This window comes from Mercenaria mercenaria, chromosome 5, assembly GCF_021730395.1.
Source record: "Mercenaria mercenaria strain notata chromosome 5, MADL_Memer_1, whole genome shotgun sequence".
NCBI lineage: Eukaryota > Metazoa > Mollusca > Bivalvia > Venerida > Veneridae > Mercenaria > Mercenaria mercenaria.
This window is the reverse complement of record NC_069365.1, coordinates 93,591,216-93,713,111: the sequence shown is the minus strand read 5'-3', so window position 1 is coordinate 93,713,111 and position 121,896 is coordinate 93,591,216. Positions and strand designations below refer to the sequence as shown.

Sequence of the window (121,896 nt, the reverse complement as noted above, 5' to 3'; positions counted from 1 at the left end):
AATCTAACTAATATCCAACCATGATGCAACCTTAATCCAACCAAAATCCAACCATAACCCAACTTGTTAACGACTGCATTCTACCCATAATTTAACTATAATAGGTAATGAATTTCTGCTATTTAAACGTTGGAATTTTACTTGTGACCCAGCATCTAATCAACAGAATTGTAAGTATTTTCTAATCTTTATTTCCACTTGTGACAACATAAATAAGTCCATAACATAAAATGTAGTCAATTATGCATGCCTTTTCAACACAGCTAAAACATCCACCTGAAATGTATAAAATACAAAGTTTTCATGTCCACTAAATCGAAATAAAAAAGCGAAAATGTTACTTCGTAAGAGCTAGAATCACAATCACTTCATGCAAAACAAATATATAATATATCCAAGATTCAGATATCTTCCCTGACCTCGAAAAAAGTGCACACACTTTGGTAAAATGCAGTTCTAAAATATCAAATGTTTTTGTTTTGTTTTTTAAACAAAAAAATCAGCAGTCATTAAAGTAAGACTAAGTTTTAAAATATTTTACTCACGTTGCATAACGTGTAAAGTGTCTTGAAACTGGCTCTGTCTAACCTCTCCAATGTATCAAATTACAGGAATATCGTGTAAACCAAAGCAAGCGTATCTGGAGAATGCGTGACTAATAGACATCATGTATAGAGAAGACCCTGGGTTATAAATTTTACTAGTCTAATAATCTATACAAGTTCAATGTTTATTGATTTCCTGTACAAACTTTATTTTTATAAGTATTATTATTTTAATATTCTGAAATGTAAACAGTCTGTAATATGATATGTTGTATAAAAAAAGAGAAAAATAATAAAAAAAATCAGTTATGATTTTTAATATCCAAAATGAAATATTATTTGTCAGTTTTACGCGCATTTTCAGGACTTTGTGAGAACAAGTAATTATTTTAACACTTTGAAAATAATTCTACACCAAACAGTTGTTTAACAAATGACAAGATTGCACTCTCTTCAAGTCCGACCAGAATCCAACGTCGTATAGACGTCTAAATCTAACGTCTGCTAGACGTCGTAAATATGACGTTGAACCGAAGTTGTATTTAGGTCGCCGACGTCGCGACCAAAATCCAACGTTGTTTCAACGTTGTTCCGACGTCAGGTGTTTGCTGGGCAGCGAATTTCTTTCAAAAGTAATCATTACCTGTGAATATTTGAACTAAAGGAAACCGTAGAATAGAGATACTGATTCAGAGTAGAGTGAACCAGTCATGAAACCAACGACGACGAGTCTATCACGCAGAGGATATTGCATTAGCACTGGTGACTTTCATCTTCACGAGTTAAAAAGCGGCATAATTTGAATTAAATTAAACAAAAAATGATATTACTTCTTCTTTTCAGTAGGTTTCAATACATGAAATGGCTACTGAGATTTTATACCGCACAAAACATTAACCAAAATGAGACGCCGATGATGATGGTAACGATGACGCTGACGCCCGGTTGAGTAGAGTTGCTCTCACTGTTCTTCGAATACTCGAGCTAAAATCTGTCTTTTATTTCTGTTAGAAAGAACTACCTACCATATACATAATTTTATTATAATTAATAAGTCATGATGATATATTTGTATTAATCTTACTGTAACAGTCTAAATTTACATAACTGAAAATCGAAGTATCAAAAACGAGTCCGTGTTGTAGCAAACCAAGTGTCAGAATAATTTCCTACTAATTATCCGCTTGTGAACGCAACAGGCATATGCATAGTTATTTTGGGTAAAAACTTAACCTGTCGTATAGACACGCATCCGTGGTGCCTTGTGTAGATACGGATTTAATTAAACCCCAGTTAGACAGTGCGGATGCAGTGTCTTCTTTTCAGATTTGCATCGGTATCATACATACGAAACTATACCCAGTAAACACCTGACGTCGTATCGACGTTGGTTAGACGTTGGATTTTGGTCGCGACGTCGACGACTCGAATCCAACGTCTAACCAACGTCATATCCACGACGTCTAATAGACGTCAGACTTAGACGTCTAGAAGACGTTGGAATTAGGTTGGATAGAAAGTCTGATAAATGTTATGAATTATAAAAGTTTTAAACTAGTATAATTTTACTAGTATAGTTTCAAGATATTTACTATTTATTATATAATGTTTTCATAAAGGCCTGGACATGCGCTTATAAATAATAGTTCATTCGCACATCAAATATTGTTAATTATATTATAATATCGCATGAGATTGTCTATTTTCGGAAACGGATTTGTTCACGAATTTTAAACTGTTCAAGATAAAAGTGCATTCTATACACATGTTTAAATTATTCTACCTAAGGATCTTCTCTTCTACACATGTTAATTTATTAGTCATACATCCGCGAGATAAGCCTGCATCGGTTTACACAGTCTTCCTGTAATTTGATATTTGTTGGGATAAGATAGAGCAAGTTTATAAATACTTTACACAAAGGGAGGGATCCGCAACGTGAGTAACAGATTTTTAAAAATTATACTTATTTTAATAGTTATACTGATTAATGTTCCGTATTTTTTCACAGACTGATGCATATTTGTTTGTAAAGCAATTTCAGTTAACACCAAACTTTTACATTTTACGAAATTATAGATTTTTCATAGAATTTAAAATATTACATATTTGTTTTGCACTTAGTAATTAAGCTCTTATTAATAGCACTAGTATATTTATATAAATTTTCTATTTTTATGAAATGATGAAACTGACAAATTTTATACATTTCAGATGGAAATATTAACGGAGTTGAAGAATCATGCAAAACTGACGAAACTTGAAAGTTTCAATTATCGGATTACTTTTTGGACTTATTGTATTTGACTTACGTCGTCATAATATAAAATAAAGATGATAAAATACATGTGTCGATCACTTGTTAGACCGCAAATTACGTAGAAAATTTGGTCAGATTTTGGTTGAAAAGTGGTTAGATTTAGGTTGGAAAATGGTCGGATTGCGACGTCTAGCCAACGTCGGGATCCGACGTCTAAACGGTTTGCAAATCCAACCAAAATCCAACGTTAATCCGACGTCGGGGTCCGACGTCTATACGACGTCTAACCGACGTCAAATGCCTACTGGGTATGACCAAAGAGATGACTTTAATATTGATATTGTCAATTTCGCTCACCATGATGAAGAACTTCCCGTAGTCACATCTGGGGCTTATATTTAACAGATAATAAGATTTGCTAGAGCCTGTAGTTAGGTTAAACAATTTAACCTTTATAATAATACTATAGTCATGAATTGAAAGCGTTTCTTCCAGCGGTTATGACATGGGACGGAGGTCTATCTGGTTATCCCTGTTTCATTCACAGTTCGTCAGGTTTATGAAAGCTGCAGGTAAAGTAGATGATAAAATATATACAGATTGGGGAAAAAAAGAGTCTGTCCAGAAGTAAGACGTTTGCGCGGAAAGAAACGCCATCACCCCATGTATTATGCTGACAAACATGTAAGAGTAAATATAATAATAATATTTATAATAATAATAATTGCCAAACTATGACGGTTGTGCGTAGATCCTTATATGAATATGTCGTTCTGTATATAGAAAGCCGTGATATGCAAAAACGGGTCATTCTAAAATAGGTGACATTTTAGAGACTAAATGGCCTTAGGTTTCATTTGCTATTTAACATAATCTGCTGAATGATAGTCACTTTTCTAGTGGGACAAAATAATACTTTATTATCAAAAAAGTTAAATATTTAACGTAATTTAAATTAATATCAATTCTGTGAAATACTTACATACTTTCGTTTTCAATAACGGTAAATTACACACAAATCGTCCTGAAAGCTGTGTTTTTCAAGAAAGTTACGTCCGTTTTCAGTTACTTTATGTCAGAAGACTGCCGAATTGTCTAACTCAAATACACGGAAATTACAGAGTTACATTACGGGTTCAATACCTTAAGACAATACCTCGAGATATACGTAACTTCAAAGTCATCGAATCTAGAACATAAAAATGATACGCAAATGACAGCAGGCAGTCAGGAAACAAGAAATATATAGTTCCGCAGCTTCTTGGAGTAAGCTTAGCTAAAAACATGAGACTGCTGGTAGAATAGGGGTGTCCGTTTTCTTTTTTTTAAATACTTTGTTCACTAAGTTTCACATATAGGAAACTAGCAGTAACAGTGAACAGTAGTAACTTTAGAAACGTGGAATTGGCATTAGCGGTAACAAAAACGTAAAGTGGACAGCACAAAAACAAGGAAGAATATCTAGTAGGGAAAGCCACGTTCCAAAAACGCAGCCTCCCCAAACGCACCACACACACACACACACACACACACAAAACAGACATACATGGGCAAACAATTAAAGGAGCACAGTGGGGCACCGCCTTGAAACGGTCTGTGGCAAGTTCATCAGTTAGCATTAGAAGAAATTGGCAGAAACAGTAGCAGTATTGGCAGGAGTAGTGCAGTGCAAAATGTGAAGTAGCAGCAGTAGCAGTAGCAACAGAAGAACAGCAAAAACAGTGGTAAGACGTGAAATTGATAGAGTGGCAAACGACAGTACGTAGCAGAAATTGACAGTAGCGGCAGTCACAACTGGGTGAAACGTAGTAGCAGTAGTACTCGTGGCAGTAGAAGTAGCAAACTGTTAAATTAGCAGTAACAATGGAATCATCGGGTAATGGTGAGTAGCAATATCAACAGTATCAAAACGTGATATTGAATTTATCATGATGAAGTCAGGCAAGGGCATACATTTTTAACCTACCTCCTCAAAATAAACGGAACGTCCTTCCAGAACAACGTCAGTCACACTTCATCTTTGCTATTTGATTCGGAAATTTTATTTCGGTACCTAGACAAGAAGCATGTTCAAATAGCTAGGGTTTTTTCCATCCAAATAAACCACGTGTGTGGTTTGCTGTTAAGAGACTCTTTATTAAAATGCAATGCTTCAGGTTTCTTGGAGAAAAGATGTTTCTTGTAAAACATAACGAAATAAAAAGAATATGACAAAAACTGCAAGAGAGTTTCTCGTGTTTAATTATTTTATTCTGCGACATGTGACTGAAATGTAAAAAATAGTTTCAGAGAATTCGCCAAAAGGACAACGCAATTTAAGAATAAGTAAAACGTGTCTTGTCATTGTTTTTTAAACTTTACTTTCCGTATTTGATAATGTCTGAATGTTGAAACGCTACTTTTAAAATGATAATCGTGAAGGACATTTCAAAAAGCTGAACTGTTTCACGTATAACTGGTTGACCTTTAGGAATACTCTAAGACCTTATTTCATACAGTTCAAGAAGAAGTGTATTAAATGTATAAGTCCTAACCTACCATGATAGTTACACTGTACTGCTATATATATTCTAATCTACCGGAAAATTATATAGTTACACTTACGAAACACCCACGTTAAAACTTGTCCGACCATTTGATCGTCGCTATAACCGTATTGAAGCTGGATTGTGCGTACATAGTCTACCATCTGTGCCATTCCTGACTGAATCCAAGGCTCATTAAGGTATATCTATTGAATAATTCTTTACAGTTGCCCTAATTGAAAATCATTCGTGTGAAAATTATTTAAGTATTTTGACCAAAGGAAACGGCGAACGAAGTCAAATCCAGAAAACAGCCCCATTCTATATATAGTCAAGCAACCGTGCTCTGCTCTAATGTTATTTTATTTTATTTTATCTTTTTATCTTTTTGCATCGTGTGTGTAAAGTACTTGAACTATGTGTCTGGCCGGCATTTCAAATAGAGAATCCATTATCAAAAATACATGACAATTAATACTTAAATGTTCTACAAAGCACTTCATTCAACCAAAAACGTGGTGTCCCAATGCCATATTTCTATTTTCACATGACTAGTTCACACGCACCTTCTCCTATATGGACTATAAAATTCAACTCAGCTGTGTTCAGTTATCAAAGAACAATGGCTCGTGTTGGAACTTCAGTATTAATATTAGTACTTTACTTCGGACTATCAGAGGCTGCTGAGCCTGTTGATAAAGGTAAACATAAATCTTTTTTGTTCTTTACAAAATTTTGTATATAATTCAATCAGTTGGAAGAACCGTAGGAAGCCATAGATCATAACCAAGTTGAGCAAAATAACAGCGGGCTCGGTTTGATTGAATCTGTTAATGAAAAGTTCATTATTTGGAACCTTTATAACAGACAGTTTGACCTTATAATTATGTGATATATTGTTAGGAAAATAGAAAGCGACTTCTGATATAGAGTTTTCAAACATTACTGATATTGTTTTTAAATGTTTTAAAACTGCTTATTCACGGTTTATTTCCAACATAAATTGAATTCTGTTTTAAATTGAAAAAGTAGTTAATGTTTATCAAATTGCAAAACAAAAGCAATTACTCAATTACTCTGCAGTGGGCTTCTTTTGCCGCTTCGTTATAACTTGTCCTCCAAAGTTGTGGGCTTGTACCGTTAGGGATGTAGATGTACACAATGTGAGAAAGCCATCCACCTGGCGTGCGGTAGATCAGTGGTTCAACAAGGGCACACGCGCTACCATGAGGAGGGCCCTGACTCGTCCTCCACCGTTATCAATCTTAATTGTGTCGTTTGACATACAGCACAACGGACACAAAATAACCTGTTTATCTTAAATTCGTGATCTGTTAGTGTAAAAATGTTATATTTGAACTGTTAGTAAATAGCACCTGATAAAAAACTTGCAGCCTGTCCATTCAAGCCAGCTGATCTGATATTTGTTCTGGATGGTTCCGGAAGCGAGGGGTCAGCCAATTTTAACCGTCAACTACACTTTGTCTCAAACTTCACCAAACAGTTCGAGGTTGGGCCAAACAACACCCGAGTCGCTCTTGTTTCGTTCGGCACTACTGTCCATAATGAGTTCTATTTGAATCAGTACATGGACAATGCGACTGTTCTGAACCATATCAACCATGCAAAGTATCCTGACGGGGAAACAAATACACATCTAGGTAATACCTTTGTCGACAGGCATCAAAAAGCTTCAGGAACGAAAGTTTTGTAATACATAAATATATCTTGCAGAGATACTGTTTTTATATGTACTCTCCGAAAAATATCATGAAATTAATGCACGAAGTCTTATTTTAATAACATGGAAAAGAAAATGTTTCTTGTACTATAGATTTGGTAAGTTGTGATGGGATTGTTGTAAATACGTATTAGCAAATCGAGGGACCCTCGCAATAAAAAGAGGCGTACATATGAACATATAATCGACAGTTTAAAGTCGAAACATCTTATTAAATGCAAAAAAGACATTTTACATTAAACAGCAAAACAAAGACGCAAAAATACCATATCTACAGAACCTTTTGACAAGGTCATCATTAGATTAAAATGTGAAGGTTTTTCTAATTTAAAGACAGATAAGAAATTTTAACAGCACATGGTGCTAGTCAAAAACTATTAAGTTATGTTGATTAAGAATACCGTACTATAGAATTTAAAGGCACTGACCTCCAGAGTTTGGCTTAAAATGACCTTTCTGTCAAATTGAATTTTTGTCATATAATGAACATTGGAACATGAGTTTTTTTGTTTCTAAGCTACCCTTAAAATGCCAAATCAAGTAAAAAAATCGAGTCGGGAATCGAACCTGGACCACCGCGGCAAAAAAAAAAGTTCCTGCGTCCTTGACCATTGGTACACCACGGAGGAATACTGAACGTTCGTGAAATGTAAAGCATTATAATGAAGGCAGTTTATAGAGACTTACCCTAAGCTTTCTTTACACATGGGAAAGAATCCGTTTATATAGTGAAATTGTTGAGTGAACACCGTGCTGCCCATGTTATGTCAGTGTAAAGGAAAAGTAGCCTATGATAAATGCCTTGTATGATTACACAGTTATGCATCAAACTGTCTCGAAATTGATTTCTTCGATTTTCTCATATTTCTAGATATTTTCCCATACTTTGACGCATATGTATGGGTAGTTGAGATTGTTCTCTTTCCAGCAGTAGTCTTTTCAACATATTTCACCTTGTGAAATTCTGTGTGTTTTGACTTAAAAAAAAATCGTCTGTTCGTTGACAAATTTCACCACAAAAAATGTCCTACTTTCCCCAGGGCAATCAATTATTTGATCTTTACATAGTTTTGTATTCAGGTTGCTAATCCAAGTGGCAAGTATGCATGCTGTTTTCATGATTAGAGGTAAAAAGTGGGTAGTTTGCATTAGGTTCTAGGTCAATAGTCACCTAAGCCTATCATAAAGTCTTTGCGGAGTTGTCTCCATTTTTCCCAAATATTTCATCCGGGATCATTTTTTTTCAGCTCAAATAACTCTTTTTCAGGAAATGATATTTTTAATATTTTTTTCAGTCCTTGTATTTTGATGCAGTTAATGTCACATACATCTAATATAGATAGCTCCTACTTGAAGTTTGTATTTTCAGTTACAATGCCTACAGTTTAACGCTGGTACCCCGTTACAAATGCTTTCAATTTTGAATGGGAAAATTAGTAAAAAACAACTAATTCTTATGCGTTTCCAAAACAATATCTGTAAGTAACTAAGGTTTAAAACTTTCTCCAGAAGTATAGCAACAGTTTTCTGATATCTTAAAATTTTCTCTTTTTTTTCTGATGTACGATCTGAAGGCCAGTGCCTTTAAAACAATGGTCTCACAGATCCAACAGAATTAGCCACCCTAGTGTGCAAAACATAAGCGATTCAAATTTTAACACTGGCAGAAAGATTTTGGTATTTATCAAATTTAAATGATCAATTAGGCTTGTAAATTTTATCCAAAGCAGTGAATACTTTTTATTAGTAGCATTTCATGAAATTATCAAAATCTGTTTGTAGCCTTACAGTTTGTGAGAACAAAGACTTTATCATCGGCACATAATGGTAACAGAAATTCTAGTAAAATCATCATTGTGTTGACGGACGGGGAGTCCTTGGAGCCGGAGAAAACAAAAGCTGAAGCTGCATTACTCAAGGTAGCCGGCCGTACAAGCAGCTATGAATATTTCTTTAATCAAAGTACTGAAAGTACAGAAAGGCTGGCGAGCACAAAACGCTGAAATGTGAAAAAATAGGTTTGCACCTCCAGAAACATTATGAATTTACCATATCAAATTAAGTAGAACATGTGATACTGTTAGGAAATGCATTTTGATATGATTGAGAGAGACAGTGCCTTACTCAATGTCGCTAACAGTACTAATTGCTGTATGTGAAGATCTCTTTGAGAACTAACTAAACACCTTACCTCCCGAAAAAATTGTATACTTCAAATTAAAATATGTCCAACATTCTTTAATTACACTTTTAACTCGCAAAACTCAAGGTGCCAAGCAGTAATACTCCTAATACTAATTACACATTTCGTGAAATAGTTATAATGACGTGCAATATTCTACTGCGAAAACACGTTTTTAAAAGAGTACGGTATGCAGTTAGCTTTTGAATCGAAAACAACAGAAATCTTGAGAGAGATTTATTATTACTGTATTACAAGAGTGTTGGAAAAAAATATTTAACTTAAGGTAGATGTTTGTTGAAGTGGCTGCTTAGTATAGGTGGTACTAAGGCTCATTTGCCTGTAATGCCATTCGTAATATTGTCCACCTATTATTATCCTTTTCATTTAAAGGGATGTAACAGCCGTATACTTGTATTTTCTTATGCGATTATCAAAAGAATTATACTTAGATTTTGTAATCACTATTGGCGTATTTTTGCTTACAGCGAGATCCTAGGGTGACAATTATTGCTATTGGTATCGGAAGTCACGTGGATCCTACAGAGTTGTCTAACATAGCAAGTGATGGTAACCATACATTCCGAGTTGCCTCGTTCGAAGCCCTGAATACCATAGAACATGACCTTACCACCGAAACCTGCAACGGTAAATTTATATATTTTGGTCAGAATTACTCAGTATCAAAGAACTTAAATCTTTGTCAGGGAACAAGCATTGAAAACAATGTCTTTTCTATAGGGATAATACACAGAAGCCCGCGGAATTGTTGATGACAGAGGCCGATGGTCGAGGTCACCAATATCCCAAGAGATTTTGTAGACGTTAATACACAAAACAAACATATATTTTTCCCTATTCTCGCAACAAAAATATGACAAGAAAACTAAATGTATTGTTTTCATAGGTAATAACTTTACAATTCCGGTGAAGTGTTTAATTACCATTCTGTTATTCTGTTGGAAAGGGTCAACATGTTTTAAGTATCCATAACTGGGGCGCACAATTTAACAACACTACTAAAAGCATTTAAGGTTTTGAATTTATTTTTGTTTCTCGTTATTACTAACATGGCATTAAGTTATAACCATATTTTGCGAACCACTAAAAACGCAGTAAACAGGAACACAATTTCAAGAATGATAATTTCAAATGGGAGTTATTTTGAAATCGAAACGTTTTCAATGTGTTGTCCTGTGAGATATTAAATACAAACATAACGATTGATACTCCCAAAAAAGCGTTGCTATTATTCTTAAAAATAAACAATAGCATATGAGACGCGCCATGAGAAAACCAACATAGTGGCTTTGCGACAAGCATGGATCCAGACCAGCCTGCGCGTCCGCGAAGTCTGGTCAGGATCCATGCTGTTCGCTAACGGTTTCTCTAATTGCAATAGGCTTTGAAAGCGAACAGCATGGATCCTGACCAGACTGCACGGATGCGCAGGCTGGTCTTGATCTATGCTGGTCGCAAAGCCACTATGTTGGTTTTCTCATGGCGCGGCTCATATATTTGTTAAGTGGCATGCGATTCAATAAATTCACGGTAATTAACGAACCTTTTCAAAACAGTAAACTGTGGCGCTAGAATAAATATTCGAACCTGAAAAACTAAATTATTCTACGGTCATAAAAACGTTGTACTTTATATTTCGTTATATAGTCGGGATATTTTCATTCAGGCTTATTGTCGTGAATAGGGAGAAAAGTGACATGGGTATGTTGATAAATATATATCCGCAACAAAGCTCGAATTCTTATAAACGCGAATCTGCCTTATGCCGGACTATAAATTCTCGACATGATCAAGACGCGAAAAGTTACTTCCGCTACAGCATTGCAGCATAATTTTATCAAATACTTTTGAGACCTCCGTAGTCGAGTGGTTACGGTCGTCGTCCCTTCACTGAGGTGGGTGACAAGCGGCGCTTGGTGTGTAGAATTCTTTATGTTAGGAAGCCATCAAGCTAGCTTACAGAAGGTTAGTGGTTCTATCAAGGTGCCCGCCCGTGATGAACTAATCAAAAGCTGGAAAAGCTACAATATACTTAATTTTGGGTCGGTGTGACTCTAGATAAAACAAAAACAAAACAACATATTTTCAAGACTTCTAACAATAAATTGCATGAATTTCGCAATTTAGACTTGAATGAAAACAGTCAAGATATACAACATTCTGTTCAATGTTTCTTTCCCTTGTTTTACTAGTAATACCTTACAGGTTTGATAATAATTGTAGGAACTATGAAATACACTAACTGAATGACTTGCCGGTCAATAGTTTTGACTACTGACTGGCCAGCCATATAATTGTTTTGTTACAAGGCACAGTTAACTATTTTTTTCAAGTTTTCACTTTCTGACTCAGCGTTTAACTTTAGATCAGAGTAGCGTCACTATCACACGAGCGCGGCCAGGTCCAAAGTTTCTACATGTCAACGGAAAATGAAATGATTTCTCAGCATACTTGAAATACAGTATTATCATTATATTTGAGTAATTTTTTATTTCAGCCTGTAACGATCTGTCAGACATTTGCTTCGTGTTGGACTCTTCAGGCAGCGAGGGCGCTGCCAACTTTCACCGTCAGTTAGAATTTGTCAACATGATAGTGAATGAGTTTTCCTTCGGAGGGACTACACATACTCAGGTGCTTTTTCGCATGTCGTATTTGAGAGAACTCATTTCAATAAATGAGCCGTGCGATGGGAAAACCAACATAGTGGCTTTGCGACCAGCATGGATGCAGACCAGCCTGCGCATCCGCGCAGTCTGGTCAGGATCCATGCTGTTCGCTTTTAAAACCTATTGCAATTAGAGAAACTGTTAGCGAACAGCATGGATCCTGACCAGACTGCGCGGATGCGCAGGCTGGTCTGGATCCATGCTGGTCGCAAAGTCACTATGTTGGTTTTCCCATGGCACGGCTCAAATAATGTTCAAAATACGCATATACGTGTATTTCGTAGACCAATCTCTTCGTACGTTTTATATTCATTACAGTACATGAGACAATATGGTGCCTGCTTTTCAGTTTTGTCTTTTGGCAGTTTCTGTGACATTCAGGCTCTATTACCGAAAAAATCCACTCAATCTATTAATTCCAGTTTGTTTAGTTCTGTCCATTGTTTTCTCGTTTAGTGAAAAGTCATTATCCTAACTGGGGAACATACGCCATTTTTCATGAAATTGAACTCTGTGTATCATTGAAGGTTCCATGAATTTATTTGGTACCCTTTACTATGTGTAAATGTTCAGGGGCTGAAGGGCGTGGACGGTAGCTGGCATTTTGAATACTGTCCATGAACAGGCTAGGTTAAACCGAGCCTGCAACATTTTCATTTATGTTATGTTGGGCGACCTGTGGTTTTCCATATTTTTCTATTTTATTTAGAAAAAAGAAACAGCTCTTTTAAGAAAGAGCTTATTACATCTGGATCTTGCAAAATAAAACCGCAATTAGCACAATAACCTGTGACGGATTAAGCCGATCATACAGTATTAAATCAGGTTAAAGTTGATGTATTTTCAGTATATCACTATTACAATACGAAACACGGATTGACTCTGCGACCCATCTCATATAAGACATTCTGTATGAACAAAACAATGGCATGCACATTTTCATTAATTAACGGCAACAAAAAACTTTTCTAAGAATTTCCGAGATATGTACCATTTCCCCACCCGGCCCCAAAATAGCTGTCTTGCTTTGACAACGCTTGCTTGTTGAATAGACATTTATAGACTAAAGCAGTCTTGATTACATTTGTAACTCCAAAATTATTTTTACAACATTTTAACCAAGAAGTGAAAATTATCATTATTATGATAAATGGAACTACTGAAAGGCTTAGCAGAGAAAATAGATGACTGAAATTTGATTTCATATTGTAGGTGTGTGTTGTGACATTTTCAACCAACAGCTACACAGAAATGCGTATGGGTACATACCACACCGCTGAAGAAATAACACAGAATGTCCTCAAAATTCCCTACAGGTTTTTCTCAGATACATTTTTCTTTTGTTTGGTATGTTTTGATTGGTCTATTGCTGTTTTCAACAGTTTTTAGGATAGATCTACTTAACGATGGGAAGTTACCTAACCAGTATTCCTACATTTTGTACTAATACCTGCTTTTGTAGCATGATGTTTTGTTTGTAGATATCTTTATGAAATCAGCATGCTAGCTTCGTTTTGAGTGACCATTACAGAGTTTTCTTTCACAGAGAGTTCATTCGGAACGATTCTCAATTCTGATTTTCTTCTTCCGATCTTTGGAAAAGACAGAATATCTTCTGGATAGAAAAGAGTCATATAAGTAATAACGAGGTTTCAAATGCAAAAATGAGCCGCACCATGAGAAAACTAACATAGTACATTTGCGACCAGCATGGATCCGGAACAGCCTGTACATCCGCGCAGTCTGGTCAGGATCTATGTTCTTCGCTAACGGTTTCTCTAAATGCAATAGGCTTTGATATAGAACAGCATGGATCCTGACCAGATGCGCAATCGGGTCTGGATCCATGCTGGTCGCAAATGCACTATGTTGGTTTTCCCTTGGCTTGATCTAACTTGTCCCCACATGACCAGTCTGACGAAGTGTCTTTGTATGGTTGCGTTCTATACTTCTATAGTATCTTCTTACATATTTTATTATTGTTATTATTATTATTTCAGAAGAGCACTGACCGTTAAACTTAATTGCAATGTATAAGAATGTATTTTTCATATTAGAGATGGTGAAACGAGGACAGATAAAGGCCTTTCGACAGCTACGTACGACCTGACGCGCCAAAATGGTGCGAGACATGACGCAAACAAGGTGATGATCATTCTGACCGATGGCAGATCTACAGAGCCTGATCTGACAAGAGCAAAGGCCGTCGCTGCGCACAGGTAAGTTAAACTGTGAAAACGATTCATCTAGGTAAACTTAAAATGGTTTGGTACACGTAAGCACACATTACGGTTATTTGGTACATTAAATCTTTAATAGTTTATACAAAGAGGTGAGTAACGCCTGCAATTATTTGGTACATTTAAGCTGAATAGTTAAAACACACAGATAACGTTTAAGATTAATCTGTACGTTGAAGCTTACTGGCAATAACAAGAATATTCGGAAAGTTAAAATTGATTGTTTATACACATTGACAAGTTTTAAAGTAATAATAGTAACGTTGAAGATTAATGGTTAACATACGAAGGTAAGCTAAATAATCAATAGGTAAGTTAAAGCTTTATTATTAATACACACAGATCCAGAGGGCTAGTCAGTTGCCAAATAACGAGGCGATTATAATAACTTGTTCAGTGATAAGTACAGTACTCAACATATTGGCCCTTACATTACAATCAGAACGCTTGAATCCCGTAATGGCCCTGCATTGTCCTTTTGACTCTTAATTTCTCAGAGTAATGATAACATGTGAGTTATGCCGTCATTTCTTGCCAGTTGTGATCGTTGTTACTGCTGCTTTTTCCCACTTAACATCTGAATCTGAAATATACTACGATAATCATCGACGTCATACCAAGATAATGTCCCAGCTGGACCGAAAACGGTAGAATATCTGATTCGTTCTGCCGAATAAGTTAATATCATGTCGATCTGTTCTTTGCAGAACAATATACATCATCTTGAATTTTATTCTGTTTTGTGAACAGATAATACCTATACACGAAGTATCTCTTTTCTGTCACCGATGTTGGTTCGAAACCTTGTATTTAGTGTAGAATCAGGAAGCCATCAAGTTGGCTTACAGAAATATGTATGTTTTTTGTTTCTATCCAGGTGACTGCTCGTGATAAAATTATGCCCGAAAATGCACCTGAGACCTCCTTCTACCATCCAAAGTTGCAAAGTCGCCATTTGATCTTAGATTTTGGCAATCCAAACACAAATTAACCAAACTGACGATTTAGTGCACTATCTGTGATCATTACAGAATGTTAACCGGAGACGGAAATGTATATTGGCGTCGGTCGAAAAATGTAATCCAACAATTTCAATTAAATAATCTGGTCTCAACCAAAATGGAGCTGGACTATATAAGAATTTCTTGATCATGTACCGTCCATCTGTGTCCCGTCCTCCTCGTCCCGACCATCTTAGAACCGATATAGATATTTTTTTTGACATTTGCCTTTTATTTTGACAAAACTGGTTCCGTTGTTTGTCTTAGAAAACTCGACAAAACTTGTATTTTTCAATGAACATATATCTGAAATCGAATTATATATCGCATTGGAGATTCAAAAACGTTTGTAAGTGTTATGATTCAAGTTCAGTTTATGTTTTGGCATGATTATAAATATTACCCCATTTCCACTTTTAATATGCACAAATTGACAAATGTATTTAAAATTTCTGAAACAAGTTAATGCATTTAAAGGAAACTGCACACAAAACGTTTAAGATCATAATCATGTTAGTTTGCATATTTAGTTCTATAAAGTTTATTTTTCTTTAGGCAAACATATGTCCCTTTTGCTTCTAAATTTTCATAAAACTTCTAAACAAAGTGGGAGGATCATACGACATTTTCACATACATATTTTTCATTGCTCTGATTTATATTTTGACAAAAATATTCCCCTTTTTACATGTGGAAAGTGCCAAAAAAGAAGGTGCTATTTTTTAAATAAGATCTAGATTTATGCATGAGTTAAATTAAACCTTTACGCAAACCTGGGATCATATTTGCATTTACATACACATCAGACCGAGTTATTTTTGTATAAACTGTGTTTTATTTTGACGCAATTATATCCCCTCTTGCATGGGGGAGGGTATGGGGGTAGGGGGTCATTGGTGGAATGTTTTTTCTTTAAATATTCAGAACTAATAATCCTGTTGGCTCATTAGGAAATTTACATAACAAGTCCCGTAACTCAAAAGAAATTCTCTAAAGCCAGTTAAAGGAATTTTATGTTACATGCTATGTTACATGTCTGTTAGAGGAATTGAAAGGCATATTAACCATTATTCTGCCCTGAATATTGATAAAAGTTATCTCCTTATAATATGCTTTTAGAATTTTTGAAATATTCAAAACACTTTGACTTAACTCACTTCACGCGGTGAAACATAAATAAAACATAATATAACCCAAAACTCTGACTCTGAAATTGTCCCACTTTCTAATCCACATTTCAAGTACTTTAATACGAATCAATACGGGAATGAAATACACAAATACCAAAAATCTGCCCTAAATAATGATGAATTTATCCGCCTTTTCAACTTCTTTTCAATGGTATCTTTTTCACATTTTATAACTGAATACAATAACTTTCAGCCATAAAAGGAAATTCCCTGTGTCTTGACAAAATAGGTTAACTGAAAAGCAATACACATAACTCATTTCTGAAGTAATATAAGGTTATCCCGAAGACTGAACAAACATGAAGTGTTTAGTGAATAGTATTCTTAAAGATACACAGAGTATTAATTATTATTCCGTAAAAATATAACTTTTTCAAATAAGGCTTTTAGTTGGTGTATGAATCAGATTTACTGATAGCTCTAGCTCAATTAAGGAAGGAATATATATATTTCTGAGGCTAGCATGTCAGTCCTTAGCCAAATTAAATCACCTATTAATAACATTATCATATAAAGTTTTATATTTCTAGGGCTGGTGTAGACATATTCACAGTCGGTATAGGTTCTAATGTGGACAAGCACGAATTGTCGATGATTGCCTCGGACCACGATCATACATTCTACGTGAGGCACTTTGACCAGCTCCAATCCATACACCAAGATATAGTCGACTCAATCTGTGCAAGTGAGGACAAACTTATTCATCTATTTAATGTTGTTAATATTTATTCTGCGACGGTTATTCTTAATCAGTCCCTTGCATTTATTATGTCTACCGACGCCATATTTAAGTGTATTATTTCCCCTATTTATTTCAGAGAGTCTGTTAAGAACGACAACTTCTACATCAACAACAACCACCACCACGACAACAACAACAATGCCCTCCACAACTACTAAAGCAGGTATCTTTACTTTTACATTTTTTTTTTGTAAACATTCGCACGAAAATAGTATGTAAAATAGTTAAAGTTTATATAATGAAGCAGTATATTTTTTAGATATCTAATTTGTTTAATAATATTTTACACGACGAGGGCTCAGCGAGAAACTATTTTAACTGTATATAAATATAACAAGATACGACAGTTTAGCACTAAGTCTACGATAAGCGTTTTCGTAACGGTAACAATATAAATAACAAAGTATTTGATTTTTAAATAACGTATGTACACGATCAAATAAAAATATGTAAACCTATGTGAATTTAATACAATTGAACCTGCCTAGCAGCCAACTCTATCAAACAGTCACTTGCCTTCAGCAGCCGGTCAACTTACTTCCCAAATTGACTTGCTGTTCCAATTTTAACCTCTTTTAAGCAACACCTCCCTTTTGCAGTCAGTTTATGCTGCTCCCTTTGCTGGGTGCTTAAACACAGGTTTGACTGTATACAGTTTTTCTGTGAACATTACAACACTTATTATCCCCCGCCGATGAAATCGGGAGGGGGGTATTGAAATGGCGTTGTCCGTCCGTCAGTCCGTCAGTCTGTCAGTCCGTCCGTCCGTCCGTCCGTCCGTCCGCAGCCATTTCTCAGTAACTACTTGGTAGAATTTCATGAAACTTGAAATAAACATGAACCAACATACTGCGATGATGCCCGTCAAGTTTTTTTTTTGATAGGTCAATTTCCCTCAGAGTTATTGCCCTTGATTTAATGAAAAATGTCCGTCTGCAGCCATTTCTCAGTAACTAGCAGGTAGAATTTCATCAAACTTGAAATAGACATGAACCAAGATACTGCGACGATGCCCTTCAAGTTTTTTTTCGATTGGTCAATTTTCCATATAGTTATTGCCCTTTAATTGTTTAAAAATCCACAGATCTGTACATAACAAACCAACCAATTGGAAGAATTTCATTAAACTTCTTTCATTCTTTTCCATGAACATTTATTATAAACATGTGATGTTGTGTACCTACACCTGGTCACCACCTTACCTTGGTCACCCCCGTCCCCCTCACACCCCCCCAATTTTTTTTTTTTTTTTTTTTTTTCATTTTTCGTTTTCTATCAATATTTATAATCAACATGTAAACTGTTGTATCCTCACCCCACCCCCACCCAAACAAACCATTCATTTTCTTTTAATTTGATTTTGACTAATGAAATTATTTGCTTCTTGGTAACATTCTTAACTTTTTGCTGGATATATTTTTTTGCCGTTCCTCAACTCTGACCCTTTCGGCGGGGGATTCATATTCATCGAATTTGCTTGTTTATTCTCAATTTGAACAGCTTGTGGTCTGAAGCCTGCGGACATTGTCTTCGTTCTCGATTCATCCGACAGTGAAGGTGCTGAGAATTTTAAAAAAGAGGTGGAGTTTGTCTACAACTTTGCCGCCCAGTTCTCTATCGGCACCAGTAACGTGCAGTTCAGCGTGGTGACCTACTCTTCTGATGTCCGTAATGACTTCTTCTTTAACAAATACAATTCCAGAAACGCTGTCCTTCACGCTATCCGTAATATCCAATACATGGGACAGGGAACCAATACTTCCGCCGCATTGAATTTTGTGCGCACGCACACTCTACTTCCGGCTAACGGAGCCAGAACAAACTCCACAAAGTTTGTTATAGTCATAACAGATGGACGCTCCAACGACCAGGACTTGACAAAGAAAGAAGCCCAACTCCTGCACACGAAGGCAGAGGTGATATCCATTGGTATCGGACCAGGTGTTGACAACACAGAACTCTCAAATATCGCATCAAATCACCATGTGGTAAAAGTGAATAGTTTCGCTCTACTAAACACAATCAAGAAGCAGCTGACAGATTTAGCATGTGAATCTGGATGACGATTTTAAATATTAAATGAAATGAGATGCATAATTTAGTTGGCATAGATGATACAGCAATAAATTAAAAGTTCAGTTGTATGCTTTGATGAAAGGAGATTTTTTTTCATTTTGGGCGTAGTCTTAGAATGCCATTCAAATAAGTCGCTCTTTGCGGAGAAATTATAAAAAAGCGACGGCTATTCTAATCATCCTTGCATTTATTATGTCTACCGACGCCATTAAGTGTATTATTTCCCCTATTATTTCAGAAGTCTAAGAACGACAACTTTACAGACACACACCACCGACAACAACAATTGCCTCCACACTACTAAAGAGGATCTTACTTTTACATTTTTTTTTGTAATCTTCGCAGAACAACTGTATCGAAATAGTAAAGCTTATTAATGAACATGAATTTAATATTAATTGTTAATAGAAATTACACGACAGGCTCACAGAACTATTTAACTGTATAAATATGACAAGATACGAGTTTAGCACAGTCTACTAGTTCGAACGGAACATATAAATAACAAGTATTTGATTTTTATTAATAACTGTATGTCACTGAACGAATAATATTGAATAGTAACCATGTAATTTAATACATTGAACCTGCTAGAAGCGAAAACTCTATCAAACATTCACTTGCTTCACGCGGTCATTACTTCGCCATTGACTTGCTGTTCCAATTTACCTTTTAAGAACCTCCTTTTGCAGTCAGTTTATGCGCTCCTTTGCTGGTGCGTTAAACTACAGTTTGACTAACAGTATAACTCTTGTGCATATACACTCACTTAATAATTCGCAATGGAAACATAGTTTGTCTGAATCCTGCGGAATTTCTTCGTTTGATCATCGACAGTGAGTCTAAGTTTAAAAAAGTTGGAGTTGTCTACACTTGCGCCGTTCTATCGCTACCAGTACGTCTAGTTCAGCGTGTACTTCTTCTGATGTCCTGAAGATCTTCTTTAAAATAAATCCAAAGACAACTCCTTCACGTATCCGTATATCATACATGGACGGAACCTATTCCGCGCATGATTGTGCGCACTGCAACTCTACATCTCGCTAAGAGCAAACAACTCCAAGTTTATGTTATAGTCATTAACAATGGACGCTCCTCACGACCAGGACTACAAAAAAGCCAACTCTCATCGAGGCAGAGTACTTCCATTTGGTATCGGACGTTTGAAACACAGACTTCATATCGCATCCATCAACATGGTTCGTTAATAGTTTTCTCTACTAACAACAACAAGAAGCACTGACAGATTTCAGTGAATCTGTATGACGTTTTAAATATTAAATGAAATGAGATGCTAATTTAGTTGCATAGATGTCACAATGAAATTAAAGTTCAGTTTATGCTTTTGATGAAGGTATCTTCCTTTTTGTCTATCTCTAGAATGCACAGCTTGAAATAATCGCTTGCGGAGAATAAACTACGGCATAATTACTATAATTTAAAGGAACCTGCCACGTTAAAGTTGATTTCATCTTCATAGAAACCCAAATCTTCAACGGTCACACAGATAACGAATTGTTCCTTGTATTTTTATTGTGTATGTTATCTGTCATGAACAACCTCTATCGATAAATGCTTACCAGGACCAAAATGAATTGTTGTTACTGCTACAAACATCCATGTTACATGTTGCCTATCTCGAGTAAATAAGAGTGTTCAATCTTCCATATTGAACACTTTACACAAGTTATATGTTCAGTGTCTTATCACTGTACAAATTTATTTTGACTCCGTTACGTATAAATCATTCTGGAAACTCATTTTGAAGTATTTAACCCATATTTTTTATCCTCGGCAGAACACTGCTTTAAAATCTTCCAAGAAAACACTAAATTTTGTTTCCGGTATCTTAACCCCATTTTTCTATCCTCGGCAGGACACTGCTTTAGAATATTCTAAGACAACACTTAGTTTTGTTTCCATTATCTTTAACTGAGTTTGCTATCCTCGGCAGAACACTACAAGGCAACAATTTTTCAGGCTCTTAAACATCCGTACTTTTAAAGAAATAAAACACAAATCTAAAAACACTTCTAAAACTAGGTCTTACACACCCCGCATACTATGGGGATGTTGTTAATAAAAGTCAGAAAAATCAACATAATGCCTATTGTAATCAAATATTTAACGTAATATACGTATGTCTGCTTTACGTGAGTGCTGACTATATCCATACATAGAAAGCTTATGAATAAATATGGATTTGTTAACCTAATTAACACTTTTGTTAATTTTACCATCCTGCATAAATAACGCATCTGTAGTGTGATCGTCATATATATCATTAACATTTAAATATCATAAGCATTCAGTGTTAAATAAAGGAATTATTTCGGGAAAGCCAAATATAGCTGGGCAAGTCAAAATGGACCGTGCGCATTTACTAAACTCCTGCGATTTGCGTGTATTCAGTATTGCTTATTCATCATCGAGACATATTTGACTCGATTTTTGTAATCTCTGTGAAACAGATAATAAAGTCTCTGGCTTAACTTAGCGTCAGGCATTTAGGCGAGAATTATGTCCTCTCAAAAAGTCATAAAAATAAGTACTAAGAAAGCAACTAGTGGATCAATTTATTGACATAAGAGTTTTACAAAAAACACCTATAAATAACCAAAACATTTGTTCTGAAGGTAGTAATCCGTTGTAACGCTTATGATATAATGCAGAAAATTTACATTTTATCTTACATTTTTACCAATATCTACATTTTATTCTCACCCACTTTATCATTTTTATACATGTTGTGCCAGATTTGTTGGAAAATGAAAATGTTGAAAAATGTTCACCCAAACTGTGGACGAGTAACTTTAAAACCCTTAGCTCATAAGGGAGATTGTTTATCCTGAGTTCGATCCCCGGGCGGGGCGTATTTTCTCCGTGACGATTTGATAAAAGACATCGTGTCTGAAATCATTCGTCCTCCTACTCTGATTCATGCGGGGAAGTTGTCAGTTACTTGCGGAGAACAGGTTTGTACTGGTATAGAATCCAGGAACACTGGTTAGGCTAACTGTCCGCCGTTTCATAACTGGAATACTGTCGAAAAACGGCGTTAAACCCTAAACAAACAAACAAATTAAAAGTTTTAAGTCAACTGTGTCGCGGGTATATGGATCCATTGCTGTTATTGTCAGTCTCAGGTTTAAGCTATAAGAGCGGTTTTAATAGATCATATTATCAAAGTGAGTTTGATTTTTTATAAATGAATCCATCTGTGTTAGATAGGCTGGAAAAGATATTTTATCAGGACGGAGTCGTTTTAAGGAGATATGGAGGACTGGACAAACCGACAGATGAACTAATGTTGAGAGATCACAAAATGGTACTATATGAGCTTATTATCCGCACGAATAAAAAAGAATGCACATTTAACCAAAAGTCAATTTCATTTAATTATGATACTAAATGCGAAATATTCATGTTGGTAAAATATAGGATCTAGCCATTATATTTGTAACATTTCAAATAAACATACATGACATAAATGACAGGAATATCCGAAAGACAAAACCGCTTGACAAAAATGTTTACAGTCAAACTAAAAGGGCTTAATGTGTTTTCACCCTACCAAAACAAAAAAAAAATACTGTAAAAGAAACCTTCGTGGGCAGTTAAAGTAGAGCCATCAGTTTTGGTTACTGGCATATCTACATGAAAGTGTCATATTGACAGGGGAATGGGGCGGGCACAATCAAATCAAAAATCAAGACATTTATTTGTAAACACTGCACCCTATAGTTCAAAACCTTCCATAAACCTTTTTTGTCTGTATATATAAAATATATAGGCCTACGTATAGTTTATAAAACTGCAGATTTACATAGATATATCTAATATAGTAATGATAGAGCTATACACATAGAATATATATGACAGAGCTATATTAAAATGCCAAATCAGCCTTTGTCTTGCCATTGTACCAAATTGGTGCCAGTCAAATATTTTTGCTCCCAATTATCCGAAACGGTCATTATAATATTGACCTACCATTATCTCATGTTGGTGGGCAGTCAAAAATATGTGTATTTGCCAAATGGTCTTTGTTTGTATATCTTCCGAAATTCCGGGGTCAATTTTTGTAATTTCTGAAATTTATAACTTTTTAATACCACTTTGTTCTATGCCATATGGACATGTAGATAAAATATTTTATTTGCCAAATGATGTCTCTCAAGAAACCTTATCATCTGGTTTCTGTTTACATTTTCAACATATATTTTTAATTTTATATTGAAATTCAGAACAGTTAACTTACCCACACAGGAGATCCGCGAGGATGCAAGTTCACATTATAGATTATATTAAGTAGAAAGAATTCATAAGAACTGAGAAATCACTTCCTACTTGATCTAATTAATTCTTTAGAAGACTAGAAGACTTAAATTTTGGTAGATCTACAAAATCTGAATAGATTTAAAACTGCAGTTACAGAAATAAACCTAATCCAAATCTGATACATTTATCTAAAACCAACCGATTTAAACTAAAGAAAACCGTTGGCCAATCAGAAGACGCGACACAAAATGAGAATTACGTGTTTCTAAATGCAGCAAATGTTTTAACTGATATTGAAAACCAAAACAATAAAGTCGCTTAAATTGCAATTGCGTTTGCAAGCTGAGAACCAGCTGTTGTAATAGATATATCCAAAGATACTTTTTTCTGAATGAAATGTGTTTCTATTTCGTGTAACGGTTCGATGGTACACCAGTACTATGTACATGTACTTCACAGATCTTTTCAGTCTTAGTTAGACTGAGCATAATGCACGGGCCGCTGACCAGCTTTTACAAAAGAGCTAACATTGTTTGGCATCATGGCATGATTTTCTCTCAATGTGCTTTATAGATAAAAGGGGAGTAAATGTATAGAATTTCCGTGCGATATTGTTTCTTTCTCTGCTCTGTCGGCATTCTTCGACCGTAAATATGTCTCATACAAACAATGGTTGCACTGACATTCAGAAAATGCCGGAATCACATACAGAGACAACCAAATCAAACAGAAAATACAAATTGTCATTACGGGGTCTACTATCTATAATCAGTCTTCAAGAAAATCCTTTGGAAACATAGAACGCATCTAATTAAGTTGATAGCATATTTGTTTGATTAAGCAATTTAATGACGTGTGCAATGTACCTAACCTCTCTGAAACTGAATTATGTAGAAACATTCACCGGACTCATTGGTCCTAAAATGAACAGAATAATAACATCATTCGAGGCGAAGTATGAGACGACCTTTTAAGGGCACTAAATGACTTCTAGCCTGTTTTTATCATTCTAAATTTAATCGTTAAACGCTTTGGAGGGAGCGTGACTACGGTATTCCGTTTGGACCATCGTTTTTTTTATTTATGAACTCCATATCTCGAAAGTCGGAAATCACGAAACTACGATAATGAAAGTCGAAAACACGATGGTGAAATTCGAAATCACGATGGCGAAAACTCGACTCCTAGCCTATTGTTGTCATTGTCAGTCAAAATGTTAAACGCTTTGAACGGAGCATAAGTACAGCGTTCCGTCTGGACCATCGTTTTTTTATTTCTGAACCCCATATCTCGAAAGTCGAAATCACGAAACTACGATAATGAAAGTCGAAAACACGATGGTGAAATTCGAAATCACGATGGCGAAAGACAAACTGACGAAACCACGATGATGAAAACAAACGCAATATCATTTCATGTTTTCATCATCGTGCTTTCGACTTTCGTCATCGTAGTTTTGACTTTTAACATCGTAGTTTCGACTTTTATCATGGTTTGTAAAATATCTTCTGTAACCAGGCTTTCCCTTGGTTACTCTTTAGATGTGTTATATCAGATAGTAACACTTGCATTACAGTAAGTCAAAACAAAAATTCTCAGTTCACAAATCTCAATAATTAAATTCAAAGAATTGTTCACAACTAAAGAATAAGATTCCAAATATCCTCTTTTTAAATCTACACTGTTAGTGTAAATCCTTCAAATGTTTAATATCCAAACTGGTAATATTTTGTTATTAAGAAATACAGAATAGTATTTCAATAACGTCTTATATTTAGGTTCTACCCTGTCCATAGGCAGCTTGCTATTTAAAACATAATGGAAGGTTCTAGAACTTCCAAGCATCATCAAGAATAAAAAGAATAATATGTAAAAAAAAACAAAAACAAAAACAAGAACAATCCATACTTTAAAAATAATTGTAACATCCTGTTTATCAGTATTGTGGAAGAACATTCTGCTACACCATAGAATACAAACAACCTATTGACATGATGTCTCAAAACTAGGCCAGTAAACAATGAGTTATCAATAAAGTAAAGGGGGGAATGACATGTACAAAACATTATAAGAAATGTGGAAACTCTACAGGTTTTGTGTTGCTACGTTCCATGCACCAAAGTATCAAAGGGTCCTTCGTATTCTCAGGATTTCTCATATTCTCTATTTTGCCTTAAAGTTGTCAAATGATATAAAAGCAAATGGACGAAATTACTGGCATTTTACTACATTTTCAAAAAAAGTAATTTTTTTTTTGGTGGGGTAAGCAATATTGTGATAAATAATTCATTATGCTATAATTTATCACATTTCTTCATGTATTTACTACAAAATATATCTCTTTATTGCACTATGGTAACTTTTAGTATCTTAATTCTACAAGTGAGCCAAAACTGAATCCACTGGAATACGAGAAACTCTTGGTCCATTTCTGAGGTTGGGGGTGGTATCAGATATTGCATCAAAACAATTAATTGAGATTATATATCAGATAGAGTTGATGGTAACATCTCATCAACTCCATCTGAAAGACAAGTAAATTTTCTATAAAATTACACCAAAATACTGTTTATGAATTGATTAATCTGTTATTGCGAATAATATAACCCCTTAGGCCCCCAAGAATATGAGGAAACAACTTATATACCATTTACTATCACAGCAAAAGTCTTTTAGTGTAGTGCTGCCCTTCGTTATTGGACTCAGTGTTGTATATTTTCTGGTTCTTAGTGTTCATTTGATCCATTCAATGTTTTTGAATGATAGAGTTCCGCTTAAGCATCTGCTCGGGGACGAATGGGGTGTTGCACATTTTTTACCTTCCAATAACAGGTCCAGTCAAACTGAGTCAGCGTTTTTCATTTGTTAGGCTCCTTTTTTGCAAAGAACCTCATTACTTTCTCCAAGGAACATTACAAGCACGGGCAGACTGAAGAGTTGAATCACCGACCGCCGACAAGCCAGCTGATTATCTTCTTCACCTGGCGGACCAGGGCAGGTTTGATCGTACTGAGGTTAAATGAAAGAGATTAAATGTCAGCGGGATCATTCGGCCAGTCATGGAGATCCCTTCTGTAATGTGCAAACTATTCTATTATTCAAGCATTATAGTTGACTAAAGTCTGTTCCACCTAATTTTGGACCTCCGATAATTTATTTATACTGTGTATAAAATTGTCAAAAATGACATCGTTAATACCAGACGGTTAATATCTCTAGGCACCTTTTTCATTTTTTTTTTGAAAAAATGTAAAATGATGTAAAAACAAGATTTTATGTTTGCCATGTAATGAGCTAGTCCATTTCAAATGGACGGCGTTCATACAAGTCATTGGTTTACTCACATTAGCGAGCGGATATTTGTTGAATACAGACAGAAAATAACAATTTGTCAACTGAGATTTTTTGTACAACCTAATTAACATTTTACTTCAAATTAAACAGTTATTCCCGTTTCAGGTTTTCAGGTATTTTTCTGAAAATGTGTTTGTACTTACTCGTTAGCATTGACCTAAAATAAACACATGTCTCAAGTCAAGTGCGTATCATTGTTTCAGTCGTAGATATCATAATAGAGTTGGGGACAGCGGAGATGCGCGCAACCCATTTAACTCATTTTCATTATGGGTTACTGTTGTTTATAATCGTTACAAAGGTTTGGATGATAACAGTCTGTTAAAAGGTTGTTTTTAAATAGCATGAATACATGTTTGTGTACTAACTGGTGCTCACTATTTTTTGTGACCGTCCGATCAAGGTAAAACATTATTTCTCAATGCAATTAATGATTTAAAATATACATATTTCAATTTGAGACAACCGCCTATACAAGGGACTACGTTAAACAAATTAATAATAGCCTTTATTCTTTATAATAACATAATACCCGTTTTTCAATTCCATCCTCGCGACTTAATTTCTCATGCTCGGCCGTTCAGTGAAATCCAAAGTGACATGTTAAAACATGTTTGTGCTATTGATAGGCATGGTAGACCTATAGACAAAATAAAATTATGAGCCGCGCCATGAGAATTCAACATAGTGCATTTGCGACGCACCATTTCGCCGGGAATCTGTATCAAGCCTGCCTGACTACAATATAAAGATACACTGTAAGCGACACACGCAATGGCAATGCCTGACCAAAATTGACGTGGAACGACAGTCAGTAAATGCACCATGTTGGTTTTCCTTATGGCGCGCTCATATGACCTTTGGAATGGATATTTTATTCTTCAGCTAGATAAAAGAAGCATGTTCAAGCACGTCAGTTACTTTCATTTCCGATGATATAAAACACGTGCTTTTGTGTTTTCATTTTCACCAAGAAGTACGTATACGAAACATTAACTTCTATTTCAAACGGGACAGTATATAGCTATATTGAAAATTCAACCAAAAGAACGTTGAACGCACAACAACAACAAAGAAAAACACAAAAAGAAAACCAAACAAAAAAAAAACTAAAAAAAAAAAAAACAAAAAAAACTTATTCCTTAGCAATTCAAACTTTATATAGATATTCAGTCGAAAAATTCATCCTTGCAGGAACTTATAACTAGCTTATTTAATACATCTACCCATACAGTTCATTACAAAAATATACTCTGGCAAAAATGACAGTATCATCTGCCACAACTTGTAACTAATGCAACATATACATATAGTCTACACAGAATTTCCATTGTAGGCACCAGTCTAGAACAAAGATGTCATCGCCAAGGTGCATAGCGAGGTATTGGAGGGAATGCTCTGACCATTTTATGGGTATAGGGGTATGAAATGGTGTCCTCGGATGCATTTATTAGTGGGTGTACTCCCCTCATTTTAGTGGCTCTCCCCTGGAAAATTTTGAAATACAGGTATGAAAGAGTGGCCTCTGGTGCGTTTCTGGGTACAAATTTTGAGAAAAAAATATTCCTTTACCAAAATAGTAGGGTGCATCTTTGATGAGTATTATGAGTAGGCCTATAGGTCACTTCTCAGCCAACTGGAGTGGTGGGGGAAGTGGAGGGGGAGGGGGCAAAGGACCCCTCGATCCGGCTCTGGATCCTTGCCTGTGGAATCTCATGAAACTTCAGAACTTATGTTGACAGCGATACATTTGTTGATTTTCGTGTTGTTGTTTTTAGGCTTGGCTTTACGTCACACTGATACAATTTAGATCATAATGGCGACTTTCCAACAATCATCTACACTTTATAGGTAAGAAGTCAAAATTTCAAATTTATAAATATAACGCACCTTCCGTAACCGGTTATGTCAAGGTTGTTTGGTTTTGTCGGTGATAGAAAAATCCTTTTTTACACGTTTTCTTTCAAAGTAGCTGTGTCAATACGTTATAAAGGAAACAAATTAACTATTTTTCTAAAATTTAAATCTAGGCTCAAACTAAACGCAAACTGAACCATTCCCGCCAGACTGGCACATTCGACAGTTAATTTGCTTTATCCTCATTAAATTCGGGACTCAGTTAGCTTCAATAGATTCTATTTACTTAATTAATCATTGTTGGGGTAGCTATGCGCAAGAGAGCCGACATGTGCCGCCTATGCACTTGATCGCTCGAAATATTTAGCGACGTCATATATTGTATGACATAAGTGGAGTTTACCGTTTAAAAAGTTAATTGTGTCATGGCGAGCTTCTTAAATGTGTAGAAGGGCCAGGCTATATTCTAAGGAGGCTGAAGCAGTTGGTGTCTTTGTACAGGTTCTTCATGCATTTGGAAAATACTGTGATTAAAGTTCAGTTATTTGCCTGAAATTCTTTGAAAGACTGCCACAGATTGACTGGATCATTTTCGGATGATGGATTTTTAGTGTGAAACTTCTGACTTTGAAAATTGTGCATTGAACTGGCCATCGTTTGCAAGGATTTATGGATAAATGGAGTAATGATTAAAGGAATTTATAACTGAATACTTTACTTAATGGCCGGATTCTTTCGTGCAAAGTAAGTTATTTTTTTTTATTTTCATTTTTACATTTTTCAAAGTTTCGTTTGTATGCTAAATTGTAAATTCTATTTCAAACCATTCTGTTTCTTACGGGAGGAACAGTAGCTAAGTGTAAAAAATAAGTTTGAAACGTCCACAAGGAATAACACGTGAATTTTCCCGAAAATCTCCAAAATAGAGAATATTTGGCAATGGCGACCAGAAATAAACAACAGCGAATTCCCATAGAGAAACTGAAATTTAGTCGCACGGGAAAACCAGACGATTGTTTCAAAAATCCTTGAAAATCTCGAGGGTGATCTTTTTTTATTCACAAAAATATGTTTTATGTTCTTTGATCCCGTTTCATTTCTTCATATCAGCCCAAAGTTGAGGTCCAGAATTAGGTGGGACAGACTATAGTTCATTTCGGTAAAGCGTGCCAATAATTTCTTTCAGTACATAAGGCCAAATACACAGTAGATTCTACATGTATTGATGATGTAAGTGTTTTGAAAAGATACATAGGTCATAGGATTTCTGTTATCAGTCACGTCCTTTGAGAGTTGAACTTAAGGTAGTTCTGAACGTTTGGATCGAACTGAATGTAGAATTTTATTAAACTTTGAATATTCAAAACTTCAGAATATACCTAAAATATTCAGCAATTAAAAAGGCAGAGTCGTGTGCTTGATTGTTTGCTAGATTGATTTGAAAAAAAAAGACCTTACGCAGTTTTTCATAATGGAAGTCTATTCGAAAATCATAACTTTCATTACATTTTCGTGAAAAGAAATTTTTCTACAATGTAGAATTTAATGAAACTTCCCACAGTTTTAAATAAACATATAGCCTATATTGTTGTGAAATAAAATGTATAGGTCCGTGTGCTTAATTTTGAGATATTTGACCATGATGAAAGTGAACCGCACATAAACCGCTAATTTTCAGACATCATTTTGAATTTTTAACTTGTCAGATGTTTAAGTATCATATATTAAATTTAGAAAGACAGTAGCAGTGCCATTGTATTAAATGTACACATAGGTTATTATTAATTCATAAAATGATTTTAATTTCCTTTCGCCGAATCAAGGCTTTAGTCCACGTTTTCCGGATAAATGACGTTACGCCATTACTTCCGGTTTACCAAACGTGCAGAACTACCTTAGCCTCCAGTATATAAACAAATGTCGAAAGGTTTAAAACGGATTTGAAAGTGAGCAATACAAAAATGAATGGACTATTTCAGCAAATGATAGCTCTTGTAGCTGTATTCTACAGTGCATAGGCTATCGACAAAGGTTTGATTTTTTTCGTGATACAGTCCCAAACTTTAATTGATTTGCTGATGACTGAAAGAAATAATATAGTGAACAACAAATTACCAAAGATCGTAACCTTTGTTGTAGATTTGATTATCAATGGATGAACGCAATGCTGTCCTTACTCTACTTTATAAAGTATGACTTATTAAATTATAGCGTTCAAACATCGATATGTTGATTACCACTTAAATTTTCTACATTTGTTTCTTAGTAAATAGTTGCTTTGCAATAATCCATCTTCTTGATATTAAAAATGTTTGAGATGAAGAAAAATTTTGTCGACTAAATAACTGAGCATAATTTCTATTTTATTCTTGATAAGAGCTTGTTGATAACTACTGTACGTACATATAGTATTATGTAAAACGAGTAGTGATAGAGCGTCCACCTTGGGCAGGAGAGATCGAGGGGATGAAAAAGGCACCAGTAGGAGTAGATGCTTTAAGCTAATTAAGCCAAACGACAACAGGGAAAGTGGCTTCTCTGTTCTCATACCTTCGTGGCGATGGAATGAAATGTCGGGAATGAAAACTTGGTTCTAAAAAGATCTTGTATAAATCGGTATAAACTAAATTTGGAATACCTTTCTGAGAATACGTCGCCAAAATTCAAAAGAGCTACAATGTTTAAATTCTTTTAAAGACTTTGAACGTAACTATATGCTCCTTACTCTTTCTAAATGAAAATCTCTATTTTATCTCTGTATCGTTAAAGGGGCTGGCCTTCAGATCGTTAGACAACAAAAATATTTTTTTTAGATATCTGAAAATAAATATTAATGCTGCATTTCTTAAGAATGCTTTGGAACTTAATTACTGACAAATTATATGTTATGGAACACACGTGAATTTGCTGTTTTTACTACCTTTTACGATGAAAATCGAAAAGCGTTTGTAAACGTAAACTGTCTCAATTGCAAATATCTTAGTGTGTGTTGAACACGAAATCCGCAATAGAAAACGGGAAAACTTCTTTACTGCCGTTGCGGTCCGGGTTCGATTTCCGACGCGGCCATCTTTTTGCCTGATCTGACATTTTAAATTATTTTAGAAACAAAATCTCATATTCTTATGTCCATAATATGACCAGACTTAAACTGGAAAGAAAGATAATTTTAGTGAAATCTGGAGGTTAGAGCCTTTAATTTCATGTAGTAAATATACGATTTCACAATGAAAGTCCTTTAAGCTCGCTGTATGGCATTTTGATACTTGAAACGTTCAAAAGTTTACTTCTAATCACTGCTGCCACGAAGCACAAGAAGACTGTCGTTGTGGTAATGAATGTGCGATATTCTAACCCCCCTCCCCACACCCATGCAAGCGGATCTCTATCATACACATGGACTCCGTAAAGACTTAAATATACAGTAAAGACCCGGTTGCACGGTAAAACCCAAACGCATTACTGAATTTCATAGATTGCTAGATGGAACGCTGTCACAGAATTGTGATTTCTGTTCAAATCAATTTAACTATATGACCTTAAAAGTACAATGACAGTTATCCGCTGAAAAGAAGGTCATTACATTAATTTAAAATTGAAAACAAAATCAAACATCTGTGTCACAATTCCCTAAAGCAAGGAGCTCATGAGAAAACAAAGTAACGTTTTAGAGTATAAACTGTTATCGATAGTGTTCTGGCTTTTCCAAATATTGATAATGGGTATCACATTTTCTAACTGTCCTATATCATTTTGTAGTCAGAAGCCCTGCAATCGGTTTTTTATTACCTGCTTAGAAATCTAAAAACATGTTAGAGAATGTGTATGTTTATATACTTTGTAAACGTGCTAAACAAGATACTTACCAAATAAAATTTCATAAAACATTGTATGCTAGCTAAATTATTTTGTTAAAATTCTAACTGTTTTGTACAAGCATTCAAATGATTGTCATTATATCTTTTGTGGCAATGTCTTACGATTTGCATCAGCTGCTCTTTTATTCTTCAAATAATAAATGGAATTTCAAAGGCATAGGAGCGGTGAGGGTCGGAGGTCAGAGCATCAATTACGATTTCAAGAGTCGGTGGCAGGTGGGGGTGAGCAGCCTATGCTTTGGTCCTTTCAATTCTTGACCAAACACTGATTTGTGTTAGAAATAACAGAAAAAGCCTATTTGAGTTATCATTTAATGATAAGGATTGGATGTGACGTTTATTGTCAATGAGAGGAAGAACGTTTCCTTTGGGTTGGCCAAAAAAGATTGAAGGGAATGTATGGGTAGGTTTAGCTGCACACCAACACTCCCACCTCCAGTTTGTTCCTACCCCTCCTCCCCCACACCCAACCCCCCAAATGTGAATCACTCCGTCGCCATTGGTTTTGACTTTCAGACATACACATTACTGAACCAAAACCAGACTCTTTTCTATTTTTCCACATTTCAGCGTGCCCTTTCAAACCCGTCGACATCACTTTTGTTCTTGATGGTTCAGGAAGTGAAGGTCATTCAAATTTCAACAAACAACTCCAGTTTATTTCAAACATAACACAACAATTTGAAATTGGTGAGAATAATACCCGTGTCTCGTTGGTCACGTTCGCTAACAAAGTTCACAATGAATTCTTCCTGAACCAGTATTACAATAAGACAGAGCTCCTGTCACATATAGCACATACAGCGTATCCGAATGGCGAAACAAACACGCACAGCGGTAAGTAATGTGCCCTTATTTCGGCTCACAAATGTAATGGAAGATTTGCCATATATTCAATAAACAAGTTTATCTTGTGGTCAGTTTAAGATTTAAAGACATGGTTAATAACTGTTTCTGTAGTCAGTATTGAATAACAATAAAATAGTCTGTAAAGGTATTTCAAGATTGTAAAATATTCATAACTACCTTCTTTAAAGATTACATCTTTTAAATAGCTTTTAAAGCGAAATAACTTTTATCAACTTTTTGTCTGGATTGAAAGACTAATTTAGATTATATTCGTACAATAGCTAAATAATGATTTATTGTATTGAGAACGTGGAACTACTTTTCAGCTTATTTGAACTTTGTTCGGTGTGAACTATTAGTATAGGCGGATGGTCCGACGTCCTTCGTTCATCTTCCGTCGCCCTGCGTCAACAGTGTTACTTAAACATCTTTTTCTCCAAAACTAATTGTCAGAATTACACCAAATGTGGTCTATAGCATTCTGGCAAAGTTATTTTAAAATCTGTTAAAGTAATATTTCGCTTGCCCTCTTTTAGGAGCCGCTGGAGTTGAAACTAGGAAAAAACTTTAAACAACTTCTTCTCATGAACAACTTTATGGATCATCATCAAACTTGGATCTTATCATTACTGTAAAGTGTTCTCCATATTTTATTCAACAAAGGATGCTTGGCCCATTGTAGGGCCGCTATAGCAAAAAATAGAAAAACCTTTAAACGTATTCTTTTCATGGGCCGGTGAATTGATCTTCATCAAACTTGGGCTGTAGCATCATTATAAGTTCCTCTCCCAAATTTATATGACCCCTTTTATTATTAGTATTTTAACGACTTCTTTTCATGAACTGCTTGATGGATCTTCACGAAACTTGGTCTGTAGCATCATTGTATGGTCTGTTCCAAAACAAAACCTATTCAAAATGTGGGATTTAGCCCCTTTTATGGGCCACTTTTTATACTTAACACAGTTGATACCAATTATGATTCAGTTTATCATACATATATTCAATGCCAAGCAGTCAATTTCGGGTAAGCAACTTAGGGTCATGATGACCCTCTTGTTTGATGTTAACATCATTGACATGCTAGCTAAAGCTCTGCCTAAAACTTATTCAGCTATCCCTAAATCTGTCAAGTCATTTTTCAGCAATCCATTTTGTATCACATCACACACTGTCTCCGAATCACGGCGCTGAGAGAAATGTGACAAAGCTTGTCATTGTGTTGACAGACGGAAAATCATCACATCCATTGTTACTTAAGCACAATCTCTCTAATCTGAAGGTATCTACGTTCGTACTCTCTTTTCTTCCACAATTTAAAAGATTTACTGTTACACTTTATTTAAGATTGTGTGACATTTTCTTCTGAGGAAGCCATCAAGCCAGCTTACGGATTGCCAGTGGTTCTACCCAGGTGCATATCAATGCCTGAAATAATGTAATAATAACTTCTTCCACAATAAAACAATTGTGAAGTCGTCATTTGATATGTAACTGTGTAAGTCTGACGTACATAGTTGTAGAGTATGATTTAAGACAGGCGTATTGCATTTCCTGGAAGAAAAAACATATTTGATCCAGATATTGAATGAAAATATCTTCAATATTGGCTATATTCAGTGTGCTGATCCACCCGTCTTACTACAAATATTTCCGTTCAAAGATGTATCTACTTTAGTTATTTTCTTATTCAAAATAGCTTCCGTTATCTTTTTATTTGACATTGTGGAATTACTTAGAGTTTAGTGAACAATGTAAACTGTGACATTGTTTCATGCAGTTTAAACTGTTGATATTCTTCTTGTTGTTTCATTTCCTTTCATAAAGTGAGATCAGAAATGACAACTCTGTATAAGAAAGTGATATTTCTTATGGTATAATTTGACCATTCTAATAAACAGTTGAACTGCAGGCCCATTTCAGGATTTTCAGCACTAAACGCATTATAAGACTCTTTCACAGGTTGAAGGTGTGGATGGAAGTATCTGGCTCGATAGTAACTGTTTAGGTGTTAACGAGGCTTGTCGAGTTATCGCGGAACAGTTACCCAAGAGCCAGATATTTCCATCCGCACTTTCAACTAGTGACAGATTCTTTCTTTTGCACGCCGTATTCTTCAGTACATAGAAGAAATAAAATAAAACAAATGCTCGTCTTTTAAGCCCAATTGTATTATAGTAACACATTCATTCCTAAATTTTAGCACATGGGTTATCTTACAGCACCGGAGAAACACGGGTAAGCGGTGTAAAATGAAATTACTACGTGTATTTGTAACAAGGAATTGTAGCAAAACCCTCTGGTAACAATAATAGCTGTTGGAATCGGAAAGGCAGTGGATCGAAATGAACTACAAATGATTGCAAGTGATTCAAACTATACTTTCCGAGTGAGTTCATTTGACGCCCTTAACACAATACAGAACGAGCTCATCGACACGGCATGTGATGGTAAATTATTTATTTTCTATGCAGCTCCCATCGGGAGTTCTAAAAACTGTACCTATGTCAATAAAGAACTAATATCATCTGCTGTGTAATCTAAAGGTGCATACTTATGCTTGCGGTTGGAAAAACAGATACAATATGATAGGGTAAAGGAATAGGATAGTAAAGTTTTTGTAAATAATGTTGATAATCCAGTGCTCTCAGTCAACCAAGTACCCTCTTGGAACAGACACAAAAAGCTTATTTTAATCTGAGCGCACGGCAAATAAATATTGTAATACATTTTAGTCTTGGACGATGTCTTAGAAAGGACCAGTCACTAAACACTTATCGGAATACAGGACGTGGAATCGAACTCCGACCGCTAGGTATGCGGTCTACTGACTCCCAAATATCTACCATTACGAAGCATACGCTTGTTCTCGGTGTCAATCGACGACGACAGTATGCTGAAATTTCTAAGACTTTATTGCTTTTAAATAAAATAAAACGTTAAAAACGTTTACTCTTAAATTTTCTACAGAAAGAAAATTCTAGAAAAATTACACATACAACACAGTAAGTTGTAAATTTGGAGAAAACTAATTGTCCCGGCCCACACACCAACAACAACCGCCCCCCCCCCCCCCCCCCCCCCCCCCCCCCACACACACAAATGTAAAATTGACAACTGTTGGTTATGCTCCGCACTACATAAAATACTGGTACATTATTAACTGTAGATTAATAGGATGCCATTTAGAGGACCCGTTGTCTTTAACAAGTTTATATCTAATCAACCTAAAACCTTCAAAACCTCCAAAACGTGTTCGGTTTTAACATGTAAATTATCTAATATCAGTGAGCCACTTTTGAGGGGTTAACCAGTTTTATTTTACTCTGTAAAACATTTTGTCCGATATTTGTTTTTATATTGTACCAATATTTATTGGATGTTTGTTTTCAGCTTGTAACCACGATAACGATATATATTAGAATCTTGGTTCCAGTTTCAGCTGGTAATAACATTCTGTCTTCATGGCTGTAACTTTTGTCCAATGATTTTTTTTTTCACCTCGTAAAGAAATTCTGTCTGATGCTTTTTTCCACCTTATAAATATTCTGTCTTCAAGGTTGTAACATGTTTTACGATGTTTGTTTTCAGCCTGTAACAATATTCTATCCGATATTTGTTTTCAGCTTGGTACAATATACTATCCAATGCTTGTTTTCTTAGTGTAAAAATATTCGTTCTAATGCTTGTTTTAAATTTTGAAACATACTGTGTCAGATGATTGTTTTCATTTTATAACAACATGATTTCACCTCACAACAACATTGTGTCCGGTGTGTGTTTTCATCCTATCGCACCATTCCATTCAATGTGTGTTTTCATCTTTTAATAACATTATCTTCCTCTCTTAAAATTCTTTTTTCTATAAAACAACATTCTTTCCGATGCTTCTTTTTATGATTTTTTTTTTCATTTAAACGACATTCTTGTTTCCAGCTTGCATCAACATTGTTTCCGATGTTTGTGTCTAGCTTGTAACAACATTTTGCCTGAGGTTTGTTTTGTTTGTAACAACATTTTGTCATATCTTGTTGTTTTTGTCTTCAACTTGTCACAATATTTTGTCCAACATTTGTTTTCGGTCTGTCCGTAACAACTTGTTGTCCTGTTTTTCAGCCTGTAACAAAGAGTTGTCCAATATTTGCTTCGTCCTTGAGCCCTTCGGAAGTGAAGGCGCTGTTAATTTTCACAAACAACTCGAGTTTGTAAATATCATTATCAATGAATTCTCGTTTGGAAATGGTGTCAATACACATATCTGTCTTATCACATTTGCTTCTGGTGCCTTTCACGAGATACATCTCAAACAATACGACGACAAGAATTCAATTATGACGAATGTTCTCAAAGTACAATGGAGGTAAGAATAGAATAGTAAGCGTAATTCGGTGGTGCATGCTTAGGCTTACTTCCTACGATACATTTGTTTACATAATACAATCATTTCTAAGATGTGATAGGGCGAATATCTCTACTCTATAATCAAATCATAGTAGGTTTTGAATAAGAAAACAGTATCGTGTTGTAGTGTAGCCGTAATGACAATCGGTTATATCCATACCATCACGTTATTTCCCTATATGGGACGGTATTTCCCGGTCACTACAGAAACCATTGCTCATTCAAGCCACCTTTACTGCCGAAGGCTGTCGAACTAACAGACGAACAAACGGCATTGCACAGAAACGTTTCGATTGTTCTTACGGATCTACTGCTTTCACTAAATAGAACTATTCTTCTAAATAAAATAGGTACCGGTATGTCCACCTTTTAGATATGTGAACTACAATTTGTAGGCCGTTCATGAAAAAAGTCACTGGACAATGTAGAGATGGTACCTAAAAAATTCAAATTCATCTTTACAGACTTTTTTCAGAGTGAAATGATAGCTAAGTGCACCAATTTACTAAATATATTCATGGTTTTCCTCTTCTCTATGTAAAAATAGAAATATTTGATATTTAAAAAATGACTTTCTCAAAATATCTGAAGCAAAATGGACAACTTTGTATTGATCGTTTATCAATGATTTCAGGATTCCCCAATTATAGTCTATATGAAAAGTTTCCACAGCTAAATAAGTTCAATAGAGTATAGTGTAAGTTTAGTCTACTTTCAAAACTTTGAAAAGCCTATACTGAACTTCCTTTTGTCTTTTAATAAACTCAAATTCCAAGACTAGCCACGAGTCTAAAACGCTTGTAAAAATTCTGAGTGAAAGAGAATGACATGCTCTTTATCATAAGCTTACCAAAACCATACCAAAAATGTACCTGAAAGAAGTTATTAAAGATTTTATAATGTAAACAAACCCCTACACCATTTTACCATCACTATTTTCCACTCATGAATGCACGCAATTCAGGTGATAATTGTTGATATAATTGTAAATGAGACGCCCCAACAAAAACCTTTTTTCAAGATGTGTTAACAGTTTCAGTTGTAAACTAATGTTGATATCTGAAGTTACCCTCTTATTTTGTTTACAACAATAAACACCTTATAGTTTGTTTACGGTAGTTGACTTGTAATGAAAATCATCAAATAAAATAATTTCCATATGCTTTTTCAGCATTTATTCTTTTTTCAAGGAAAACAATGCTCGTGATAGCTCCATTCAGAGAATGTTGAATTGCTTAAAATATATTACACAGGGTCATTATCTATCAGCTACCTCAAAATATTGTAATTACAACTACTAACTTAAAACATTGTAATTGTATTTGATGACAATGAATTTTTGTGTTACATTATTTGAAGCAAAGTACTCCTGAACAGTAAGAGAAATTCTTCGAAACAACTTAAGCATACTAAACACTTTCACAATGACTCATTGAAGTGATAAATTTACGCAATCTAGCTACTTTGTAACACAAACGTTATACCAGTTTACATGTAACTTTTTTGTCAATTCTCATTGTTGGATATATAAATTTCACATTTTAATATACAAATTTTGTGTAAACCATGTATCACCATTTCGACCAATGAGAAACTTTGGCTTGAAGATCAAAACTTAATAACGTTTCTTAATGTCGTAAATGTTCTTCAAAGGAATTTATGCATTATTTTGCATATTCTTCATGCACTACTAAATTTTCTATCAGGGCTTCACTACAACTTACAAAATTACTGTCAGTGTAAGCCGTGAGAAAAGTGTGCATATTGTATATTGAATACAAAGGGATTTAAACAAATGTAGGTCATATTTTGTCTGCCTGATCAGTTGTTGGAAAAAGGACATATCTGATTTTTCTTTCACTTTTGGCCAGTGTTTGATTTTGGCTTCTGTTCATTGGTCAATTCAGAGTTGCTCCCCTTAGATTTTCTTTGGTAGGTACCATCTCTAGACAATGTATCAAATAAGGTAGATTGATTGTTATAAATGTTGGTGATTTGCAAATATTGTAGGAATGGTGAAACAATGACGAACTTAGGTCTTGATGCCGCGAGATCCGAGCTTAGCCATAGTCATAGAAATAAAGCGGTAATAGTGCTTACAGACGGACAGTCAAATAATCCAGAACTGACAAAACAATCAGCAGACAATTTACACAGGTTTGTCAGTGAATGTGATATCTATTAAAACAAAACAATTGCACGGAAAACTATAATGATAGTTCAGTTCTAACCTGCAATTATTAGTGTTGTTGATTGCATGATCTCATTAGTTTTAATTGTTAAGCTATGATAAATATGTTTGCGTATTGCAGTCCAAATTTTAATGAAAAATGGTTAGCCATTTCCTGGCTGGTTACGCAAAGTCATGTTTTATATTTGGCGAAAGATAAAAGTGAAAACAGTGTATCAGTGGGCTGACATAATACAAAGCAAACGAATGGCTGCAAATCTGTTCAACAGTATAGTTATAGAGATAAATGTTTTATAGTGTTTAAATAGCGAGACAGCCAAGTTACTATTGCTGACTTATATATATCATTTTTGTATCATATTTGAATGGTCAACGACATTGTTTGTGTACAGATGCCGATTGCCAACTAAAGTTAAACTGAGTTTGAGTTAAGCAGATATATACAGTTTTAACATTTTAGACATACATTGTTAAGACTTTCTTCAAGATGTAAAGAAATATAAATGCAAGTGTTCGCTGCAACGCTTTTAAAACATTACACCTGACATAACTTTGAATAAGTTTAGTTTGAAGCAAAGGTTTTAGCTGAATTTTGTTTGACGTCCTAGCACCATAGATCCTTCTATCTTTCGCATATTTACATAAGAACAAACATATACAAAAATATATACATACAACATATGTCAGTAATCACGTGTGTGTATTTGACAGGACGCATCGACGGTTAAAGTCACAAACTATACAAAAATTGCCAGGTAGTGGTTTTTACCTTAAACATGTAGCAAATCAACTGTCAAAGTAACTTTTCTTCTTGTTGTGGAGTTCTATGAAACGGTGATAAGTCAATGAAACCTATATTTGTGCATATCAATTATGTAAGTGCTTTCCTTTGAGAAAGAAGTTTTTTATTAACGCTTCAGTGTACTTTGATGGGAGAACAATGTAAATATATGAGCACTGATCAGTGAATCCTTTAACTTTAGCTGATGCTTTATTGTTGTAGATATTTGCTGCATGTGTCCGTGTTGTACTTAAATTTAGAATTGTAACTATTTTGTCAAACTAAAACATTTTAAAACAACTATAATGAGTTATATTGACACTTAACCTATTTAGAAACGACCGTGTCAAAATAATATTATAACTTTAGGACTAACTAATGGACGTTTATATTTCGTAAAAGTAGTTCGGCAGGATCTGGCTGCTTTTGCTATATGGACATTATGTTTTACTCCGTGGCGATATACACTTGTCTTTTACTTGTGATGATAAACATGTTAAACCGTTACTATCTTCACAATATCTAAACATATAAAATATGTTTACAAATCGATATCTATATTTGTATTTGAATGTTTCAGGCATTGAGACCATTGCTATAGGAATAGGTCACATGGTCGATGATGATGAATTAAAGGTAATAAAATTCATTTGATAGTCATTCGTACTTCAGGCACAGAGTTAAAATTAAAATTCTTATTAAATCTAAAAATAGCTGTGAACATCATTGCACTTTTTTAAACAAAATATCAACATTCCTAAAATTATCAAGAAATAGGTGTTATTATATGAGCGTCACCTCACACTGAATTTATCAAATGAGATACTAAAATAGTAACATGCGAAGCTCTGCTATTATTCAAAGTGTTTATTAAATTCGATGTGGAAAGAGACAAATGTAATACTCTTTTCATCACATGTTAGCTTTTCCTACTGAAACATCAGTATTTCTTCTTCTTCACTTAATAAACACAAATAATGACGTGTATTAACAAAATTTTATATAATGGATTTATTTCACTGCTACGATGTCAAACTTTTGAGAAACTTCTTTACTGTACTACATTGACGATACAAATTCCCTGTTTTTCGATATTTTACAGGTCATTGCTTCTGATCTCAAGCACGTGTTTAACGTTAGTACATTCGATCAACTTGAACATATCGATCAACTAGTGGTCAACATAATCTGCGCAAGCAAGTATGTATAGATACAGAAACTTTAATCACAGAAAACGTTAAAGTACATGTATCTAAGAATTTAAACGAATGTAAGATAATTGCTAATTCAGTTAAAAAAATCAAACATAAAAAGAAATTAAGTTTTACAGAATATCGTAAGACAGAAAATGATGTTAATATCTAATCACTTTCAATAATCTAAGATCATAGAAAGTAATTTGACAAATTATCATTTACCTTTAATGAAATGATCCAGTAGGAAGTTCTATAAGATTGTACGTGTTGTAAGTCAAAAGATCTGATTTCACTTGTGGAAGAAGCAGCAAAAAACGCTTCTGTCGACAAAAAACAAGCATATCATTTAAATTCTATTACATATAGACCATAAGGGTTTACAGTATAGCAATAACTTAAAACCGTTTTGACATCGTGGTACGTGATGGAAGATCGTTTCTCATAGGGTTACAGTAGAAGTGTCTTTAATTATCGTATCGAGGCTCTATTTATCTCCTCTAGGGACCTGATGGTGTGACTCATATCATTAGCAGTATCAAGCAAACTAGGTCTGCTATAATTTTGCTTGGTTGCGTTTTATGCTTCCAAATGACCTTTTTATGATTTTGTCACTGTTGCAAGTTAAAGTCATTGTGAGTATCCTACATCTCACATCATTTTATGTCGATATCGCAAATACAAAAAGCAAGTCCAAGGCCAATATACGTATGAACCCAATGTATTTTCAGACATGACAAAAAGAGAAATATCATAACAGTCCGGAAAATAAATATAAAGCAGGTCAGTCCTGATAGGCTTTAAGAATTGCCTAACATTAAAAGTATACTATGTTAATATTATATCGAGTCTTATATTTTAAACCAAGGACATCGTCTCCATCTTCTTCATAGCTTGGTATTACTAAATCACTTTAGCCATTTTTTATCATGTTTTGTTAATGTTTTATCAACAGAAACACCTAGTACCAAAGAAAAAAGCAAAAAGCAGTGAATAACGAATAGACCCTCCCTGATTCTCCCTGGATAAAATGACAATACAAAAATGTTTTTCAATGTTTTTTTCTGCTATTCAGTTTCACAAAGTAAAGAAATACTAAATATACAAACTGTGTTCTTTTACTTTCATTTATTTTCCCTTCTTCTAATTATGCTTAAAGTTGAGTCTACCAAAAGATACCTTAGTTTATTGTACTAGAATGATGAAGTGAACCACATACCCTCTTAGAACAGATTAACAACTTATTTTAATTTGAGCGCACTGCAACTATATAATGTAATACATTTTTTCCTTCAGTCTTGGACGATGTCTCAGAAACGATCGATCACTAAACAGTAGTCGGAATATGTCTTCTTCAAATGATCATCATTTAGTCCGTTATGTGGCAACATCTCTGACAAAATCCTTATATTGATATAGTCTCCTTTACATTTATCTTGAAGCAAAGGGCAAGGCTTTTACGGCACTAACGCAAATAATGTACGACTGCATTATCTCAAATAGGGTTACGGCATTGATCCTTCCTACGCAGTTCCAGACCTCGACTTCCATTACGTGTGTAAGAGATTCAACTGGAGGGGACTACGTTTATTTACACTGTCCCGTGTCTTTGGATCGTGGTGGGGGTAAGAGTGAGGTTTGGTGCGCACCATAAACCGGTTTAAGCTCCCCAGTGATGTTTTTGCCACTGACCGTTCCAAGGCGGTGCCCCACTGTGTTCCATTGTTTGTTCGTTTTGTCCTTATGTGTTGGTTTTGTGTGTGTGTGTGTGTGTGTGTGCACGCGTCTGCGTGCTGGGGGTTTCGTTTTGAGGAGGCTGCATTTTTGGTGCGTGGCATTCCCTGTTTGATATTTGTCTTTGCTTTTTTACACTATTTTCATTGTTTATAATTTTGCTATCAATCCAGGACGGTATGCTTCCTTTGCATTATCACCCCATTTGACGAACTCGTCGTTAACAGTAAATAATCAATTACGTTGGCTTCATAAGACATTATTTCTTCACACACTTTTGCCAAAATCGGCGCCTGAACGCACGTTTTGCTATTTCAAGGGAGGTAGACTTGCCCATGTCTATAAGTAAACTTCCAAAAGAGTTACTTCCATTGTCCTTCAAAACAAACTCGTCAGGGGTGTATCATTGGAATAATCATTCGAGTCGATGTCGACGTAAACGAACACAAATATGAAGCTGCGGTGGCCTAATGGATAAGGCACCACCTCGCAATCGGGAGTTTGAAGGTTCAAGCCATGTTAAATTTGGGTCTTGTTACTGAAGAGCGACTGGTTAAGTAATGGTTACCGATTGCTTACCTGCCTGGTGCCTGGTATTGAAAATATAGAAATCTAGAAGTATTGCTGTTCAATCTATATAGGTGTATCATAAGCCAACTGTGCTGGCCCTTTCAGAAGAGATGACACTATGATAAACAAACATTTTAATTTACATTACAAAAATAGAAGATATGCTACATGACTTTACACATTATTTCACTGAGATGTACATGCTTCTTATAATCCTTAGCATTTTACCATTTATACTTGTTATATACAATTAATACCAAAACTCATTCCTGTTACAAAGAAACAAAACAACGGCTTGTAAACATCAATTATTGCAAAATATAGTCGTTTATTCTAATTCAAATTTGTTTCAGGTAATACATAATTGATGAAGGTAGAACACATGTATGACCAAACGGACAGATAATAGAAATAGTGGAATAATATCCATATTCTCAATAAAACGCTCTAAGTATGTGCATGGTTAAATGAACATTATTTTTTGTACTTTGGACGTTTATCACAATATCCATTTGTGGCGAGTAAATGTTAGATTCGCCGACAGACGGACGAAAACGCATGCAATTATAAAAAATAAAAAATCATAAATCTTCTTTAAATTATTCATCAATAAATAAGGTATGACGGACGAACTGTCAGAAGCTGAGGAAATGATATTATATACATGTTTCTCCAAAACCGTCGACGTCAGATTAAAGTACCAAATAATCCACTACATAATTGGCATAGCAATAGTAATGTTTTGGCGTAGCGGTGAAATGATATGCATAATCCCTTCAACTTTAAGGTTCATATTATCATGGCAAGTTTCAATAAAAATACCTTCAGACGATTCAGTTTAATGCGGTATCTAATACACAATGGATTTAATGAATTCATAATGGGTATTTTTAACGTATGTAAGATACTCGAGTTCATTTTTAGTTCACTTAATCATAGTATAAAATCGTCAACGAAAATAAGTAAAATTAAACATACAAAAAGTCATTTTGAAATCATATTCATACGTAAATAAAGTAAACAGTGAAAACATTACTGGTGAAGTCATTTCCTATTGAAAGATAAAGCAACTGGTATGGATAACTTATGATAGGAATACTTTATAGAAGAATCAAGTGATGATAGTCTTTCGGGTCATATTACTGAATTGTTTAATTCTAATTCAGAGTCGGGTATTTACTCAGGCATAAGGACAAGAGGTTGTAATACCTGATACACAATTCGGATTTTGAAACAATATTTGTTTGTTGGAGTGTACAGTCGAAATGCGTTTTACTGAGTGAACAGTTTACTTACTTTGCATTTTAATGTTATACCTCCTATTTATACATTTTTCCTGCGATACATAACGCACAAAACACAACAGTACGCAAACTGTAATACTTGCCGCGTTAGAATGAAAATATGCAGTTGAAATACGTTTTACTTGCATCGTACGATATGACGGAAAAATACATTTTACTTGCATCGTACGATATAACGGAAAAATACGTTTTACTTGCATCGAACGATATGACGGAAAATACGTATTATCAATCTACTTCACATTTGGCGCTCTTGACTACAATTTCAAAACAGCGATAGAACTTTTGACGGTTATAAATCCAGCAGATAATGACGACAAATGAAATAAATTGAAAGAAGAAAAAACAAATGTGACATATCACTGCGTGTGCAGATTCTTTGTCGAAGTTCAGGATAAAGTAGCAAATATTATATGAAGTATTTGGACGGAATTAGAGACAGTTCATGAAACACATTTAGCCTTAAGTTTGGAAAAGTTATTTTGGCCTTGGCATAATACCGGAATCAAAAAAAGCCTCAGATGTTTTACTCTGTAGAGCTATTTTTGTTTTAGTTTGTGTTTTTTTTTTGTTTTTTTTTTGCATTGTTTCGCTGAAATCACAAGAACGATCTATGTTTGACATATAAGTAGCATTTTTGTTATAAAATGATAGCGTTACAGAATTTGACATGGAAACTTTATCATACACCACCACTACAATATGGGGTCTCATTTTAAGCTGTGATTTTGTTTTAGTTTTGTCAATATTCTTCAAGATAATATAACTTACAGACATTTAAATGGGTCCTGGTGTGTAATACAGGTGTTAGAATTTTTACAATTTCATATAGAATGAAGTAGACAAGCAATTTAGTATCTTAATGCCTTTAAACGATCGACAGAAATGTAATTTCCGACATTCATTCTTTCCCAAACGTAAATGTTGTTATCTTGACACAGTCGTCAATATCCCAGCAGAAAGTATATGTATAATAGAGTAAGAATTGATCTATTGTAACCTTTTTTAAAAAGCAAACCATCGGGACGTATGGTACAGGGTCATCTCAAAACTCTGCTTCTGTACCGCTGTCTGTTTTTTTGGAATAATATAATGACAAAGCTCTTACAATGTCAGTAAAATATATGTACAATTGTATTATCATTTAAAGACAATATATAACCGCATTTGAACTGTCAGGGGCTACCGGGACGTTAAGATAGCTGGTATTGGTTCGGCAAGCGGGAGTAAATTGGTTTATCCTAAAGCCATCATGGTAACCATAATCGCTCCTACGTACCTTGTGAATTCTCATACTTGCTGACCTGGCATAGAAATGGTTTAAACTTAAATGTAAATGTTCATTACGGTGCACAAAATCGGCATGTTTAATGGGAAATCCACATGTTCGACTAAACTAATACATTAAGGTTGAGTGTAGTTCAAGGTTCAAGGTTAGTTTCTACCTTGCTTTTCCGTGATAGTAATTATGATTAACTGTGCTGTTTTGGCAAGTTGAGAACCAATGTTGTTTTGAACTGCCAAATGGAATTTCTTCTTTGTGACTTTCGATTCCTTCGTCGTTGACTTGTTTATTATTATGTTTTACAGTCTGTCGACTTGACTCTATTCTATTCTGATGACTGATGAAAATATCATGATTTTGTAACAAGTATTTAACATAACTCTTAACGAACGGGCCGCTGACCAGACTTTACAAAACAGTTAACCTTTTATGGTAGTATGACGTGATTCTCTCACAGTGTGCTTCTTGTATAAAGGGCAGTATAGCTATAAAATCTTGACTTCGGTAACCCGTTTGAAATATAGGCCTTTGACTGTTGTGGTATCTGAACTATATTCTTATCGCATGAACATGTTTTTTCAGTTGAAAAATGCAGTCTACATGCTTGCATAAAACTGAAAAATAGTATTTTACAGGCTACAAGACATTAAAATTGTAAATTCACACAAATATTGTTCTTTAGATAATAACATTCAGAACTTTCCGTGCGATACGGTTCTCCGTTCTACCATTCTGTTGGCATTTTCCGACCCGTAAATATACCTCATACGAGCAATGGTTGCCATTCGGAAAATGCCAGAATCACATAACGAGACAACAAAATGAAACAGAAAGTACCAATTGTCGTTACTGGTCTACTACCTATAATCAATTTGTTAGGAGATCATTCAGAAGCATAGAATAAATTCAGGATAGTAGATCCCTCGGAAGCACCGAGAACAAGGCAAACGGTGAAAATTGCAGACTCGGTTTGATTGAATCTGTTCATGAACAGTAATGGAAAATGTAACACTGCCCACGCCCCATAGTACCGACTTAAGGAGATTTCAATCTTCAAATCTAAATGAGTTGAAATCAGTGATCCCGAAGGACCAGAAATATAACAACACTGAGACGATGTCGTCACAGCATTTAACACCCGCTGTTGTGAAGTAAATATAATCTGGAAAGTAGATCCCCCTGAAGCACCGAGAACAAGGCAAACGATGAAAGTTGCAGATTCGGTTTGATTGAGTCTGTTCATGAGCAGTAATGGAAAATGCAACACTGCCCACGCCCCCTAGCACCGGCTTAAGCAGAATTCAATCTTCAAATCTAAATGAGTTGGAATCAATGACCCCGAAGGACCAGAAAATATAACAACACTGAGTAGCCAAGCAAGTTAATAGCAAATTTGTGTTTTATTTAACATGTTCAAAATACAATACCCCTAACATCCCTCAATCGGCATTCTGTAGAAACATGGTTCGGTCTCCTTGGCCCCAAAATAACAAAAACATGTTCAATAGGAGTTAAAGAATTACATCCCTTCATCGAAATTCTGTAAGCACATTGATTGTACTCCTTAGTCCCAAAATGACCAGAATAATAACATCGTTCGAGTCACAGTATGAGGTGAAATTTTTAGGGGCCCCTACTGGCTTCTAGACTTCGTCCACTTTGGACGGAGCGTGACCTTTAAATGTGAGCTACCAATGTTTAATATGAAGTCCGCCTTTTTCGTGTGCTATATGGTGACTTTCCAGCTTTGTTGATGAAGGAAAGAGTCCAGGTGCACCTCCTTGCATTATAATTGCTCCGGTCGTGAGGGGTTATGCATATTCATTAAACTCTCATGAACAGAGTCATTGAAATTGAGTTTGTTTCTCTTTCCCTACTTCCCAAGGATCAAAGGGTATATACTATCACAACAACAGTCATTCAGTGCAGTGTGGCCCTACGTATTTTGACATTGCATTGTATATTTCCTGGTTCATAATGTTCACTTGGTCCATTCAATGTTTCTGAATGACAGAGTTCCGCTTAAGCCTGTGCGTGGGGACAAAAGGGGTGTTGCACATTTATTAAGTTTGGCTCTTTTTCTTTGCTTCAAAAAGAATCTCTTTACTTTCTCCAGGGATCATTAAAGACATGAGCAGACCCAAGAGTTGAATCATCGTCCGCCGGCAAGCCAACTGTGTGTCTTCCTTACATGACGACCCGAGGAAGGTTTGATCTTAAAGATATTAAATGCAAACGAGTTTTTTTAGTCAGCCGTGGTGCAAACTATTATATTTTCATCTATTATAGACGACTAGTTCATCTCGGTTAAAGCGTGCGATATTTTCTTTTCAGTAAAATTAGGTCAAATATGAAGTACTTGTAAGTGTTTTGAAAAGATACATAGGTCGTAAGAGTTATCAGTCGCATGCTTTGAGAGTTGAAGTAAATCTATATAAACGAAGGTCAAAAGGTTTTTAAACGGGTTTGAAGGCGAGCATTACAAAACTGAATGGACTATTTCAGCGAATGATAGTTCTTGTAGCTGTAATCTACAGTGCAAAGGCTTTTGACAAAGGTTTGATACATTTTGTTATACCTGCCGACAGTCTTAATCTTTACTGATTTGCTGATGACTGAAAGTAATACATACAGTGGAAAACAAATAACCAAAGATCGTAACCATTGTTGTGGATTCAATTATCGATAGATGAACGCATTGCTGTTCAATTTCCTACTTTATAAAGTATGACTAATTACATTATTACGCTCAACCCTCGATATGTCGATTGTACTTTACCAAATTTTCTACATGTATCTTTTAGTAAGTAGTTGTTTTGTTTTGTTTTCATTACCAATCATCCATCTTCTTGTTTTCAAAAACTGTCTGAGAACAAAAAAGATTTTGTCGACTCTATAATTGAGCATACAATTATATTTCATTCGTGATAAGAGCTTTAACCAACGTTAATTAACTACTCTATGTCCATATACTGTTATTGTAAACCAGTAGTGGCGTCCGCTTTTGGGCAAGAGAGATTGATGGGATGTAAGAAATGGTAGCCGTAATAGTAGGTATCTTGCGCTCAACGATTACAGGGAAATTGGCTTCTCTTTTATTCATTCCCTCGTGGCAATAGAATGAAATGTCGAGGGTAAAAAACTTGATTCGCAATATACCTAAAAGAGAACTAAAATTAGAATACCTATTTCTATCTGTACGCATTTGCCTGTTAAATTCCACCACAATTCAAAGTATTGCAATGCTTAAGTTCTTTAGATATATATTACCAAGTATTTTTTTTTTGAAGATCGTAAATGAAACTATAGGTTCTTTACATATTCTAAATGAAATTCTCTATTTTATCATTGTAGCGTTAATTTCTTGGAAACTTACGATTTTAAAATAAAATGAAATTTTGGCACGGTACTTTCAGTAAATAGATTTCATAAAGTGTTTTATTCTAACTAAACTATATTTGTGTAAGTTTTAGCTGTTTCGTACAAGCATAAAAAGTATTGTCATTAAATTTTAAGCGGCAATATCTTACGATTTGCATCAGGTACCTTTTTATTCTTCAAATAATAAATAAAAAATAAAAATATCATATGCGTAGGAGCGTTGAGGATGGCAGGCCCCTCCCCCCTCCCCCCGTTTTTCCGTTTTTGAGAGTTTGAAAGGGGTGTGAGGGGAGGGGGGGGGTGTAGGGGTGCAGCATGTGCTTTGGCCCATCACGTCCTCATGTCTGATGTCGTATTGATGTACTCATAAAGCTTGGATGTGATGTTTATTGTCAATGAGGTTGAGAGATTTTTCTTCTGGTTGTCCAAAACGTTTCAGGAAACATAGGCTGGGTTTAGCTGCCCAACAACAACCCCTTCCCCCACCCCCTTTCCCCCTTCCCCAGCTTCACTCTCACTCTTCGAAGTTGCTACAACCCCAGCCACAACTTTGAAATCCCTTCTATGCTAATGAATTTGACTTTAAGACATATACATTACTGACAAAAAGCAGGCTCTTTTCTATTTTTCCACATTTCATCGTGCCCTTTAAAACCAGTCGACATCACACGCGCCATCTTAAACGTAAACTTTTTTGTTGTCTTTTTTTGACTACCTAACACATCATTAACGTATCAATTCAATGAACTGCACAATTTTCTCAAAACAAATTTTAAAAAATGTGAACTTAACAAGGCTCGAACCTCGAAAAGTAAGATTGTTAAAGCCAACGCCATATCCTTTGGACCATGCATTCGTTTATATTCATCGATAACATATACCACTTTACTATGTATTACATATATGTTCCTAGCCTATTTTTGTCACGGCTCAAAAAACGTGGTCGACCTATTCCTTGACTACCTTTAAACGACCTTTTGTTTACCTTGTTTGGTACTAGCGTTCACTTATGTTTAGTTTAGGATTTATTTTAAAATACACTGTATATAGAAAACAAAATTAATGGAAGTGTCTGTTAAAATGTACCAAATGTTTAAAAACATAAAAATAACCTAATAATCTATAATAAATGTACTAGATGTTCCCGCGTCAAAGATTTGTTTGGTAAACTGTGTTTTCTTCGATTACAAAAGAAGTCGTTAGAAAATATATAACATAGATATTTTTGTAGCAATGGTTAAACGATGACCAACAATGGTTTCGATGCTGCTCGAGCCGAGCTCCGTCACAGTCATCGAAATAGAGTAGTAACTGTGTTAACAGACGGACGGTCGACTGAACCAGATAGGGCAAAGCACTCAGCAGATAATGCGCACAGGTTGGACAGTCTTAAAATCATTCAAATATAGGAATTACCGAAAAAGCTACTTGAACCGTAAACGATAGTTCTAAAGCACATTTCCATACAAACGGAAACAGTTTTTATTTTATTTCAATGGGAAGGAAATGTCATGTCCGTCATCAATATTTGAACAAGACTTTAAACGAGGGTTGACCCCTGTACCAAAATGCTTACTACGTTATAAACAGTCTGTTTGAGGGAATCCTGTAGCAGATTTTCGATATGTCTTCAATTTAATTTTATGTCCGACATGGAGTAATACCCACATTTCCAAGCAATTCAAACTCTGCTAAAAGGTTCTCGAATGTATAAAAAACAGTAAGCTGTAGAGTAAAGGGTGTCCACCGTACCTGTAAGTCTTTTATCATGTTGATGATAGATAAGTCAAATTATTGTATTTAGCGTGCTGCTATTGAGCTACGGTTTGCACAAGCTCTTTGGGTCTTATGAATAGTTTTAACCCTTACCATGCTTACCCTGCTAAATATCCATAATAAACTTGTACATTTTTAAATTTGCACAGTACCATTAACTGTTAAAAGGGGTGCTTGCCAAAAAGATACTAATATCAATTTCTGGTGTCAATTACGTCAGTGATGTAAGGTGATCTCCGTTACCATGCTTTCTGTACATGTCCTTAAGTAATGTTTGCGTTACTGTAGGCGAAAAGGATGTTCAGTATTTGTAAAACTAATTCGACAGTATCAACGATTTCCCATGTGTTATTAAGCTTGTGTACTTCCATGTGGTATCTATTATGTACTTTTGTTTGTCTACTTAAACATAATTTATAAAATCGGAAAAATACATAATTCATGTTTAAACATCTTATATTTACATTTTGTATTTAAATAATTTAGAGGCGGCGTTGAGACCTTTGTCGTAGGAATTGGTAATAACGTGGATAATAATGAATTAAAGGTGAAAGAAAATAGTGTTGAAAGTATTTTTCAGTTGTTTTTCGTATACTCTACCCAGAAGCAGATAACAAACTTTATAGATGTTTCAATTTATTATCCGAAGTATCATGAAATCTCTCACTCCAGCACAAGAACACAAAATGTTAATTGTTGTTATATAAATTATGTAGTTTGTATAATTAGTCGTTCAATTGATATCAATAATAATCAGAAACAATTAATTTTAATTTTTTATCAATAGACATTGATAGCGACTATGTGTTTGAAGCTGGTACATTCGTTTTTTAAGATCATAGCTTCTGATTACGACACTGCGTTTAAAGTTGGTACATTCATGTTTAAGATGAAAGCTTCTGATAACATCCATGAGTTTAAAGCTGGTACATTCATGTTTTATGATCATAGCTTCTTATAGCGACCATGCGTTTGAAGTTGGTTCATTCGTGTTTTATAACCATAGCTTCTGAAAACGACCATGTGTTTAAAAATGGTACATTCATGTTTTATGGTCATAACATCTTATAGCGACCATGTGTTTAAAGTTGGAACATTCATATTTTATTATCATAGCTTCTTTTTAAAATTGGTTCATTCGTGTTTTATAACCATAGCTTCTGAAAACGACCATATGTAAAAATGGTACATTCATGTTTTATGGTCATAGCTTCTTATAGCGACCATGCGTTTAAAGCTGGAACATTCATATTTTATTATCATAGCTTCTTATTAAAATTGGTTCATTCGTGTTTTATAACCATAGCTTCTGAAAACGACCATGTGTAAAAATGGCACATTCATGTTTTGTGATCATAGCTTCTTATAGCGGCCATGCGTTTAAAGTTGGTTCTTTCGTGTTTTATAAGCATAGCTTATGAAAACGACAATGTGTTTAAAAATGGTACATTCATGTTTTGTGATCATAGATTCTTATAGCGATCACGTGTTTAAAGTTGGTTTATTCGTGTTTTAAGATCATAGCTTCTGATAACGCCCATGTGTTCAAAGTTGGGTTAAAGTTGCTACATTCTGTTTTCATAATTGCTGTTGAGAACGACCATATGTTTAAAGTTGGAACATTCATGTTTTTAGATCATTGCTTCTGATAACGACCATGTGTTTAAAGTTGCCTCATTCGATCAGCTGGCACAGATCCATCAAAAGGTTGTCGACAAAATCTGTGTAGGTATGTACAGGTTTATAGCCTAAGAACACAACATTCCTAGAACATAGCTCTTATCAGATCAGCAACAAGAATCTATGAACATTTCATAAACTTTCGCATACGTTTGTGTCGACTATATTATGGTCATGCTGAAAGCCCGTATTATCCATGCAATCGATAAATGCTTTCATGCGAGAGATTTTATCAGATTAGCTACAACGGTAAATCAATTATAATGGCCAATATTACACATGATTTATCGATCCTTAATTCTTACACCGGAAGCATTAAATACTGAAAACTTAAATAGCAGGGAATATAATAATAACTATATATGCTTGTGACTGAAAATAAGACTTAAGAAAGTAAAACCGTTTTGCTTCTCGGTAAAGGAATACTTTCACACAAAACATAAATAGTTTAAATTAATAGTTTGGCATATTTGATTGGAGATATTTACTACAAAACTGCATAACACTGTCAAAAGTGTTCAGTTTTATCAAACGTTTTCGTACCTACTTTCGTTATGTTCTGTTAAAAGAATTAAATGTTCATTTTTCCTTTCTTACACGTTTCGAAACAGAAATAGCAAAATAAGTTATCATAGCACATGTATGTTGCAATCATTTTATCTTACAAATAAATACTATAAAATTGCTAGATTATGTTATGTTTTTTATATAATACCACCGCATAGTTTTTAATTCAGCTCCTAACATGGTAACAACAACAACATCAACCACGACCAGTACTACAACAACAACAACAACAACAACTACATTGCCGCCTACCACAACAAAAAAGCAGGTCAGTTTGAACATAGACTAATAAGTTGGCAAACCAATCAATACTTCAGACATTTTGTAAAACAATGTTAATTCTATTTCAAAATGTTTTTTTTTATCAAAACCTCAATAAAGTAAATAATTATATTGTATTTGATAAGAAAATCATCTAATCTATTCTTCAAAACTGAAAATAGGGAGAAAACATACTGATTAAGCTTGTTCCCGTTTAAAAAGCTGTGTTTTGATTATATAAATTAAACAAAAGCTATGTTATGAAAACAAATGCAAATGACAGTGCCATGTCTTATTTCAGCTTGCGGCCTTAAGCCAGCAGACATTGTCTTCGTCTTGGACTCATCCGACAGTGAAGGCGCTGACAACTTCAAGAAAGAGGTGGAGTTGTTTATGATTTTCCCGCACAATTCTCTATCGGCACCAAAAACGTCCAATTCAGCGTTGTCACATTCTCTTCTGATGTCCGTAATGATTTCTTCTTTACCAAGTATAATTCCAGAAACGCCGTTCTTCATGCAATACGTCAAATTCAGTATATAGGACAAGGGAATAATACATCCGGTGCTTTGAATTTTGTGCGCACAGAAACATTTCTTCTGGCGAATGGCTCTAGGTCAAATTCTTCCAAGTTTGTTATAGTCATCAACGACGGACGATCTGACGACCAGGATCAAACCAAACACAAAGCACAACTTCTACACGGACAGGCTAATGTACTCTCTGTGGGTATTGGACCGGGTGTCGACAAGGCAGAGTTGGCTAACATCGCTTCGAATCATCATGTTGTAACAGTGAACAGTTTTGCGTTGCTTAAAACTATTAAAAGACAATTAACTGATCTGGCTTGTGAATCTGGGTAATGTAATGAATTAACATGTCTAGAAAGTAAAATTAAGGACATTGCTTGTTGTTGGTTTTGTTTTGTTCTTACATCCATGAACAAATCTTGTCATGGAAGCTTTATATCTAGTTTCAAATTCAAAGAAGTGATGGGTCCACTCGGTGGACAAAAATACTTTAACAAGTAGAATACCGGCTGGAAAGTCAATTAGAAATGGACGCATTTTGCAGATTTAACCGATTAAAAGAAGAAGCTTTATGTATACACTTTTCACACATATACACATGTAGCTTCATAATTAGGCGAGCATATACAAAGTATATACGTGCACATGTATATGTACGCGTGTTCGCATTCTTTTATAGGTGCATGTATATTTTGAAAAGTGCGCGCACGCAATGTAGACTTTCTAACTAAATGGTTAACCATAAAATCATGACACTTGACCTTACAGGCACGTAGTAGACAGAACAGACAAGGTGACTCACCGAAATGTTAAGTTTAATAATTGGCGATACTCGATGGTACAACATTTTGTTAATGTATAACAGTGTGGAACATATAATTTCAAAGACTTGGCATAAGTTAGAACACCAGAAGTCTGCGTTTTAAAGACACTTGTCATATATATGCTAACATCATGTGTTGAAGATCATTTAAATTTATTGAAAATAGATATAATATAATAATAGTATTCCTCAAATCATATATCAAATTAATTAATTTAGTTGTGGGAGACAAATTCTCATGATAAAGAAATGACACTTCTACTTAAAAGGTACGCTGTTAATTTAACCAGGTATGCTGCCATCAACAAGAATTAGTTATGTAAGCATCCTTTGGCTATTTACGTATAATGATTAGTTGTCTTTGTCTGTCGTTAATTTTGTATGTTTTTTTTTTGATAGTTTATAATTCATTCTCTCTCTGAAAGCTAACTGGATCTCGAGGATATAATGAATTAGATATAGGACAGTATAACCATATAGAACTTAACTTGACATCATTTGCTGCACTCATGGAGTAGGTGTTTAAAAGATAGGACTTTGACTGTTTTGTTATACAAACTATATTCTTATCGCATGAGTATACACTGTCTTGATTAATTTGAAAAATACAGTCTACATGTTTGCTAAAAAAATAACAAAAATGAGGAATAATATTCTAAAGGCAATTTTAAATTCACACAAATATTGTTATTAAATTAATTGACCAGTAATGACATTCAAACAGTTCCTTGTGATATTGTTTCTTTCTCTGTTCTGTCGGCATTCTTCGACTATAAAAGTTTAATATGTTTCATACGAGCAACGGTTGCACTGTCATTCGTAAAATGCCAGAATCACCAAACGGTGGCAACGAAAGCGAAGGGAAAATATCAATTGTCATTACGGGGTCCACTACCTATTATCAATCTTTAGGACAATCCACTGGGAGCATAGAACGCTTCAAAATAAGTTGATATCAGATTTGTTGGATTGAGAATGTTCAATTGGGTTAATGGAGTGTGCGGTAACCTTAACATTCCTTAAACGGAATTCTGTAGAAACATTCACCAGACTCTTTGACCCCCTAACCTGTTGTTGTCATTGTTGATGAAATTGTAAAACGCTTTGGACGGAGGGTGAATACGATGTTCCGTTTGGACCATCGATATTTTTATTCCTGAACCCTTTTATCTCGAAAGTGGGCCAGTGGTCTAGCAGTAACACACTTGACAGTCAATCCTGAGGTCCGGGGTTCGAATCCCGTCCAGGCACTGGACATTTCTGAGATGGTCTTGAGCGTCTCCCACCTAACTAAGGCCTGTACTGGTTCTTCTCAGGAAAGACTGCTTCGCGTGTATCGATGTTATACACCGGACACGTTAAAGAGCCAGACTGTCTATTCGAAAAAAGGTAGGCTAAGTTAGCCAGACACATTTGTATCTGAAAAGTTCTCTCTATCTGTTCTGGGGGCTTTATCTCACATTGTCCCTCTGGTTAGATCGCTCTGTGTCTGTACTAGTAGAGGATGAATTTCGCGCCCTGTGTGGCTGCATTTGCTGTAAAGCGCCTCTGAACGTGTTTATTATGAAAACAATCTGGTATAATATATATTTTAATATGCTTGTCTATGTTAAAACACTCTTACGTTAGAATGACGTCACGTTAAGTTTTTGTTGCGACAAGAAAAAGCGCTTCTATATTTTATCTAGTGTTTGAGATTAAGGGCATATTAAAATCGAAATAATTTATAGCACACGCGCGCTTTAACGCTGTTTATACACTCGGGTGGTTATACGTCGTTCAAATAATTTCACTCGGGCTGCGCCCTCTTGAAATTATTACGCCCGACGTGTAACCACCCATCGTGCATAAATAGTGTTAAAGCACTCTTTTGCTATAAATTATTTCTTAAATATAATATAAGTCGATATCAAGAAACTACGATGATGGAAGTGGAAAACACGACGGTGAAATTCGAAATCATGATAGTGAAGACTGGAAATCACGATGGTGAAAGACGAAATAACGATGATGAAAACGCGATATAATTTCTTATTTTTATCGTGCTTCCGACTTTCGACTTTCGCCATCGTAGTTTTGACTTTAAACATCGTAGTTTCAACTTTGAGCATGGTTTCTTAACTACTTTCTGTAACTAGGCTAGAGGGCGTGGACGGTTGCATTCATTTCCACTACCGTCCATGAACAGGCTCAATCAAACCGAGCCTGTAACATTTTCGTTTTTGTCGTGTTGAGCGACCTGTGAAGTTTCCACTTTTCTCTATTTTGGTACTGCCAGGGTCGTTTGGGCTATTACATTTCCACCTATATGAAACATAGTTTGCTACCATTTTGCTTTGCTACGTTCTATGCTTCCGTAAGATCAAAGAGTCCCCTTTCCTCGTATTCTCAGAATTTCACATATTCTCGTTTTAATGCCTTAAATTTGTCAAATGATACAATGTTTGTTCTTTGCTAGTCAGGTTTAAAGCGAAACTGAAACACAGGAAATTTAAAGTGATTTGAACGCAAATTGACATATTACTTAATACATTTACTACAAAATGTATCTTTTTATTGCACAATTGTAATTTAAATGTTTTAAATTTGACAAGTTGCTTGTGCTAAAGAGTAAAATCTGAATCCAAGGAATAAAAGAAACTCTCGGTCCGTTTCTGAGGTATGTGATGGTATCGAATACTGTATCAAAATAATTAATCGAGATTATTTCTGTAACATCTCATCAGCTCCTTCTAAAAGACAAGTAAATTTTGTACAAAATTACACCAAAATAATGTTTATGAAATGGTTAATCTATTACTGGGTATAAAGTAATCCATTAGGCCCCTGTGAATATGAGAAAACAGCATATATACTATTTACTATCACAACAACAGTCTTTTAGTGCAGTGTTAGCCTTCGTTCTTGTTCTTGGACTCAGTGTTGTATATTTCCTGGTTCTTAGTCACTTGGTCCATTCAATGTTTCTGAATGATAGAGGTCCGCTTAAGCCTGTGCCCGGGAAAGAGAATGGTGTTGCACTATTTTTTACCTCCCAATAACAGGTCCAGTCAAACTGAGTCTGCCCTTATTTTGTTACGCTCTTTTCTTTGCTCTCAAAGAACCTCATAATTTTCTCTAAGGATCTTTAGAAGCATCGGCAGACCGAGGAGATAAATCACCGACCGCCGGTGTAATTAGATATTGACCCGTTGAAAATTGACCCCATTGATCAGTGTTTAAGTGCTGGCGGGGTCAATTCTCAACGTTGAAATAGGACCTATTGATCACAATTTTATGTTGAAATGTTGACAGAGTCAATCCTTAATGTTGAAAAAGGACCCATGGGGTCTATTTTCAACGGGGTCAGTATTTAATATTACACCGACAAGCCGGCTATATGTCTTCCTTACATGACGACCCAGGGCAGATTTGATTTTACTGAGATTAAATGTAAGAGATTCAATGTCAGCAGTATTATTCAGTCAGATGTACAAACTATTCTATCATTCAAGCATTATAATCGACTAGTTCATTTCAGTACTTGTAAGTGTTTTGAAAAGATACATAGGTCATAGGATTTCTGTTATCAGTCACGTCCTTTGAGAACTTAATGTATATAAACGAATGTCGAAAGGTTTAAAACGAATTTAAAAGCGAGCAATAAAAAAATGAATGGACTATTTCAGCGAATGATAGCTCTTGTAGCTGTATTCTACAGTGCAAAGGCTATCGACAAAGGTTTGATTTGTCATTTTTTTTGTGATACAGTCCCAAACTTTACTTGATTTATTGATGACTGAAAGAAAATAATAAAGTGGAAAATAAATTACCAAAGATCGTAATCTTTGTTGTAGATCCAATTATCAGTGAATGAACGCAATGTCTGAGATGAAGAAACATTTTGTCGACTAAATAACTGAGCATAATTTCTATTTTATACGTGATAAAAGCTTTAAATAACCAATGTTGATAGACTACTGTACGTCCATATGATATTATTTTAAACGAGTATTGGTAGAGCATCCGCCTTGGCCACAAGAGATCGAGGGGATGAGAAATGGCACCAGCAGGAGTACGTGCTTTAAGCCACACGATTGCAGGGAAAGCGGCTTCACTTTTCTCATACCTTCGTAGCGACGGAATGAAATGTCGGGAATGAAGATCTTATATCAATTGGTATAAACTAAAACTGGAATACCTTTCTGTCTGTACGCCACCAAAATTCAGAAGCGCTACAATGTTTAAGTTCTTTAAAAGATTTTCTAAATGAAAATCTCTATTTTATCGATACTGTGTTAAAGGGACTGGCCTTCAGATCGTTAGACAACAAAACGTATCTTTTTTAGTTATCTGGAAATTAAAAGTAATGCTGTATTCTTAAGAATGCTTTGAACCTAATTACTGGCAAATTATATGTTATAGAAACACGTGATTTGCTGTCTGTACTACTTTTTACGATGAAAATTGAAAAGCGTTTGTAAAGGTAAACTGTCTCGATTACAAATATCAATCTTTAGTGACTGTGTATTAAATACTAAATCCGCCATAGAAAAACGGGAAAACTTCTTTATTGCCGTGGCGGTCCGGGTTCGATTTCCGACGCGGTCATCTTTTTGCTTGATTTGACATTTTTTGAAACAAAATATCATATTCTTATGTTCATAATATTACCAGACTTCAACTGGAAAGAAAGATCATTTTGATTTCTGTTCAAATAAGTTTAACTATATGTCCTTAGCAGTACAATGATAGTTGTCCGCTGAAAAGGAGGTCATTGAATTGAAAACAAAGTCAAATATCTGTGCCACAATTCCCTAAAGCAAGGAGAACTCAGGAAAAAGCAAAGGAACATTTTAGAGTATAACGTGTTACCGATAGTGTTATGGCTTTTCCAAATATTGATAATGGGTATCACATGTCCTAACTGATCTATATCTTTTATAGTTAGAAGCCCTGTTATCAGTTTTGTATTACCTGTTTGGAAATCTAAAAACCTCTTTTGAGAATGTATATGTTTATATACTTTATAAACATACAAAGCAAGATACTTAGCAAATGAAATTTCATAAACGTTGTATACTAGCTAAACTATATTTGTTATTATTCTAGCTGTTTTGTACAAGCATTAAAAAAGTTGTTATTAAATGAGCCGCATCATGAGAAAACCAACATAGTGCGTTTGCGACCAGCATGGATCTATACCAGCCTGCGCATCTGCGCAGTCTGGTCAGATCCATGCTGTTCGCTAATGGTTTCTCTAATTGCAGAACTCGGCGAAATATGACCTTTTTGTATCAATTCGCCGTACAACCCAACTCATTCTAATTGCAACAGGCTTTGAAGGCGAATGGCATGGATCCTGACCAGACTATGCGGATGTGTGACTGTGCGGATGTGCACTATGTTGGTTTTCTCATGGAGCGGCTGAAATGGAATTTCAAAGGTCTAGGAGCGTTGGGTGGAAGGTCAGCGCCCACGCTACGATTTTGAGAGTCGTTGGCGTGGAAGGGCACCATATGCTTTGCCCCCTCAATTCTTAGCCAAACGTTGATTTGTGTTAGAAATAACAAAAAATGCCTATTTGAGTTATCATGTACTGATAAGGATTGAACGTGACATTTATTGTCAATGAGGAGAAGAACGTTTCCTTTGGAGTGTCCAAAAATTTGAAGGGAAAATATGGGTAGGTTTAGCTGCCCACCAACACTCCCAGATCAAGGTTGCCCCCAAATGTGAAATCGCTCCTTCGTCAATTATTTCAGACATAAATTTTACTGAACCAAAAGCAAACTCGTTTCTATTTTTCCACATTTCAGCGTGCCCTTTCAAACCCGTCGACATCACTTTTGTTCTTGATGGTTCAGGAAGTGAAGGTCGTGCAAATTTCAACAAACAACTCCAGTTTGTTTCAAACATAACGAAGCAATTTGAAATTGGTTTGGATAATACCCGTGTCTCGTTGGTCACGTTCTCTAACGAAGCTCACAATGAGTTCTTCCTGAACCAGTATTACAATAAGAAAGCGTTATTGTCACATATAGCACATACAACATATCCGAATGGCGAAACAAACACGCACAGCGGTAAGTAATATTGTGCCCTTATTTCGACTCAAGAAAGAAGTGGAGGATTTGCCATATAATAAACAAGTAAAGCTCGTGATCAGTTTACAACTTAAACACATGGTCAATAAATATTTCTGTAGTCAGTATTGGATAACGTAATGAAATAGTCTGTAAAGGTATTTCAAGATTGTAAAAGATTTTTGACTAGACAGACATAACTACCTTCTTTAAAATTTACATCTTTGAAATAGCTTTTAAAGCGATTTAACCTTTATCAACGTTTTGTCTGTATAGAAATACTAATTTAGTTTATGTTCGTACAAAAGCTAAATTTTGATTTATTGTGTGGAGAGCGTGGAACTACGTTTCAGCTCATTTGATCTTTCTTCGGAGTGAGCTATTAGTATAGGTGGATGGTCCGACGTCTTTTGTTCGTCTTCCGTTGTCCTGCGTAAACAGTTTTACTTAAACATCTGTTTTTCCAAAACTTATGATTAAAATTACACCAAATATGGTCCGTTGCATTCTGGCACAGCTTTTAAAAAATTATTCAAATAATTTCACTTATCCTCTTATATGAGCCGCTAGAGCACAAACTAGAAAGAGAAACAAACTTTAAACAACATCTTTTCATGAACCATTTTGTGTATCTTCATTAAACTTGGACCTTAGCACCAGTCTAAAGTCTTCTCCATATTCTTTTCAACAAAGGTTGCTTGGCCCATTTTAAGGGCCACTATAGCAAACAATAGAAAAACCTTTAAACGAATTCTTCTTATAAACCGCTAGATGGATCTTCATCACACTTAGGCTGTAGCATAACCGTACAATCCTCTTCATATTTTTGTCAAATTTGAGACTATTGCCCTTTATAGTGGCCGCTAAAGCTTTAAATCTCTTGGACTGTAGGATCATTATAGTGTCTTCACTCGTTTAATAAAATTGCGGCGCTTGGTCCCCTTTAAGAGACACTGGAGCTGACAATAGAAAAACATATAAACGACTTACTACTTATTCTCATCAACTGCTTATGGATTTGCATCAAACGCAGACTTCAGCATCGTTAAAAGGTACTTTCAGAATTACATTCAAATACAGGCACTTAGCATTAAGTTAAAAAAGAAGTAAATGACATTTTTAATGAACTGCTGGATGTATATTCATCAAACTTGTCTGTAGCATTATTCTAAGGAACTATTTTATTGAAATGGTTCCAAGCACTTTAAGAGCCGCTAGATGTAAAAGTTTAAATATATTTTAACGACTTCTTCTCAAGAACCGATCTGGAACTTCATCAAATTTGGTCTGTAGCATAATTATAAAATCTTCACCAAAATTTATCTAAATGATGTCGCCCTGCCTCTTTCAGGCGCGGCTGGAGCTAAACATCATTTACACGACTTCCTCTGATGAAAGGCGTTACGGATCATTATCAAATGTGGTCTGTAACATATAAGGCCCTCTTCCAAATTTGTCAGACCCCTTTTATTATTAATATTTTAACAACTTCTTTTCATGAACTGCTTGATTGATCTTCACGAAACTTGGTCTGTAGCATCATTGTATGGTCCTTTCCAAAACTTGTTCAATGGTTGAATTTAGTCCCTTTTATCGGCCATTTTTTAACACATTTATGATTTTTGATTCAGTTTATCATACATATATTCAAGGTCAAGCAGTCAATTTCGGGTATTCAGCAATTTAGCGTCATAATGACCCTCTTGTTTTATGTTAAAATCATTGACATGCTAGCTGAAGCTCTGCCCAAAATTTATAGATGATAGCTATCCCTAAATCTGTCAAGTCATTTTTCAGCAATCCATTTTGTATCACATCACACACTGTCTCCGAATCACGGCGCTGAGAGAAATGTGACAAAGCTTGTCATTGTGTTGACAGACGGAAAATCATCACATCCATTGTTACTTAAGCAAAATCTCTCTTATCTGAAGGTATCTACGTTCGTAATCTCTTTGCTTCCACAACTTAATTGATAGTTTTCTTAATTGTATTTAATTACCTGTTATACTTTATTTATGATTGTGTAACGGTTTCTTCTGAGGTAGCCACCAAGCAAGCCGGATGGCCAGTGGTTTTACCCAGGTGCATATCCATGCCAGTAATAATATATTCCACCATGAAAAACTGGGAAGTCGTCATGTGATATGTAACTGTATAAGTCTGACGTAAAATGCCCCCACCCCTCACCTCCGAAAAATAATAGTTGTAGAGTGTGATTTAAGACACGGCTATTGCACTTGCTGAAATAAAAAAAATATTTGAACATATCTTCAATATTGTCTATATTCTGTGTACTGATACACCCGTCTAACTGCAAATATTTCCGTTCAAGGATGTATCTACTTTAGTTATTTCTTATCAAAATAACTTCCGTTATGGGCCGGTGGTCTAGTGGTAACACGCTTGACTGTCATTCCAGAGGTCTGAGGTTTGAATCCCGGATTTTGACATTGGGGAATTTACTTATAGTTTAGTGAACAATGTAAATTGTGATATTGTTTTATGCAGTTTATCTGGCTCGATAGTAACTGTTTAGGCGGTAACGAGGCTCTGCCGAAACCCGAAAGGCAGATATTTTTATCCGCACTTTCAACTAGTGATATATTTTTTTTCTTGCATGTTGTATTCATTCTTCAGTATATAGAAGAAATAAAATTAAACAAATGCTCGTCTTTTAAGCCCTATTGTATAATAGTAGCATCCCTGGGTGTAGGACGAGTTTCTAGCTAGGAACAAAACACGGAGAAATCATGTCTGGCATGCAAGAAAACGGTATAAAGTGAAATTACTCCGTGTATTTGTAACTTGCAATTGTAGAAAAATCCTCTTGTAACAACAATAGCTGTTGGAATCGGGAAGGCAGTGGATCCAAATGAACTACAAATGATTGCAAGTGATTCAAACCATACTTTCCGAGTGAGCTCATTTGACGCCCTTAACACTATACAGAACGAACTCATCGACACGGCATGTGATGGTAAATTATTTATTTTCTAGGCAGTATAGTATCATTACGCTTTATGTAAGTGTAAATAGTTCAAACCACATAAGAAACTCCCATCGGGAGTTCTAAAACTCTACCTATGTCAATAAAGAACTAATATAATCTGCTGTGTAATCTAAAGTTGCATACTTATGTTTGCAGTTGGAAAAACAGATACAATATGATAGGGTAAATGAATAGGATAATAAAGTTTTTGTACATAATGTTGATAATCCAATGCTCTCAGTCAACCAAGTATCCTCTTGGAACAGAAAAACAACTTATTTTAATCTGACCGCACGGCAAATATATAATGTGATACATTTCGCCTTCAGTCTTGGGCGATGTCTTAGAAACGATCAGTCACTGAACACAAATCGGAATACAGGATGTGGAATCGAACTCCGACCGCTAGGTATGCGGTCTACTGACTCCCAAATATCTACCATTACGAAGCATAAGCTAGTTCTCGTTGTCAATCGATGACGAGAGTGTCCTGAGTTTATTGCTTTTAATTAAAATAAAACGTTAAAAAATTCTTAAGTTTTTTTTCTACATAAAAAACATATTTTCTAGAAAAATTACACGTACAACACAGTAAGTTGTAGATTTGGACAAAACTAAAAGTCTCGCTCCACATACCACCCACTACCGCCCCCCAAATAAAATGTAAAATTGACAACTGATGGTTATGCTCTGCACTACATATTTACAATGCTGATCTATTATTAACTGTAGATTAATAGGATGCCATAAGAGGACCCGTTGTCTTTAACATATTTATGTCTATTCAACCTAAAACCTTCAAAACCTCCAAAAAATGTTCGATTTTAACATGTGAATTATCTAATATGAGTAAAAAACAAAGACAAATATCAAACAGGGAATGCCACGCACCAAAAACGCAGCCTCTTCTTTTGAGGGGGTTTGTTTTACCCTGTAAAAACGTTTTGTTCGATATTTGTTTACATATTGTAACAATATTTATCGGGTGTTTGTTTTCGGCTTGAAACAACGATATATCAGAATTTTATTTCCAGTTTCAGCTGGTAATAACATTCTGTCTTCATGGCTGTAACTTTTGCCCAATCATTTTTTTCACCCCGTAAAAAACTTCTGTCTGATGCTTTTTTCCACCTTATAAATATTCTGTCTTCAGGGTTGTAACATGTTTTACGATGTTTGTTTCCAGCTTGTAACAACTTTCTATCCGATATTTGTTTTCAGCTTGGTACAATATATTATTCAATGCTTGTTTTCTTAGTGTAAAAATATTTGTTCTAGTGCTTGTTTTAATTTTTGAAAAATACTGTGTCAGATGATTGTTTTCATTTTGTAACAACATGATTTTACCTCACAACAACCTTTCTTGAGTTCTGCTTAACCCGGGGCTAGAGGGCGTGGACGGTAGCATGCATTATCACTGCCTTTCATGAACAGGCTCAATCAAACCGAGCCTGCAACATTTTCGTTTTTGTCGTGTTGAGCGAGATGTGAAGTTTCCACTTTTCTCTATTTTGTCCGATGTTTGTTTTCATTTTGTCACTCCATTCCATCCACTGCGTGTTTTCATTTTTAAATAACATTATTTTACTCTCTTATTTTTTTTTTTTCTGTTAAACAACATTCTTTCCAATACTTCTTTTTATGATTCTATTTTCTTAAAACGACATTCTTGTTTCCAGCTTGCATCACCATTGTTTCTGATGTTGTGTCTAGCTTATAACAACATTTTGTCTGAGGTTTGTTTTGTTCGTAACAACATTTTGTCATATGTTGTTGTTTTTGTTTTCAACTTCTCACAATATCTTGTGCAAAATTTGTTTTTTGTTTGTCCGTAACAACTTTTAGTCTCGCTTTTTCAGCCTGTATCAAAGAGATATCAAATATTTGCTTCGTCCTTGACTCCTCTGGTAGTGAAGGCGCTGTTAACTTTCACAAACAACTCGAGTTTGTAAATATGGTTATCAATGAATTCTCGTTTGGAAATGGTGTCAAGACGCATATCTGTCTTATCACATTTGCTTCTGGTGCCTTTCACGAGATACATCTCAAACAATACGACGACAAGAATTCCATAATGACAAATGTTCTCAAAGTACAATGGAGGTAAGTATAGTAAAGTAAGCGAAATTCGGTGGTGCATGCATAGGCTTACTTCCTACGATACATTTGTTTACATAATATAATTATTTCTAAGATGTGATAGGGCGAATATATCTGATCTATAATCAAATCATAGTAGGTTTTGAATAAGAAAACAATATTGACAAACGAGTTTGTAATAAGAAGTCATGTTGTAGTGGAGCCGTAATGACAATCGGTTATATTCATACCATTACGTTTTTTCCCCCTATATGGGACGGTATTTCCCGGTTACTACAGAAACCATTGCTCATTTAAGCCACCTTTACTGCCAGAGGTTGTCGAAATAACAGATGAACAAACGACATTGCACAGAAAAGTTTCGATTGTTCTTACGGATCCACTGCTTTCAAGCTTTCACTAAATAAAGCTATTCTTCTAAATAAAATACATTGTAGGTATGTCCCCCTTTGGGATATTTATACTACATTTTGTAGGCTGTTCACGAAACAAGTCACTGGAGAATGTATCAAATAAGGTAGATTGATTGTTATAAATGTTGGTAAATTGCAAATATTGTAGGAATGGTGAAACAATGACGAACTTAGGTCTTGATGCCGCGAGATCCGAGCTTAGCCAAAGTCATAGAAATAAAGTGGTAATAGTGTTAACAGACGGACAGTCAAATAATCCGGAATTGACAAAACAATCAGCAAACAGTTTACACAGGTTTGTTAGTGAATATGACATCTATTAAAACAAAACAATTGCACAGAAAATTATAATGGTAGTTCAATTCTTCTTAATCTTCTTCTTCGTTCGCAGGTAGTTCTATTCTAACCACCTGCAATTATTAGCATTGTTGATTGTATGATCTCATTAGTTTTAGTTGTTTTAAACCTATGATAAAAATGTTTGCGTACTGCAGTACAAATTTTAACGGAAAATGGTGAGCCATTTCCTGGCTGGTTACGCAAAGTCGTGTTTTATATTTGGCGAAAGATAAAAGTGCAAACAGTGTATCAGTGGGCTGATATAATACAAAGCAAGCAAAAGGCTGCAAACATGTTCAACAATATAAAAATAGAAATAAATGTTTTATAGAGTTTAAAAAGCACGACTGCCAAATTACTATTGCTGACTTGTGAAATGCTTTGAATTAGCCACATTTCACTTTTGTGTCATATTTGAATAGTCAATGACATTGTATATGTATAGATGCCGATTGCCAACTAAAGTTAAACTGAGTTTGAGCTGAGCTAATATATACGATTTCAACATTTTAGACATACATTATTATGTCTTTCTTCAAGATGTAAAGAAATATAAATGCAAGTGTTCGCTGAAACACTTTTAAAACATTACACCTGTCATAACTATGAATACGTTTAGTTTGAAGCAAAGGTTTTGGCTGAATTTTGTTTTGACGTCCTAGCACCATAGATCCTGCTTACTTTCGCATACTTACATAAGAACAAACATAAAATCACGTGTGTGTATTTGACAGGAGGCATCCGCGGCTAAAGTAACGAACTATACAAAAATTTTCAGGTAGTGGGTTTCACCTTAAACACGTACCAAATCAGCAGAATTAAACTGTTAACGTAACTTTTCCTGTTGTTGTTGAGGTCTATTAAACAGTAAGCGCTTTCCTTTGAGAATGAAGTTTTTATTAACGATTCAGTGTACTTTGATTGGAGAACAATGTAAATATATGAACACTGATCAGTGAGTGCTTTAACTTTAGTTGATGCTTTATTGTTTTAGATATTTGTTTCATGTGTCCGTCTTGTACTTCACTTTAGAATTGTAACATTTTAAAACAACTATAGCGAGTTCTATTGACACATAACCTATTTAGAAACGACCGTGTCAAAACAATATTATAACTTTAGGACTAACTAATGGACGCTTACATTTTGTAAAAGTAGTACGAAAGGATTTGGCTGCGTTTGCTGTATGGACATAATGTTTTACGCCATGGCTATCTACACGTGTCTTTTACTTGTGATGATAAACATTTTATACCAGTATTTTCTTCACAATATCTAAACTTATAAAATATGTTTACAAATTGATATCTATATTTGTATTTGAATGTTTCAGGCACGGCATTGAGACCTTTGCTATAGGAATAGGTCACATGGTCGATAATGATGAATTAAAGGTAATCAAATACATTTAATAGGTATTCGTACTCCATCAGTAAAAACTAAAGTTCAAAACATAACTTTTCTTAATAAATTTCACAATAACTGTGAACATCACTGCACTTTTTAAACAAAATATCAACATTCAAAACGTTATCAAGAAATAGGGGATATTACATGAGCGTCATCTTACACTGAATTTATCAAATGAGATGACTAAAATAGTACAATGCGAAGCTCTGCTATTATTCAAAGTGTTTATTAAATTCAATGTGGAAAGACACAAATGTAATATTCTTTTCGTCACATGTTAGCTTTTCCTACTGAAACATCGGCATTTCTTCTTCTTCACTTAATATGGACAAATAATGACGTGTATTAACAAAAATTGTATAATGGATTTTTTTCACTGTTACGACGTCAAACTTGTGAGAAACGCTTTTATTTCTGTACTTAAGCGATGCATATAGTCTGTTTGCTTTATTTTACAGGTTATTGCTTCTGATCACAAGCACGTGTTTAAAGTTGGTACATTCGATCAGCTTGAACATATCCAGCAACACGTGGTCAACAAAATCTGCGCAAGCAAGTATGTATAGATATAGAAACTTTGATCACAGAAAAAGGGTATCAAAGAATTTTATTGAATGTAAGATAATTGCTAATCAAGTTTAAAAAAAAAGAATCAAACACCAAAAGAAATTATGTTTTACAGAATATCGTAGCACAGAAAATGATGTTAATATCTTATCATTTTCAAGAATCTAAGATCATAGAAAATAATTTGACAACTTATCATTTACCTTTAAGGAAATGATCCAATAGTACGTTGGATAAAATTGTACGTGGTGCACATGTTATAATTCAAAACATCTGATTTCATTTGTGGAAGAAGCAGCAATGGTCCACACACAAAAAGCGCTTCTGTCGACAAAAACAAGCATATCATTTACATTATATTACAGTATAGCAATAACTTAAAACCGTTTTGACATCGTAGTACGTGATGCAAGATAGTTTTTCATGGGGTTACAGTAGCATAGTGTCTTTAATGACAGTATCGAGGCTCTATTTATCTCCTCTAGGGACCTGTTGCGTGTTGCTCATATCATTAGCAGTATTAAGCAAACTAGGTCTCCAATAATTTTGCTTGCTTGCGTTCTATGCTTCCAAGTGATCTTTTTATGAATTTTGTCACTGTTGCAAGTTAAAGTCATTGTGACTATCCTACCTCTCACATTATTTTATGTCGATATCGCAAATACAAAAAGCAAGTCCAAGGCCAATATACGTATGAACCCAGTGCATTTTCAGACATGACAATAAGAGAAATACCGTAACAGTCCGGAAAATAAATATCAAGCTGGTCAGTCCCGATGGGCTTTAGGAATTGCCTGATATAAAAAGTATACTATGTTAATATTATATCGAGTCTTGTATTTTAAAGCATTAATTTTGAATCAAAGGACATTGTCTTCGTCTTCTTTATAGCTTGGTATTACTAAAACTCTATAGCCATTGTTTATCATGTTTTGTTAATCTTTTGTCAACAGAAAAACGTAGTACCCAAGAAAAAAGCAAAAATGCAGTGAATAACAAATAGACTCTCCCTGGTTCTCCCTTGATAAAATGTCAATACAAAAATCGTTTTCAATGTTTTTTTCTGCTATTCAGTTTCACAAAGTAAACAAATACTTAATATACAAACTGTGTTCTTTTACTTTCATTCATTTTCCCTGCCTCTAATTATGCTCAAAGTTGAGTCTACCAAAGATACTTCAGTTTATTGTACTAGAATGTTGAAGTCAACCAAGTACCCTCTTGGAACAGAGAAACAACTTATTTTAATCTGAGCGCACGGCAAATATATAAAATGTAATAAATTTTCGCTTTCAGTCTTGGGCGATGTCTTAGATATGACAGTCACTGAACAGTAGTCAGAATATATCTTCTTCAAATGGTCATCATTTAGTCCGTTATGTGACAACATCTCTGACACAATCCATATATTGATATAGTCTCCTTTATATATATCTGGAGTCAGAGGGCAAGTTTTTTCTCCACTAACGCAAATAATGTGCGACTGCATTATCTCAAATAGTGTTACGGCATTGATCCTTCCTACTCAGTTCCAGACCTCGACTTACACTATTTGCATTGTTTATAAGTTTGCTATTAATCCAGGACGGTATGCTTCGTTTACATCATCACCCCATTTGACGAACTCGTAGTTAAAGAATGTGGAGACAAATTCAACTTCAAAGCAGCATGATCACTAACTTCATTGAAATTGATAATATTAAAATTATTTATCACTTTAAAATATTTTTCATTTAACTGTAAATAATCAATCACGTTGGCTCTATAAGACATTATTACTATACACACTTTTGCCAAAATCGGCGCCTAAACGCCCGTGTTGCTATTTTAAGGGAGGTAGACTTGCCCATGTCTATTAGTATGTTTCCAAAAGAGTTACTTCCATTGTCCTTCAAAACAACCTCGGCAGGGGCGTATCAATGCAATAATCATCTGAGTCGATGTCAGCGTAAACCAACAAAAATATGAAGCTGTGGTGGCCTAATGGACAAGGCACCTACCTCTCAATCGGGAGTACTTTATAGAAGAAAGTGATAGTCTTTAGGGTCATATTACTGAATTATTTAATTCTAATTCAGAGTCGGGTATTTATCCAGACATAAGGACAAGAGGTTGTAAAATACCTGCAACACAACTTGGATTTTAAAACAATATTTGTTTGTTTGAGTGTACAGTCGAAATGCGTTTTACTGAGTGAACAATTTACTTTGCATCTTTTTAATGTTATACCACCTATTTACGCATTTTTCCTGCGATACATAACGCACAACACAGAACGGTACGCAAACTGTAATGAATCATACTTGCCGCGTTAGAATAAATATGCCCTTGAAATACGTTTTACTTGCATCGTACGATATGACGGGAAAATACGTATTACCAATCTTCTTCACATTTGTCGGTCTTGACTTGAAATTCATTACATCCACAGCGATAGAACGTTTGACGGTTATAAATCAAGCGGATAATGACGCCAAATGAAATAAATAGAAAGAAAAAATATCACTGTAAGTGCAGATTCTTTGTCGAGGTTCAGGATGAAAGTTGCAAATGTTACATGAAGTATTTGAACAGAATTAGAGACAGGTTATGAAATACATTTAGCCTGTACATTAGTTATTTTGGCCTTGGCATAATGGCGGAATCAAAAAGGCCTCAGATGTTTTACTCTGTAGACCTATTTTCGTTTTAGTTTGTGTGTGTGTGTGTGTTGTGTGTGTGTTTTTTTTTTTTTGCATTGTTTTGCTGAAATCACATGACAGATCTATGCTTGAAATATAAGTAACATTTTTGTTATAAAATGATAGCGTTACGGAATTTGTCATGGAAACTTTGTCATACCCAACCACTACAATTTGGGGTCACATTTTAAGCTGTGATTTTTATTTAGTTTCGTCAATATTCTTCAAGATAATATAACTTACAGACATGTAAATGGGTCCTGGTGTGTGATACAGACGTTGGAAGTTTTTCAATTTCATATAGAATGAAGAAAGAAGTAGACAAGCTATTTAGTGTCTTCATGCCTTTAGAAAAACGATCAACAATAAAATGTAATTTCCAACTTTTATTCTGTTCCAAAAGTAAATTTTGTTAGCTTGACACAGTCATCAATATCCCAGGGGAAGGTATATGTATGTAAGAGTAAAAATTGATCTTTTGTAACTTTTTTTTAAAGTAAACCATCGGGACGTATGGTACAGGGCCATCTCAAAACACTGCTTCTGTACCGCTGTCTGTTTTTAGAATAGTATAATGACAAAGCTCTTACAATGTCAGTAAAATATATGTACAAATGTATTATCATTTAAAGACAATATATAACCGCATTTGAACTGTCAGGGACTGCCGGGACGTTAAGATAACTGGGATAGGTTCGGCGAGCGGGAGTGAATCGGTTTATGGCTATCCTAAAGCCATCATTGTAACCAATACATCTGTTATAATCACTCCTACGTACCTTGTGCATTCTCATACTTGCTGACCCGGCATAGAAATGGTTTAAAATTAAATGTAAATGTTCATTACGGTGCACAAAATGGACATGTTTCATGGGAAATCCACATGTTCTACTAAACTAATACATTAAGGATGAGTATAGGTCAGGAGATCAAAAGATCAAAAGACGTTTTGATAGTACAATTCTATACTGAGCGTATGAACTAACAAACCGGCAACATAATGAATCATTCTCATACAAAATTATGACAAGGCACTCTATCACCGATGGCATTTCTAAATTAAAACTGCATAAAATGAATTTAGTTATTCCGACGCGTCTCGACGGGACTACGTATTACGATAGAATATTTGTTTAAAAACAACAAAACCATCGAATTCCATTCCGTTTTTACCTTGCCTTTCCGTGCCAGTAATTATGATTAACTGTGATGTTTTGGCAAGTTGAGAACCAATGTCGTTTTGAACTGCCAAATGGAATTTCTTCTTTGCGACTTTCGAATCCTTCATCGTTGATTTGTTTGTTATGTTTTACAGTCTGTCGACTTGACTCTATTCTATTCTGATGAAGATATCATGATTTTGTAACAAGTATTTAACATAACTCATAACGAACGGGCCGCTGACCAGATTTTACAAAACAGCTAACCTTTCATGGTATTATGACGTGATTCTCTCACAATGTGCTTCATGTATAAAGGGCAGTATAGCTATATAATCTTGACATCTGTAACCCGTTTGAAATATAGGCCTTTGACTGTTGTGGTATATGAACTATAATCTTATCGCATGAACATACACTGTCTTGATTAATTTGAAAAATGCAGTCTACATGTTTGCATAAAATTGAAGAATAATATTTTACAGGCTACAAGACATTAAAATTGTTAATCACACAAATATTGTTATTAAGATAATAACATTCAGAACTTTCCGTGCGATATCGATTCTCTGTTCTGCATTTCTGTTGGCATTTTCCGACCGTAAATATACCTCATACGAGCAATGGTTGCCATTCGGAAAATGCCAGAATCACATAACGAGACAACGAAATCAAACAGAAAATACCAATTGTCGTTACTGGTCTACTGCCTATAATCAATTTGTTAGGTGATCATTCAGAAGCATAGAATAAATTCAGGATAGTAGATCCATCGGAAGCACCGAGAACAAGGCAAACGGTGAAAATTGCAGACTCGGTTTGATTGAATCTGTTCATGAGCAATAACAGAAAATATAACACTGCCCACGCCCCCAAGCACCGGCTTAAGCAGATTTCAATCTTCGAATCTAAATGAGTTGAAATCAGTGATCCTGAAGGACCAGAAAATATAACAACACTGAGATGATGTCGTTGTGATTTTTATACGGCCGCCACACAGCACTTAACACCCGCTGTTGTGAAGTAAATAAAATCTGGAAAGTAGATCCCCCGGAAGCACAGAGAACAAGGCAAACGGTGAAAATTGCAGACTCGGTTTGATTGAATCTGTTCATGAGCAGTAATGGAACATGCAACACTGCTGACGCCCTCTAGCACCGGCTTAAGCAGAATTCAATCTTCAAATCTAAATGAGTTGAAATCAATGACCCCGAAGGACCAAAAATATAACAACACTGAACAGCCAAGCAAGTTAATAGCATATTTGTATTTTATTGAACATGTTCAAAATGCAATACCCCTAACATCCCTCAATCGGAAACATGGATCGGGCTCCTTGGCTCCAAAATGACAAGAGCATGTTCAATAGGAGTTATGGAATTACAACCTTAATCGGAATTCTGTAAACACATTGATTGTACTCCTTGGTCCCAAAATGACCAGAATAATAACATCGTTCTAGTCACAGTATAAGGTGATATGGCTTCTAGACTGAAGTCCGCCTTTTTTCGTATGTTTAACGTCGCACCGACACAATTATAGGCCATATGGTGACTTTCCAGCTTATATTGTGAATGAAGATTCCAGGTGCACCTCCGTGCATTATAATTGCTCGGGTCGTGAAGGATGATGCATATTCATTAACCTCTCATGAACAGACTCATTGAAATTGAGTTTGTGTCTCTTTCCCTACTTCCCAAGGATCAAAGGGTATATACATACTATTTACTATCACAACAACAGTCTTTTAGTGCAGTCTGGTCCTACGTATTTTGACTCTGTATTGTATATTTCCTGGTTCTTAATGTTCACTTGGTCCATTCAGTGTTTCTGAATGACAGAGTTCCGCTTAAGCCTGTGCTTGGGGAGTGTTGCATATTTCTTACCTCTCAAGAACTGAGTGTAGTGTGCGTTTATTAAGTTTGGCTCTTTTTCTTTGCTTCAAAAGAATCTCATTACTTTCTCTAAGGATCATTACAGACATGGGCAGACCCAAAAGTTGAATCATCGTCCGCCGGCTAGCCAACTGTGTGTCTTCCTTACATGACGACCCGAGGAAGGTTTGATCTTTAAGATATTACATGCAAACGAGGTTATTTTGTCAGCCGTGGTGCAAACTATTATAGACGACTAGTTTATCTCGGTTAAAGCGTGCGATATTTTCTTTTCGGTAAAATTAGGTCAAATATGACGTACTTGTAAGTGTTTTGAAAAGAGACATAGGTCGCAAGAGTTATCAGTCGCATGCTTTGAGAGTTGAAGTAAATCTATATAAACGAAGCTCCAAAGGTTTTGAAACGGGTTTGAAGGCGAGCATTACAAAAATGAATGGACTATTTCAGCGAATGATAGTTCTTGTAGCTGTTATCTACAGTGCAAAGGCTATTGACAAAGGTTTGATACATTTGATCCTTTTTTTATACCTGCCGACAATCTCAATCTTTACTGATTTGCTATTGACTGAAAGTAATACATACAGCGGAAAACAAATAACCAAAGGTCGTAACCATTGTTGTGGATTCAGTTGCTGTCCAATTTCCTACTTCATAAGGTATGACTTATTACATTATTGCGCTCAACCCCCGATATGTCGATTGTACTTTACCACTTAAATTTTCTACATGTATTTTTAGTAGATAGTTGTTTTGTTTAGTTTTCATTCACCAATCATTCATCTTCTTGGTACCAAAAACTGTCTGAGAACAAAAAAGATTTTGTCGACTCTATAATTGAGCATACAATTATATTTCATTCGTGATAAGATATTTAACCAATTTTAATTAACTACTGTATGTCAATATGCTATTATTGTAAATGGGTTGGCGTCCGCTTTTGGGCAAAAGAGATTGATGGGATGTAAAAAACTGTAGCCGTAATAGTAGGTATCTTGCGCTAAACGATTACAGGGAAACTGGCTTCTCTTTTATTCATTCCCTCGTGGCAATGTAACGAAATGTCGGGGGTAAAAAAACTTGATTCGCAATATACCTAAAAGAGAACTAAAATTAGAATGCCTATTTCTGTCTGTACGCATTTGCCTGTTAAATTCCACCACAATTCAAAGTATTGCAATGCTTCTTAAGTTCATTTGATATTAGGGATGGGAACGAATGTTCAAATATTCGAATATTCGAAAATCGGTCGAATATTCGAATATGAAAATCAAATTCGAATATTTGTAAATTATTGTATATTTTTCTTCAGAAAATATGTATCATTGATTTTGGGCAATATGAGCATGCAAATTCTACAGAATAAAACCATGTCATGTTAGTTTATCACGTATCAAAAAATTAATTAACAATTAACAAGAAAATAGCAATGCATAATTGGCAGGGGCCTTCGTTACTTATTAACAGTTTGCAACAGGCGTCAATGTGTCAGATGCATGTCAAAAGATGTCCAATTAACAAGAAAATTGCAATGCATAATTACCTGGGGTCATCGCGTCGGATTTACAGTTTGTATTAGGCGTACATGTGATATCTTTTTATCTTTTGTTCATTTTTATTGGCGCCTGTTTTATGTAACAAGTTGTAGATTTTTTTTTTTCGAAAACAATACCAAACTTGTAGATATTGTCGATCTTTTCACAATATTTTGTACGACATTTCAGACCATCAGCAGAATCGGTTTTCATTCGCAATCGGCCGTATTCGAATTAAATTTTGAAGTAGTTAATAATAAAATCAAGAAAAACGTAGGATTGATGCACAAGTTCATGTTGAAGGAGGTTTAAGTTTGCCTTACTTTCTGCAAGTTGCATTTTACACGACGATTTTTACACGCCGATTGAAATTTTTCAAAATGGCGGCGGTAAAACAACAACGCGTCACGTGTTTAAATAGGACGACCTGCTATTTTTAGATAAAATTGCGACGGTTTAAATTTATCGTTTTTATTTTTTGTATCATTTTGAAGCTAAAACACTGTTAGTTAAATATGTTCATTATTATACTGACAGAATCGTGAAATAAAACGCTAGGATCGGCGGGTTTCGCTATGTAGGATCGGGTTACCCGAAACAAACATTTTTTTGGCCTTATTTACGATGATCCACGCTTTAAACAAATGAATACGTTGTGTATATGCCAATCACTTAATAAGAATTTAAAGCTTCCATTAAAACTAACCGAAACTATAGGTTCTTTACTTATTCTAAATGAAAATCTCTATTTTATCATTGTAGCGTTAATTTCTTGGAAACATACGATTTTAAAATAAGTTTTATATTAGATTCATCTTTTTTATTGTATTTGAATCTCTAACAAACAATCAATAGGCATGGTTCATATGAGGTACATGCCCGCAAATCCAGTTCAAACGGAGCTATTTTATAAATATACATGGAATGGACTTCATGATACTAAGTAAAAACACTGTGTCAAAAAGCTGTGATACTTTATGGAGGCCACAAGCCACTTAAAGTTTGTCGTTGCTGTAGTTGATAACATATTTCAGTTCGATTGAATCTGTTAATAAGAGGTAATAAATATGCAGCACCCTAATGTCTCCAAGCACTGATGCAAGCGATTCTCCAGCTGAGTCCTTCAGGATTGAAACAAACATCACCGAGTTAAAGTATGGCCACCCCGTAAAACCCAAATTTTTTACTACATTTAATTAAGGATTATCAGCTAGCAGGAACGATTCCACAGAATTATGATATATATTCAAATTAATTAATACCCTTATCAGAGCAATTATGACAGAGGGTTTCTCCCACTTAACCGTAAAAAGGAAGATCATTCAATTGAAAATAAGATCAAACATTATGTGTCACGTTTCCCTAAAGCAAGAAAAATAAGGAGAAGAGAAAGTTAAAACGCAGTAACATTTCAGGGATTAAAGTGTTACCCATTGTGTTATGTTTATCTCCAAATATTGATAATTGGTGTCACATTTCATAACTGACAAATATCTTTCTGTAGTCAGAAGCCCTATAATCAGTTTTGTATTACCTGCTAAGAAATCTAAAAATGTTTTGAAAATATGTCGGCTTATATATTTTCTAAACGTACTAAGCAGACTGACGGTATGTTAAAACATTTTTTGCGCTATTGATAGGCATGGTAGAAAAAGCATTTGATCAACGCAAGTTATGAAGCTTCATGAGCTTTCGTATGGTATATACAATAAAAAATCTATTTGGCATGATACTTTTAGTAAAAAGATTTCATAAAGTGTTATATGCTAGCTAAGCTATATTTGTGTAAGTTTCAGCTGTTTCGTACAAGCATAAAAAGTATTGTCATTAAATTTTTAGCGGCAATATCTTACGATTTGCATCAGGTATATTTTTATTCTTCAAATAATAAATAAAAATATCATATGCCATATGCGTAGGAGCGTTGAGGATGGCAGGATTCCCCCAATTATGAGAGTTTGAAAGGGGTGAAGGGGGGTGGGGTTAGGGGTGCAGCATGTGCTTTGGTCCGTCACGTCTTCACGTCTTATGTCTTGACCAAACAAACTGATTTTTCTATGAAATAACAGACAGATAAAGGGAAAATAGCCAAATTGATGTACTCATAAGGCTTAGATGTGATGTTTATTGTCAATGAGGGGGAGAGCTTTTTCTTTTGGTTGTCCACAAAGTTTCAGGAAACATATGTCTGGGTTAAGCTGCCCAACAACTGCCCCCTCCCCCTCGCCCACTTCCCCCCTTCCCCAGCTCCACTCTCACTCTTCCAAGTTGCTACAACCCCTGCCACAGCTTTGAAATCCCTTCTATGCTAAAGAATTTGACTTTAAGACATATACATTTCTGACAAAAGGCAGGCTCTTTTCTATTTTTCCACATTTCAGCGTGCCCTTTCAAACCAGTCGACATCACTTTTGTTCTTGATGGTTCAGGAAGTGAAGGTCATGCAAATTTCAACAAACAACTCCAGTTTGTTTCAAACATAACGAAGCAATTTGAAATTGGTGAGAATAATACCCGTGTCTCGTTGGTCACGTTCTCTACAAAAGCTCACAATGAGTTCTTTCTGAACCAGTATTACAATAAGGCAAAGCTACTGTCACATATAGCAAATGCAGCATATCCGAATGGCGAAACAAACACACACAGCGGTAAGTAAAATTATACCTATATTTCTGCTAAAAATGTAATGGATGAGTTGCCATATGTTTAATATTATAACAATTTCATAACATCAGATTCCCTTTCTAAATTCCAGTTTGTTTAGTTCTGCCCATTGTTTTCTCGTCTGGGGCAAACCTATTACTTCATCTGGGGACCAAACGCCGCTTTTCATGGAATTACACGCCACAACCCGTGTATCATTGAAGTTTCCATGTTCACCGCTGTTTAAATACATCTGCGGATGTCTCTAAATTGCTTTTTGTACTTTTAGCATGTGTAAATGTTGAGTTCTGCTCAACCCGGGGCTAGAGGGCGTGGACGGTAGCATGCATTTCCACTACCGTCCATGAACAGGCTCAATCAAACCGAGCCTGCAACATTTTCGTATTTGTCGTGTTGAGCGACCTGTGAAGTTTCCACTTTTTCTATATCATCTTGTGGTCAGTTTACGATTTAAAGAATAAATAAATATTTCTGTAGTTAGTATTGGATAACTTAATAGAATATTCTAAAGGTATTTCAATATAATTAAAATCTCGATCTTCTTGTATAGGAAATAGTGTAACTGAGGAGATGATTTTAATCAGATTGAAGGTATTTCTGGTTGTTTCTAAACCTGGGATCATGTAACGTCATTTACCACATAACATGGGATAACTCCTGGATCTAGCATACGGAAATGTCAGTCGTATTGTAAATTTAAGACAACGAAATCTACAAAAAGATTCATGAATTTTTCTTGATGTTTTGAAAAGACGTGGTTAAATCAAATTCTACATTCTGAAGGGATTTTGAACTGAACATACATAAATATCTTCTTAAAAGTTAACATCTTTTAAAAAACTTTGAACCTTTATCACATTTTTGTTCGTAAAGAAAGACCACTTTAGTTTATATTCGTGCATGTGTATATTTTGTTGAGAGCTTGGACTACCTTTCAACTCACCTGAACTTTGTTCGGAGTGAGCTATTAGTATAGGTTTTTGGTCCGGCGTCCTTTGTTTGTCTTCCGTGGTCTTGTGCCAACATTTTTAGTTAAACATCTTCTTCTCCAAAACTACTTGTCAAAATTACACCACATTTGGTCCGTAGCATTTTGGCACACTTCTCCCTAACATTTATTCAAAAAGTTTTGCTTGGCCTCTTTGAGAGGCAGCTAGAGCTAAAACTAGAACAAGCTTTAAACGGTTTCTTCTCATGAACCAGTTCATGGATCTTCATCAAACGTGAATTGTAGCATAAGTGTAAGGTCTTATCCCGATTTTATTCAACAAAGGGGATTGGCCCATTTTAAGGACCACTACAGCTAGAAATAGAAAAACCTTTAAACGAATTCTTCCTAGTCCCTTTAATAGCCGCTAGATCTAAAATAGATATACAATTTAACGACTTCTTCTGATGAACCGATTATGCATCTTCGTCAAAATTGTTTGTAGCATTATAATATTAATCTTTTCTAAAATTGATCCAAAATGGGTGGCTCGACACCTTTCATGCGCCGCTGGAGCTAAAAAGGAAAACATTTAAACGACTTCCTCTCATGAAAGGCTTCACAGATCTTCATCAATTTTGGTCTGTAAAACATCATAATAAGGTCCTCTCCAAAATTTGCCTAACCCATTTTAGGGACTGCTAGAGCTAAGAATGAAAACATCTTTTGACGACTTCTCATGAACTGCTTGATGGATCTTCACGCAACTTGGTCTGTAGCATCATTGTATGGCCCTTTCCCAAAATTGTTCAAATTGTGGAATTTGACCTCTTTTAGAGGCTACTTCTTTATGCTTAATACATTTGATACTATTTATGATCCAGTGTGTCATACATTTTTTCAAGGTCAAACAGTCATTGTCAGTTGACAACTTACTCAGCGATCCCCAAAACTGTCAAGTCATTTTTCAGCAATCAATCATGTATCTCATCAAACACTGTCTCCGCATCACGGCGCTGATTTCGGCTCACAAATGTAATGGAAGATTTGCCATATATTCAATAAACAAGTTTATCTTGTGGTCAGTTTACGACTTAAAGACATGGTTAATAAATATTTCTGTAGTCAGTACTGGATAACTTAAAAAAAATAGTCTGTAAAGGTATTTCAAGACTGTAAAAGATTCATAACTACCTTCTTTAAAGATTACATATTTTAAATAGCTTTTAAAGCGAAATAACCTTTATCAACTTTTTGTCTGTATTGAAAGACTAATTAAGTTTATATTCGTACAATAGCCAAATCCTGATTTATTGTATGGAGAACGTGGAACTAATTTTCAGCTCACTTGAACTTTGTTTGGTGTGAGCTATTAGTATAGGTGGATGGTCCGACGTCCTTCTTTCGTCTTCCGTCGCCCTGTGTCAACAGTGTTACTTAAACATCTTCTTCTCAAAAACTAATGGTCAGAATTACTCCAAATTTGGTTTGTAGCATTTTGCACAGTTCTTTTAAAGAATTGTTCAAATAATATTTCACGTGCCCTCTTTTAGCAGCCGCTAGAGCTAAAACTAGAAAAAAAAATAAACAACTTCTTTTCATGAACAACTTTATGGATCAGCATCAAACTTGGACCTTATCATCACTATAAAGTCTTCTCCATATTTAATTCAACAAAGGTTGCTTGGCCTATTGTAGGGGCCACTATAAAATAGAAAGACCTTTAAACGAATTCTTTTCATGAACCGCTGAATTGATCTTCATCAAACTTGCGCTGTAGCATCATTATAAGGTCCTCTCCCAAATTTGTCTGACCCCTTTTATCATTAATATTTTAACGACTTCTTTTCATGAACTGCTTGATGGATCTTCACGAAACTTGGTCGGTAGCATCATTGTATGGTCTTTTCTTTTCCCAAATATGTTCAAAATGTGGGATTTAGCCACTGGCGCCAGACCAGAAAGAACATGCCTCTGTACATGTTATACTCTACCCTTAGGTATTCCATAAGAACCATGGTCATGAACGGGAAAATATACTAACCCGTTTCAATCGCGCATTTCATAACTAAAACACGCAGTTCGGTAAATGCGTACTATGAATATCAAACAAGTGCTAATTTATCTTCCATTGTGTACCGCTAACATTTCTTCAATACATCTTATCTTAGAAAAACAACGCATAGTTTATAGTTATTTCAACGTGACACAAAAAACTTGCTTGAACTTCCCTGGTGAAGTTCCGTTCAAGATTACCAAACCATTCTGATTGGCTGTTGTGAAAATGTATGTCAATCGTCATTTTACTACACGTGTTCGCTAAAGTGTGAAAATCCAGCATAAATGTGCAAAAGGAATAAAATAAACAGAACAGATGCAGACCAATGTACGATTTCAAATTAAAGATTATATACAAGATGAATTTCATTCATCATTTCGAGTTTTAGTGTAAAATTCTGTTTTTTTTTTAATTCTGTTTTTGTTTCTTTACATTTCGCCAAACATGTGCACACTGCCGTGACCTCTAGACCGGAAGGTCAGGCAAGTTTTTTTCTGTAATGTTGGCGAATGCATAAAATATGTTGATAATCTCAGCAATATGGAATATTGAGACAATGTGACTGGTGCACGGTGGAAGATAAATTATCGCTTGTTCAATATACTAGGTACCCATTCACCGAACTGCGCGTTTAAGTTGAGAAATGTACGATTGAAACGGGTTAGTATATTTTCCCGTTCATGACCATGCTTCTTATAGAATACCTAGGGGAAAGGTATAACATGTATAGAGGCATGTTCCTTCTGTTCTGGTGACAGTGGATTTAGCCCCTTTTATGGGCCACTTTGTATACTTAACACAGTTGATACCATTTAAAATTCAGTTTATCATACATATATTCAATGTCAAGCAGTGAATTTCGGGTAAGCAACTTAGGGTCATGATGACCTCTTGTTTGATGTTAACACCATTGACATGCTAGCTAAAGCTCAGCCTAAAACTTATTCAGCAATCCCTTAATCTGTCAAGTCATTTTTCAGCAATCCACTTTGTATCACATCACACACTGTCTCCGAATCACGGCGCTGAGAGAAATGTGACAAAGCTTGTCATTGTGTTGACAGACGGACAATCATCACATCCAGCGTTACTTCAGCACGCAATTTCTAACTTAAATGTATCTACGTTTGTTAACTCTTTCCTTCCACTACTTAATAGACAGTTACCTTAATTGTATTCAATATTAATTACACATATTTTCGTTCAAAACTGTATCTATTTAAGTTATATCTTATTCAAAATAACCTTCGTTATCTTTTTATTTGACATGGGGGGATTACATAGAGTTTAATGAACAATGTATTTTCACTGTCGATATTCTTCCTGTCTCTCATACAGAATTGTTGTTGTTGTTGTTTCATTTCCCTTTCATAAAGTGAGATCAGGAATAACAACTGTTTGTAAGAAAGTGAAAATCATCATGGAATAATTTGATGATTCTATATTTGAGTGCAAGCTCATATCAAGTTTTTCAACACTTAATAAATAAACGACATAAATTGCAATTACTGCAGAAGTATTTGTTACTTGCCCTTGTAGAACAATCCTCTTGTCACAACAATAGCCGTTGGAATTGGGAAGGCAGTAGATCCAAAAGAACTACAAATGATTGCCAGTGATTCAAACCACACCTTCCAAGTCAGCTCGTTTGATGCCCTCCACACCATTCAAAACGAACTCACTGACACTGCATGTAAAGGTAAATTATCTGCATGTTTACATAATTTAGTCATTTTCACAATTACGCTTTATGTTAGTGTAAATAGTTTGAACCACAAACTGTCATCGGGAGTTCTAAAAGAAGTATGTCCATGTCAACAAAGTACTAATATACCCTGCTCTGTAATCTGAATGTGCAGTTGAAAGAATATATACAATATGATAGGACAGAGGAATAGGAAAGTAAAGTTTTGTGAAAAATGTTGATAATTCAATGCTGGTACCGTCTTGGAACTGATTAACAACTTATTTTAATCTGAGCGCCGGAGAGATATCAAATGTAACACGTTAGCTTTTAGTCTTGGATGATATTGCTGGGAACAAGTCTTAGAAATGACCAGGCACTGAACACTAGTCGGGATATCAGGCGGTATGCGGTTGACTGTGTTACTGACTCCCAAATATCTACCATTAAAAGCATAAGCTAGTTCTCAGTGTCAATCGACGACGAGAGTATGCTGAAATTTCAACGAGTTTAATGCTTTTATATAAAATAAAAACGTAAAAACACGTTTACACTTAAATTATCTACATAACAAATACATATTTAACAGAAAAAGTACACATAATTTCAACAGCCAGTCAATTTGGACAAAATTGATAAAAAATGTAAAAAAGACAACTAATGGCTATACTCCGCACAACATAACTATTTTAAATTACATCATTAATTGAACCTTGATAGGATGCCATCAGAGTACATGTTGTTCGGCTTAAACATGTATATTATCTAATCACTTAATTTTATAGAAAATGTTAACATTTATAACCCTTACACTGCTAAGTTTCTATATTGTTTACAGTTTCAGCTGGTAACGATATTCTGTCTTCATGGCTGTAACTCCAGCTACCCGCCCGCTTAGCTCAGTAGGTAGAGCGTCGGTCTACGGATCGCGGGGTCGCAAGTTCGATCCTCGGGCGGGGGGAATGTGTCTGAAATCATTAATCCTCCATCTCTGATTCATGTGGAGAAGTTGGCAGTTACTTGCGGAGAACATGTTTGTACTGGTACAGAATTCAGGAACACTGGTTAGGTTAACTGCCCGCCGTTACATGACTGAAATACTGTTGAAAAACGGCGTAAAACCCTAAACAAACAAACAGAGCTAAAACCGTTCCTGTCTGATGCTTGTTTCCACCTTATAGAATCATTCTGTCTTCAAGGTTGTAACAAGTTTTAACGATTTTTGTTTTCAGCTTGTGACAACATTCTTTCCGCAGTTGTATTCTGTTTTCAACTTGTAAAAACATTCTATCCGAAATTTGTTTTCAGCTTGGTACAATATACTATGCTTATTTCCTAAATGTAATAATATTCTGTCTAATGCTTGTTTTCAGCTTGTTAAACACTGTGTCAGATGATTGTTTTTATTTTGTTACAACATGATTTCACCTCGTAACAACGTTCTACTCGATATTTGAGCCGTACCATGAGAAAACCAACATAGTGGGTTTGCGACCAGCATGGATCCAGACCAGCCTGCGCATCCGCGCAGTCTGGTCAGGATCCATGCTGTTCGCTTTTAAAGCCTATTGGAATCGGAGAAACTGTTAGCGAACAGTATGGATCCTGACAAGACTTTCAATCATCTTTTAGTAACATTTTTCTTTTCGTTTTTTATTATTTTTATATTAAAACAACGATGTTTGGGTTTAGCTTGTAACAACATTTTGTCTGAGGTTTCGTTTCTCTTTGTAACAACATTTTGTCTTTTTTCAGCTTCTCACAATATTTTGTCAAAAATTTGTTTTCAGTCTGTCTGTAACAACATTTTGTCCTGTTTTTCAGCCTGTAACAACATTTTGTCCTGCTTTTCAGTCTGTAACAAAATGGTGTCAAATGTTTGTTTCGTCCTTGACTCCTCTGGTAGTGAGGGAGCTATCAATTTTCACAAACAACTGGAGTTTGTAAATATGGTTGTCAATGAATTCTCGTTCGGACATGGTGCCAAGACACATGTCTGTCTTATCACATTTGCTTCTGGTGCCTTTCACGAGATACATCTCAGACAATACCATGACAAGAATTCTATTATGACAAACGTTCTTAAAGTACCATGGAGGTAAGATTTCCTTCGACACATGTGTACATCATATAGTTATTTCCGAAATGTGATATGGTGTATAATGCTGATCTACAATATTAAATCGTTGTAGGATTTAATTGTGTAAAGCCCGTTTAATAAGAAAATAATTCAAGTCTTTGACAACCGTTTACGTTTCCGCTTTTTTTCACTTTTAATCAAATTTTAAGGTTTAATAGACAATAATACATGCCTTCGATAGTAGCTAGAGATGAGCTTCGAATACAAGAAGCTATAAAAGAATTCACAGTGTTTGGGGTAGTGGAATCTTGATGACAATCGGTAATTTCCGTTCGATTACGATGACGACAGTCTCCTGTTGTCATGAAAACCAGTGCTCTTATAGTATAAATTTACTGTCGCAGAATGCCGAAATAAAAACCGATAAAACAAAATTTCACGGACTTTTTGATTGTCATTATGCATCCACTGCCGTTACTAAATAAGCCTATTTTTCCACCGCTTAGATTTGTGAACTACACTTTGTAGACAGTTCATGAAAAAAGTCATTGAACGATATATCAAATAAGATAGACTTCTTATTCAAAATGTTGGTTAATATCAATATATAGGAATGGTGAAACAATGACGGACAAAGGGCTTACCGCTGCCAAACAAGAGCTTAGCCACAGCCATGGAAATAAAGTGGCAATAGTGTTAACAGACGGAAAGTCAAGTAATCCAGCATTGACAAAACAGGCAGCGAACAGTTTACACAGGTTTGGCAAAATATTATTTCAAACATTATATCAGAGGGTTGACCTAATCCAAATCAAACAAAAGGCTTCAAAAAACTGTTCAACGATATGATTATAGAAATATATTGTTTTGTAGATATCTTTAAATAGTGGGACCGTCAAGTTCTTGTTATTAACAAACATGATTTTAACATTTCAGACAAATAGTATTACGTCTTTAAAGAACTTACTTGAAGTTATAAAGAAATATAAATGCAAGTGTTCGTTGAAAGGTTTTTAAAACATTACACGACATAACTTTGAATAGCTCTAGCTTGAAGCATAGGTAATTCTGCTTTCTTTGACGAGGATTTAGCACCATACATCCTGCTACCTTTTGCACACTTTAATAAGAACATACACATATTCACTTTCACCTTATACGCGGAGCAGATCAACCGAATCCAGTTGTTAAATTGTTTTTATTGTTGATGTCTGTTAAACAGTAATATGTCAATGCAACCTAAATTCCTGCCTATAAACTTTGAAATTCATTTGCTTATGAAATATCTCAACTTTGTAATGCGTTTTGAGAACGGGGGTAGAATCATAGGATATGTTTAAGCATGTCATAAAAAACAGACTATATGGTTTCAAACTAGTCTGTGTTTAGACATTATGTTTTGTTCACAGGAGAAAACTCCTGAGGCTATTCAAATTTTGTATAATTATGTGCATTTTCTTCTCAAAAGCCAATAAATATAGGCCATAATATCTAAGGAAATAAGAAAAAAATTATTTAAAATGACAAAAAATATCTAGTCGGTAGACAGACAAGGTTTTAAGCATACAAATATATGCCAATCAACAGTTGTGTGAAGAACTTCGAAAGTACTAATAGTGGTTCTGTGCTTTTTTGAAAAATGTTGCCATTAAAAATCTATACCTGTAAAATGAAGTGTTTTTATTTCCACTCCGACAGTAGCAGGAGAAGGCCTTTCATTATGTTTGCTTAAAACCCGCGAAGAATTAATTAACTTAAAATGCTTCTATATCTAAATGACCGACTTGATTTCATAATGAAACATTTAGAAATGGTTCCTACTATTTCTAAATTACGTTGTAATCATGATTTTTAACCAGGACCCTGAATATCTTACGTTTTATAACCGATTCCGTGTACTATGTTGAAAGAATAATATGACTATAAATTATGATCAGTGAAACTGTTAACTTTTAGTTGATGTTTTTTTTTTTTTTGTTAATATTTGTTGCATATATATGTCCCTTATAAATAATCACTGTTGTACATACTTCAGAATGGTTACTAATTTGTCTGACTAAGATATTTTAATACAGCTGCAATATTTTTATAATTTGTTCCACTATTGACACTCAGTCAATATAAAAACCAAGCTTATAATTATTTTTATTATATACCTATAAAATTCTGTAAAAAGTCGGCTTGTATTTCACAATTAAATATGAACAGACAGACATAAATTCCATATTGTACCTTTTAAATTCCGTATTGTACCTTCCGTATTGTATGCTGCCGGACTATTTTCATTAGGATACATGACCCGGCACATTTCTATAAATAGCGCACATAAAAACTTCATTAAGTTCCATTTAATATCGATAAACATTGAAGATTTCGTTCAAGAACAAAACAAGAATCAAAATGGTAAATATAATAAAAGGGTCATTATAACAGTAGCTAGATCTGGGAATTTGTATTCTTGTGGATTTTGCAAGGTCGGATCAAACTCGGCGCTTGCGCGCCTCGTGAGATCCGATCTGGCAAAATCCATTCGAGCCGAATACTGCATCCCAGATCAAGCTACTGTTATAATTACCCTATTGTATTTGTGAAAGTAGTGCGACAGGATCTGACTGGGTGTGCTGTCGGTTGACCGTATGGACATGAGCTTGGTGATCTACGTCTATCTTTTACTTATGATAATAGGAATACTATATCAGTACTTTCGTCATAGATGTTTATGGAACATCCAAACATCTAAAATATGTTTAAGAAACATCGACATTTCTATTAATTTATTTTGTATTTGAATACTTCAGGCATGGCATCGAGACCTTTGCAGTAGGAATAGGGCGACATGTCAACAATGATGAATTGGAGGTAATAAGATACTTAAAAAGTAATTTCTTTATGGCATTCTTACTCTATCCAGAGATTAAAAATCAAAATTCAAAACACAACTTTCTTATAAAATTTTTCTAATCACTTTGAACATAAATGAATTTTCTACAGAAAATATCAACATTCATAAACTTATCAAGAAATAGAGGATATTACGTGAGCTTTTTTCGTAATGAATTTATTAAACGAGTCGGCTAAAATAGAAAAATTACGAGGCTCTACCGAGCATTTATAACTTGGTTTTTCAACGAGTTCAATAAATTCAGACACAAATAAAAATCGTTTTATCACATGCTAGCTTTTCCTACTGAAATATCAATATTTTTTTACATAACATAAAAGCATTATTACAATTGTTTTATAAAAAAGTTATGTAATGGCTTTATTTCACTCATACGACGTCAAACTTGTAAGGAACGCTTTTATTGTTCTACACTGACGATACAATTATCCTGTTTGCGATATTTTTTCCAGGTTATTGCTTCTAATAACAGGCACGTGTTTACGGTTGGTACATTCGACCAGCTTGCACACATCCATCAACGTGTTGTCAACAGAATCTGCGCAAGTATGTACAGAAATAGAAACTTAAATCACAGAAAATGTTATAGTATCTAAGAATTTAAACGAATGTAAGAATTTGCCTATTATTTTACAGATAAACTGTTACAAGAATCAAACATCAAAATAAATTTGAAATAATGTTATATTAAGCCATTGATCAGAAAATCGGAGCACAGGACATTATGTTCATACCTGATCATTTCCAAGAATCTAAGATCCTTGAAAATAATTTGACAATTAATCATTTACCTTTAAGGAAATGATCCAATAGGAATTTCCTTGTATCGATATTTTATCCAATATTATGCATTAGAACGGAAACAAAGATCAAAGGCCACATCCCTAGAATGCAACTCCCTCAAAACAAAATCATGTACATGATGTGTTCACAATTATACAAAGACAATGTTAAACATATTTGACAGCGAAACAAAACAAACAAAGCAAACACACAGAGTTAGGTACTACCCCCGAACGTCTCGATATCATTGTTAACTGCTCGTAAGACGGATTCTATATGCGACATTTTTTTAAATAAAGCAATTGGATAAACTGTAAATGGTTATGAAAACAAAATACCATATATTTGGTACTATACATTTGATGAAATTGTACGTGGTACTCATTTTGTAAATCAGAACTATTAAACGAACTTCTTTTTCTTTTTGTAATACTAGTACATAAAAGCTCTTCTGTTGGCAAAATCAAGCATGCCATTTACATTACTACTAGACCGTATAGCAATTAAATAAAACTGCTTCGTCAATGTGGTAAAGGATGAAAGATCGTCTTGTATAAGGTTACAGTAGCAGAGTATTTAAATGCCGTGTTGCGGCTGTAAATTTTATCTCCTCTTAGGAACCAGAGGTGTGTTGCATATATCATTAGCACTAATAAGCAGTAACAATCAAACTTCTTTAATTTTGCTTGGTTGCATTCTATGCTTCCATGCTTCCATACATTTTCTTGTAAATATTATTACCGGTCATTACCCTGTCTTCCATACCGTTCTACGTCATTACCGTATCTGCCATACCGTTCTACGTCATTACCCTATCTGCCATACCGTTCTACGTCATTACCCTATCTGCCATACCGTTCTACGCTAGTATCGCAAATAAACATGTCCACGGATCATATACGTATGTAGGCCTACCCAATGTATTTTCAGACACGGCAATTAGAGAAAGACCAAAACAGTCCAGAAAATAAATATAAAGCAAGTCAGTCTCGATGGGCTTTAAGAATTGCCTGACATTGAATATACTATGTTATTATTTTGGGTCTTGTATTTCAAACCATTAATTTTGAACCAAAGAACATCATCGTCTTTATAGCTAGACTTCTGTGCACGCTGACCTTAGATATTAATAAATCACTAGCCATTGCTTATCATGTTTTGTTAATCTTTTATCAACAGAAAAACCTAGCACCCACACCCATGAAACAAGCAGTGAATAACAAATATCAGACTCTCCCTGGTTTTCCCTGGATGAAATGACAAATTGAATACAAATATCGTTTTTAATGTTTTTTCTGCTATTCAGTTTCATAAAGTAAACAATTACTTAATATTCAAATTGTGTTTCTTTTACTTTCATTCACTTTCCCAACCTCTAATAATATTAAAAGTTAGGTCTATGAAAGATGCTTTTGTATATTGTACTAAAATGTTGAAGTGAATATGCATTATCGTATTCCAATTGTCATTTAGTCCGTATTGTGGCAACATCTCTGACACAGTCCATATACGGATCAGTCTGCACTGGTCGCAAAAGGCAGTCTCACTTGCCACCAGCAAGATAAAGGTTAAAGCAGTTTATGCCTTCTTTCACCATTATGTATGTAAGGGATTCATCTGGCAATGCCCAAATCTGTTACATCTTAATGTTGCCTTTTTGTCTACATATTGTTTTCGTTATTTTTTTGTCTTTGTATTGTGTGCACATTTGCATAGTGTGCACATCCATAAATTAACTTTAATATGGCTTTAAATTATAATTGCTGCATTCTCTGAGCGTGGTTGCACCTACAGGATCCTTGTTCTTGTTTTCACAAGTAGAAAAAATCCATTGAAAGCATAGAACGCAACCAAGCAACATAATAGCAGACTCCGTTTGATTCAGTCTGTCAAATGTGCACCACCGTTCACGCCTCCTATCACCGGCTTAAGCGGAATTCTATTAAAGTAAAAATAAATGAAGTTCTGTTACGATAGCTTCTGACAAAATTTGTTTAATATCCGTCATACGAGGGTGAACGATAGGTAACGAAACATCTAGCTTGATTTATGTGTCTTCCTGTACTGCCTGTTTAGCTGACCGCCTAAAAGCAATGTAAACTGAACATTTACAACACATGTACAACGGTTTGATATATCTTAAGCGTATGATTAAAAAAACAGTACAACTTGTATTTAGAGACTGTGTATTTGAAGAGCAAACATTGGTCCCAACACAAATGGTCTCTTAATACAACAGGATTTATTCTGTTACAACACAAAAAGGAACTGAAAAGGTGGTCTATTAATGCAAGTGGTCTCTTTATAAACGTGGTCTCTCGAGAAAGTTTGACTGTAGTATGCTTACAGGCACCTATCAAACCTGTAGTACTAAACTTTCTGTTGTTTTTTTGTCTCAAAGCTATATGCAATTATTCTCGAAATATAGAAAATTCTTTTGTTAGTCAGTAATTACTATAAAAAGAAAGATATAGTGGTTCCGTTCATTTAAGTATTTTTATCAATAAAACACTCTTTTAATCAATAAAATATGTTGAAAATTCTCAAAAAAAGTTTGTCAAGCTATTGAAATTGGATGTGAAATAGAAGAAACCTAGCTAACATTAAATATCATTAGGATTGTTGCTAGGGTACTAGTGAAAACATGTAAATTATATATACATGTATACAAAGGGTACACAATGGCCCGATGAAGCTCATCATCAGAATTGAGCAATATCTTTTATTCCGCACATATACGTGTAGGAAGGTTGGAAAAATGAAGTTTATAAAGCTTTCTAGGTGATATACACATTTTCACAAAACTCATGAACACCTTTATGAGACATCATGTCAAAGTACCGTGTGTAAAAAAATTAGGACCAAAATTGAAATTTGACATTTTTTATATCAACGGTGCATGGTTTGACACTTATTAGTCAGCTTATAGATTATAGTTCTATATATGTATGAATAACTTTGTTAAGGGAATGAAGGACGAATGTGCTACGATGTGTATGGCTATATGTTCTTCGTTACTTCAATCTATCCTACAAGTAACCTCCTATGATCAGAATGATGACCTTACTGTTAAAAAAATATCATATCTTACCATGCTTACACTCTTATACATCTACGTTCATTTATTCACATATTCAAACTATCGTAAGATCGCAACCAAGTCTGATTGTTCGCTGAATCAAACTCTTCGTCCAGAGTTATAACACTTGATCTTTGAAACAAATGCCGTATAGAAAAGGGGTGTAACCTATATTTTCTGGTTTAAGATGCTAGAAGACAACATACCCAGACAACAGCCACAGCCGCCACAAAAAGACCTCATACCACGAGAAAACATGGTCAGTTTTGGTCTTTGTGAACTATATACGTTACTTCCTACAGTTTTTAGAAGTGTTCATTTACACGTTGATTAACATTTTAATTGATAGAAAATGTTGGTGTTATGTCGACTTTGATAAACAGTCTATTCAAAATCTAACAGAAATTTCAACTACATCGTGTATGTCTTTTTCTAAGCACCAAACACGGCTTTGCTGTTTGTTCATATGTAACTGAAAGTGTTGAACTCTACAAAACAGCTATAAAGTTAATTTTAACCTCCCATTTATAACACTTATATGTATGATACAACTTTGTTGAAAATTGTGTATGTACAAAATAATGGCAATCTTTATTTTAATTTAGCGACTAAACTGCCGACAACAGCGAGGACTACGACCACAACCACCACCACAACACCATTGCCTCCTACCACACCAAAACCCGGTAAGTTTTAAGGTTTTTAAACCATACACATTTCTCCACCTAATTTGTAAAAATGAGATTTATTTCAAGGTTAATCAACATAATCAGTAGACTAATAAAGTTCAGACCAGCAAACGTTTTAATAGAATTTCGGATATTATATCTGATAAATTTTGAAATTGGTATGAATAAACGGTAAATTGGAAAATAAGGATTGAGCAACTTACACTCATTTAGCAAGCTACGTTGTTTTTAAATAGATAAATTTAATTTCAAAATGAAATTACAATTACATCCTGTATGTTTCCTTCTGTTACTTTTAGCATGCAGTCTCAAGCCAGCAGACATTGTTTTTGTCGTTGACTCGTCCGAAAACCAAGGTGTTGACAACGTCAAAACAGCTGCGGACTTTGTTTATGATTTTGCCACCAATTTTTCTACTGATTCCAATAACGTCCAGTTCAGTGTTGTGACCTTCTCATCTGATGTTCGCAATGGCTTTTTCTTTAACAAGTACAATTCCAGGCCAAGCGTTCTTCACGCTATACGAAATATCCAGTATATGGGACATGGGACCAATACATCCGGTGCTCTAAATTTCGTGCGCACACAAAGTCTACTTCCGGCAAACGGCGCCAGGACTAATGCCTCAAAGTTTGTAATAGTTGTTACCAACGGACGATCTGACAACCAAGTCCAAACCAAACACGAGGCGCAACTGCTACAGAAACAAGCGGAAGTAATCTCTGTGGGTATCGAACCGGTTGATGACCAGGCAGAGCTAGCCAACATAGCTTCGAACCACCTCGTTGTAACAGGAAACAGTGACGCATTGATTAAAATTATTAAAACTCGATTAACTGATCCAGTGTGTGCATTAGGGTGAAATGATTGTAAGAGATGTTACATAAATGTAGCAAGTAAACCTCAGAAATCAAATTATTGTTGTTTTTTTCCTTTCTTCCTTATTGACAGTCCTTCTCGTATATGAACACAAAGAATGAATTGAAACTATAATCACATTCATGATAAAAGCACATCCCCTAATAAAACTCGAAAATACACAATGTACAACAAAGCTTAACGATAGCGTATCATTGCATCTTAAAAACAATCAGTACATAGGGGTCATAGTGAAATTTATGCAGTTAGAAAGGAGTAATGCTTAAAATAGAAAAGCAGGTATTAAACTGAGGCAAGTGTCCCGGCTTCCTAAAAAACAATCGCACACATGACATGTAAGCTTGAATCAATATAGCAAATGAAATTAGAGACAGAAATACACGTATTAATAATCAGGCATATTTCTTTTATGAACGGTTAAGTAAAACTTACTTATATGATACTATTATGGAATAAACTATTTGTGATGATTCCCCGTAAAGGTTACCTGGTTCAATTAAAAGCTTACTCCACAAAAACGCAGACACATTGAGATACTAGACTTGGTACTTAAACATCCTCTTCGACTAATGTATGCGTGATAATAATGTATCAATTGATTAAGTATTTTAAACGTTGAAACGTGTAACAGATCGTAAAAAATATAGTCTTACTAAGTAGCTGGAACCATACCGAAACTATGAAAGACATCGGTCAAAATTGTGACAGAAAAATTCTTATAAACCCTTATCATGCTGGACACGACTGATCCTGCCTTTGCGACCAGTGTAGATCATGATCAGTCTGCACATCCAGTCTGCAGTCTGATCAAGATCTGCACTGTTCGCCATACAGTCAGTATCTTTTTGGTAAGCACCCTTTTAACAGTTAATGGTACTGTCTAAGTTGAAAGATGATAAAGTTCATTTTAGAAATTAAGCAGGGTAATGGTTAAGAATACCGAAACACATTATTACAATCGGTGATACAGTTAAATGCGTACATGTATATTTTGTAATAGAATACGAAGAATACGTAATTTGAGCCGCGCCATGGGAAAACCAACATAGCGGCTTTGCGACCAGCATGAACCAGACCAGCCAACGCATCAGCGCAGTCTGGTCAGGATCCATGCTATTCGCTTTTATAGTCTATTGCAATTAGAGAAACCGTTAGCGAACAGCATGCTGGTCGCAAAGCCACTATAATTGGATTTCTCATGGCACGGCTAATTTGTCTATTACCATAACGTGTCCAGTACAAAGCGAATGTAGAACATATTGTACAAATAAATGTTGTTATAAAGTCGTAATTTTTCCTAAAGATAGAAGAAAAAAGCATTTTGATAAAAAGCAAAAAAAGCCTGTATATGACATATACATCTGTATTTTTAATTTAGTCTACAATAAAACAACTTGTAAAAAGAAAGCAACAGACATTTCGATTTTTTTTCAAATCGTTCTTTCAAGTTTGTAAAGATGTAGGTATAATTATTAACATAGCCGAGACCCCGTACCCTTGGCCTTTGAGAAAATGGCCCCTAAATCGACAGGAATCTCCCACAACTAATGACATATTGTGTGATGTTAGAAAGCCGTAGTTAGTATCTTCAGAGAGCAGAATAAAACAATTATTTAAGTTAAGCCAGGGGCCTCAACGACCGACTGCTTCAGGCTGATAAATTTGATTAACTTGACCCTCGCCAATGTGGGTAAGAAATATCGCTTGGGTGTAGAATTCTTTCATGTGAGAAAGCTATTCAGCTGACTTATAGATAGATAGATAGATAGGTAGGTAGGTAGGTAGGAGGTAGGTAGGTAGGTAGATAGATAGATAGCTTTTATTCCGCCACAAATCAATAACTTCCTGAAGACGGCTACGCATCGAAATGATATATCTCTGAATGACGTCTTGTGCGATATTCTGCCACTTGTTAATGGCGTCATTTTCAAGATCATGTAGATCTTATTGCTGTGGCAAACGTCAAATTCTTCTTTTGAGCAATTCCTAAATTATATTAATTTGACAAAGAGAAAGTGTGACCTTGAAAAGTGTGGTGGTCGTTATTCAACTGTTGTTGGTACCAAATCTCAAATGTTCTAATGAAATCAAACTGGCCATATTGTTATTAAGATATTGATAATCATAAAGTATTATAATACTAGTAGCTAGTTTCCGTCTAATCATAAGACAGAAAGAAAATTGTATAAAGCATTATAATAGCTTATCATAAGATACAAAAATATGTTTTGCAAAGTGATCATATTCCGTTATCAGTTACTACGAACAGGCTCAATCAAACCGAGTCAGCTACTTTATTTGCTTACAAAAGACTTTTTGTAATAAAATTAAGTTTGTCTTATCAACAACACCGTTTTATATGTTTCATTCATACGGATTTTTTTCATTAACCACATGACTAGATTATAAAACGGCAATAGAAAAAAGAATTGAAAAGTCAATTATAAGAAGACAAAGGTTCCTTATTTTGAAGTGGGTTAAAATCAATTGAACACTCGGTAGCTTTACTTTTATCATAAATTTACCACGATGGTCAGGACACTTTGGTGTGACACAGAAATCGAATAGTTCAAATACTAAGTACCGGCCTATAATTTAACATAAATAATTACATATTAAGAACATCTTAAAGTTTTACATTTAGACAGTGTACTGCAAGGCATATGAACTAAACAAACCCACAGCACAAGGCATTATTCTCACTTAAGATTGTGAGAATAAACCATATGAATGTGGGAACGTCTTTAGTGAGAAAACATTCAACGAACCCAACGTGTATTTTGAACTGAAGTAGCTGTAGTTATCAAACTTAGTTTGTACTAGTATTGTAATATTTGAGTTTATTCAGTATCGCATCAACATTCTTTAGGTGCTGTCTGGTGGTAAAATGTCACCACATACTTGGTTTTAGTATCGTTGTACTAACTGGTTATTTGGGATCATAAAGTTGATTAAATACCTGTGTGATATCCCTCTTAAGCCGATGCAAGAGGGCATGAGCGGTGTATATGTAAATTTATGTATATATACAAACCCTCTTCTTAAAGATTTGGCACCGCAGAGAGCTACTTCAGCTAATGTTAGATGTGAGTTCTACACCGGCTGGTTGCTTGGTTTTAATTAAGTGGAATGCATGCAATAGGAGATATATGAATGTTTGCTAAAATGCTAACTTCATTGAAAGATTTTATTTTTCAACTTTGTTAAAGATTAGAAGCTCGTTCAAGAGAAATCAAACTTTCACCAATTAAGCTGTTACCTGACTGAAGCTATATAGTGTTATCAAGCCTTTCTTTACCTTGACCGATTATTCAGTTTTGTTTACTTAACAAATAACCAAGGCCTTCGAGTGGTTTGTCGTCTAATTTTATCATGGTTCAGAGTTTCGATGCACTGGAATTGAACCACGAGAGCGTTGGTTTTATATCTTAGTATCTGAACGATGAACCGTGATAAATTAGACTACAAACTACAAGGCATTGATCGTTTTCATTTTTACACGGTCATTAAAATATTTTGAAGAAAATTTTGCTGGGCTTAATTTATTCACGCCATGCGCAATTTGACGTCATAATTGAAGTCTTAATGTGCTCTTACCGCTCCGCGCGTCAATCGTTGTTTATTGCAGAATATAAAGAGCTTGACTTTCTTCTTTGTTTAACTGGCAATCAAATCCAGCCATGTTAGAGTATTAGCAAAATTATTATATACCAACAGGATATGACCTAGACACCAAAGCCTTATGTTTTGGAAATTGTAGAAGACAGAGCAAAAATGCTTTATTTAAAAGTCTAGTGAATATAGCAAATATAGTATATATACTGTGACCTAGTTAACTTGTTTTAATGGATTGGCATATAATATATAATTGTGTCAAATTATGTGAAATAATCATAAATTCAGTATCGTTATATTTTGTAAATATATTTCAAACAAAAATGTTTGTAAAGATATATCACTACTTTTGCTCATAAACAGATTTAGTCAATAAAATTTGTAAGAATATCCTTTAGAAGCATAGAATGCAACCATGTAAAATAAAAGCAGACTCAGTTTGATTTAGTCTGTTCATGAGAGCTAATGGAAGGTGCAACACCCCTCACGCCACTTCCTCTACTCTAGCACAGGCTTAATCAGAATTCTATGAAATATATATTGAATGGACATCAAGATCCCAAAGGACCAGTAAATATAGCATCATGGAGTCCCGATTCTGCTATTGTTCAGCTTAGTTACGTTATATTAGGTAGATTCTCATATCATAATTGCTAGTATTTTTGAGATTGGATTCAACACTTAACAAGACATAACATTTGCCTACCCGTTTGGTGACCAAACTATTGATAAAGGTCAATACACTGAGTTGACCTGCTGTCCCATATTATATTTATACTGTCCTCAAATATTACAGCAAGATTCCTAACTTATTTTGTCGTTTTTATCACAGTCACCGACCTTCACCGATACGTCATCATGTCAGACTAGGGTATATATTTTCTCTTACTTCCATAAACGCCTTGTTTCGGATGTCATGAGTAGTAAATGTGACAAAACTATTAAAAGGAGCTTTGCACTACCAAGGATAAATAATATTCGTATATTCAGGGACCGACGACACGCTAATATTGGTGACAACAATTTGTCTTCATAGCTCTTGGTGTTATAGTTATTCAGATGTGTCCTTTTTCGAAAATTTAAAACAAAATGTAAACTTTTATTGTCAGCTTTAATCAATTTCTCTATTCTACAATTTTCAGTATTTCACGAAGAAAAAGTAGTACTGAGAGACAGTCCATAGGAAACAAACTTTTATATGAATAAATATCTGCAAGTTTTTGACAGCGACATTTCAGATAAACTTTCAAACTTCAAATCCCTGCATGTCATTACTGTACTTGTTTTTGCACCGTGATATTTTGAAAATGAGACGTCTTTATAAGGAATCAGTCGTGAGATTTTCTTATCGGTTAAAGCATGCAGAACTTGAAATTTAAAAGAGAGCCGACAAATTTGTTAACACTTTTGCATTTGAGAATGAATATAACAACAATGAATGGGATATTTCTATGTTTTCTAGTCATTGGCACAGTTTGCTACAGCGCCAATGCTATTGATAAAGGTTTGTCCGGTTTATTGATTTTTTTCTAGTGGACCGATTGTCTAATTCTCAAGTAAATTGGTATTTAATAGAAAACAAATGTGGTCGTATCGGTCGATTATCACAGGTTGATACAAAAGCTAAAGATCGTTTACTGTATGTTTTGATTTTCGTTGGCATTTGCCGGTCGTCTTTGTCCTGCATATCGAACTGCAACAATGCTAGCTTCCACTTATAAAGCTGAACAGTTTGTAAAGTGTGAAAACAAAACTTTCGTTTTACCTTGATAAAATCAACATTAAGGTAACTGCGAGTATATTAAACATCTCTTTCCAATTTTGGTTCTTTCTATATAAAAATAGTTGATAAATTTCTTTCATTCTGTGTTGCATTTCAGTGCTTTCCTAAGTTTCACACATTTTAACTTGAGGATAAGACATTTTATTAAACGGAATGTCATACGAATTTTGGAATAGTATGTGAGAAGCAACTATCAATTATAAATGCATACATGTACACAATGCATGATCATACTTTTTAGAACATTTTTGAATATTGCTTAATATCAATGACAGAATAAACAGAAGCATGCGTCATCGTCTGTACATAATAATTGTTGTTTTATCTGTTTGTACGTAATACCTTTGATATACAGTTTGTATATAACATATACAGTTAATGTGTACAAATATAGCATCCGTGAATCTACGTGTCGGTATGTATTGCTGTAAAAACACTGTCAATTTCCAAAAACGACTCTCATCCCTTGCTGCACATTGTGTTTCAAGTTCACCATTTAACTACATTTGTTTTAATATCTAAGAAACAAATAAATCTGTTTCACATAAACATCCAGAAACGTTACCAATCAATCCTTTGGTGGCAGAATCTAACATTTGCATAAGCTACATCCACTTAAAACAAAGAAATAATAACAATTTAGAAAATAATGTTTTGTTAAGCAATCCCTTTTCTTTCTACCATATTTCAGCATGCCCTTTCAAGCCCGTCGATATTATCTTCGTTCTTGATGGTTCAGGCAGTGAGGGTCAAAACAATTTCAATAAACAGCTTGAGTTTGTTTCGAACATAACCGAGCAATTTGAAATCGGTGAGAATGATACCCGTGTCGCGTTGGTCACGTTCTCTACCGCAGTTCACAACGAATTCGACCTGAACCGGTACTACAATAAGACAGTGCTTCTGTCACACATAACAAAGGCAGGGTATTATAACGGGGAAACAAACACACATTTGGGTAAGTAACAGACGTATAAAATCATTAAGTACATAGATCGATGGTTCTAAAACTTTTCATTTCAGCATGTTTATAAGTAACTGTTGCGTCTGTTAACGCATGTATATTTAAAAAAAAAAATTTTTTACTTTTCATATTTTTGTTGTGATAATTGCCCCTTATAAAGACTGTAAAGTTTTGTCTTTTATCTATGCCGGATCAAGATTATTTTTTCATTAAGCATGTCAGGAATGTCTGTTACCCTTTCAGCACTCCAATATGTGCGTGTACATACATTGAATCGTCACAGAGGTGCTGAAAGAAATGTGACAAAGCTTGTCATCGTGTTGACAGACGGACGATCGTTAGAACCAAGCATGCTCGAGCGCTCTGTCCATGATTTGAAGGTTTATATATACATTCTAAATGTTTATACGACGAGATAATAAGTAAGTCATTGAAAAATGAATTCAAAGAGTCATAAAAGAGGTTAACAAAGGTCATGAATTATTTTATATTCTCCTCCTTTATAGAGTCCGTGAATAGAGATTTTTAGACTCAGTCAAATCGAACCTGTTGTTACTTTGCTTAGTACCGCCATAGGCTTCCAGAGAATCGTCTTATAGATTTTATTACTCATAGGTTCCATTATGCCTATTAGTGGTTTGAGTGTTGCTTTTTATTTCATAAGTATAGCGCTAGTAAGCAGAACTATGAAATGCTCCAGAATCATTTACTTGACACCATGGTAAATTGTCTTCAACAATCAAAACGCAACTTATTTTTTATATCAATAATCAACTGTTGAATACATCACAGACAGGTGTATTGCAGTTTCTTATAAAGCTATGGAGTATTTGCGTCAGCCATGAATTGAATTGTTTTCGCCTGAACCTGTAGCCTGACAATTTGCAAACACTCCTTAAATACAAGCTGTGAACTCTTTTACATTTCTCCCTCACAAGAATTAAACAGCATAGGTTGGAAAGAAAGATCTGGTTCGCAATTTCGTTGAAAATTCATTAACACAATTTTCAAGGGAAGATTGAATATTTAAATCTAATCGCTTTTAAAAGAGAATGGTCATTGTAATTTCTTGGAAAACATTTTGTCACTATTAGTTTTATTGTATTAGTAAGCGTTGTTATGGTTAAAACTGTAACGCCTCCAGTGTTATATGTTTAATACCGAATAGTCACTATTATTGGTGCGTAAAGGTTTTAAAGTGAAACAGCCCATGAATGAATTATAACTTCTTCGTATTTTGGGAGGAATTAATGTTTTTTATTACTTTTGTTGGAATAGTTAGCATAGTTTGAAAGTCTCCAGAAATGTATGTTCATTTTAGAGAAACCCTCTTGTCACCACAATAGCCGTTGGAATAGGGAACTCAGTAGATCCAAAAGAACTACAAATGATTGCCAGCGACTCAAACCACACTTTCCAAGTCAGCTCTTTTGATGCCCTCCACACCATTCAAAACGAAGTCACTGACACGGCATGTAATGGTAAATATTCTGCATTAATATTTTCATAATTCTTATTTTTGTCATAATAACGTTTTGAATAGAAAACTAAACTAAATAGACTAAACTGAATCAGAAATAGGGGTACAGAATTCAATATGACAATCTTACGTCATGCAGGATAAAACAGAAATACCCTCCATGCCTGAAATTAATTACGCATAGATATATAATTAAAAGTATGACAACTATTAGAACAGTGAATATAATTTTCAAATTGTAACTAAATCAATCTCAAAAGTTACATCTTAAACATATTCCCTAGAAGTATTTAACTAAACAAATGCCATAATTACAACCTTAGAAATCATCCTCTCGATTTTTTCTTACCGGAAACAATATTTTTCAACAGACCAAGCTTTCCGTGTTAGAAATCAAAAAACAGTTTAAATCAAAAACAACAAACAACGACAAATTAACATTTTATACTTCATATAGAATAGTAGATTACTGGAATATAAAATTGAATCTATTAGATAAGACGTAAAAATATTATAACATAGGAATTTAGCCGAGACTTTTAGCCAAATAAATTCAAGTTTATGCAAAGACAGTAATCTTATGTTCTATTTATCCTACATTCAGATTGAAAATCATTTTATAACTAGAATTGCCCCTAAACTGTCTGACTTAAACAATAGTTTGAAAAATAATACGCCACTAATATTTGTGACCAACATAGACTGCCTTACGTCATACTTGTATTTGGTCAGCTCTAAAATTCGCTTACATAACAAAATGAAAGAGGAATTACTAAAACTAACGGTATGTCTGTGTACTGCTTTCTTCAATTTGCGGCCAAATTCAGCTGCAAATCAGATACCCATTCCCACCAAGAAAACGTTAGGCTTGGGTAAATTTACAGCCCATAATGCCGCTTGATAGAAAAAATAGAAAACCAATTCCCCGACGACCTGATTCAATAACATTCCTTTTCAGGTGCAATAGTCCTTTATTAAAGTCCTGTACAAACGCTATGGATGAGCCATATTCCTTTTCCTCGAGCAATTCCGTTATAAGGAAAAATATTTTTGTAATTATAAATACAATGTGAAGGTCTCAGGTACCACATGAAAGCTTGTTTACAAAAGTCAATGCATTAATATGTCTTTAGTAGTTGTTTTCAAAACCAAGGTGGCGTCGTTCTGAAACAAAAGAAGTCCGGCACAATTTATTTAGCCGCTGATCTTATATAGCAAAATTTATAAGTCCCCTAGATTTTGCCCTTCATATCGCATGAACGCTGGATAAAGTCCAATAACAGGTTAAAGAGACCTCCAAGGGAATAAAAATCATAATTAAGTCTTGTTAAGTTTTTTATTTGAATAGTTAACGCTTTATGACTGTTCAACCTCACCCTTTCTCTAAACTTTGATTTTCAGCTTGTAACAACATTCAGTCCGATGTTTGTTTCGTCCTTGACTCCTCTGGTAGTGAAGGCGCTGTTAATTTTCACAAACAACTCGAGTTTGTAAATATGGTTGTGAACGAATTCCCGTTCGAAGCTGGCACACAAACACGTGTCTGCCTTATCACATTTGCTAATAATGCACGATATGAACTGCGTTTGAAAAACAACTATGACAAGGAAACCATAATGGCAAATGTTCTAAGAGTACCATGGAGGTAAGTAAAGCGTTTTAGAATTTTAGGTTATTACTAAATGAAAGAAAGAAGAACATATAAACTTTAAATGCGAATGCTACACGTCGATCATCATAAAAAGGTCGCATTTGATTTAAAAGCAGAACTGATTAACTACAAATAAACTTCAGTACCTTGACTACCTTTAGACGACCTTTTGTTTACCTTCTTTAGTACTAGCATTCACTGATGTGTAGTTTAGGATTTACTTTAATTAGTATTAATGAAAGTGTCTGTTAAAATGTACCAAACCATTTAAAATACATAAAACTAACATAATAAATGTAGTAGACGTTCCAGGGTCAGCGATTCAATTGGTAAACTGAGTATACTTGTTTGTTATTTTTTTTTGTTTTTTCTTGTTTTTTTTTTTTTTTTTTTTGTTTTGTTGTTGTTTTTGTTTTTACCACAAAAGAAGTCGTTAGAAAACATCTAACATAGATATTTTTGCAGCAATGGTGAAACGATGACGAACAAAGGTCTCGATGCTTCTCGAGCCGAGCTTCACCACGGTCATGGAAATAGAGTAGCAATTGTGTTAACTGACGGACGGTCAACTGAACCAGATTGGACAAAACGCTCAGCAGATAATTTGCACAGGTTGGACAGTCTTACAAGCATTCAAATTTAGAAATTACAGAAACAGTTACTTAAACTGTAAATGATAGTTTGAAAATACATTTCCATACAATTTGAAATAGTTTCCATTTTATTTTAATTGGAATAAAATGTCATGTCCGTCATCAAATTATGAACAGGACTTGAGGCGAGGGTTGAACCCTGTACCAGAATATTTCACTACATTTTAAACAGCTTTCCCTGTTTGAGCGAATCCTTTTGCAGAACTTCGATATGTCTTCAATTTAATTTTATGTACTTTTATGTACAGTAACAGCGGATAATACCCACTTTACCAAACAATTATTTTTTTGTTGTGGCGAACATTATATCATAACATGTTGAAACATTTGTAGAATAAAAAAATAAGAGTTACAACATTAGCAGGAAAATCAATTAACGACGGAAAAACACAAACATTTATTCGTCCTTTACGAAAGACTATAAGATTCTTTCACTGGTTATAGGTGCAGTTGGGAATTTCCGGCCTCGAGGGTAACTGTTTAGGCGGTAACGAGGTTCCTACCGAGTTACCGCCTAAACAGTTACCCGAGAGCCGGATATTCCCATCTACACCTATAACCAGTGACAGAATCTTTTTCTTGCATACCGATATCAAGATATTGAGAATCTGTCATTGGTCTTCGGTTAAGATCAGAAAATCCCAACCCTCCGGCGCACCGCTCAAGTCTTAAACGAGGCTGTGCCGAGTTTAAGACTTGAGCGGTGCGCCGGAGGGTTGGGATTTTCGATCTTCACCGAACACCAATGATGGATTCTATTTCTCACTTACCACAACAGAAACAATGAAAACAAGTATGAAAATATGGAACTATTTAAAACGCGGGAAATTGACGTCCGTAAGCAGAAGTGACGTCATGACATTTCAGTGACGCATAATAACAAAGTTCCGCTTTAGTTTTATCGTTTGTAGCGTAACGGTACGTTCTTATCATAAAGTAACGAATTTTGAATCGAGAAATACACTATAAGGAACGGAGAGAAAAGATAAATGTACCTGATTTTTAATTATTTTACATAAATAATATGTATATTCAGTGCATGAAATAGTCCGTCACAGGAGTGTGGGATAACTCATGTGAGATAAGATTTTCCAGCATGTCTAAAAATATAGATTTTTCTGTCCGATAAGTGAGAAAAAATAATAAAAATAAAATCAGTCGAACGGCTTTCTTTTTAGAACTATTTCTTATAGCAGCGTATTTAAACAAAGCGCGGGAAATCAACGTCCGTAAACAGGAAAGACGTCATGACGTTTCAAAGACAAATAACAATGTTTAGTTCCGGTTTTGTTTTATAAGTTCCAGCGTAACGTTATGAATTTTTGATAAAATAACGTGTTTTGAATCGAGAAATATACTATCAGGAACAGAGAGGAACTGTCAAGGTATTGGAGTTTTATTCCGTATTTCTAAATTAAATATAAATAACTACATAAATCTTCTACATATATGTAGTTCGTAATACGTCATTTAAAGCACGAGAGTCATCTTACACTCCGGGGTGAAAGATGGATTTTTCCAGCACCGGTAAAAATACCGGAAATCCCCGTCTGGTATGCAAGACCGCGTTTGTCTGAAGTAAAACAGCAAATATATTTTGTGTTACTGTTTTTGCTTATATAACAACTTATTCGTAGCACTTTAATGTGAATCCTACAGTAGTTTCACTGAAATCTTAAGTAAAACGGGGAATATTATATTAGCGTTACTATTGGTATCGAAAAGGACGCTTAATATTTGTAAACCTAGTTCGACAGTATCAACTATTTTCTGTGTGTTATTAAGCTTGTGTACTTCCATGTCGTCTATACATCATTTTTGTCTGTGTACTTTAACTTCTTTCTTTTTTAAATCGAGAAAATGCATAGTTTATGTTTAAAACAATTTATATTTACATTTTATATTTAAATAATTTAGGGGCGGCGTTGAGACCTTTGTCGTAGGAATTGGTAACAACGTGGATAATAATGAATTAAAGGTAAAAGAAAATAATGTTGACAGTATTTTTCAGTTGTTTCTTGTATACTCTACCCAGATACAGACACCAAATTTTATGGATGTTTCAATTTAATATGTACATTGTAAAGACTTTTACAAAAATATCCGAAATATCATGAAGATGTTAAATGTTGTTATATAAATTATGTAGATTGTAAAATCAGTCGTGTTTTTAGATCAAAGATTCTGACAGCAACCATGTGTCTAAAATTGGTACATTCGTGTTTAAGATCATAGCTTCTTATTACGGCCATGTGTTTAAAGTTGGTACATTAATCTTTTATGACCATAGCTTCTTATAGCGACCATGTGTTTAAAGTTGCTTACTTCAGGTCTTGTGATCATATTTTCTGAGAATAAGTATTTGTTGGAACATTCATGTTTTATGATTATAGTTTCTATAGCGACAATGTCTTTTAAGTTGATACATACATGTTTTAAAATCATAGCTTCTGGTAACGACAATGTGCTTAAAAATATGTTTAAACCTGGTACGTTCGTGTTTTATGATCATAGCTTCTGACAAATACCATGGGTTTAAAGTTGCTACATTGAATTTCATGTTTTCATATTATTGCTTTTGAGAACGACCATTTGTTTAGATTCATAACTTCTGATAACAACCATATATTTAAAGTTGGTACATTCATGTTTTAGATCATTGCTTCTGATAACGACCATGTGTTCAAAGTTGCCTCATTCGATCAGCTGGCACAGATCCATCGAAATGTTGTCGACAAAATCTGCGTAGGTACGTACAGAATTATAACCTAAGAACGCAAGATTCTTAGAACATAGCTCTTATCTTATCAGCAACAAGAATCTATGAACAACAGAAATAATGTGATATCTGTTCGCTATAGGCCTGTTTCAAAATTTTACTACGTAGGAAAGTTTTATACACTTTCGCACTGCATTATGGCCATGCTGAAAGTCGTATTATCTTTGCAAAGTACCTACTTTTGTATGAGAGATTTTATTAGATTAGTTATGGTGTTAAAGTATGTTATAATGGCCAGTATTGTACATGACTTATCATTCTTCATTCTTATAGTGGAAACATCAAAACTTAAATATATCTAGCGGGGAACATAATATAAACATATTTGCTTGCGAATGATAATACGACTTATGAAAGTAAACCGTTTTGCTTCTCTGTAAAGGAACACTTTCACAAAATATAGTCCATCGATAGTTTAGTTTAATCATATTGTATTGTAATTATCACACGAGACATTATAGTTAATGTACATCAAGACAATAATATACCGATACATATGTAAATAAATATACAACAGCAAAAATATCATTACATCAAGACATATATAATACTACTGTACATTAAGATACATTCGGTAACTTAGCAAAGGTGCAAAAATACAAAAGGGTTGGACCACAAGTTTTACAAACATTAGAAATCAGTCGGTCCATTGATAGCTAGCATAAATATCATATACGTTGGTAATAGGTACTACAAATTTAAAATGCAATACACTGTCACAAAATTTCAGTTTTATAAAACTTTTCCATACTACTTTCTTCTTGGTGAAAATGTTCAACCCCACTCGCGCCCCGTAGCACCGGCTTAAGCGGAATTCTATTATAGTAAAAAGAATGTTCTCCGTGATTCCGAATTATCAGAAATGTAAAAACAATGAGTTCAATTACTGGAAGAGACATTTTATAGCATTAATTGAACGCTAAGGTGAAACTTTTGTGTGACTCATGTCAGTAACATTAGACATTCAGGCTATAATTGTGAAGTACCGTCATGGCTATAATTTTATTTTATCTTATCTCATAAATGAAAACCGTACTATTGCTAAATGTTTATTTTGTTCTATATATGATATCACCACATATGTTTTTATTAAGCTGCTAACAGGGTGACAACAACAATATCAACCACGACCACTACAACAACAACAACAACCACTACACTGCCTCCTACCACAACAAAAGCAGGTGAGTTTGACCATTGACTATTCAGTTGGCAATGTGCAAAACAATGTTATTTCTACTTCAAAATGTTTATTTAAACCGCAATAAAGTAACTATTATATAGTATTTGATAAACATTTAAATAGATGAAAACCACCTAATCCTGAAAATTTAAAATAAGGAAAAAGCATATTGTTTAAGGTTGTTCCTGTTTAAAGTGGTGTTTTAACATGATAAATACTCGTAAACAAAAGCTATGTTGTGAAAACAAATGCAAATAACAGTGCTATAAATAACAGTGCTATGTTTTATTTCAGCTTGCGGTCTTAAGCCGGCAGACATCATCTTCGTCCTGGACTCATCCGACAGTGAAGGTGCTGACAACTTCAAGAAAGAGGTGGAGTTCGTTTATGCTTTTGCCGCACAATTTTCCATTGGTACCAAAAACGTCCAATTCAGCGTTGTCACATTCTCTTCTGATGTCCGTAATGATTTCTTCTTTAACAAGTATAATTCCAGAAACGCCGTTCTTCATGCAATACGTAACATTCAGTATATAGGACAAGGGACGAATACATCCGGTGCTTTAAATTTTGTGCGCACGGAAACTCTTCTTCCGGCGAATGGCGCTAGGACAAATTCCTCCAAGTTTGTTATAGTCATCACCGACGGACGATCCGACGACCAGGATCAAACCAAACACGAAGCGCAACTTCTACACAGACAGGCGGAGGTTCTCTCTGTGGGTATTGGACCAGGCGTTGACAAGGCAGAGTTGGCCAACATCGCTTCGAATCATCATGTTGTAACAGTGAACAGTTTTGCGTTGCTTAAAACTATTAAAAGACAGTTAACTGATCTAGCTTGTGAGTCGGGATAATGTAATGTATTAACATGTCTAGAAAGTAAAATTTAGGACATTGCTTGTTGTTATATTTATTCTTACATTTGGACGGATCTTGTCATCGAAACTTTATATATCTAGTTTCAAATTCAAGAAAGAGATGGGTCTACTCGGTGAAGAAACATATTTTAATGCATAGAATACCGACTGGAAAAGTCAATTAGAAAGAAAGGGCACCTCTTGACGATTTACTAGTAACCAATTAAAGGAAGAACTTTTATGTATACGTTTTAAATACATGTACACATGTAGATGCATATTTAGGCGAGCATATAAAAAGTTTATACGTGCACATATATATGTATGCGTGTTCGCATACTTGTTTTGGTACATGTATATTTTGAAATGTGTTCACGCAAGGTAGACTTTCTAACTAAATGGCACACTATAAATTCATGACACCCGACCTTACAGGCACGAACAAGACAGACTAGATAAGACAACTCACCGCCATGTTAAGTTTAAAGACCCAACCACGACCTAGTGACCTGCTTTTTTCCTCCCCATGAACTTGGTGCAAACATTCTGATTATACTGGTATAATACAGCTATTCTACAAGATGACAGGTGCACAATTTAGGCCTCCTCGAATTAAAGTGTTTTCACAACTGCAAACTTATTCAGTCATTCTCTTCTCAGTATAGTTTTATAAACATAGAATAATAACTATCTTACACAGAAGAAACAAAGTGTGATCTAAATTCACTTTAATGTATAATTACCATCATGGATATACAAAAGAACACAGTTATTTATATGTGGGAAAACATATAATTTCAAAGATCTGGCATAAGTTTGAACACCAGAAGCATGCATTTTAAAGGCATGCCTGAGTCATATATATGTTGACATCATATGTATAAGACTATTTACATTTATTAAAAACTATTCCTCAAACCATCTTAAAAGTAATTCCCATATGTGTGGCAGACCAATCTTCATGACATACAAACGACACTTTTACTTTTACTTAAAGCACACGATCATGATTTGGCCAGGTAAAGGCTAGACTACCCAGAAGCCTTGTAAAAATAAATGAATTAACCAATGGCATAAACAAGTACAAAAAGGGCAACGCTTTTTTCTTAAACGTAGGTAAAGAGTCATAACATTTTGCTCTCTCATGGTGATAAATATAATAACAGATTACAAAACAGAAGTGTAACTAGAAATTGTAAAAGTCGAATAAAAAGGGAATAACTCTGAAAAAGCAAAGCAAGAGTTGTGGAACATGTGCAATGTAAGTCAGGTCATCACAATTAACAAATGTGAGAAGTTTTAATCCATTCCCTATAGTGGTTCCTAAGACATCAAAGCGGCATGCCGTCGCTGACTAGGGTAATTGCAAAACATATATCATCCTTTCTAGTTATAACATTAGTCATCATAATTAAATATATATTAAATTGAACCTTTTCCTTGTTTACAATCACGTTCTTTACACAGGCAAGAATATTAGACTTGGCATGAATAGAATGACCAACTTGATAAAAACACCTACCATATTTGAGTGCAACATTTCTATCTACTTGACGACATTCTGATATGGGCCCTCATTCTTGAAAAAACGGAATAGGCTAAGTTTAAGGGAAGGGCCTCGAGAAACTTACTGTCAGTCTCGTTTTATAAAATCCCTTTACGTGAAATTGTGGAAGAAAGTCAGTCTCTCTTTTTCGTTTTTGCTCACATGAGATAACTCCTGATGTTCTTCAAATTTTGTATAATTGTGTCCCTCTTCTTCTCAAAACATTTAGAGCCAAGAAAGATCTATTAGAATATTCAAGAGAAGTTATTGAAAACAATTTTCAAAACTTATCTATTGGGTAGCCAGTCTAAGTTACGGTGTATTTTGCACTTTCTTTCACTGTTATCTCGTTAGGAGACGAGTTACTCTATATATTCTTTCATATATAGTTCCATAGTTATTGGCATGACAAAATATAAAAATAAAAGAACAATTAGGGAGATATATCGAACATTTTTCAAGCCTTCCAGACTTTCTGTTTGTAAGTTATTATTGTATCAAGATTCATTACATTTCCTTCGACCGTTTTTAATTAATTTTCTGAAACAATAAAATGAGTTGGACAGACCGACGGGCGTTCAGGGCTCTTTCTAATTTGCCGTCCTGGGCATTATTCATCTGGAACTTAGATTTAAGTTCAGCAGATATCAATTTATCATAACTTTGTTCAGATGTCCATAGATACAGAATGCACATTCATGCACCGTTTCAAGTACTACTATCCGTGTCCATAACAAGACAAAATTTAGCACTTTGAAGTGAATTTCATACTTAAACCACTGAGGAATGCCGATGGGTTATACAAATGGTTAATGTACGAATACTGGACGTATCGGGTCAAAACTGGTCCGGTCTAACCGCTCAATTGATAACAAAATGTTGAAGAATGTCTTTCTACACCAAGGATAAAACAAATATGGTGAATAAAATTATAGGTCAAAAGACACTAAAAGAGTTCAACCTACGTATATTTACTATAAAGTTCATCCATGCATACCGACTGCCGTTCTTGTATGTAAACGGTCTTAGATTTTGTGTTGTGATTTTTTGTTGTTGTTGTTTTATAATGAAACCGGAAATAATAATTATAGATTTCATCTTTATTCTAGTGCATTGTAAAAATGTCATATATCTTAGAATGAGCACAGGTGTCTGAAGCTCAGTCAATAAAATATATATGCAAGTTATATCTCTTGAAGAGATTCAGGTTGGCAACTTCACGCCTCGGTAGCGATTTTAAAGACAAATGATGACGGATTGTTATCAGTTAAACAACATTTCTTATAGTAAAGTATGTACACAAAACGCGGGAAATTAATGTCTGTAACAAACAGAAGTGACGTCATGACGTTTCAGTGACGCACAATAACAATGTTCCACTTTAGTTTTATCGTTTGTAGCGTAACGGTATGTTCTTACCGTAAAAATAACGTTTTTTGAATCGAGAAATATATTGTAAGGAACGGAGAGAAACTATTCAAGTACCTGATTTTATTTTTGTATTTTACATAAACAAGATATATTCAATGCATGAATCGCTAGTTGTCGTTAACAGCACCAGTGTCATGAAATAGATTTTATACGATCATGGACGAGCACACTGACCTGTCATCACGACACGCTGAGATACGGCCCTTTTGTGTTGCATGTGTCCCTCTAACAATGGACTGAAATCATTAACGGTCAAGAAACGAAAGCCCCAGATTAGCTCGCAGATAAAAACGAATGAACAAATAAATAAAATTTACTTGTATGGTCGGTTTACCTGCAAATCTAAGGGCGTGAAATATTACATGATTGCGTAGTTACAGAACAATAGAAGTACAGTCCCTTTAAACAGAAATCTCGCTTGGGATGAAATTTTTTCATGTGAGGAGACGGAGGATTATTGAACATCGATGTTTCTACCAACATGCTCTCCCATACCTGATTCGATCCTTGTAGAAGCACTTGAGGTCTTTCTCCACCATTCAAAAACGATAAACCTAACAAAAACGGAAATTACCTCCTATCCCTAAACCCCGACCATCTCCCCTCTCCTCCCCGTTCCCCAACACACACCGTCAAATCTGCCCGTCGTGTTCCATGGCCGGAGTATAACTTAATTTCGTTCAAGATATTAACATTAAACTTGGAATAAGGTAGGTGGCGGTGAGATGATGTGCAGAGTGCAACAACCACATCCCAGCTCACAACACCCCACCCACTCCACAAAACACAATTGTTGAAATTTAAAAGTGAATTTCATTTTTTAACTTTTTTAACCTAGGTATTTTGTATTAACTTGTTTCTGTTTCAATCCTGTGGGTACTTATAGGAAGACTGAATAAGTGACAAATATTGTCTATGAAATCTGAGTTTTAAGCAATTCATATGTTATACGTTTACACGTTTGATTGTTACCACAGTCTGACAAAACAGCAGACTATTTGTTTCAAAATGTTTAACACCATAGTCATAAACTATACTCAGAATAAGAAATTTAGTCGTAAATTATAAATGTGGACATTAAAACAGCTATATATAAAGGATATTAACCAATTTCTCCAACCGCTTATTACTAGTATGGAGTATAATGCTAGATATAGTACTAGAGATCAGTTAATGACACAAATAATAATCCTACCTTGCATTTGCCAAAACGTTTACCTTTAAATGCATACTTCTAGCTATCAGAATTTCTTGCATCCCTAGCTTTATTATATTTGACTGGCATATCATAGTAGGTTGTCCTCTATAATCAATATTGGTTTCCCTGCTGATATCACTTTGAGCATTAGATTATATAGGACATTACTTTTCAATGATTAATTTTAAATTTATATTTTGGCTTGAGAATATTTTAGCAGATATAATAGTAAACATCAATTTCTTCTCTTAAATTAATGTAAAAATATTTATTCTAACTGAACGTATCACCATTCGCTTATATTGTACATATAGTGAAAGTCATAAACTTTTCAATTTCTTTTACTTTAGAGGCAAAAAAAAAATATATTCATTTCATGACTTTATAAATAATACAGTAGTATATTTATAATTCTAACATGACCAGCAAATAACCTACATTCATGTAGAGCAAAAATCTTATCTCGGGTTATTCTGCAATAACTATACGAGTGCAGTGACGTCCTCCAATCCAGGTGCGTAGCACGTTCGTAAAAGCAGTTACCATTTTCTCTAACACTGGTGATACTAGTATGTCTTATTAGAATCGAAATAACAAGTTCCCAAGTGTGATTTATAGTAGAATAACCCGAGGTTTTCGTTCTTATGCGAACCAATATACCACTCAGGCCTACGGCCTTCGTGATATATTCTTACGCATAAGAACTCAAAACACAGGTTATTCTACGATAAACCACGTTTGGGAACTTATTGTTTCTTAATTGTAATAGGGTAAAAGCTTCTTGCTTCCATTTCACTTCAAAGTGTATCAAGAAATTAAAAACTGTTGGATTTCTTAAGTTCTTACTGAAACGGTGTTAATCACGGAACTCATATACCAGCAAATGATAAACAATTCAATATAAATTTTGGAAATAATAACGTACATAATTGTTCTCATTAGACATAAATAGAAAAAAAATGAATAAAACAGAACAGAACAGATATTTTTCACCCAACTGTTTAGGGATGTACGAGCGAATTTTTTCTAACGTTAAGAATTTTTTCATACCCTGTGAGCTTGAAGAACATTAGTTTCTAAGACAAACAAGAGCAGAAAAAACATAGGTCACCGAACCGGTTTAAATTTTATAGGGTATTTTCTTCACCCACTGTTTACGCATTTCTGAAATTTTGTAAAATTGAAAAAATGTTGGTACTTTATAAAACATATAATATCCTATTTAATATTATAGAGATTTCAGGTCTTTCAGGTTAATATGAATATATGGTGATGTCAGTTATATATAAGCACAAATGTCACTAACAAATCTCTTTAATTTTTACATGTTGACAAAATTACCCCACCCACTTCATTTTCAATGGAAAAAAAGTACTTAGATCTAAAAAAAAATTCTGACGTTAAGATTTTCAAAATATTTTGCAGCATTAATGACACACAAAAATGCTTCAAAATGGAAAGAAAAAAAGTTGGGGTCACCGTGCATCTAAGAGATTTATTAAGGAAAAACTGTTAAAAAGTGGTGAATTCTGATATTTTTTGTTCTTTTTGTTTTAATTTATATTTTCTAGATAATATAAAGTGCTATCTTGAAAACTTTTATTTTATTTATAGCTTAGCATTATATGTATCACTCAGAAAAATATCAAAACCAAATCTGATCTGCTTTAATAGATATTTGAAATTACCTACCCCTACCCCATTGTAAATTTTACGTCAATTTTAGGCAAATGCCAGCCAAAAATAAGGGTGAAATTTTTTTTTCGCAAAAAGCATAATATATTTGGTTAACTGGTACATTATTAGCCATATTTTAATTATTTAGCATTAATTTTTGGCAAAACTTTTGTTAGAAAGCAATATTCGAAGAAATATTTTTCAAAATGGCGGATATCCTGAAAAAAACGCTCGTACATCCTTAAGTAATTGCAACTGTTTGGTATGAGATAATTTCCGACTGAAAACTAAATATCTTTGAAATATTGAAACGACGACAGGAGAAAAACGACGTCAATAAAAATACTTTTCTTAGGAAACAGCGTAATCTGCAGGTTTGGCGATTAGTGAAAGCTGGTGCTGGTGCATTTATTTAAATGAAAGATACTACTGGCAGCTTAATTTCCCCGCCGTACGAAGAAAGGGGACAATTAACAGACGAGCAATATCATGTCTATTTCAGAAATGAAATCCAACAAACAAACAAACAAACAAAAATATATAATAGCATGTTTTCCATGAGTTTGCACGACTTTAGTAGGACCTACATGTTTGTCACGGTATGTTCGTGCAAAGCGTGCAAATAGATCAAATATACAGAAAAAAGTGCACAGGATGAATCAGAACTAATTTTTAAAGTACTGAATTCGGACCTCAATGATACACTGATAAGAAAAATTAGGAACTTGATTCATAATTAAAAAGACTAATTCGTTCCTTGGTTTCTATGGAAAACATTGCAGTTTACAGTAAGGATCAAGGTCAGTTAATAAAACAAGTGAGTGCATGTTTCACAAACATGTACGTCTTTTAAGTTTGTTAAACTGCTCGTTTCTTTTGCCGTTGCCTATGTCAAATACCTTATTGCTTAGTTTATTACTTTATTTCATTATGTTTTTAAGAGCATACTTCTAGGCATGTAAAGTTTAAACAAAAGTACTGTTATATGGACAGGGACAGTCAAACAAAATGGGAATACATGTATCATGACACAAGACTTTTAGTCTCTTTTTCCTCAAGGGAAACTATGATACTGTGGGAAAGTTCGTTTATAAAATAATCTTCGGATTTCAATGTTTAGCCGTCATTTTCTGGTCAAAAGAAAACAAAAACAAAACAACATTTTTATGTAGTATAAGATAACAAGCTTCAATTTCCATTTTGATGACTGAAGACAATAACTTTCAGCCAACGAAGGAAATTCCTTGTGTCTTGACATAATGATAGATAAAAAATAGGTAAATTGGAAAGCGAAAGACACGTAACTCCTTTTTGAATTAATATAAGGTTATCTCCCAGATTGAACGAACATAAAATATTTTGTGAATAGAGTTTTAAAAGATACAGAGAGTATCAATTATTATTTATTACCACTATAACCTTTTTTAAACAAGGTTTTAGTAGGTGTATTAATCAGATTTAATGACATTTCTAGTTGGATTTAGGAAGGACTGTATATTGTCTGAATCCAGCACGACAGACATTAGTCAAAATGACAAAGCCAATATGAAATCACCTATTAATAACATTATCATATAACGCTCTATTTTTCTAGGGCTGGTATAGACATATTCACAGTCGGTATAGGTTCTAATGTGGAAAAGCATAAATTGTCGAAGATTGCCTCTGACTACGATCATACATTCTACGTGAGACATTTTGACCGTCTCAAATCCATCCATCAAAATATAGTGGAATAAATTTGTGCAAGTGAGGACAAACTTATGCATATATCATTGTTATTATTGTTGATAATGGTTTGAAATGGTTGATATTGTTTCAATAGGTAATGCATTCGCCGCTGAAATATTCTGTGTCTTGTTTAATGGTGTTAATATCTCTTCTGCTGCGGGTATTGTTAATCAGTCCCTTGCATGTATTATTTCTACGTTTTGAATGTGTGTTTATTACCGACGCCATATTTGAGTGTATTATTTCCCCTGTTTATTTCAGACAGTCTATTAAGAACGACAACTTCTACATCAGCAACAACAACCACCACGACAACAACAACAATGCCCTCCACAACTACTAATGCAGGTATCTTTACTTTTACATTTCCCGTATACCTTCGCATGAAAATAGTATGCAAAATAGTTTAAGCTGATTTAATGAAGCAATATTTTTTATATATAATTTGTTTAGATATAGTTTACATAACGAGGACTCAGAGAGAAACTATTTTAACTGTATATAAATATTGAACAAGATACGATAGTATAGCGCTGAGTCTACGATTTGTGTTATTTCGTAAAGGTAACAGTATCTAAGACGAGGTATATGATTTGAAAATTTGATGACAAAACTTATGTACACGATCAGATATAATAAATTACGTAAAATATATTTAGTGAATTTAATATTATAAGATTCTTTCACTGGTTGTAGGTGCAGATTGGAATTTACGGCCTCGAGGGTAACTGTTTAGGCGGTAACGAGGTTCCTACCGAGTTACCGCCTAAACAGTTTAGTTTAGTTTAAACATATTTTATTGCTCATTCAATATTTACAAGCATATACCACAATTTTTACAAACACAAACAAATAAGCAAATGGGTCGGGCCACAAGTTTTTCATGATCAACAATTCGGTAAAATTTGCCGCCTTATCGGTAAAATTATCCCCCTTGAAATCACCTGGCAGGTCGATATCGATTTTTATCTGGTTGGTATTTTCCAATAGAAACAAAGAAGGAAAAAAAGTTTGAACAAATATTGTTTTTATTAGAATGAACACACAATATTTATTATCCTATTGAAGTATTCGTCCTTCTTTTCTCTTTACAAAGATATAAAAAATATATATCTGAAAAGAAGAATTAACGCTTCCCTTGGCGATTAAAAAAACACAACTATCAGTCTCTGTTTACGGCATATAGTTGCTGAATAAAATAAGCAAAAACCTGTGATACGTATTTTATTTTTTCCCCTGTAGCCACTTTATTCATAATTTGAGAATATTTATTATCCTATTGAAGTATTCTACAGATAATAAATTTTTTATATATGTTTTTATTTTGAAATTATTTTAATATCTTCTTGCTTCCCTCGACGTTTAAAAGTTGGTGATTTTTGTAAAATTTTATTGCTCATGTCCGTGGTATTTCCGAACGCGCGCGGAAACTCACTAACTCGACTGAAGTTAAGCTGTCTATGATTCAGAGAGCTGATGGTTACAAAAGAGTATCATTATTGATAGGTGTTATATTTATTATATAGTCTGTAGTTACTGACATGTATCCTTGACGAAATAAGGAAATATTGTATTGTATTGTTGTATTGGTAATTCTTACTGCATGCATCAATATAAAAGAAAGAAAGGTAGAGAGAGAGAGAGAGAGGAAAGGAAAGTCATAACAATTTCATGAGTGAAATTTACACAATTAGAAAAGAAGCTAGAGTATATACAAGATACAAGATACAAATTTTTATTTATAGTCGGGTTGCAAACATAATAACATTATAAATATAAATGGTCTATATTTTACTGCTTGCTAAAAATTCATAAGACAATATGCACTTTGCAACTATATATATTTCTTTCTAGAAAGGATATAGCCACTGTCTCGTATTTTAAAGATTTGCATAATTATGTTTATACCCCTTAGTTTAAGTTTTAACCATATATATGTTATAAAGAATTTATATAATGCAACATTTTGAATAAATTGTTTTCGGAGCCTCTGAAACAGCCATATTAAAGCATTTTTTAATAGTTGTTTATTACCAATTAACAGCTTTTTGCAAGTTTATTGCGTATCAACACCTTTTTATTGGGGGACTAGGGGTGATCAGATCTTTTTATTACACAGATAATAATCTTCTCGGTGATTGCGTCTATATCAAGAGCAATTTGAAAATTGTAACATGTTTAATGAACGACACTTAAATACATTACAAATATATGTTTTTCATTTTCTAATCAACAACAAATGATGAAAGATATATAGGATAATGTGACAGTGATTTAGTATTTTCTTGTATTTGAGTTACAGTATTTTTTCCTGCATACAGGTTAATTGTTCGATACTAAAGAATAGAAACATAGTACACATGTTAAAGGTTCGCCTTAGAGTGAAAATATTATATTATAAGTTTTCCGACAACATTGTGGAAAATTGTCGTTTATTGATATATAAGTTTAAGGTTTAGCAGTATATCACAAAACAACAGATTTTTTTAGTAAATGAACAGCATCTTGACAAACATCTTATCTGTCCAATACATGTTTTACTGTTCTGTCCCACAGAGTTGGATACTTAAAATATTCTTAATGAGTTGTCCCCCTTTAAATAAGAATGCCATTTGTAAGGAAATAAATGTAGACAATTGTCAAAAACGACGTTTTACCTAGTTATGTAAAGTTTAAACACTCGCACGATGTTGCAAATGCATCAAAACGAAGACATGTAACATCTTTTAAAAAATGGTGAGTTTTTAAAGCCGCTGAACTGTCCAGAAGTGTGGACCCTTCATGCAGTTCCTTTCCGGAATTCAATACATATATCAGTAAATTGACAATGGTTCTGTAGAATAATATAAATGTTTTATACGCTGTTAAATTTTCATATAAAACAATGCTTTCTTTCTATGATTTGATGACGTTCGAACTTTTTTCTTCGAAACATGGATCTATACCTTATTGTCTCTTCTGAAAATTATTTTGTACTCTTTGTACTCAATATTATACATGTATAATGCTTTCACTTGCTGTAGGTATTGCATTTATAAGCTTCATGCAATAAATCGAAATTGAATAGAATTGAATGTACGCACAGATAATCTCAAACAGATATAGCACGCGCTAATTGTTAAGAAATGAAAAACATGTAATTCCTAGTTCATATAGTAATAATATACGTGATAATTATTATGAATAACATTTCTACTACGTTAGTGTCCCATTATCTTAAATCTTTCTTAAAAGACTTTAAAAATCTGACATTTATTAATCAGTTAGTCAGTAACCTTTGAGAAACTTTGAAAAGTCATAATTCGCACATACTTATTACGTAATGACTGGCTCGGGGACAAATAGGTCACACTTCCTATTAAACAGGCCCTGGTGTCATAAATAGATACCTTTTACATTGTAGTTAGTTTTTCTGTTGTTTTTTTTTATTAGTGTGTGACAATATGTTTTTCAAATGTTCATAACATAGCAAAATTAGTTTTGACAAATTAAATATGATTAAATACAAATAATTGATTAATTACTTAAATTTTCATTTTCAATTAAAATTCCATTGAATGTAACGGAAAAAAAAAAAAAAACGTACTTTACATCTATTTATTATATTTATTATAACTGAGAATGATTGATCATAATTATTTTGATATACCATGCAAAATAAAAGAATAAAACAACGTAATGTCTTCTATTTTTCCGTTCTGTATTTTACATTAACGAAAAACAGAATTAAACCAATTTGTTACATTGTATGTAACCTTGTAAATATAAAGATGACTATATTTGTTGGTGTTGTTTTACCGGTACTTAAAATTGGTGTAAAATAAATTCCCGCTTCCCACGTTTTTACATAGATCTCTAAGATCCTAGTTATTTATGATCGGCACCTCCCGTGATATGATAAGCGGAGATAGCCGAACCATAACGGTTTGCAACACTCGCTAAAAATATCCGATAGTGATCGATATTTAGCTAGACGATCTAAGAGAGACAACTATGTGTAGCGTTGATCTCGATAAACAAGGAAAGATAATAGAATCGATTTTTACCCAATTCTTCAGTATGTACAACATCAGATGACGGCCCTCCCCAACAAGGTTACTGTTGCTATATATTGTATGTAATGAAACGCCGTCAATGTAAATGTTCAATACCTTGTGGAAAACCGCCGTCTTATATTTAAACTGTTACATCTAAAATGATTGCACTATCTAACGCCTAAACAGTTACCCGAGAGCCGGATATTCTTATCTGCACCTATATAACCAGTGACAGAATCTTTTTCTTGCATACCGATATCAAGAAATAATATTTAAAAAAAATCGAATGGCTTTCTTTTTAGAACTATTTCTTATAGAGGCGTATTTAAACAAAGCGCGGGAATCCAACGTCCGTAAACAGGAAAGACATCCTGACGTTTCAAATACAAAAAACAATGTTTAGTTCCGGTTTTGTTTTATCAGTTGCAGCGTAACGTTATGATTTTTCTATAAAACAACGTGTTTTGAATCGAGAAATATACCATCAGGAACAAAGAGGTCAATGTATTGGATATTTAT

The 121,896-nt window shown here is 34.6% G+C and overlaps 2 protein-coding genes and 1 long non-coding RNA gene across 3 annotated transcripts; all 3 read left to right on the top strand.

The window, feature by feature from the left end:
• Nucleotides 1-1,977: 1,977 nt before the first annotated feature.
• On the top strand, nt 1,978-2,890 carry LOC123537151 (uncharacterized). The gene is made up of 2 exons (XR_006683463.2): nt 1,978-2,483; nt 2,760-2,890. It is a non-coding gene; the product is annotated as an uncharacterized LOC123537151 (long non-coding RNA).
• Nucleotides 2,891-5,891: 3,001 nt separating this feature from the next.
• LOC123557971 (collagen alpha-6(VI) chain-like) lies at nt 5,892-70,867 on the top strand. Its single transcript, XM_053544780.1, has 29 exons — nt 5,892-6,031; nt 6,725-6,991; nt 8,854-8,990; nt 9,742-9,901; nt 11,772-11,908; nt 13,156-13,259; nt 14,001-14,162; nt 16,905-17,059; nt 17,193-17,279; nt 18,617-19,177; nt 33,133-33,399; nt 34,557-34,693; nt 36,805-36,856; nt 37,528-37,771; nt 39,823-39,969; nt 40,715-40,758; nt 41,365-41,420; nt 41,887-41,919; nt 53,663-53,756; nt 54,837-55,003; nt 59,557-59,608; nt 61,687-61,953; nt 63,751-63,887; nt 64,774-64,933; nt 66,805-67,048; nt 67,607-67,753; nt 69,131-69,191; nt 69,666-69,763; nt 70,728-70,867. Exons 1-29 carry the CDS (start codon nt 5,953-5,955, stop codon nt 70,735-70,737), a joined length of 4,266 nt encoding a protein of 1,421 aa, XP_053400755.1. The 5' UTR covers nt 5,892-5,952; the 3' UTR covers nt 70,738-70,867.
• Nucleotides 70,868-75,849: 4,982 nt separating this feature from the next.
• On the top strand, nt 75,850-109,797 carry LOC123558667 (collagen alpha-3(VI) chain-like). The gene is made up of 21 exons (XM_045350544.2): nt 75,850-76,009; nt 79,424-79,690; nt 83,674-83,810; nt 84,233-84,392; nt 86,232-86,475; nt 87,069-87,215; nt 89,256-89,316; nt 89,812-89,905; nt 93,409-93,480; nt 93,827-93,907; nt 94,210-94,768; nt 99,760-99,908; nt 100,879-101,145; nt 101,395-101,531; nt 102,473-102,632; nt 104,033-104,276; nt 104,748-104,894; nt 106,853-106,913; nt 107,591-107,684; nt 108,809-108,898; nt 109,192-109,797. The coding sequence occupies exons 1-21, from the start codon at nt 75,940-75,942 to the stop codon at nt 109,752-109,754; spliced, it is 3,804 nt and encodes a 1,267-aa protein (XP_045206479.2). The 5' UTR covers nt 75,850-75,939; the 3' UTR covers nt 109,755-109,797.
• The last annotated feature ends 12,099 nt before the right edge of the window (nt 109,798-121,896 follow it).

Excerpts from the sequence above, each read along its gene's own strand:
- LOC123558667 (XM_045350544.2), top strand. The coding sequence starts at position 75,940 with ATGAATGGACTATTTCAGCGAATGATAGTTCTTGTAGCTGTTATCTAC. Across the intron at positions 94,769-99,759 it reads GATCCAGTGTGTGCATTAGG|AAGCATGCAGAACTTGAAAT; the intron begins GTGAAATGATTG and ends TCTTATCGGTTA. Across the intron at positions 106,914-107,590 it reads TGGATAATAATGAATTAAAG|ATCATTGCTTCTGATAACGA; the intron begins GTAAAAGAAAAT and ends TTCATGTTTTAG.
- LOC123557971 (XM_053544780.1), top strand. The coding sequence starts at position 5,953 with ATGGCTCGTGTTGGAACTTCAGTATTAATATTAGTACTTTACTTCGGA. Across the intron at positions 40,759-41,364 it reads AACTATACAAAAATTGCCAG|GCATTGAGACCATTGCTATA; the intron begins GTAGTGGTTTTT and ends TGAATGTTTCAG. Across the intron at positions 67,049-67,606 it reads GTTCTCAAAGTACAATGGAG|GAATGGTGAAACAATGACGA; the intron begins GTAAGTATAGTA and ends CAAATATTGTAG.